This window comes from Misgurnus anguillicaudatus, chromosome 7 (assembly GCF_027580225.2).
Source record: "Misgurnus anguillicaudatus chromosome 7, ASM2758022v2, whole genome shotgun sequence".
In the NCBI taxonomy this organism is placed as follows: domain Eukaryota; kingdom Metazoa; phylum Chordata; class Actinopteri; order Cypriniformes; family Cobitidae; genus Misgurnus; species Misgurnus anguillicaudatus.
Genome location: NC_073343.2, coordinates 6496539 through 6625909, shown reverse-complemented (window position 1 = coordinate 6625909; position 129371 = coordinate 6496539). Strand labels below are relative to the sequence as shown.

At 40.8% G+C, this 129371-nt stretch overlaps 2 protein-coding genes across 3 annotated transcripts; both read right to left on the bottom strand.

Annotated features, from left to right (window-relative positions):
* Window positions 1–19802: 19802 nt before the first annotated feature.
* Window positions 19803–30222, bottom strand: samd8 (sterile alpha motif domain containing 8). 2 transcript variants are annotated; one of them, XM_055172728.2, is made up of 6 exons: window positions 30059–30222; window positions 25119–25695; window positions 24931–25026; window positions 24695–24812; window positions 23851–24001; window positions 19803–20901 (listed from the first exon to the last, which is right to left on the bottom strand). In XM_055172728.2, exons 2-6 carry the CDS (start codon window positions 25691–25693, stop codon window positions 20597–20599), a joined length of 1245 nt encoding a protein of 414 aa, XP_055028703.1. In that variant the 5' UTR covers window positions 25694–25695; window positions 30059–30222; the 3' UTR covers window positions 19803–20596. The 2 variants fall into 2 exon arrangements, with proteins under 2 accessions (XP_055028703.1, XP_073725411.1); XM_073869310.1 differs by lacking the exon at window positions 30059–30222 and adding an exon at window positions 25780–25914.
* A 1514-nt stretch (window positions 30223–31736) lies between these two features.
* On the bottom strand, window positions 31737–119838 carry LOC129417843 (uncharacterized). Its single transcript, XM_055172697.2, has 5 exons — window positions 119685–119838; window positions 119219–119312; window positions 32429–32531; window positions 32013–32078; window positions 31737–31936 (listed from the first exon to the last, which is right to left on the bottom strand). Exons 1-5 carry the CDS (start codon window positions 119685–119687, stop codon window positions 31876–31878), a joined length of 327 nt encoding a protein of 108 aa, XP_055028672.2. The 5' UTR covers window positions 119688–119838; the 3' UTR covers window positions 31737–31875.
* Window positions 119839–129371: the final 9533 nt, after the last annotated feature.

Genomic DNA, 129371 nt, shown 5'->3' with positions numbered 1-129371 from the left:
AGTATTTCTTCCTATAGGCTTTCCTCTAGGTCTACGAGTTGTTGCAGGGTGGGCTTAGCTTTAGCTCGTGACCAGGTGAGTATTTCTCTCTACATGCTTTTCTGGGCTTACGAGTCGTTGCAGAATGGGTTTAGCTTTAGCTCGTGACAAGGTGAGTATTTCTCTCTACAGGCTTGTCTGGGTTTACGAGTCGTTGCAGAGTGGGTTTAGCTTTAGCTCGTGACAAGGTGAGTATTTCTCTCTACAGGCTTTTCTGGGTTTACGAGTCGTTGCAGAGTGGGTTTAGCTTTAGCTCGTGACAAGGTGAGTATTTCTCATTACAGGCTTTTCTGGGCTTACGAGTCGTTGCAGAGTGAATCTATCGTTAACTGGGTACTGGGGATCAACAAGAACAGAAACCATACATCACCACCAGCATTCCAACACGGCAGAGGGAGAGGGGGCTTTTTACCGGCGTCCAGCTGTGGCTGACGAGACAATGTCCCGCTGGGGGTGTAATTCAGAGTGGCACAGTGAACACACGTCCGTCTTCCCGGACCACGCGTCCTCTTCCCTTCCTCCTGTGGATAGGCGAAGATCTAGACGAGAAGGTAAGTATTCAACATGCACCACCACACACAGCGTATATACAGGCGCCAAGATCTTCTATTGCTCCTAACACCTCCTCTGTCGTTACGTGGTCTAGTATGGCTACAGTGTTTCCCACAGTACCTCACTTAGTTGAATCCATCGGACTCCTGCTGGCTGTAGTCGCGTTGCGTGATTAATTGGTTGGACGCCCACCGTCTCGGCAGCTCCCGATGGTCTCCACAAGGGCCTGATCCTTCCTGGGGTGAGTACAAACAACAGGGACACGGCACAACACTGCAAAAAGCTTTGGTGTACTCACATCAAATAAATCACTCACACGCTGCACAGCACACACTCCAGTGAATATTTTAAGGTCCGTACTCCTCTCCTGGCTGGACCGGCTCTGGAAGGGGGGAGAGAGATTGAAATCGCTATGCCGAGCGATGTCCGAACCGGGCTGTAGGCTTCGCCACCCAGCGCCAGCACAATACACGTCCTCCGGCTCGCCCACCTATCACACACACCTGGTGGGGCCGCTATAAACAGATTACACTCTTCTTTAATAATGTAAGTATCTAGCACACACTGGTCGTTGAATGTTACTCACGACTGGTATAGCCTTAATCGATCTCTCTTCTACTTCCTCTTTCTTCAGGCATTCCACCATGTAAACAACTCCACCGATGCGACTCGCCCAGGCCTTTGTGCAGACACAAACAGTAACAGATGTATCGATTTACTCGTATAAATCCTTTGCTCACCCTTCATTGACTTTTGACTTGTTTTCTCTCTCCACAGATCTCCGGGGCAACTCCAACAATGTTGTACTCCCAAACTCGATGACTCAACCCAGCGTGTACTCGCGGCGTCTTTCCCGATGCAACCACACTCCTGCCTCTTCTACTCTCCTCTTTATACCCCTCTTCCCGACATGACTCACCCAATCACCACTCCCACGTTGTCTGCGCAGCTGTGCCTCATTGCGTGTGATTTCGGGGATTCCCCGGGAACCCGGAAGTGCCGGTGTTTGTGGAAACCGGCCCGGGCGGACCCTCTTCTCTCACTTTGGTTCCGCCCCACCGAGTCACTCCGTGACATCAGTATAAAATAACTAAACAATCATTAGACCAACATTTGTATCTTTTCCTCACCCTATTTATCTTATACTGCAAGGGTTTACATATGAGATACTGTGCTTAACCGTTTGACATCATTCTGATGTTGTGCATTTTAATTGATGACTTCTGAAATCTGCTTTAAAGAAAGTCAAAGAAAACTTCAATATTGCTAAATTAAGTAGTCCAAATGCTTTATAGACTAGTAAACAGGCAGACATGGTCAACAACAAGTTAAAGCCACCAAAAAACCCAAACTTCAGATTTAAAGTATAATTGCCAACAGGGGTTTCAAACAAGTGAACAAGTGCAATAAATAAATAAATTTAACGTGGGTGCTTTAAACAAAGCAAAAGAGAGTTGAATCCATGTGCAAAAAGAGGTTTATTAAAGTAATTCCCAAAAGGGCAAGCAAACACATCCAAAAGGGGCAATTCAAAACGTAATCCAATAACAGGCAATTGGTCAGGGCAGGCAGCAAAACAAACAATATCCAAATGAACAGGCACGAGTCAAAAAAACAGGCAAACACAAAACAGGATTCAGGAAAACAGGTAAACAGGCTAACAAACCGGCAATGTAGGCTAAACAATAACCAGCAGTGATATGATCCAAAGGAAGTGGTTTTATACTAGATAAACAGGAAGTGGGAAGTGAAGCATGTCATGATGAATTTCAAAATAAAAGCCAGAACATGGTGTCAAAATAAAAGTACAAAACACAACATAATACAAGACATAACCCTTACAATTAATATTTCCCCCAAAAAGAATGTTCATATGCCGCCAAGATGAAGAAGATGCCAAACAGATTCAAGACCCAAGACATGGTGTGGATGAAGTTCCAGTTATGTGGTGTATATAAAACCCCCAAAAGATAGCAGTCAGAGCACTCAATGGGGATTTAATGCATATTGATGTATTAACAGCAATAGTTTTTAAAGACATTTTTCTGCTTTAGGACATCAGCTCTGACCCCAAAAGACACTTACATTTAGTCATTTAGTAGACGCTTTTATCCAAATCGACTTACAAATGAAACAATGAAAGCAAGTCAAATCAAGAAAAGAGCAGCCGTGCACAAGCGCTCTCGGCTCTAACATAGTACATGAAGTTATAAACAATTTTTCGTATAATGTAAGTAGGAAAGTGAAAAATAAGAAAAGCAATAAGTGCTTGTATTGGAGGGTCAGGTGTTGACATAAGAGATGTATCTTGGTACGATAGGGGTGCAGAGCTAGTGATCATCATAAAAGTACTATGTAATTTACTTGTATAGTACATTTATATTTTATTGTCGTTGAAAAGGAAACACTGACACTACAGAACAATATGAAACATTATTTACATGAGAAAACACTGAAGAATAAAATTGATTTTAATTCGTTACATTTATATAACGCTTTTCTCAGTACTCAAAGTGTTTTTGGGGAATCTCCTCAACCACCACCAATGTCCACCTGGATGATGCAATGGCAGACATATTGCGCCAGGACGCCCACCAGCTTATTAGTGGAGAGGAGACAGAGTGATATAGCCAATTAGTATGAGGGATGATTAGTAGGCCAATGGGCAAGTTTTGGCACACCCCTACTCTTATTCAAAGGACATCCTGGGATTTTTAATGACCACAGCGAGTCAGGACCTTGGTTTAACGTCTTATCCGAAGGACGATGCTTTTTTGAGAGTATAGTGTCCCCATCGCTACACTGGGGTGTTAGGACCCACACTGACCACAGGGTGAGCACCCCCTGCTGGTCTCACTAACACCTCTACCAGCAGCAACCTGGTTTTCCCAGGTGGTCTCCCATCCAAGTACTGACCAGGCTCAGCCCTGCTTAGCTTCAGTGGGCAATCTGTCTTGGGCTACAGGGTGATAATTGTAACCTAATTATAATTAGGTTATTTGTTGTACAGAAGTGTTTTTGTGTTGTATAGTTTAGTTTAGTTTAGTTATAGTGTTTGGCTTGTATGCTCAAGACACAAAATATACAGTGATCAGCACAAACATTGTATTTCTATGTTGCAAGTCAACCAATATTTAATATCCAGCAGTACGGGCCACATATTCTTTCAATGTAACTTTACAAACAAAGGGATTGCATGACAAAAATAAAGCAAACTATAAATCCAGCAACCCTAGTTGATGAGAAACATTTTTTCATACGCGTTTCAGCCCTCAGGGTAATTTTTTATTAATCCGGTTTTCATTTATTTTTAAAGGGGAACATTTCACAAGACTTTTTTAAGATGTCAAATAAATATTTGATGTCCTCAGAGTATGTATGTGAAGTTCTAGCTCAGAATACCATAGATAATTTAGCATGTTAAAATTGACACTTTGTAGGTGTGAGCAAAAATGTGCCGTTTTGGGTGTGTCTTTGTAAATGCAAATGAATTGATCTCTGCACTAAATGGCAGTGTCATGGTTGGATAGTGCATAAGGGGCGGTATTATCCCCTTGTGACATCACAAGGGGAGCCAAATTTCAATGAACTATATTTCACGTGCTTGCAGAAAATGGTTTACCAAAACTAAGTTACTGGGTTGTTCTTTTTCACATTTTCTGGGTTGATAGAAGCAGTGGGGACCCATGATAATTTTTGATAATGATAATCTAAAAAATGTAAATAATTCTATAGGAAATATATTTTTTAAATCCTTTAAAAATAATGGTTATAGTAAGTTCAGACCTTAATCTTATATGTGCAAAAAATTGGCTTCAAGGGCTTTTAAAAAAAATCTGATACTGGACAACTTTTAAGTCAGGATTTCGTGAGAATCACCCAATCATGTCTTCTACATTTCATTTTTAGGAAGGTACAGATGTAAATAAAATTAGCATGTGATATTCCCAACATGACAATTCTTCAGAAATGCAAACAGAAATGGTAAGATCAACATGCTTTAAAGCAACACTATGTAGTTTTTTTACCTTTAAATAATGTCTCTAAAATTATTTCAGTGATAGAACAACTTTTAACTGGACAAATTGTACTGTTGCTGCAACCTGAGCAACCTCCTAGCTGCTACAAGCACTCTGAAAGTAGCGGTGGAGGGTAGAGCACACAGCATCGCCCCTCCCGCTGCCTGCAGAAGAGTGTCTGATACCAGGCACTGTTGTGCTTTTCAACCACATGGGGGAGCTGTAAGTCATTTTTACATGGAAACTACATAGTGTTGCTTTAATGCCGGAAGCTGAAAACTACAAAAACAACTCACGTTGAAAATACTATAAGACCCACTATGCAGAGAGAGAGAGAGAGAGAGAGAGAGAGAGAGAGAGAGAGAGAGAGAGAGAGAGAGAGATTCACAAACTCATATAGCTCATATACTTTTCAGTAAAATGTAATACAATACAAAATAATTAAATAAAAGAAAAACAACATCACATCAATGCTTCAGAGATATCAAGTTCACTAGACAATGAAAACGGCACATTGTCCAAGCACCACTCAAGTTCGAAAACATTTAGTGTACTCATTAGTTTATAAAAATTTAACTCAATTACAAGTCGTGATTTTACCAAACTTTTAAAAATGGGTAAAAGTTCTTGGTCACTTTTCTGTTCAATTTTGTTCCCCCTAGTTACATAAATGGCTAGTTTTGCAGTACCAACAATATAATTGAGCAACTTGGATTTTTCCCTCATAGTGTACCAACAGCCAAGGATAATATACTGCTTTGTGAAACACACCCCAAAGGATAAAAAACTCTAAAAGGGTGAACAAGAAAGAAAATCTGTTACAAAACATAAAATTATGATACACAGTCTCCCTTACATTACAAAATGGGCAGTTTTCCTTACATTTGGGTTCAACGTTGCCACAAAAGAGTTAACTGCTATGGCTCTTGGAGTATCCTCCATTGAAGGTCTCCTGCCCTTTTGGATAAGGGAGGTTTGTAAAGAACATTCCACACCGGTTTTGTTGAATCAGTGATCTCTAATATGTCTCTCCATATATTGTCACTTCTGTTTTTTAGCTCATCACATTCCTTCTTCAATAAGGGGCTGGTAAAGTTTGATATGATAAAATCAGGTGTAATACTTATATCTGGAAAAAAGTCTTCACAATCCACAAGTTATACATTTCTTGCTGTATTCCTTGAGTAAACATCTTTCTTGTGGACTCAAGGCCCAATACAGTTTGTCCAGAAACCGTTTAGTGAATCGTATAGACCTTACTTTTAAAAGTTCCGAAACTGTTTCTACATCTTTAAAATCAGGTCCTGCAATGTTTATAATGTGTTTCAATTGTGAAAATCCACTTCTATACAACAAATCCTTAAGGCCTGGTATTTCTTCACCAGATACATCAAGACGCACACACAATTGGCTCTCCAAGCCAGTTCAGGGACATTGATGGTTCCATCCATTGATGTTCAAACAGGCTCAATTTTTTAAAGAGGCTTCGGTAGAAAACAGGAACTCTTTTAAGATCAAGTTTTTTAAAGTCCATTAAAAACAAAACAGAGTCCAGGCCAAGTCCACTTAGGCTACTCTGCGTTAGCGTTGTGACAATTAATCGGGCAGATGCGTGTTTTCTCAATGAATGAATTTGAATGAATTACGATGAAATGCAGCCACATCCAAAAGCCAGGGGGCTCTCTTGCTTAGAATCACCATTTGTGCCACAGAAGAAGTAGCATACCAAACACTATGCACTGGGCCAGTGGTCTCCATACCAGTCTTTCAAATCCCAGCAGACATTTCTGCAAAAACTGAAGGATATAATCTACTTGCCAAATGCACTAGGCCTTGGCCTCCATCTTCTTTGGCCAAAAACAGGACACTTTTGGGGGATTCAATGTAGATGGTCCCAAAAACAGGAGGGTCAACACATGCAAGTCTAAGCCACAGGGACGAAGCAGCTGTCAGGGTTTTGTGTTGCATTTAGTTCTGTTCATTGTTAATCATCTTGTTTAGTTCATTTGTTATCTCATTTCATCATTATTAGTCTCACCTGTTTGATCATTAGTTAAGTTCTTACACCTGTGTTTAATTAGTTTGCTCACCTTTATATTCTGCCCTCATGTGTCTTTCCCTTGTCAATCGTTGAATGTATGTTATGTTAAGAAGTTCATTGTAATCGTTGTGTATAAAAATAAAGCTCTTAAGTGTTAATATTAAGTATCTGATCTCCTCATCGTCATCATCGTTGGAATTTGTATTAATAGTAGTAGAGAACGTGACAGAACGACTGACCTTAAAAGTTTAACGTGGCGTTTAGTGTTTCCCCTCCTGTTTCCAGAGTTTTTTGTTTTCCGTAATCAGTCTCGTTTTTAGTTTATTTCTCGTTATGGATCTCCCCCCTTCAGTTAAAATCCAAATTCTGGACCAGGAAGATCGCCCGTTGGAACTTCACATCAAGGACTTTCTAGACCTGGCGTGCCTTACCAACTTCACCGATCACGCGCTCTGTGTTTTTCTGAAAACCAGCCTAAACGATCGATCATGGGCACGTCTTCCAACGGGCGGTCCAGAGAACAACTTCGCCGCTTATGTGGAGTGGGTGCTGTTCCACAACAACTCCCCATTCACCGTCGGCCCCGCCGATGGGGAGTTTGCAGCCAGCCCCACTTCACCCCCAGAGACCGACACGCCAACACCCTCCATGGACCTCGAGCCCAACGCGGGCGGAGAAAGGCAATGCGACCAGTGAGCCAGAGCGAACCCCTTAGCCCAACGTCGATGAGATCTCGGATCCCTCCCCCGACCAGGTGCGTGAGACGAGTTGTCTGGGATTCGCCGCGGGAGCTGCTGAGGATGTCGAGGAAGACATCCACCTCCACGCTGCTGAGGGTGAGCATATTACGTCTCTTGGGGAATTTTTTTCGGACTGTGTTATGGACATTTCCCTTTCTTCGTCAGCTCCGCTGGTTCCGTCCAGCTCCTCCTCGTCACAGTTGGACCCGCCCAACCTCCCACTCCCGCCTCCTCTGCCTACCTCAGCCAGTCTGAAGCACCTGCAGCCATCACAGCGACACGCCCCTGCTCATCCTCAGCGCGTCAATGCCGCTGGTTCGATTGATCCGTGGCGTGCCTCTCTGCCAGCTGCTTTCGGGGAGCTCTCCAGTTCTCCACCTCTGCTCCCTGAGACCAAGAGGTCGCCTCGTCCCGTCGGACTAGTGGCATCGCTTCAGGTCTCTCCTCCCTCCCCTTCGTCGGCTCCCGTCTCTACAGCGACGTCACCAGGCATCGTCACCACTCTGGCTCCGCCCTGGTCGGTCGTCGTCCCGTCCTCGTCTCCGGGTTTTCCTCGCTCCCCAAGTGTCCCTCACTTCACCCTTCCAGCTCGTTGGGCTCCTCCCTCCTACGGGCGTTCACCTTTGGGTTCCTCTGCTCTGGCTCCGCCTCGTAGCTCCGTTCCACCTCCTACATCTCGGTCGGGAGACCCACCAGCTCTGCCCTGCCCCTCCGGTTCCTCGGCTCCCCCCGGGTTCTCTGCTCGCGCGGCTCCACCCTGGATCCTCCAAGTGCAGTCACCGTGTCCCCCCCCCAGGGTGGGTAGGAACATCACTCCACCCTGGCTCCTCCCACCAGCGACTCCACCCTGGGGCTTCATCCTGTTCGGTCTCTTGGGCCTGGTCCAGACTCCTTCCTAATCCCTCCCTCATTTTTGGACATTTCTGTAGTTTTGGACTCCCTTCCTCCCTCCACTTCGGTGTTGTTTTAGTTATGGCGCGGGACGCGCCTTGGGAGGGGGGGGGTGCGTACTGTCAGGGTTTTGTGTTGCATTTAGTTCTGTTCATTGTTAATCATCTTGTTTAGTTCATTTGTTATCTCATTTCATCATTATTAGTCTCACCTGTTTGATCATTAGTTAAGTTCTTACACCTGTGTTTAATTAGTTTGCTCACCCTTTATATTCTGCCCTCATGTGTCTTTCCCTTGTCAGTCGTTGAATGTATGTTATGTTAAGAAGTTCATTGTAATCGTTGTGTGTAAAAATAAAGCTCTTAAGTGTTAATATTAAGTATCTGATCTCCTCATCGTCATCATCGTTGGAATTTGTATTAATAGTAGTAGAGAACGTGACAGCCGCAAGGTTATTGATAATAAATGTGCGTCCTCTGAAAGACAGCTGGGGAAGCAGCCATTTCCATTTTTTTAAATGGCCTATCACTTTATCTGCCATTCCTTCCCAAATCTTCTGTATAAAAGAGTCCTTGCCTAAAAAAACACCAAGGTATTTTAAACCATCTCTTTGCCATAAAAGGCCTCCTGGTAGATAGGGATTTTCCTCCCTCCCAGTTTCCAGTCAATATGGCATCACTTTTTTTCCAATTTACAGTAGATGATGAAATATCTTTAAAGTCATTGACAGTTTGTTTTAGCTTTCGAACATCATTGCTATCATTTATAAAAACAATAACATCATCAGCGTATTCAGATAAATAAAAACTGGTGTTACACTGTGGCAATGTCAAACCCTTTAACTTATTCTGTAGCATAAAAAGCAGGGGTTCTATAGCCAGGACATATAAAATTCCAGACATTGCACAATGTTGTCTGACCCCTCTCTGTGCTTTAAAGGGGGTAAGCCACCATTTATTTTGATCACACTCTCAATTTCACAGTACATCATTCTGATCAAATCTATAAAACTGTGATTGATCCCAAAAGCTTGTAATGTATGCCTCAAATAAAAGTGTTCAACCCGATCAAAGGCCTTCTCTTGATCAAGAGAGATTATACCAATGTTAACACCGAATAGTTTTGAGACTTCCAACACATCTCTGAGTAGAGTAATGTTATCAAAAATGTATCTGTTTGGTATACAATAAGTCTGACCGTGGTGTATTACCTCTCCTACTACTTTACTCAATCTTGTTGCCAAGGCTTTGGACAGTATTTTGTATTCTGTACTCAACAGAGAGACAGGCCTCCAGTTTTTAATGTTTTGTAGATCACCTTTTTTGGGCAATAGAGTGATAACTGCCCTTCTGCAACTAAGTAGAAGAAACCTTTTGATCAGGCTTTCATTAAACACTGCTGAAAGATCATCTCCTAGAATAGGCTAGAACGTTTTGTTAAATTTCAAAGAGTAGCTCGTCAATTCCAGGGGATTTTCAATTCTCCATACTCATCAAAGCTACGTCGAGTTCGTCTACTGTTAAGGGTAGTTTTAAAAATCCATTCTTTGATGTAAGGGCTTCAATGTGTTCCCTTTCCCTTAGATGCAGGCAAACTGAGCAAATCATCTCAGTCTCTAAGGTGTGCAGTGATTGAGTTATTTCTCTTGTGAAATTAATAGTGTACTGCTGGCAAAATTTCTATTTATTTTTATTTTTCCACAGTCCCACCACTGTTGTAGAAAGCTATAGATACTTTTGTTGTTTGAGGACATCCCTCAAAAAAGTTAAAGAGTCTTTAATGTTTTTGTCATCATTCAGAGATAAAAAAAAGTTTGTGGCACTCAGCTAAATATTTCTACCTGTCATCCTGGCAAATATCTTATACATACACAGGCTGACCTTTAAATACAGACACTACAAGAGATGGATGACCCAAGATGTGGATGAACAAATCAACATGAAAACTAAATTTGACTTCTGATTTTCCAAGAAATAGAATCTATCTTTATTTATTATTCACACCATTCCAGCATCCAGGGCTTGACATTAAGGCTTGTCCGGGAATAGTATGTCCAAAACCTCAGTATACGTAAAAGGGTAGGTAAGAATTACCGGGATTTTTGACTATTTTTTCAAAAGATTCAGAGGCACGTGTACTTAAGTATCGTCCGAAACTGCCTACTCACTGAAAATTTAGTAGGGCAAACAGTATGTGAACAGAGTAGTATGTCCAAATCCTCAGTTTTCATAAAATTAGTAGGCCAGAAATCCCAGAATGCCCTACTGAGTTCACCCAGATTTGGAAGCAAGCATCGCTTTGACACTTCTATTCCAGCTTTCCCAGCTGATTCATGAAAATAAAGCTGTAGAATTGTCACAGCTGTGTTGAGATGGCAGTAAATATGTGATAGTTTGTTAGAAAAATATATTTGAATAAAGTTTTGTTTCATATGGTATTCAATTCTATACGTTTTCTTTATTGTGATGTTTTTTTCATTCCTTTTTTATTCATGTTTCCTGTTGTTTTAAATAAATAAAAGAGCATCATTGATTCACTAAAGTGTAATCACTTGTCATCTGACAATACATAATAAATTACAGTCTGCTTGTTTTACTTATTTTTGTACACTGAAAAATGATGTGTAATATAATATCTGTAACACTGACAGAGACCGTAGTAGAGTTGTCAAGTTACTGATGCAATCAGGTGTTAGTGCACCTGTCACTCATACACACGCATACGTTTTCATGCCTGTTATTAGGTTTGTTCCAGTTCATGCACCGCTGCAAAAACCAACAAGTGGATGACATCAAAATACCATGAGAGCGATTCCTAAGAGAGTTGGTAAATTATGATCATTTTAATTTTAGATGCTTTTTCTTATGCACTGTAGGTATACATTGCATCAATAAGGTCTAACAGAATTATTTTTCATAAAGGCACAAACAAACACAAATGTGCATTGCTGACATTTTATTTTCTCTGATTTTGGCAAGAACAAATAATCAATCTAATAATCTGTAATATCAGAGCAAAATATTTACCTTCATGTTTAATATGTATTATGTTTGATATATTACATCACATTTTTTCACAAAAACACAATGTATGGTCAAACATATTACTTTTATTTCACTTGTATTTATTTTGAAACTTATGTAATCATGTAAAAAGAAATGAAATCAATCCCTCCAGAATCGTTTTTCATCCTCAGGATCCCTCCTCTTTTCTGTTCCAACACATAAAATAAAATTAAAATATCATCTTATATATCTTCTTGAAATTATATTGGGAAAAACTATGTATACGCTGTATAACAATCTTTTATGACATACAGTTAATCGACTTATGGTTATAATAACTATAATAAAGGTTCACTCTTTGATCAACCATTTGTGTTACTGTATATACTTCGCATTTAAAAATTTAAACTAGCAAAATACAGTAGGGTTATTGCTTTAGAATGGTGAGACCCATCATATTTTAGAAAAACTGAAAACCAACTTACCACCTACTTATCTTCAGTGCCACCACCAAGGGCAGCAGCAACGGCAGCGGCGGCGGCGGCGGCAATATCATACTCGTTGGAGTTTTCCCCATCTTCATTACTGTTACTAAAACATAAATGTTTTGTGAGATTTATAAAGTGTTTCTGTGCTATCGACAGTTGGAAATTGTATTTTCTAGAAATTGTATTATAACAAATTCAGTAAAACTCAGGTGTTCAGCATCAAAGTGCAAATCTATATTTCTAATTTTTTCTGTTCTACTGTTGTGTTAGTCTGAATCCTCATCCATGCCATGTGTTATCTTTGTAGTAAATGTTCTGCTGGGCTTTAGCCTGTATCACCTGGGAGCCAGCTGAAGCCCGCATTAAGTTCAAGTCATCGCTGCGTGCATACAAATCGGCCACTGGCTCTGCGCCGGCATTCCTACAATCTCTCTTACAAATCTACACCCACCTAAAACCCTGCGGCCAGCAAATAAGCCATGTTGTACCTTCAAGGGCACAAAGTTACTCCCATATATATATATATATATATATATATATATATATATATATATACACAAACACATTCACCGGCCACATTAGTAGGTACACCTGTCCACCTGCTCGTTAACGCAAATTTCTAATAAGCCAATCACATGGCAGCAGCTCAATGCATTTAGGCATGAAGACATGGTCTAGATGATCTGCTGCAGTTCAAACCGAGTGTCAGAATGGGGAAGAAAGATGATTTAAGTGACTTTGAACTTGGCATGGTTGTTGATGCCAGACGGGCTGGTCTGAGTCTTTCAGAAACTGCTGATCTACTGGGATTTTCACGCACAACCATCTCAAGGGTTTACAGAGAATGGTCCAAAAAATAAAATATCCAGTGAGCGGCAGTTTTGTGGGTGCAAATGCCTTGTTGATGCCAGAGGTCAGAGGAGAATGGCCAGACTGGTTCGAGCTGATAGAAAGGCAACAGTAACTCAAATAACCACTTGTTACAAACGAGGTATGCAGAAGAGCATCTCTGGATGCACAACACATCGAACATTGAGGCGAATGGCCTACAGCAGCAGAAGACCCACCGGGTGCCACTCCTGACAGCTAAGAACAGGAAACTGAGGCTACAATTCACACAGGCTCACCAAAATTGAACAATAAAAGATTGGAAAAATGTTGCCTGGTCTGATGAGTCTCCATTGTCTGGGGGATCTTTTCTTGGCACACTTTGGTCCCATTAGTACCAATTGAGCATCGTGTCAATGCCACAGCCTACCTGAGCATTGTTTCTGACCATGTCCATCCCTTTATGACTGCAGTGTACCCATCTTCTGATGGCTACTTCCAGCAAGATAACGTGTCATGTCATAAAGTGCGAATCATCTCAGACTGGTTTCTTGAACATGAAAATGAGTTCACTGAACTAAAATGGCCTCCACAGTCACCAGATCTCAACCCAATAGAGCACCTTTGGAATGTGGTGGAACAGGAGATTTGCATCATGAATGTTCAGCCGACAAATCTGCAGCAACTGCGTGATGTTATCATGTCAATATGGACCAAAATGTCTGAGGAATAGTACCTTGTTCCTTGTTGAATCTATGCCACGAAGGATTAAGGCAGTTCTGAAGGCAAAAGGGGTCCAACCCGGTACTAGTAAGGTGTACATAATAAAGTGACCGATAAGTGTGTGTTTGTGTGTGTGTGTGTGTGTGTGTGTGTGTGTGTGTGTGTGTGTATATATGTATATATATACTTTTTGCATCGTTAATGGTAATCTGCATGTGAACCCCTCGTTTAAAGAGCTGAACCATAACTTCATGTTGCAATGACACGCGTGTCCTCACTATAACACGCCCCTTACGGCATTGGTTCTGCGTCTTTGCGTTCACACTGAAGCTTGTCTATCAATTTTACGGGTATTTCCTGGGACTAAAGTGCTGTGTGAATAAGGTTACAGACTCCTGACCTCAACCCAATAGAACATTTTTGAGATGAATTAGAGCAGAGGCTACGAGCGAGGCCTTCTTGTCCAACAACAGTGTCTGACCTAACAAATGTGGTTTTGTCAACCAAAATGGTCAAAAATTCCCATAAACACATTCCTAAACCTTGTAGAAAGTCTTCCAAGAAAAGTTGAAGCTGTTATAGCTGACAAGGGTGGGTTAACTACACATTAGTGTCCCTAAGAAATGATTGCTTCTCTAAGATAAATTGCTTTGTAAGTAAATTGGAATAAAAGTCTCTGCTAAACGTTAATGTAATTCACTTTGTGTATATTACTATTTTTACTTCCCACATGTGGCAGGTAAGATGTAATGCACTGTCTGTCTAATACTTCTTATGTGGGTTGTATTAATCCAGCTGGTACAATACAAAAGTCAGGTCTAACACATAAACATGCAAACACAAATAACATTTCTGACATTTAATTTTCTCTCATGGTGAGAGATTATATAGTGCTATTAAGCAAATATACATTTCAAATTTTCATCAGGTGTATATTAGTGAGGCTTTCTGTAAAAAATTGTCTGTAGGGCAATAATTGGGACATTGCATTAGTAGTGCTATTAAGAAAATGTGCATATATATTATAGTCAAATTTTGCAATAGCTTCAAAACTGCTCCTATAAACACAAATGTTTTAGCAGATTTATATGCACTAAAACATTAAAAAGTAAGATTCTTCAGATTACAAGATGCTATAGTTCATAATAAACTTATTGTCACTGCCATCATCAAATAGTTCAGAGTCATCAAAATTCTCGTCATATGGCTCCTCGTTCTCTTCCTCATCAGGAATGCTATAAACAAGATGTTTTGGCAGATTTATATGATGTTTCTGTGTTAATTACATTGTAAAAGAAATGTAGATTTTGAAAATAATATAAAAAATGTTCTCCAAGCCTTTTTAGTATTTTTGAGAAGTTTGTTAATGACAACTTAAAATGTTTTTTTACATATAAATAAATAAGGTAAATAAATAGGAATTTTTTTAAAAAAGTTGGCTATAATTTAAAAACAAAATCAATCAAAATTATGTAATGTAGTGACTCAACCAAAGATATTGAATTCGTCACACTATAAAATTAAAACTACAGTTTATTATAGTAAAATTACATATGATCCATAAACACTCACAAACCACTAAACCCGCCCCATTTCAATTTAAGATAAAAAATAAAAAGAATTCTCAGCAAATTCTCAGCAAAACAGAAGCTGTAAATACTATACAGGCACTCAGAAGTGGGCCATATTAAATAGTCATAATTTAAAGGATAATTTGAAGGATGTGCACACAAGTATATGACGCTAATGTACCTTTCGCAACAGAAGGACCCTGTGGTCATACATACACAGCTGAATGTTCCATCCTCCCAGGAAGAGTCAAACTCATGGATATTTCCATCCTCGTCAGGACATCCTGAAGAATCAATAGGAATGTTTTTAACTTAAATCTCATAAACAATACAGTCCCACTATTTTATTTGGTGTCTTTAACTACTATGTACTTGCATAAGACAAATGTATACAGTATAGTTATTTTGTATAGGGTCTCCAACCTTTTTGTGAGCAAGTGCTACCACAATGGATAAAACAATCTAGAGGGCTACTTTTTTATATTTATCTACTATCTGTTTTACTTGTTGATTTTATTTTATTTTACTTGTTGATATGTTTTATCATTGTTTAAAATGTTAGCATACATAAAAGAAGCAAAGCTAATATAAAAAATATGTAATAAATAAATCTTACAATTAAGGCTATTAACAGACTCCGTGCTGGCAACCTGGGCACCATATTATATTGGAGACCATTGCTATAGAGTATCTGCATTTTATTATATTTTGACCCTTATCCCACCCCTAAAATGTACTCACATTCCCAATGTATTAAATGTATTTTCTTATATACAGTATGTACTACATGTATTTAAAGACATAAAGTTGGACCCAAAATATAAATATTATTAGCACACATTAAACACAATCTTTTTATTACCTTCATCCGTGACTTCTATATCGGGAGAGAAGCAGCCGTTACAGTAGAGCACTACTGTGGCCAACAAAAACAGTTTAAGCTAAAAGTGAGAACAAACAGAATCAGATAATAACAAAGAGATTGTTGTTACAAATATAAAATAGCATGTAAATAATTATTGAATAATGCATACACAGAACCGTTCCTAAGTGTATCTATGCATACAGTTTTCGTTATACTTTAATATTTTATCCTTAAGAAATCCAATATGAACCATAAAATGCAGTTACCATGTTGTGCGGAGATGTACCGAGCAATATGATATGCAAGACAAGATGAAGTTCAATTGAACACAGTAATTTAAGAACATAACCCTTTTCTCACTCTCTCTCTCTCTCTATATATATATATTTTTTGTGTGGGCGTGTGTTTGTGTGTTTATGTGTATAGCCACCACCACCCCTTTAATTGTCCAAGTTGTCTAATGAGATACAATGTTCTTCTTGTGTTTGTGCACTCATGTGATGTTTTTTTAGTAGCAGTGAATAATGATTTATTGATTTTGACAGCCTATGTAAATATACTGTAATGAACAACATCTTAATGTTTCTCTTAGGTGTGGAGATGTTGAGTGCCTAGTTTTTAGGAAACCAGATACACAAAAGTTTTGCTCAATTAGTAACTTGTGAGTTAAACATATTAAGGGGTCATTCTGAAGAAAGTACAAAAAAAGCAAAATGTATCTCGACTTAAACTTGGTCCAAACATGGTAAACACGGTTTAATGGAGCCTGAATAGAGGAAAACGATATAAGCAGGTAGTTTAAGTTCCCTTTCAGTCGGTCACTACGATGTCACGTGGGCCGAAGGACGGTCACGAGCATTGTCTCTCATGCTTGGGCATCGAGCATGCAGAGGCTGCGTTTGCATGCTCTCACTGCGAGGATTTGCACAGACGGCTGTCATTATTCCGGGAACGGCGTCCTCGTCAGGTGAGTTCTGAACGCCGCCACGGTGCGGCTGCTAAGCTCTCTAAGGATGATCTGCACTTAACTGTACTGAGCCGTCCGGGGGATTCGTCCTCCGGCTCTCAGCCTTCCCGTCCTCAGCCGCAGAGGTGCCAATGGAGACTGCAGCGTCGTGTTCTATGCATGAGGAGCTGTCACGGACATGGAAGTCGCCGTACTCTACCAGGTTACGGCAGATTCAGCCCTCCCCCTCACCCCCCTCACCAACAGAGCCGCTAAGGGTTACACGGGGATCCCTCCTGTGGAGCGGGGGATTGCGATGCAGTTGTGTCCGGCCAGCGCTGCCTCCTGGAAGTCCCGCCCAACCCTTCCCTCCCGTGCTTGCAGACAGTCGTTCGGTTTAACAGGCACTGCCCACCAGGCTTGCGCAGATGCGGCTTTGGCTTTGCACGCAATGGCATTGCTGCAGGTCCACCAAGCGAAGGCCTCTGCACGAGGGAGAACACGACTCACCCGTCTTCTCGGAGCTCCGGGCTGCCACTGATCTGGCTCTCCACGCTACAAGGGTGACAGCACAGGCGATTGGTCGTGCGATGTCCACACTCGTGGTCCAAGAATGCCACCTTTGGTTATGTCTGACTGACATGACGGAAGCTGACAAGAACAAGTTCCGTGAGTCGGTGGAGTCCTTCGCCCTGCAGTTCAACGCTGCTCAGAAGCAGACTGAAACGATCGCTCAGATCATGCCCCGACGCAAGAGGCCTGCCTCTCGTCCACCAACACCGGCTGCCCATTCTGCTCCTCGCCGAGGGCGCTCTGCGACGACTGCCTATGCTCCCCCCCAGGACGTCATCCAGGCAACGGAGGGGGAACAGCCGTCGACAACCTCTACCATTAAAGTTGACGTCGCCGCTATATCTGCACATCACTCTTTAATAAACGGCAGATCGGTTGGCCAGCATGATTTAATTATTGCACCCTCCCTCTATTCCTCCTTGGGACCTGTCCATGGTGCTGAAAGCCCTGCAGGGACCCCCGTTCGAGCCTTTGCAGTCTGTGAGTCTGAAGTTTTTGTCAATGAAAACTCTGACCCTGCTCAGATTGGCCTCCGTTAAGAGGGTAGGTGACCTTCATGCATTCTCTATCACCGATTTGTGCCTTCAGTTTGGTCCTGCTGTCTCGAGCGTAAGACTCAGACCCAGACCAGGCTACATGCCCAAAGTTCCTACCACTCCCTTCATAGATCAGGTGGTGAGCTTGCAAGCGCTGCCCCCGGAGGAGGCAGACCAAACCATGGCTTTATTATGTCCCGTACGCGCAATGCGCCTCCACGTGGATCGCACACAAAGCCTCAGGACCTCAGAACAGCTTTTTGTTTGTTACGGTGGTCAGCAGAGGGGGAAAGCTGTCACTAAGCAGAGGATGTCTCATTGGATTGTAGACACTATCGCCCTTGCTTATAATCTGCAGGGCACCCCATGTCCATTTAAATTGAGAGCTCACCCCACTAGAAGTATTGCCTCATCTTGGGCACTCGCTCGTGGTTCCTCGCTAACAGACATCTGCAGAGCTGCTGGTTGGGCGACACCTTCACACGTTCATTAGGTTTTACAGTGTTCGTGTCGAGCCGGTCTCCTCTCATGTTCTCTCCTCATCTGGTGGATCACTGAGCACCGGCTCGCATGTCGGCTTGCAGCCTCCGACTGACGCTACACAATAACTGTCAGTATGGAAGGCCATCCAGTCAAAATGCATAATGGTTTGATTGACCCTCCTCCGCTGCCCTGGCAGCCTGATGTTGCAGAGCATCCGCTGTCAGCCTCTCACTAGCTGCATTCTCGCATGTGTTTGGCTCGGGCATCCACATTGCGTCCCACCGGGTTCCTTTGTGAGTATTTTTCCGTGGGGTTAATCCTACTAGCCCACGTTTCCCTCAGCACAGCACTGCTTTGCTTACACAGCCACAGCTATCTATTCTCAACTACGGTTGTCTTTCGCCCACCATTAGCCCTTAACGGGGCGTTGGCTTCCGCAGCGTTCCTATCCCGCTCAGATAGAGCTTCCCAGTCTCTGGCACTACTGTGGGGTTAAAGGAACATCTAGTGCCCAGCCTTCTGCCTTAAATCCTATTCTCTATCTCCTTAAGTGGAACCGGAGGGCTTTATGCAGACACTGGAAGAGGTCAGCCCCAGTGGCGTTTTGGTAGGGATTCCCAATTCGTCGGTCACGACGTAACGTCTTAGTGACCAACTGAAAGGGAACGTCTCGGTTATGTATGTGACCCACGTTCCCAGAGGGAAGGGAACAGAGACGTCACGTCCCGTCGCCATAGGGCTGCTCCCTGCTGTTTACGGCCGGTCACACTTTCCGGCTTTCTCAGCGAAATGAAGCTAATTTCACTATTTGCACCTGCTGCTTATACGCACCTGGCGGGGCGGCTCCAGCATTATGCAAATATCTCAATGCCAAGTTCATTGGCGTTTTAGTAGTAAACGAAGCAGATTGGTCTCACTTAGCAAGTTCTCCAATTCGTCGGTCACGACGTGACGTCTCCGTTCCCTTCCTTCAGGGAACATGGATTACATACGTAACCGAGACGTTCCTGTTGGGATCTCAGAATGGACACTTGAAACATTTCCATGCTATAATTTTTATAGAAGCCTAATTGATGTTCAGCGATTTTTTTTAATAAAATATAAATGTTACATTTGTTTTAAACATGCATTTGATGTTAAATACACTTGCTACAGCAGCTAATGCCAGACCGTAAACACTCACAGCGAAAGTCATTCAGAATCAACACAACCTGAATTACAAACTTTAAAGTCTAGATTAAATAGACAAAATTTTGTCATTTATAATAACTCTCATAAGTCAAATTTATAGTGCATACAATAAAGTCATCAGTGGGAATTTATTTGGATGTTTAAATATTAAAATAATGTTTGCTTTTTATATTACATGTTTTATTCATGTTATCTTATGTTAATCTAATTGAGCTAACAGTTTAATTATGATTAAACAAGTCAAGCACACTATCAAATACTGATGAAATATATTAAGTATACTTATACAGTACATCACGCACATACGAAAGTGCTTGCTTATAAACTTTTATTATTCCAGTCAAATAATCTTGATTTTATAAACAATTTAAAACTTAAATTACATTCCATGTACACATACAGTAGTGTTTTGAAAAACATTTATCTTAATGGTAAAAAAATGCTGCAACTCCCTTTTAATAAAGGCATTAAATATTGGCAATTAACAGTAATACTAATGAAAATTTTGGCAAAACATTAACAAATTTAAATCTCTTTCTGGAATCACATGAAAAAAGACTTACAGCATATAAAATGCAAACTGTTAGTAGCAACATGTCAAAATTAGTAAAACAAATATTATATCAAATACTATTTAATAAGACATTTAGTTTGAACCATTAAGTATCCAGACCTAATAAATGGCATCATAGAGCAATTAATACTGAGGTATTAGTATAAAATAACTAAACAATGATTAACCCAACATTTGTATCTTTTCCTCACCCCATTATCTTATACTGCAAGGGTTTACATATGAGATACTGTGCTTAACCGTTTGACATCATTCTGATGCTGTGCATTTTAATTGATGACTTCTAAAATCTGCTTTAAAGAAAGTCAAAGAAAACTTCAATATTGCTAAATTAAGTAGTCCAAATGCTTTATAGACTAGTAAACAGGCAGACATGGTCAACAAGAAGTTAAAGCCACCAAAAAACCCAAACTTCAGATATAAAGTGTAATCGCCGACAGGGGTTTCAAACAAGTGAACAAGTGCAATAAATAAATAAATATTTCCCCCAAAAATCCAAAAGGTCAAAAAAACTGAACCCATACGAATGATCTATCCTATAAAGATCTTCATAAAAGCAGGTTTGGAGAAAGGCCAGCAGTACTCGTTTGGAACCGTTCCGGTCACATTGCACTCGAAGAAAGAGAAGAGAGGGAACCAGATACGCGCTCTGCGACTGTGATGATAGGCCTGTGTGTTCGCCAGTGTGTGGTAGTACAGGAACAGTCTGGTGGTGATGTAAAACGCAATGAAGACGTCGATGGAGTAATGTTCGTGTGCCGCCAAGATGAAGAAGATTCCAAACAGATTCAAGACCCAAGACATGGTGTGGATGAAGTTCCAGTTATGTGGTGTATCTAAAACGCAAAAAAATATCAGTCAAAGCACTAAATAGGGGTTTAATGCATAGTGATGTATTAAAAGCAATAGTTTTTGAGAACATTTTTCTGCTTCAGGACATCAGCTCTGACCCCAAAAGATTACATCTACATTTAGTCATTTAGCAGATGCTTTTATCTAAAGAGACTTACAAATGAAACAATGGAAGAAAGTCAAATCAAGAAAAGAGCAGCCGTGCATTAGCACTTTATTCGTATAATATATACATGGAAAGAGTAGGAAGGGAAAAATACAAGTAATAGAAGTAAGTACATGTATTGCAGGGTCAGGTGTGGATGAAAGAGATCTGATCGGCTGATCTTGTGGTAATAGGCGTGCGTGAGTTGGATTTTGTGTCTTTTTGTGATGGCATCACAAGCCATCATTTGCTTGCATAGCACAGACATCTGGAGGGCACGTATGACCGAATTAGCGAGTGTATGTACAGTATTGGGGTGCAGAGCTAGTGATCATCTTATAAAAGTAACTAAAAATTAAAGGGAAACTGCACTTGTTTTTTAAATATGCTCCTTTTCCATCTCCCCTAGAGTCAAACAATAGATTTTTACCGTTTTGGAATCCATTCAGCCGATCTCCGGGTCTGGCGCTACCACTTTTAGCATAGCTTAGCATAATCTATTGAATCGGATTAGACCATTAGCATCGTGCTAAAAAAATAACCAAAGAGTTTCGATACTTTTCCTATTTAAAACTTGACTCTTCTGTAGTTACATCATGTGCTAAGATCGACAGAAAATTTAAAGTTGCGATTTTCTACTTTTCTACTTTGCTGCTGTAACATGGCTGCAGCAGGCATAGTGATATAATGCACTGCCCGAAAATAGTCCCCTTGGTTACTTTCAATAGCAAGGGACTATTTTCAGGTGCTGCGTAATATCATTGCGCCTCCTGCAGCCATGTTACGGCAGCAAAGTCCTTAATTATTCTGCCAGAATGAGAGTATAGTTCCTAGCCATATTGGCCTATAAAATCACAACTTTTAATTTCCGTCAGTTTTAGCACACAATGTAACTACAGAAGAGTCAAGTCCCAAATAGGAAAAACATAAAAACTCCCTGATCATTTTTTAAGCGATGCTAACTGTCTAATCAGATTCAATGGAACATGCCAAGCCATGCCAAAAGCGGCACCGGCAGACCCGGCGATAGGCCGAATGGATTCCAAAATGGCAAAAATCAAACGTTCAACTCCAGGGAACCTGGAAAATGAGCCTATTTTCAAAAGAGTGGAGTGTCTCTTTAAGTAAATAAAAATGTCCTTAAAAAGGAAACACTGACACTGTTTGTCTTAGTAGTAGATAAACTACAAAGGGCAAACAGAACAAGAAGAAACATCATTTACATGAGAAGAAAAAAGAAAAATATTAGGTAATTTGTTGTACAGATGTGTTTTTGTTTTGTATAGTTTAGTTATAGGGACGGTTTCCCGGACAGGGATTAGACTAGTCTTAGACTAAAAAATAAATGTAAGAGCTGTCCAAACTGCAAACAACTTGCACTGACATATCTTAAAATACATAAGGGTGATTCTCACGAAATTAGACTTATGAGGTGTCATGAAACATTTTGATAAAAAAAGGAAATGCAAAGTAAGAGTATCAAAATAAGAAGTATACAGTTACAAACATCTCTTCATGTACTATTTTGCACATGATTTCAAATGACATTATACAAACCAATTTTGTTGTTTTTTCCACATTTAAGAAAAAATGTTCATTACCGCAACGTGTCCATGACTGGATTTGGGTTGACAGGGAAATATTTATAATTAAAAAATATAAAAAATAAAAAGCTTCAGTGCATGTTATACTATAAACATTTACAGTAAATAAACGTGTGGTATTTGGTGATCATTGGTAAATGTAGAGACAATTTTAAGAAATATAAATGTGTCCAAGACCAATTTTCTGATCCTCCAAAACAATTTTCAATCATTGTTTAAGCCCTCAAGGAACTAACATTTTCAACAAAACAAAAAAAATTGTTGGAAGGGACATAATTGACTGTGACACTAAAGATGGCTACCATGGAAGCAGTTCTTATTTTTTCTCTCCAGATAAAAGTTGAAATTTTGTTTGTCATAGTACCTAGACAACTTTTTAGTTCTCATTATCGAAACATGAGTTTGTAAAGGCATATAATTAATGTAATATCATGTTGCGGTAATCTAAATTTTTTTTAAATAATTCTATAGAAAATATTTTTAAATCCTCTAAAAATAATGGTTATAGTAAGTTCAGACATTAATCTTATATGTGCAAAAAAAAAAATTGGCTTCAAGGGCTTTTAAAAAAAATCTTATGCTGGACACCTTCTGAAATCTGGATTTCATGAGAATCACCCATAAGTGCCCTTTGTTTTGCCTCCAAGTGCACACAAGTAATGTTTTTAGTAAGGCATGTTTGTTAAAAACTAGTTATATTTCCGAATTAAACTAAGGTCTAGTCCTGGCTTAAGATAATTCCCTGTCATTGAAATCACCCCATAATGTTTGGCTTCCGTCTTTTGAATTTTGTTGTATGCTCAAGGCACAAAATATACAGTGATCAGCACAAACTGTGTCTTCAATGTTGCAAGTGAACCAATATTTAATATCCAGCAATACAGGCCAGATATTTTCTGAGTGTAACTAAACAAACAAAGCAGTGGCATGACAAAAAATAAAGATAAATCCAGCAACCCTAGTTGATGGGAAATATTTAAAAAAGGTAAAAGGCCTACACATGAAATCCTGTTTTTTCCCTTTTTAAAGTTTTAATAAGAAGCTGCAGACGTAGACTATATTGGAATTTCCATTTTCAGTTGTGACCCACCAGTAAACAGCTGTTACAATTGTATAATACAACAAAAAACAACCGCACTCCACATAGAATGAGTAAAATTCTTAGTGCCGTTCTTTGTACTCACATTCAGTGACAAAGAAGTTGAGCATGGTGAGAACAACAGTGTGTCCACTGAACATGTAATCTCCACATGTATGTACACCAGTTAAAGACATGCCAAACCCAGTCCAGATGTCCAGTGCACGCTGCACTTTTGCCCAGGTATCACCATACACCTGTAACACACAGATATGCATATTTGAGTCCACATGTGCACACATAACAGATAGATGATCGTCAGGCTTTACTGTGTTAGTTTGTGGTGGTTTATTATGTTGTCCAGGGCAGGATAATTATATGATTAGTAGGTTTATCTGCTAATGTTTGTCCTTGAGCATGTACACACTGATAGTACAATGCTTTATCAAAGTACTTTATCTGGAACGTACTGTAAAAGTAAATATAAAGACAAATTTTGCGATAAGGGGTAGATAACTTTAAGCGTGAACGTGTGCATATTTAAAATGATTTGCTTAAAAAATCTTACAAACAACAGAATGCCCTTTAATTTTGCAATTTACAGCCAAACACAATAAATATATTGTGAATAAATAAAACTTTTCTGAAAGGGAAGGGTATACATGCATGCATACATTCATAACTGATGACAAAAAAACAAGTCTTGTACATTTCATTTTTACAAAGATAGAGATGCAAATAAGATTAGCATGTGAAATTCCCAGTGAGACATTTCTTCAGAACTGCAAATAGAAATGTTAAGATCAACATGCTGGAAGGCCTGAAGCTAATAACTACAAAAACAACTCACGGGTTGCAAATACTTTAAGACAAACTATGCAAAATAGAGAGAGAGCGAGCATGCGAGGGAGAGAGAGAGCAAGCGAGCGAGAGAGATATGCATTCCTTACCTTGCCTGAACACTGCAGATGATGACCAGGTACAGACAGTGATGTGACAAACATTGTGACACAGCGAAGCAAAAAAACCGTCCCCATCAAACTACACAACCTGCGAAACAGAATAGACCTAACACACACACACACGTCACACAAAACAGAAAGCACACCCAGAAACATGAAATTAACACAGGCCTGAGACCATATTAGGGAACTTTCAACAAAGTGCATGGGTGTATTTGTGTTACCTGTGTTTATGCATCAACAACACCAACATCAATAAGAAACCCAACACCACGCCACATGCTTCAGCCATGGCAAAGGCCCATGGAATTCTGGGTACACTAACACATAAATATCAAGAGTTACTTGCCATTCTTCCTGACAATCATAAACAACAAGACTGAACACCACTCCTCCACCTAACACGACTCACCTGTCCAGAAATATGTCCGGAAGTGGCGGGTACGTCCGCATGTCTGGAACTCTCTCGTGCACAAGCACCATAACAAACGATGTCACACCGCACACCAGCATAGCGTAAAGAGTACTGAGTGCAGTCTTCCAATACTCTGGGTCCAGCCGAACGCCATTCTGCTTACGCTTCCCATTCGAGTAACCAGTGCTATGTTCATCACCAACCGTTGTGATTGACCCGACCCCATTACTGTGTTGATAGTCTCTTCTGCCTCCTTCAGCAAAGCCATTACAAACGGCACCAGTGTGCATAGGAGACAACGTGCTGACCTCTGACCCTGAGTGCGTGAGGGCCGCGTGTTGCCTCTGTAGTCTTCGGATGGCCAGCATCAATCTCTTTATGTCACCCAGCACCTTAATTTCCAACGGGGGAGACCGCAGGTCAGCCTCGCTGAGACACAGGAGGCTTGCTCCATCCAAACGATGCTTGGAGCACAGGAGATCCACATATTCACGAAATCCTTGATCTCTCAGCCAGCTAGCTACCTGCTTGCTGCTCCAGCCCTCCACATTGACGTATCTAGACCCCGGCATAGCTGTAGAGAATTATAAAGTTTGTATATATATAGTCACATTATGAAGGCTCCGACATTCAATTCGTACAATCCTCTACAGCTCACCATCTTAAACTTTTTGTTTTTCCACTCCAAAGGTCTCGGCACAATCAGTAGTTATACCCAGGTATGTTCCTAAAGTCTACAATGCTGAGCTGAATGAATTCAGCTGAGCTATCAGTGCTAAAGTCTAACAAACACACACTCAGACTGTTATCAGGGAGTGTTTAACCTCTGTATCCAGTTCAAAAATGACTGAATCGGGATCAGAGTGGTTAAGGGAGATTCAATCATACAACATAAATAAAACAGTTTGTGGCACTCTGATAATTATTTGTACCTGTAATCAAGGCAAAGATCTTATACATACACAATCTGACCTTTAAATACACCTTTTTAATGCCACTCCCATAAACGTGTGGATGAACACCATTCAAGTGGTACACCATTCTAGCATCTATGGCAGGGGTGTCAAACTCATTTTAGGCTGAGGGCCGGATGGTAAATAACACCATGATGTGAGGGCCGGATATTTTTTTTAAACTTTAGTGTGCTGATAATTGTGTTAATATTAACTAAACAAACCAATTAATTCGTTTGTTCAGCAAGAAAACTAGAGAAACACACAGCTCTGTGAAAACTACATTTCATAAGGTCACACTCATACTGTACATATTATACACACAAATTTACATCTGTACAAAATCCACTGACCTTAGGTTGAAAAGCCTTAATTTAACTTCTTTTGCATTATTCCTTAATGCCAAAATTATTTATAAATCATTCACTTTTCTTTGGAATATATTTGTAATGAGAACAGTCATTTAGAAAATGAAAATGCTAGATGGGGCAGTGGCCCAAACCAAAAAGGGCACTAAGGGGGTTGGTACTATTATTATGGTTTTAATAAAATATTATGATGTGTTATATTACTAGCATGCGATTATAATGGGAAATATAATAACAAGAATTAAAGTGTGACAATCTGCTAAATATTCAATATGATTTACCTGCTGGCTTAATGGAGCTTTGAATCCATGTTTGCAATGTTGAACTGCCTTTAGCAGCCTCTCTTTCCGTTCTCTGTCGTTATTTTGTGAAGGCATTGGTGTTTTTTGTATTTTTTTGTCTACAAAGTGTGCCAACAACAGCAAATTTAGTGTTTATATTAACTTAGATCTGATCGGGAGCATTGAATCGATTGGACATGTATTGTAGCGTTGATGGGAGTGTGGCTATTTTGTTGTTGTTGTTTGCTTGCTAGCACTTGTTGGCACTTTTAAAACACCGACAGCAGATCATTACCGGAAGAAATACAAACTTCCAAATTACTAATTCTGTTGTTTAACAACTGATTTAATGTAATTAATCTACCTGTTAATGCAACGAACTTCGGAGACCGTCGTCTTCGCTCTCTCTCACGGCAGAGAGTGGACACAGAGATGCTGCGGAGCGGTCGGGAAAACACGAAGTGGACCAGCGGAATAAGTGGATCTTTAGCGGAGCAGTAACAATACAACAGCAAGATTTTTGGGCACCGTGTTAAGTCTATGTTCCGCGTTTTGCTGCTTTCCGCAAGTCTCTCATATTAAAAACGAACTAGACACCCACCTGAAAGGGTTTTTAAAATATGAATTTTATATTTAATAAATCATCATGCGGGCCGGATTGGACACCTTTGTGGGCCGTATGCGGCCCGCGGGCCGTATGTTTGACACCCCTGATCTATGGCAATATTCATATGCATTCCTTCATGACCCCCAAATAAAATTTATGACATAAAACATTCCAAAACTTAAAATTTGAATTAAACAAAACATATTAAATTATACAGTATAGTGCTGTTTATTTTTCTGAGGTTTAATTACACTGAATTTATGATAAAAAATGTATTTTTAAAAATGTCATTAAAGGATTAGTCCCTTCTCTTAAAAAAAAAATCCAGATAATTTACTCACCACCATGTCATCCAAAATGCCGATGTCTTTCCCCGTTCAGTCAAGAAGAAACCACGTTTTTTTTCTTGAGGAAAACATTCCAGGACTTTTCTCATTTTAACGGACTCCAACACGCAACAGACCTAATGCAGTTCAAAACTGCAGTCCCAAAGGACTCCAAACAATCTCAAACGAGGCATAAGGGTCCAATCCAGCAAAACGTCATTTTTGGCAAGAAAAACAAAAAATATGCACTTTTAAACCACAACGTCTCGTCTTCCTCTGGTCCTGTGACGCGCCAGCGCGACCTCACGCAATATGCCATCACATCAAGAGGTCACGGATGATGTAAGCAAATCTACGCCCCAATGTTTTCAAGTGTGAAGAAAGAGGACCATTCCTACGTTGTTGTATGTCGAATGATACTAATTAATGTCTTTGTGTCAGTTTATTGTTTAAAATGGTCCACAAATGTGCGTTTCATATATGTAACACGTGACCTTTTGACGTCATTACGCAATCATGTGAGGTCGCGCTGGCTCGCCACACAGCCGGAGGAAGAAGTTGTGGTCCAAAAGTGCATATCTACCACCTTTATTCCCAAAAATGACAATCGTTTCGCTAGACAAGACCCCCATGCCTCGTCCGAGATCGCCCAGAGTCCCTCGAAACTGCAATTCCAAACCGCATCAAAACTGCCAAGTGTTGGGGTCCATCAAAATGAGAAAAGAGAAAAATCCTGGAATGTTTCCCCCAAAAAACATAATTTCTTCTCGACTGAACAAAGAAATTCACCAACACCGTGGATGACATGGCGCTGAGCAAACCATCTGGACCCTTCTCCAGAAAATGGACTAATCCTTTAAACTGGGGCCCCCTGGCATCATCTTAGGACCCCCAGTTTGAGAACCACTGGTTTAGTCCATACACAGGCTGGGAAGGGCAGTTTGGTATCTCCAATTCACCTAACTTGCATGTTTTTGAAACCTGGATTTAATCCACGCTGACACAGGGAGAACCATGCAAATTCCACACAAAAAAGGCCACCTGACCTAGCCAGGGCTCGAACCGGGATCTTCTTGCTGTGAGACAACAGTGCTACCAACACTGAGCCGCTCCGAAATAGATTCTTACCCGTCTTGGTTAGTTTACTAAAAAGCAACTTTTTGTCATGTTAGTCCAAAATGTTGTTTTTTTATGTTTAAAAAAGCAGCATACTGTACATCTCTAAAAGTATGGGAATATGCCAAGGTACTCTGAAGCTAAACTACAGCTTTGCATGTTTATGTTATTCTCTCACTTGTGTTTAATGCTAAATATCAAACCGTTTTTTTATTTGTATAACGACTAAAAGTTCCTCACAGAAACCTTTTTTTAATTCATAACACATACAATAAACTAATCCTAAATATTTTATAATGTTTTCTGTTATTTCTTTATTTAGTTTTTGACTATGTTTGTGTTTAAATATATTTTGCAACGATGCAAAAGAATGAAAAGAGTTGTATAAATAAAACTGAATTGAATTTGTGGTCTGCTCTCTGTATACATATATACAAAAGAAGACTTTCTCTAAAGATCTGCTTTTGTGTTTCACAGAAGTTTGTAATGACATCATCTGCTATGGGTTAAATGACTGTCAAAACCAGAATAACCAGAATGACGGGAGTTTGTTAGATTAATAATCTTTATGTAAAACAGTAACATTTTTGTTATATTTTAAATTATCAAAAACAATTGGTTACGAACTGGCACTTGGTACCAATGGATATTGATTCAGAGACACGATGCTGTCAAAATCCGCAACAATGCGTGAACAAACAGCCTGTTGTTAACAAACCCAGAGACCTTTAAAGAGACAGAGAAAGTACAGATCTGAAGTACACCAGGCAAACGTAAACATTATAACCAGATATCTTTTACAAAAATGAATCATGGATTTATTTGAGTACGTGTAGTATTTTTTTGTTTACGTATTGATTACCACTTGTAAAACTATGGTTAATTTTTCGCACAGGATATAGGAAATAATTAGGCTATAGATTAAAGTGGCGTTTGGCACGTGCATGGCCACTAATTCCCGTTTCAGGGTCCGGTGATAGGGTGGTCTTGAGTCTATCAGTCCATTTAAGCACGGTCGATACTTGAAGTTTCTATTAAGACGGTAATATATCTAAAAATATATCGGTGATTCAAGTACATGTACGAATTCAAAATGTTTAACAATGTTTTAGCTAGCCAAAGTAATTTGAATGTACAAACATAAAATAAGCTTAACAAATACGGCCGGTGAAAAATAAAGCGATCGAACGTCTCCGAGTGAAGCAACACGTTGACAAATGTTTGTTTTGGCAGTATCCATGTCTAAAGTTGTGACGTATGTTTGTCAAATTAGCTTAAAGTCTTACCCTGTTTGTCCGTGAAGGTATTTAAATTATCGTCTCCTGTTCAAATATCCTCGCCAAGAAACCTTGTGCCCTCGCGCCACATCACCCTTCTGCTTGTGACTCACTGCCATGCTGCCAGTGACGCCCAAAACAGCATGTAAACACGACTCACACGAGTCGCGTCAAAGGCGAAACGCCCCTCGGGTGTGGCTACGGATGCCTATAAATGGATTTTTGCGTACGTTCTTGGTCAAGAGACTTGGGGTGTGTTCGATATCATGCGGTGTTGCGCAGAACAATCATCATTTGACATCAGAGTATCGCGATAGTGATTTGAAATCTCAGCTTTTGATTTGTTCTCGCGTTGCTTTGATGACTCCTCCAGTTTACCGGGGTGTCTCGAATACACTCGAGATTTCCCTGAGGGACTAATGACGTAATCTTTGTCGAAACCAAATACGCCTTAATCATTTTAGTGATATTAATTTACTCGCTATATATACACAATACCAGAATGTTATGTAGGTCTACCTAAAACACACAGAATATAAAAATAAAATGCGTGATTTATTATACATTAAAGATTTGTTTGGTGTTTTCTGTATGTGACTATGACTCACTTATTTTATTTTAAATATATAAAGTGGTCATCAGAGGTAGACTTGAGTATTTTTACTCTTCTCGAGTAATTTTTTAAGTATGTATAGCTATAATTATATCTTTATACGTAATCAAAATGTTGTTCTTGGGATAACTTTTACTTCTACATTATGAAGCAAAGCATCATTACATTTTTTTGTAATACCTAATTACACAAAAATCTAGCTTTCTTTCTAAAACTAAAAAAGTTTTAAAAAAATGTTTTATCTACTTAGCATAAGTATTAAATGTAAAATAACAACTTGTATTTATGAAATGTAGTGGAATAAAGATATTGCTTTAGAATGTAGTGAAGCATGTTTTCCAAAGAAAAACACTGATAAAGTTCAGATATACTTGTAAAATATACTTAGGTAGTAAGTAAAAATACTCATATTACAATGATCTCCCTTAAAAGAATCAATGTTGTAAGTGAAAAATGTACAAGCAAGGCATTTACATGGTTCCCACAGGTCCTTGAAATCCTTGAAAGTTTGTGAATTCAAGGCCCTGGGAAGTTTTTGAAAATATACATACATAGATACAGGTCATTGAAAGTGCTTAAATCTATTTTATGCAAGAAGTTTTCTGAAAAAAGGGAACGAGACGCTGCGCCTCTCTTGCCATACTTCCTGCGCCCCTGTAACACCATCTTTGGTAATATTTCAGATAGAGATATACTTCCTGACTCCCATGCACTTACCCCTGGAGGTCCCCCCAAAGTGTCACCGCAGCGTTGCAGCGCGAGTTCCCTCGAAAGGAATGTGTAACAATGTACCTTAAAAGGTAACACAATGTAACCTTGCTCTCACTTGAAATGTGTCCCCACATTTAGTCCTTGAATCTGAGGGTATTGAACCTGGAAAGTCCTTGAAAGGTCTTTGAAGTTAACTAAGGTGTGGGAACCGTGATTAATGATTAAGAATAAAGCAAATTTTAAATCTTTTCGTGTACCCCGGAAACTCTTCAAGCACCCCTGGGAGACATGTACCTCCGATTGGGAATCACTGGTCTAACACACATTTTTCTTTTTTATGTAAATTCACAAAAACAACACAAATGCATGCTCATATATGTTTATTTAAAATGTGGCATAAGCCAGCTCATTTGGTAGAGTTTAAACTTGTGTGTATAGTATGATAATAATGTAAAGCCATCTTTGTTCCTCAAGATGTTATACTTGGACAGTTGAGAGCCCTTTAAAAAGCCCATTTAAGTGCTAAACGCTCCTCAGGGATCAATCCAGGACCAGATCCATATCTATTTCAACACAAATATGGCATATTTAGACCCAAAGAAATCCAGTAATCCTATATATGATTCATAATCCACTTACTCCTCATCATTTGCAGAAAATGCCACGAAGTCATCAGCAAAGAACTCAGTCACTCCAAAGCCAAATCTGTAGACACAATTGTTTTGGCAGATTTATATTGACAACAGCTTATATGTGTCTCAGCATGCTATCTATCAGTTTTTCACATTGCTACTGTGTATGTTTACGTCACTCCTGAGGTTTGCTTCGGTTGGAATTCAACAGATACTGGAATTGAATGACCACCATGTATGCCGATGCTGATTAAAGGCAAACTCAGAGGGGTCTCGTATTTTTTCCAGAGCTGTATTTTGTACTCTAAAGTGGACAATAATAATGTGTAAAAATATCAACAGCCTCAATATAATCTAGTCCTTCATATAGAGAATAAATACAGGGAAATGAAAAATGGACAAAAGCATATAGTGCTATTGTACCTTGGGCAACAGATTGTTCCATAAGTGCTACACACACAGGTTTGAGTTTCGTCCTCCCACTCAGTGTTAAACGTGTGGATGTTTCCGTCCTGGTCAGAACAATCTGAATAATCAATAGCAAAGCGTTTTATAAATATTTTAATTTAAATCTCATAAATAACAAATTGTTCCACTTCATGTTAGTTGTCTTTAACTACTTTGTACTTATATAAGAAAAATGTATATAAGATTGGATATACACATACCATTCAAAAAAATTTAATTCTTCTTTTTTTGCAGGCTACAGAAGGAATTCCCATCTATTTGAACTCTTAGGGCCAGATTTACTAGGGCCAGATTTGGGGTTAAATAACAACTGCCGGGATTTACTTAAGACACGCAGTGGATAATTAGAGCTGAAAAGATGTGGTCTAGTTATTTTTGAGACTGACCTTATTGCATATGCATTTGTGTTTCCCTTCCAGATGCAAAATTTATGGGAGGAGAGTTACTAATGTTTGCCCGTGTGATGTTAATGGTTTTTGCGCCATTATTTAATGCCAAAAAAGCACGTCTTAAATCATTTTGCTCTAAAAATTTGCTGCAATTGTTGCTTATAGGATGAGGCATCAGTGATCAGAAAGCGCGTGGACAGAGGATTTTTTAAAACGTATTTTATTTGCAATGCCAGAGTAAAAAATTATAAATTAAAAAGGAGTCACTACAAGAAGTCACACAATACAAGGCATATCAAAACTTCTTGTAAACCTTCATTTTTTAGTCCTCCAGTTCTTTTCAATGTAATTTCTTCGTTAGTTGGGATTTCCCACCCCGGATTTTCCTCTGCGATGTCGGTGGTGCTGAACTCAAGTGCATCATGCGTTAGTAGATCACTTGCACCTCATCAGCTTTGCTTATTTGCAGTGATGGGAGTAACGCGTTACTGTAACTCCACTACTTTTAGCAGTAACGAGCATGTAACGAAGTATTTTTTAAATCAAGTAACGCAATTACAATTACTGAGATTTAAATTTTTTACTCGCTTTACTCTATTTTGTAAAAAATAGACAAGACATATCTGACGTCGCAGGACCGTGGTTGGCGGCGCAATGAATCATTACACTTCATCATAGCTGACAGTGCATATAGAATGAACATGAAAAATCTAAACGGGACAACATACCTTTGTTTAAAAATTGTGCGCAAGTCATAATCCATCCGGTCTCATGTTTGACATCAACTTGCATTTGTAGTCCACAAAGGTAATAAATCTGAGAAATGTTCATATATTCTTAGATGTTTACATCGGCTTCATGGAAGTGACCGCGATTGTTGTTTCCACTAAAATATTCACACTGCGCTGTACACCCGTGTTAATACTCCATAGTATGTGTGAGATCGCTTTTAGTTTTAGTTTCAGTCTCTCCGGATCCGAACAAACAATCCACTCGCTCTGTGTCCGTCCGACAAAACAATCCACATAGCCTACTCCGTTTTCGGCCTTTCAAGGCGCTCAGAATTTCGCGAAGAGAACTGTAATGAGACGGTCTAACCTTCGGAGGACCCATAATTTGCCTCACCTGCTGCACGCGCATCGCACCTGTCAGCAGGACACAGCGGAGACGTTTCTAACTTATTAAAATAAATATGAAATCAGAAAAATGATAATTTATTTTAGAAAATATGACATGTTGACACAATTGTCTCCAATTTTTTAAAGAGACACTACACAATTTTAACACATTATATATTTTTGTAAACATGCAGAATATTTGTCTAAATGGTCTAAATGATATACATAAATAAACTAAGTTTACATATTAAGATAATTTCTAACAAAAATATTCAAAGGTTGAATCTAAAGCAAAATAGGCTCCTACAGTATGTGATATATTAGAGTCTTACGTGTAAAATAGCCCATCCATATCATTTTACTGTTTGACTGTTCAGTACTGTTCATATTTACATTTAAAAAGCAGACATAAAAGTAACTTAAAAGTTACTTTTCTAAGTAACTAATTACTTTTGATATACAGTAACTGGTAGAGTAATTCAGTTACTTTTAAAAGAAGTAACTAGTAACTATAACTAATTACTAATTTTCAGTAACTTGCCCAACACTGCTTATTTGTGACACTGAACAAATTTGCACTGCTCTTAGTAGATTGTCTTGATCATTATGGAAATCTGTTGTGTCTGTGTTATTTCATTTTGCACCTTTTAGTAAATAACCTACAGATAATAGGTTTGTTTGGGATTTGGCTTGCCTCTCCTGAAATTTAGACGAGAGCAGGCAGATGCAGTGAGGGGAGGAGTTAAAAAAGAGCTTTTAAGTGGGACACATTTAAAAAAAAGATGGACGATGCAACGTTGCTTCCTTCCATTGTAAAGAATTGAAGCCAAAAATGTCAGACCATTGGGACCTTACCTAAAAACATCCGTCAATTATTTTCTGTTGTATGAAATTTAAACAGCTCACAGGAAAATTCAGCACCATTACAAAAGTTTAAGGAAATATAAACGTCAAAAGTCAATAACAAGTTGAAAAAATATAAAACGTACTATAGGTAGTGGAGTTTTTAGAATTAAGAAGTCATCAGCTGACATACCCGGGCCAATGAGCATTAATCTATGTCGTCAGCCAGTCTTTTCCCACCGTGTTTTTTGGCAATGCAGTCTGAATGCAGAATCCGACGAGCCCGCCTCGCCATCGCAAGAGTTTTTCGTCAGCGCCACATCAGAGCAGGTCGGACGTAACTCTGACACTTTTCTGACCGGCACACTGAAAAAAAATGAATCATTCAATTTACTCAACTTTCCAAGGCAAGTGGTCGCAATCAATTTGTTTGAGCTACATTTAAACAAAACTTTTTGTTTGGTTTTTCTAATTTTTTGTTTGAATGTAGTTTAAATAAATTGATTGCGACCACCCACCCCAAAAAATTCAGTAAATTGAACGATTCACTTTTTCAGTGCATGCATCTTGCAGCAGACAGCGGTGATCGATTCTGCGTATAATTTGCTCAGTTCTGCATATAATTTGGTAATCTCAAACGAGCCTGTTACCACTCCTATCTGTGCTTTTTTTAAATTGTGTTCCTGCGCTCATTTGCACATTTAGTAAATTTGGCCCTTAAGGCCTAAAAAAAAAATTTGTTTGGTTCCGGTTTCCGACCGACCCTGCCAATTTATGTGCGACCCAAATTTATTTTATGAGCTTGGGGAAGAAATAATACACATTAAACTAGATGAGGTTAAAGTTTGTGAACAAACTTTATGTTGGCTTGAGAAAGCCTAGTCTGAGAGTAATAGCTGGAGCTGCAGTTGGGGCAGTTAAGTTAGTTGGGGCAGATGGGTTAGTTGGGGCAGAAATTGGGCAGTTGGGGCAGAATGGGGCAGATGGGGCATTTAGGGTAGTTGGGGCAGAATTGGATAATTGGGGCAGACGGGGCACTTGGGGCACTTGGGGCAGATGGGGCATTTAGGGCAGTTGGGGCATTTAGAGCAGTTGGGGCATTTAGGGCAGATGGGGCATTTAGGGCAGATGGGGCATTTAGGGCAGTTGGGGCATTTAGGGCAGTTGGGGCATTTGGGGCAGAATTGGGTAGTTGGGGCAGACGGGGCATTTGGGGCAGATGGGGTATTCAGGGCAGTTGGGGCATTTAGGGCAGTTGGGGCAGATGAGGCAGTTGGGGCATTTGAGGCATTTAGGGCATTTGGGGCATTTAGGGCAGTTTGGGCAGAATGGGGCAGTTGGGGCATTTAGGGCAGATGGGGCATTTAGGGCAGTTGGGGCATTTAGGGCAGATGGGGCAGAATTGGGTAGTTGGGGCAGACGGGGCATTTGGGGCAGATGGGGTATTTAGGGCAGTTGGGGCAGAATTGGGTGTTTGGGGCAGACGGGGCAGATGGGGTAGTTGGGGCATTTGGAGCAGAATTGGGTAGTTGGGGCAGACGGGAAATTTGGGGCAGATGGGGCAGTTGGGGCATTTAGGGCAGAATGGGGCAGATGAGGCATTTGGGGCAGTAGGAGCAGATGAGGCATTTGGGGCAGATGAGGCATTTGGGGCAGAATGGGGCAGATGGGGCATTTAGGGCAGTTGGGACATTTATGTGTGTGTTTGTGTGAGTATGATTGAGTGTGTAATATTGTGTTTGTGTGTGTAAAATTGTTTGTGTGTGTAATTTTGTGGTTGTGTGTCTGTGTGTGTGTAGTTGTGTGTGGTGGTGGGTTGTGTGTGGTTGTGGGTTGTGTGTGTGTGTGTGTGTGTGTGTGTGTGTGTGTGTGTGTGTGTGAGTCTGTGTTTTTGTGACAGTATGTTATATATAATTTTGTGTTTGTAATTGTGTGTCTGTGTGTAGTTGTGTGTCTGTGTGTAGTTGTGTGTCTGTGTGTAGTTGTGTGTCTGTGTGTGGTTGTGTGTGTGTGCATGTCTGTGTTTTTGTGACAGTATGTTATATATAATTTTGTGTTTGTGTGTGTAATTGTGTGTCTGTGTGTAGTTGTGTGTCTGTGTGTAGTTGTGTGTGATTGTTTGTCTGTGTGGTTGTGTGTCTGTGTGTGTGTATGTGTGTGTGTAGTTGTGTTTGTCTGTGCTATTGAGTGAGTTTTGTGAGACAGAGATAGACTGAGAGAGGTTGAGAGATGATGTAATGTATTTGTATGAATGAAAGTTGACAGTTAGAATTTGAAAATAAACACTCAGCCTAAACATTCTATGAATGTAAGTCTATGGGACTTTTTTGGGACGTTTGATCGGACGGTTTAGGAGAACCGTAAGTCTGATCCCTTAGAAAAGATATAGCAACTCAAGTCAGATCAGACTGAAGGTCTGTGCAAAGTTTGGTGGCTGTAGCTTGAAAGCTCTAGGAGGAGTTAGAGTTAGAAATTTTAGTCTCAGAAGAAAAAGAAGAATAATAAAAAACTAGATAGGTACATTTCCTGAAGAAAATGTGAGTGGTGCTTGCCGTGGCAAAATTCTGGGGAACATATATGATTATACTCCAAGCCAAAAGTGAAACGATCCAACTCCTGTGTCTCTACGATGTTCTGATGCGGAGATATAAGGCTTTGTTTACTCTGTTGCTAGGGTACTGTATTTGGTTGCTAGGGGAAAAAATGGCATCCACTAGTGATTACCCTCCGAGTCACAAGTCAAACGGTCCAACCCCCGTGTCTCTACGATGTTCTGATGCGGAGATATAAGGCTTTTTTTATTCGGTTGCTAGGGTACTGTATTTGGTTGCTAGGGAAAAATTTGACATCCAATAGTGATTACACTCCGGGTCACGAGTCAAATGGTCCAACCCCCATTTCTCTACGATGATGAATCATGAATCATTCAATTTACTCAATTTTTTAAGGTAAGTGGTCGCAATCAATTTATTTAAGCTACATTTAAACAAAATTTTTTATTATGTTTTTCAAATTTTTTGTTTAAATGTAGCTTAAATAAATTGATTGCGACCACTTACCTTGAAAAATTGAGTAAATTGAATGATTCATTTTTTCAGTGCATGCATCTTGCAGCGATCAGCGGTGATCGATTGTGCGTATAATTTGCTCAGTTCTGCATATAATTTGGTAATCTCAAACGAGCCTGTTACCACTCCTATCTGTGCTTTTTTTAAATTGTGTTCCTGCGCTCATTTGCACATTTAGTAAATTTGGCCCTTAAGGCCTAAAAAAAAAATTTGTTTGGTTCCGGTTTCCGACCGACCCTGCCAATTTATGTGCGACCCAAATTTATTTTATGAGCTTGGGGAAGAAATAATACACATTAAACTAGATGAGGTTAAAGTTTGTGAACAAACTTTATGTTGGCTTGAGAAAGCCTAGTCTGAGAGTAATAGCTGGAGCTGCAGTTGGGGCAGTTAAGTTAGTTGGGGCAGATGGGTTAGTTGGGGCAGAAATTGGGCAGTTGGGGCAGAATGGGGCAGATGGGGCATTTAGGGTAGTTGGGGCAGAATTGGATAATTGGGGCAGACGGGGCACTTGGGGCACTTGGGGCAGATGGGGCATTTAGGGCAGTTGGGGCATTTAGAGCAGTTGGGGCATTTAGGGCAGATGGGGCATTTAGGGCAGATGGGGCATTTAGGGCAGTTGGGGCATTTAGGGCATTTGGGGCATTTGGGGCAGAATTGGGTTGTTGGGGCTGACGAGGCATTTGGTGAACATGGTGTATTTAGGGCAGATGGGGAATTTAGGGCTGTTGGGGCAGATGAGGCAGTTGGGGCATTTGAGGCATTTAGGGCATTTGGGGCATTTAGGGCAGTTTGGGCAGAATGGGGCAGTTGGGGCATTTAGGGCAGATGGGGCATTTAGGGCAGTTGGGGCATTTAGGGCAGATGGGGCAGAATTGGGTAGTTGGGGCAGACGGGGCATTTGGGGCAGATGGGGTATTTAGGGCAGTTGGGGCAGAATTGGGTGTTTGGGGCAGACGGGGCAGATGGGGTAGTTGGGGCATTTGGAGCAGAATTGGGTAGTTGGGGCAGACGGGAAATTTGGGGCAGATGGGGCAGTTGGGGCATTTAGGGCAGAATGGGGCAGATGAGGCATTTGGGGCAGTAGGAGCAGATGAGGCATTTGGGGCAGATGAGGCATTTGGGGCAGAATGGGGCAGATGGGGCATTTAGGGCAGTTGGGACATTTATGTGTGTGTTTGTGTGAGTATGATTGAGTGTGTAATATTGTGTTTGTGTGTGTAAAATTGTTTGTGTGTGTAATTTTGTGGTTGTGTGTCTGTGTGTGTGTAGTTGTGTGTGGTGGTGGGTTGTGTGTGGTTGTGGGTTGTGTGTGTGTGTGTGTGTGTGTGTGTGTGTGTGTGTGTGTGTGTGTGTGTGAGTCTCTGTTTTTGTGACAGTATGTTATATATAATTGTGTGTTTGTGTGTGTAATTGTGTGTCTGTGTGTAGTTGTGTGTCTGTGTGTAGTTGTGTGTCTGTGTGTAGTTGTGTGTCTGTGTGTGGTTGTGTGTGTGTGCATGTCTGTGTTTTTGTGACAGTATGTTATATATAATTTTGTGTTTGTGTGTGTAATTGTGTGTCTGTGTGTAGTTGTGTGTCTGTGTGTAGTTGTGTGTGATTGTTTGTCTGTGTGGTTGTGTGTCTGTGTGTGTGTATGTGTGTGTGTAGTTGTGTTTGTCTGTGCTATTGAGTGAGTTTTGTGAGACAGAGATAGACTGAGAGAGGTTGAGAGATGATGTAATGTATTTGTATGAATGAAAGTTGACAGTTAGAATTTGAAAATAAACACTCAGCCTAAACATTCTATGAATGTAAGTCTATGGGACTTTTTTGGGACGTTTGATCGGACGGTTTAGGAGAACCGTAAGTCTGATCCCTTAGAAAAGATATAGCAACTCAAGTCAGATCAGACTGAAGGTCTGTGCAAAGTTTGGTGGCTGTAGCTTGAAAGCTCTAGGAGGAGTTAGAGTTAGAAATTTTAGTCTCAGAAGAAAAAGAAGAATAATAAAAAACTAGATAGGTACATTTCCTGAAGAAAATGTGAGTGGTGCTTGCCGTGGCAAAATTCTGGGGAACATATATGATTATACTCCAAGCCAAAAGTGAAACGATCCAACTCCTGTGTCTCTACGATGTTCTGATGCGGAGATATAAGGCTTTGTTTACTCTGTTGCTAGGGTACTGTATTTGGTTGCTAGGGGAAAAAATGGCATCCACTAGTGATTACCCTCCGAGTCACAAGTCAAACGGTCCAACCCCCGTGTCTCTACGATGTTCTGATGCGGAGATATAAGGCTTTTTTTATTCGGTTGCTAGGGTACTGTATTTGGTTGCTAGGGAAAAATTTGACATCCAATAGTGATTACACTCCGGGTCACGAGTCAAATGGTCCAACCCCCATTTCTCTACGATGTTCTGATGCGGAGATATAAGGCTTTGTTTACTCTGTTGCTAGGGTACTGTATTTGGTTGCTAGGGAAAAAATTGGCATCCCATAATGATTACACTCTGAGTCATGAGTCAAACGGTCCAACCCCCGTGTCTTTATGATGTTCTGATGCCGAGATATAACCGTTTGAATGTTATGTTGCTAGGGTGCTCAAAAGTGGTTGCTAGGGGTGTGGCTTAATACCTATGTAAGGATCCTGAGAGACTGATTGGATGCCTGAGTAAAATGAGCCCACCCACTTATCTCTATGACACTGTGCTGCAAAGATATCCATCTGGGCATTTTATAATGGCAGTCTATGGGAGATGTTGCTAGGGTGCCCAAAATGGTTGCTAGGGGCGTGACTTAATAGCTTTGGGACTATCCTGATAGACTGATTGGATGTCTGAGTAAAATGAGCCCACCCCCTTGTATCTACGACATTGTAAAGCGAAGATATCCCATCTGGAAATGTTTGTATTCCCTTATATGGGCATGTTTCCTGCCCCATTATAAGTCAATGGGAAATTTTGGGTGCCTCTTACACCCCAGGGGTACAACTTACACCCCAATGTGATGTTTGTTCTTACAGAGTCTACCACCCTCTTCAAATGTAGTAACCCACATGTTTCTACAAAATCTTCAAGCGGAGTTATGACCCGTCAAAGTTCGGCGCAATGTTAAGTCAATGGGATTTTTTGGGTGGTTTTTCGCCCCCCTTTCGGAAATCCTGCACCCGATCACTTATAAAAGTCATAGCACACCATTCCTCAATAATCCGGTCGATTTGAGCCCTCTTTCATGGGACTACGGCAAACAGTGCGGGACGAGTTACGCGCCGAAATTTTGTCCAGAATATAAGAAAAATAACTAGATAGGTACATTTCCTGGAGAAAATGTGAAGTGGTGCTTGCCGTGGCAAATTTCGGGGAACAATATATGATTATACTCTAAGTCATGAGTCAAACGGTCCAACCCCCGTGTCTCTACGATGTTCTGATGCGAAGATATAAGGCTGTGTTTTTCCGGTTGCTAGGGTACTGTATTTGGTTGCTAGGGAAAAATTGCCATCCATTATTGCTTACCCTCCGAGTCACGAGTCAAACGGTCCAACCCCCGTGTCTCTATGATGTTCTGATGCGGAGATATAAGGCTTTGTTTACTCTGTTGCTAGGGTACTGTATTTGGTTGCTAGGGGAAAAAATGGCATCCACTAGTGATTACCCTCCGAGTCACGAGTCAAACGGTCCAACCCCCGTGTCTCTACGATGTTCTGATGCGGAGATATAAGGCTTTGTTTACTCTGTTGCTAGGGTATTGTATTTGGTTGCTAGGGAAAAAATTGGCATACATTAGTGATTACCCGCCGAGTCAGGAGTCAAACGGTCCAAACCCCGTGTCTCTACGATGTTCTGATGCGGAGATATAAGGCTTTGTTTACTCTGTTGCTAGGGTATTGTATTTGGTTGCTAGGGAAAAAATTGGCATCCACTAGTGATTACCCGCCGAGTCAGGAGTCAAACGGTCCAAATCCCGTGTCTCTACGATGTTCTGATGCGGAGATATAAGGCTTTGTTTACTCTGTTGCTAGGGTACTGTATTTGGTTGCCAGGGGAAAAATGGCATCCACTAGTGATTACCCTCCGAGTCACGAGTGAAACGGTCCAACCCCCGTGTCTCTACGATGTTCTGATGCGGAGATATAAGGCTTTGTTTACTCTGTTGCTAGGGTATTGTATTTGGTTGCTAGGGAAAAAATTGGCATCCACTAGTGATTACCCGCCGAGTCAAGAGTCAAACGGTCCAAACCCTGTGTCTCTACGATGTTCTGATGCGGAGATATAAGGCTTTGTTTACTCTGTTGCTAGGGTACTGTATTTGGTTGCTAGGGAAAAAATTGACATCCCATAATGATTACACTCTGAGTCACAAGTCAAACGGTCCAACCCCTGTGTCTCTACGATGTTCTGATGCGGAGATATAAGGCTTTGTTTACTCTGTTGCTAGGGTACTGTATTTGGTTGCTAGGGAAAAAATTGGCATCCCATAATGATTACACTCCGAGTCACGAGTCAAACGGTCAAACCCCAGTGTCTCTACGATGTTCTGATGTGGAGATATAAGGCTGTGTTTACTCTGTTGCTAGGGTACTGTATTTGGTTGCTAGGGAAAAAATTGGCATCCCATAATGATTACACTCCGAGTCACGAGTCAAACGGTCAAACCCCCGTGTTTCTACAATGTTCTGATGCGGAGATATAAGGCTTTGTTTACTCTGTTGCTAGGGTACTGTATTTGGTTGCTAGGGAAAAAATTGGCATCCCATAATGATTACACGCCGAGTCACTAGTCAAACGGTCCAACCCCCGTGCCTCTACGATGTTCTGATGCGGAGATATAAGGCTTTGTTTACTCTGTTGCTAGGGTACTGTATTTGGTTGCTAGGGAAAAAAATGGCATCCCATAATGATTACACTCTGAGTCACTAGTCAAACGGTCCAACCCCCGTGTCTCTATGATGTTCTGATGCAGAGATATAACTGTTTGAATTTTATGTTGCTAGGGTGCTCAAAAGTGGTTGCTAGGGGCGTGGCTTAAAAGCTTTGGGAATATCCTGATAGACTGATTGGATGTCTGAGTAAAATGAGCCCACCCCCTTGTCTCTACGACATTGTAAAGCAAAGATATCCCATCTGGAACTTTTTTATTCCCTTATATGGGCATGTTTCCTGCCCCAAATTTCGGGTGCCTCTTACACCCCAGGGGTACAACTTACACCCCACTGTGATCCATGTTCTTACAGAGTCTAGCACCCTCTTCAAATAATGTAACCCACATGTTTCTAAGGAATCCTCACTCGTACCTATGACCCGTCAAAGTTTTTGCAATGTTAAGTCTATGGGATTTCCCCCCATTGACTTTTCATTGGGGCACTTTTGGGCGCCTCTTACACCCCAGGGGTACAACTTACACCCCAATGTGATGTATGTTCTTACAGAGTCTACCACCCTCTTCAAATGTTGTAACACACATGTTTCTACAAAATCCTCGAGCGGAGCTATGACTCGTCAAAGTTGGGCGCAATGTTAAGTCAATGGGATTTTTCGGGTGGTTTTTCGCCCCCCTTTCGGAAATCCTGCACCCGATCGCTTATAAAAGTCATAGCACACCTCTCCTCAATAAGCCGGTCGATTTGAGCCCTCTTTCATGGGTCTACGACAAACCGTGCGGGACGAGTTAGGTGCCGAAAAAACGTGCAGATGTAAGAATAAAATATAACTAGATAGAAAAGTTTGTTGACAAACTTTATGTTGGCTTGACAAAGCCTGGCCTGAACGTTGAAAACGGTTTGACAGAAGTTTAGTTTAGTAGGCTATCTGGCTGTTAGTATGTTTAAGTATGAAGCTAGCCTGATTTAGCATGAAGCTAGCATGATTAGCCTGAAGCTAGCATGAAGCTAACATGATTAGCATGAAGCTAGCATCAAGTTAGCATGATTAGCATGAAGCTAGCATGATGTTAACATGAAATAGCATGAAGCTAGCATGAAGTTAGCATGATTAGCATGAAGCTAGCATGATGCTAACATGAATTAGCATGAAGTTAGCATGATGCTAACATGAATTAACATGAAGCTAGCATGATGCTAACATGAATTAGCATGATGCTAACATGAATTAGCATGAAGCTAGCATGATGCTAACATGAATAAGCATGAAGTTAGCATGATGCTAACATGAATTAGCATGAAGCTAGCATGATGCTAACATGAATTAGCATGAAGCTAACATGATGCTAACATGAAATAGCATGAAGCTAGCATGATGCTAACATGAATTAGCATGAAGCTAGCATGAAGCTAACATGATTAGCATGAAGCTAGCATCAAGTTAGCATGATTAGCATGAAGCTAGCATGATGCTAACATGAATTAGCATGAAGCTAGCATGATGCTAACATGAATTAGCATGAAGCTAGCATGATGCTAACATGAATTAGCATGAAGTTAGCATGAAGCTAGCATGATGCTAACATGAATTAGCATGAAGCTAGCATGATGCTAACATGAATTAGCATGAAGATAGCATGATGCTAACATGAATTAGCATGAAGCTAGCATGAAGCTAGCATGAAGCTAACATGATTAGCATGAAGCTAGCATCAAGTTAGCATGATTAACATGAAGCTAGCATGATGCTAACATGAATTAGCATGAAGCTAGCATGATGCTAACATGAATTAGCATGAAGCTAGCATGATGCTAACATGAATTAGCATGAAGTTAGCATGAAGCTAGCATGATGCTAACATGAATTAGCATGAAGCTAGCATGATGCTAACATGAATTAGCATGAAGCTAGCATGATGCTAACATGAATTAGCATGAAGCTAGCATGATGCTAACATGAATTAGCATGAAGCTAGCATGATGCTAACATGAATTAGCATGAAGCTAGCATGATGTTAACATGAATTAGCATTAAGCTAGCATGATGTTAACATGAATTAGCATGAAGCTAGCATGAAGCTAACATGAATTAGCATGAAGCTAGCATGATGCTAACATGAATTAACATTAAGCTAGCATGATGTTAACATGAATTAGCTTGAAGCTAGCATGATGCTAACATGAATTAGCATGAAGCTAGCATGATGCTAACATGAATTAGCATGAAGTTAGCAAGATTTATTATGAAATTAGCATAAAGCTAGCATGAATCTAGCATGAAGCTAGTATGACTTAGCTTGAAGCTAGCATGAAGCTAACATGACCAAAAGACCCAACCCCCATGTCTGTATGATGTTCGGATCCAGAGATCTAAGGCTTTGTTTATTATGTTGCTAGGGTGCTCATATTTGGTTGCTAGGGGCGTGGCTTAATAGCTCAATAAGAATCCTTAGAGACTGATTGGATGCCTGAGTAAAATGAACCCACCCCCATGTCTCTGTGACACTGTGCTGCAAAGATATCCATCTGGGCATTTTATAATGGCAGTCTATGGGAGATGTTGCTAGGGTGCCAAAAAATGGTTGCTAGGGGCGTGGCTTAATTGCTATGGGATGATCCAGAGAGACTGATTGGATGCCTGAGTAAAATGAGCCCACCCCCATGTCTCTATGACACTGTAAAGCGAAGATATTCCATCTGGAAGGTTTTTATTCCCTTATATGGGCGTGTTTCCTGCCCCGTTATAAGTCAATGGGGAATTTTGGGGGCCTCCTACACCCCAGGGGTGAAACTTACACCCCAATGTGAGGTATGTTCTCACAGTGCCTGTCAGCCTCCTTAAATATGGTAAGCCACAAGTTTCTACACATTTCTCACTCGGAGCTATGACCTGTCAAAGTTTGTCGCAATGTTAAGTAAATGGGACTTTTCGGAAGTTTGATGTCCCGTTTTAGGAATTCTGTAAGTCGGATCCCGTCAAAAAGATATAGCACACTTCTTTAGACCAGTCAGAATGTCCGTGGAAAATTTTGTGGATGTAGCTTGAAAGCTGTCGGACGAGTTAGCCGCAGAAATTTTAGTCTCAGAAGAAGAAGAAGAAGAAGAATAATAATAACTAGATAGGTACATTTCCTGAAGAAAATGTGAGTGGTGCTTGCCGTGGCAAAATTCTGGGGACCATATATGATTATACTCCAAGCCAAAAGTAAAACGGTCCAACCCCCGTGTCTCTACGATGTTCTGATGCGGAGATATAAGGCTTTGTTTACTCTGTTGCTAGGGTACTGTATTTGGTTGCTAGGGGAAAAAATGGCATCCACTAGTGATTACCCTCCGAGTCACGAGTCAAACGGTCCAACCCCCGTGTCTCTACGATGTTCTGATGCAAAGATATAAGGCTTTGTTTACTCTGTTGCTAGGGTACTGTATTTGGTTGCTAGGGGAAAAATGGCATCCACTAGTGATTACCCTCCGATTCACGAGTCAAACGGTCCAACCCCCGTGTCTCTACGATGTTCTGATGCGGAGATATAAGGCTTTGTTTACTCTGTTGCTAGGGTACTGTATTTGGTTGCTAGGGAAAAAATTGGCATCCACTAGTGATTGCCCTCCGAGTCACGAGTCAAACGGTCCAACCCCCGTGTCTCTACGATGTTCTGATGCGGAGATATAAGGCTTTGTTTACTCTGTTGCTAGGGTACTGTATTTGGTTGCTAGGGAAAAAATTGGCATCCACTACTGATTACCCTCCGAGTCACGAGTCAAACGGTCCAACCCCCGTGTCTCTACGATGTTCTGATGCGGAGATATAAGGCTTTGTTTATTCGGTTGCTAGGGTGGTCAAATTTGGTTGCTAGGGGCGTGGCTTGGGAGTGGCCAATTATGTGCCCAATTGTTACACCCCTAGTCACAAGTAAAACGGTCCAACCCCCGTGTCTCTACGATGTTCTGATGCGGAGATATAAGGCTTTGTTTACTCTGTTGCTAGGGTACTGTATTTGGTTGCTAGGGAAAAAATTGCCATCCACTAGTGATTACCCTCCAAGTCATGAGTCAAACGGTCCAACCCCCGTGTCTCTACGATGTTCTGATGCGGACATATAAGGCTTTGTTTAGTCTGTTGCTAGGGTACTGTATTTGGTTGCTAGGGAAAAAAATGGCATCCACTAGGGATTACCCTCCGAGTCACGAGTCAAACGGTCCAACCCCCGTGTCTCTACGATTTTCTGATGCGGAGATATAAGGCTTTGTTTACTCTGTTGCTAGGGTACTGTATTTGGTTGCTAGGGAAAAAATTGGCATCCCATAATGATTACACTCCGAGTCACAAGTCAAACGGTCCAACCCCCGTGTCTCTACGATGTTCTGATGCGGAGATATAAGGCTTTGTTTACTCTGTTGCTAGGGTACTGTATTTGGTTGCTAGGGAAAAAATTGGCATCCCATAATGATTATACTCCGAGTCACGAGTCAAACAGTCCAACCCCCGTGTCTCTACGATGTTCTGATGCGGAGATATAAGGCTTTGTTTACTCTGTTGCTAGGGTACTGTATTTGGTTGCTAGGGAAAAAATTGGCATCCCATAATGATTACACTCTGAGTCAAGAGTCAAACGGTCCAACCCCCGTGTCTCTACGATGTTCTGATGCGGAGATATAACTGTTTGAATTTTATGTTGCTAGGGTGCTCAAAAGTGGTTGCTAGGGGCGTGGCTTAATACCTAGGTAAGGATCCTGAGAGACTGATTGGATGTCTGAGTAAAATGAGCCCACCCCCATGTCTCTATGACACTGTGGTGCAAAGATATCCATCTGGGCATTTTATAATGGCAGTCTATGGGAGATGTTGCTAGGGTGCCCAAAATTGTTGCTAGGGGCGTGGCTTAATAGCTCTGGGATGATCCTGAGAGACTGATTGGATGCCCGAGTGAAATGAGCCCACCCACTTATCTCTACGACACTGTAAAGCAAAGATATCCCATCTGGAACTGTTTTATTCCCTTATATGGGCATGTTTCCTGCCCCATTATAAGTCAATGGGAATTTTCGGGTGCCTCTTACACCCCAGGGGTACAACTTACACCCCAATGTCATGTATGTTCTTACAGAGCCTACCACCCTCTTCAAATAATGTAACCCACATGTTTCTACAAAATCCTCGAGCGGAGCTATGACCCGTCAAAGTTCGGCGCAATGTTAAGTCAATGGGATTTTTTGGGTGATTTTTTGCCCCCCTTTCGGAAATCCTGCACCCGATCCCTTATAAAAGTCATAGCACACCTCTCCTAAATAAACCGGTCGATTTGAGCCCACTTTCATGGGACTACGGCAAACCGTGCGGGACGAGTTACGCGCCGAAATTTTGTCCAGATATAAAAATAATAATAATAATAAGTATGAGCAATAGTAATAGTGATGCCTTGCATAAATGCAAGCACCACTAACTAGATATTAAAGTTTGAAGACAAACTTTATGTTGGCTTGAAAAAGCGTAGCTTGAACGTTTAAAACGGTTTGACAGAAGTTTAGTTTAGTAGGCTATCTGGCTGTTAGAATGTTTAAGTATGAAGGTAGCATGATTAGCATGAAGTTAGCCTGATGTTAGCATGATTAGCATGAAGCTAACATGATGCTAGCATGATTAACATGAAGCTAGCATGATGCTAGCATGATTAGCATGAAGCTAGCATGATGATAGCATGATTAGCATGAAGCTAGCATGATGCTAGCATGATTAGCATGAAGCTAGCATGATGTTAGCATGATTAGCATGAAGCTAGCATGATGCTAGCATGATTAGCATGAAGCTAGCATGATGCTAGCATGATTAGCATTAAGCTAACATGATGTTAGCATGATTAGCATGAAGCTAGCATGATGCTAGCATGATTAGCATGAAGCTAACATGATGCTAGCATGATTAGCATGAAGCTAGCATGATGCTAGCATGATTAGCATGATGCTAGCATGATTAGCATTAAGCTAACATGATGTTAGCATGATTAGCATGAAGCTAGCATGATGCTAGCATGATTAGCATGAAGCTAGCATGATGCTAGCATGATTAGCATGAACCTAGCATGATGCTAGCATGATTAGCATGAAGCTAGCATGATGCTAGCATGATTAGCATGAAGCTAGCATGATGTTAACATGATTAGCATGAAGCTGGCATGATTAGCATGAAGCTAGCATGATGCTAGCATGATTAGCATGAAGCTAGCATGATGTTAGCATGATTAGCATGAAGCTAACATGATGCTAGCATGATTAGCATGAAGCTAGCATGATGCTAGCATGATTAGCATGAAGCTAGCATGATGTTAACATGATTAGCATGAAGCTGGCATGATTAGCATGAAGCTAGCATGATGCTAGCATGATTAGCATGAAGCTAGCATGATGTTAGCATGATTAGCATGAAGCTAACATGATGCTAGCATGATTAGCATGAAGCTAGCATGATGCTAGCATGATTAGCATGATGCTAGCATGATTAGCATGAAGCTAGCATGATGCTAGCATGATTAGCATAAAGCTAGCATGATGCTAGCATGATTAGCATGAAGCTAGCATGATGCTAGCATGATGCTAGCATGATTAGCATGAAGCTAGCATGATGCTAGCATGATTAGCATGAAGCTAGCATGATGCTAGCATGATTAGCATGAAGCTAGCATGATGCTAGCATGATTAGCATGAAGCTAGCATGATGTTAATATGATTAGCATGAAGCTATCATGATGTTAGCATGAAACTAGCATGATTCTAGCATGATTAGCATGAAGCTAGCATGATTCTAGCATGATTAGCATGAAGCTAGCATGATTCTAGCATGATTAGCATGAAGCTAGCATGATGTTAGCATGATTAGCATGAAGGTAGCATGAGGCTAGCATGATTAGCATGAAGTAAGCATGAGGTTAGCATGATTAGCATGAAGCTAGCATGATTTAACGTGAAGCTAGCATGATTAGCATGATGCTAACATGATTAGCATGACGCTAGCATGATGTTAACATGATTAGCATGAAGCTGGCATGATTAGCATGAAGCTAGCATGATGCTAGCATGATTAGCATGAAGCTAGCATGATGTTAGCATGATTAGCATGAAGCTAACATGATGCTAGCATGATTAGCATGAAGCTAGCATGATGCTAGCATGATTAGCATGAAGCTAGCATGATGTTAACATGATTAGCATGAAGCTGGCATGATTAGCATGAAGCTAGCATGATGCTAGCATGATTAGCATGAAGCTAGCATGATGTTAGCATGATTAGCATGAAGCTAACATGATGCTAGCATGATTAGCATGAAGCTAGCATGATGCTAGCATGATTAGCATGATGCTAGCATGATTAGCATGAAGCTAGCATGATGCTAGCATGATTAGCATAAAGCTAGCATGATGCTAGCATGATTAGCATGAAGCTAGCATGATGCTAGCATGATGCTAGCATGATTAGCATGAAGCTAGCATGATGCTAGCATGATTAGCATGAAGCTAGCATGATGCTAGCATGATTAGCATGAAGCTAGCATGATGCTAGCATGATTAGCATGAAGCTAGCATGATGTTAATATGATTAGCATGAAGCTATCATGATGTTAGCATGAAACTAGCATGATTCTAGCATGATTAGCATGAAGCTAGCATGATTCTAGCATGATTAGCATGAAGCTAGCATGATTCTAGCATGATTAGCATGAAGCTAGCATGATGTTAGCATGATTAGCATGAAGGTAGCATGAGGCTAGCATGATTAGCATGAAGTAAGCATGAGGTTAGCATGATTAGCATGAAGCTAGCATGATTTAACGTGAAGCTAGCATGATTAGCATGATGCTAACATGATTAGCATGACGCTAGCACTATTTAGCGTGCAGCTAACAAGATTTAACATGAAGTTAGCATGATTTAGCATGAAGTTAGCAAGATTTATTATGAAATTAGCATAAAGCTAGCATGAAACTAGCATGAAGCTAGTATGACTTAGCATGGAGCTAGCATGAAGCTAACATGACCCAAAGACCCAACCCCCATGTCTCTATGATGTTCAGACCAAGAGATATAAGGCTTTGTTTATTATGTTGCTAGGGTGCTCAAATTTGGTTGCTAGGGGCGTGGCTTAATGCCTCAATAAGAATCCTATTAAGACTGATTGGATGCCTGAGTAAAATGAGCCCACCCCTATGTCTCTATGACACTCTGGTGTAAAGATATCCATCTGTGCTTTTTATAATGGTAGTCTATGGGAGATGTTGCTAGGGTACCCAAAATTGTTGCTAGGGGCGTGGCTAAATAGCTTTGGGGCGATCCTAAGAGACTGATTGGATGACTGAGTAAAATGAGCCCACCCCCATGTCTCTACGACACTCTAAAGTAAAGATATTCCATCTGGGACGCGTTTATTCCCTTATATGGGCATGCGTCCTGCCCCATTATAAGTCAATGGGAAATTTTGGGGGCCTCTTACACCCCAGGGGTACAGCTTACACCCCATTGTGATGTATGTTCTTACAGAGCCTGTCAGCCACCTTAAATGTGGTAAGCCACAAGTTTCTACAAGTTTCTCACTCACAGCTATGACCCGTCAAAGTTTGTCTCAATGTTAAGTCAATGGAAATTTTGGGGTGTTCGAGACCCCCGTTTAGGAATTCGGAAGGTCCCATCAGTTAGAAAAGATATAGCACACTAAGTCAGACCAGTCTGAAGGTCTGTGGAAAATTTGGTGCATGTAGCTTGAAAGCCCTAGGACGAGTTAGTGTCAGAAATTTTGGGGGGAGAAAAAGAATAATAACTAGATATTAAAGTTTGAAGACAAACTTTATGTTGGCTTGAAAAAGCGTAGCTTGAACGTTTAAAACGGTTTGACAGAAGTTTAGTTTAGTAGGCTATCTGGCTGTTAGAATGTTTAAGTATGAAGGTAGCATGATTAGCATGAAGTTAGCCTGATGTTAGCATGAAGCTAGCATGATGATAGCATGATTAGCATGAAGCTAGCATGATGATAGCATGATTAGCATGAAGCTAGCATGATGCTAGCATGATTAGCATGAAGCTAGCATGATGCTAGCATGATTAGCATGAAGCTAGCATGATGTTAGCATGATTAGCATGAAGCTAGCATGATGCTAGCATGATTAGCATGAAGCTAGCATGATGCTAGCATGATGCTAGCATGATTAGCATGAAGCTAGCATGATGCTAACATGATTAGCATGAAGCTACCATGATGCTAGCATGATTAGCATGAAGCTAGCCATGATGCTAGCATGATTAGCATGAAGCTAGCATGATGCTAGCATGATTAGCATGAAGCTAGCATGATGCTAGCATGATTAGCATGAAGCTAGCATGATGCTAGCATGATTAGCATGAAGCTAGCATGATGCTAACATGATTAGCATGAAGCTAGCATGATGCTAGCATGATTAGCATGAAGCTAGCATGATGCTAGCATGATTAGCATGAAGCTAGCATGATGCTAGCATGATTAGCATGAAGCTAACATGATGTTAGCATGATTAACATGATGTTAGCATGATTAGCATGAAGCTAGCATGATGCTAGCATGATTAGCATGAAGCTAGCATGATGCTAGCATGATTAGCATGAAGCTAACATGATGTTAGCATGATTAGCATGAAGCTAGCATGATGTTAGCATGATTAGCATGAAGCTAGCATGATGCTAGCATGATTAGCATGAAGCTAGCATGATGCTAGCATGATTAGCATGAAGCTAGCATGAAGCTAGCATGATTAGCATGAAGCTAAGCATGATGCTAACAAGATTAGCATGAAGCTAGCATGATGCTAGCATGATTAGCATGAAGCTAGCATGATGCTAGCATGATTAGCATGAAGCTAGCATGATGCTAGCATGATTAGCATGAAGCTAGCATGATGCTAACATGATTAGCATGAAGCTAGCATGATGTAATATGATTAACATGAAGCTAGCATGATGTTAGCATGAAACTAGCATGATTCTAGCATGATTAGCATGAAGCTAGCATGATTCTAGCATGATTAGCATGAAGCTAGCATGATTCTAGCATGATTAGCATGAAGCTAGCATGATGCTAGCATGATTAGCATGAAGTAAGCATAAGGTTAGCATGATTAGCATGAAGCTAGCATGATTTAACGTGAAGCTAGCATGATTAGCATGATGCTAACATGATTAGCATGACGCTAGCACTATTTGGCGTGCATCTAACAAGATTTAACATGAAGCTAACATGATTTAGCATGAAGTTAGCAAGATTTATTATGAAATTAGCATAAAGCTAGCATGAAACTAGCATGAAGCTAGTATGACTAAGCATGGAGCTAGCATGAAGCTAACATGACCCAAAGACCCAACCCCCATGTCTCTATGATGTTCAGACCAAGAGATATAAGGCTTTGTTTATTATGTTGCTAGGGTGCTCATATTTGGTTGCTAGGGGCGTGGCTTAATACCTCAATAAGAATCCTATTAAGACTGATTGGATGCCTGAGTAAAATGAGCCCACCCCTATGTCTCTATGACACTCTGGTGTAAAGATATCCATCTGGGCTTTTTATAATGGTAGTCTATGGGAGATGTTGCTAGGGTACCCAAAATTGTTGCTAGGGGCGTGGCTTAATAGCTCTGTGGTGATCCTAAGAGACTGATTGGATGACTGAGTAAAATGAGCCCACCCCCATGGCTCTACGTCATTCTAAAGTAAAGATATTCCATCTGGGACGCTTTTATTCCCTTATATGGGCATGTTTCCTGCCCCATTATAAGTCAATGGGAAATTTTGGGGGCCTCTTACACCCCAGGGGTACAGCTTACACCCCATTGTGAGGTATGTTCTTACAGAGCCTGTCAGCCTCCTTAAATGTGGTAAGCCACAAGTTTCTACAAGTTTCTCACTCACAGCTATGACCCGTCAAAGTTTGTCTCAATGTTAAGTCAATGGAAATTTTGGGGTGTTCGAGCCCCCCGTTTAGGAATTCGGAAGGTCCCATCAGTTAGAAAAGATATAGCACACTAAGTCAGACCAGTCTGAAGGTCTGTGGAAAATTTGGTGCATGTAGCTTGAAAGCCCTAGGACGAGTTAGTGTCAGAAATTTGGGGTAGAATAATAATAATAATAATAATAATAAGATATAAGTTTAATAGCAATAACAATATATTGGCTTTTTCAAAGCCAACATAATAACTAGATATTAAAGTTTGAAGACAAACTTTATGTTGGCTTGAAAAAGCGTAGCTTGAACGTTTAAAACGGTTTGACAGAAGTTTAGTTTAGTAGGCTATCTGGCTGTTAGAATGTTTAAGTATGAAGGTAGCATGATTAGCATGAAGTTAGCCTGATGTTAGCATGATTAGCATGAAGCTAGCATGATGTTAGCATGATTAGCATGAAGCTAGCATGATGCTAGCATGATTAGCATGAAGCTAGCATGATGTTAGCATGATTAGCATGAAGCTAGCATGATGCTAGCATGATTAGCATGAAGCTAGCATGATGCTAGCATGATTAGCATGAAGCTAGCATGATGCTAGCATGATTAGCATGAAGCTAGCATGATGCTAGCATGATTAGCATGAAGCTAGCATGATGCTAGCATGATTAGCATGATGCTAGCATGATTAGCATGAAGCTAGCATGATGTTAGCATGAAGCTAGCATGATGCTAGCATGATTAGCATGAAGCTAGCATGATGCTAGCATGATTAGCATGAAGCTAGCATGATGCTAGCATGATTAGCATGAAGCTAGCATGATGCTAGCATGATTAGCATGAAGCTAGCATGATGCTAGCATGATTAGCATGAAGCTAGCATGATGCTAGCATGATTAGCATGATTAGCATGAAGCTAGCATGATGTTAATATGATTAGCATGAAGCTAGCATGATGTTAACATGAAACTAGCATGATTCTAGCATGATTAGCATGAAGCTAGCATGATTCTAGCATGATTAGCATGAAGCTAGCATGATTCTAGCATGATTAGTATGAAGCTAGCATGATGTTAGCATGATTAGCATGAAGTAAGCATAAGGTTAGCATGATTAGCATGAAGCTAGCATGATTTAACGTGAAGCTAGCATGATTAGCATGATGCTAACATGATTAGCATGACGCTAGCACTATTTGGCGTGCAGCTAACAAGATTTAACATGAAGCTAACATGATTTAGCATGAAGTTAGCAAGATTTATTATGAAATTAGCATAAAGCTAGCATGAAACTAGCATGAAGCTAGTATGACTTAGCATGGAGCTAGCATGAAGCTAACATGACCCAAAGACCCAACCCCCATGTCTCTATGATGTTCAGACCAAGAGATATAAGGCTTTGTTTATTATGTTGCTAGGGTGCTCATATTTGGTTGCTAGGGGCGTGGCTTAATACCTCAATAAGAATCCCATTAAGACTGATTGGATGCCTGAGTAAAATGAGCCCACCCCTATGTCTCTATGACACTCTGGTGTAAAGATATCCATCTGGGCTTTTTATAATGGTAGTCTATGGGAGATGTTGCTAGGGTACCCAAAAATGTTGCTAGGGGCGTGGCTTAATAGCTCTGGGGCGAGCCTAAGAGACTAATTGGATGACTGAGTAAAATGAGCCCACCCCCATGTCTCTACGACACTCTAAAGTAAAGATATTCCATCTGGGACGCTTTTATTCCCTTATATGGGCATGTTTCCTGCCCCATTATAAGTCAATGGGAAATTTTGGGGGCCTCTTACACCCCAGGGGTACAGCTTACACCCCATTGTGATGTATGTTCTTACACAGCCTGTCAGCCTCCTTAAATGTGGTAAGCCACAAGTTTCTACTAGTTTCTCACTCACAGCTATGACCCGTCAAAGTTTGTCTCCATGTTAAGTCAATGGGAATTTTGGGGTGTTCGAGCGCCCCGTTTAGGAATTCGGAAGGTCCCATCAGTTAGAAAAGATATAGCACACTAAGTCAGACCAGTCTGAAGGTCTGTGGAAAATTTGGTGCATGTAGCTTGAAAGCCCTAGGACGAGTTAGTGTCAGAAATTTTGGGAGGAGAAGAAAGAATAATAATAAGTTTAAAAGCAATAACAGTATGTTGGCTTTTTCAAAGCCAACATAATAACTAGATATTAAAGTTTGAAGACAAACTTTATGTTGGCTTGAAAAAGCGTAGCCTGAACATTTTTAACAATTTCACAGGATAAACGTGTACTTGAGAAGTTTAGTTTAGTCTAGCTGTTTGCATGTTTTAGTATGATGCTAGCATGATGTTAACATGATTAGCATGAAGCTAGCATGATGCTAACATAATTAGCATGAAGCTAGCATGATGCTAACATGATTAGCATGAAGCTAGCATGATTAGCATGAAGCTAGCATGATGCTAACATGATTAGCATGAAGCTAACATGATGTTAGCATGATTAGCATGAAGCTAGCATGATGCTAGCATGATTAGCATGAAGTTAGCATGATGTTAGCATTATTAGCATGAAGCTAGCATGATGTTAGCATGATTAGCATGAAGCTAGCATGATGTTAGCATGATTAGCATGAAGCTAGCATGATGCTAGCATGATTAGCATGAAGTTAGCATGATGCTAGCATAATTAGCATGAAGCTTGCAAGATGCTAGCATGATTAGCATGAAGCTAGCATGATGCTAGCATGATTAACATGAAGCTAGCATGATTAGCATGAAGCTAGCATGATTAGCATGAAACTAGCATGATTAGCATGAAGCTAGCATGATTAGCATGAAACTAGCATGATGCAAGCATGATTTGCACGAAGCTAGCATGATGCTAACATGATTAGCATGAAGCTAGCATGATTAGCATGAAGTTAGCATGATTAGCATGAAGCTAGCATGATGCTAGCATGATTACCATGAAGCTAGCATGATGCTAACATAATTAGCATGAAGCTAGCATGATGGTAGCATGATTATCATGAAGCTAGCATGATTAGCATGAAGCTAGCATGAAGCTAGCATGATGCTAACATAATAAGCATGAAGCTAGCATGATGGTAGCATGATTAGCATGATGCTAGCATGCTTAGCATGAAGTTAGCATGATGCTAGCATGTTTAGCATGAAGCTTGCAAGATGATAGCATGATTAGCATGAAGCTAGCATGATGCTAGCATGATTAACATGAAGCTAACATGAGGCTAGCATGATTAGCATGAAGTAAACATGAGGTTAGCATGAAGCTAGCATGATTTAACGTGAAGCTAGCCTAATTAGCATGATGCTAACATGATTAGCATGAAGCTAACACTATTTAATGTGAAGCTAACAAGATTTAACATGAAGCTAGCATGATTTAACATGAAGTTAGCAAGATATATTATGAAATTAGCATGAAGCTAGCATGAAACTAGCATGAAGCTAGTATGACTTAGCATGAAGCTAGCATGAAGCTAACATGACCCAAAGACCCAACCCCCATGTCTCTATGATGTTCAGATCCAGAGATATAAGGCTTTGTTTATTATGTTGCTATGGTGCTCATATTTGGTTGCTAGGGGCGTGGCTTAATACCTCAATAAGAATCCTATTAAGACTGATTGGATGCCTGAGTAAAATGAGCCCACCCCTATGTCTTTATGACACTCTGGTCTAAAGATATCATTCTGGGCTTTTTATAATGGTAGTCTATGGGAGATGTTGCTAGGGTACCCAAAATTGTTGCTAGGGGCGTGGCTTAATAGCTCTGGGGCGAGCCTAAAAGACTAATTGGATGACTGAGTAAAATGAGCCCACCCCCATGTGTCTATGACACCCTAAAGTGAAGATATTCCATCTGGGACGCTTTTATTCCCTTTTATGGGCATGTTTCCTGCCCCATTATAAGTCAATGGGAAATTTTGGGGGCCTCTTACACCCCAGGGGTACAGCTTACACCCCACTGTGAGGTATGTTCTTACACAGCCTGTCAGCCTCCTTAAATGTGGTAAGCCACAAGTTTCTACAAGTTTCTCACTCGCAGCTATGACCCGTCAAAGTTTGTCTCAATGTTAAGTCAATGGAAATTTTGGGGTGTTTGAGCGCCCCGTATAGGAATTCGGAAGGTCCCATCAGTTAGAAAAGATATAGCACACTAAGTCAGACCAGTCTGAAGGTCTGTGGAAAATTTGGTGCATGTAGCTTGAAAGCTCTAGGACGAGTTAGTGTCAGAAATTTGGGGTAGAATAATAATAAGATATAAGTTTAATAGCAATAACAATATATTGGCTTTTTCAAAGCCAACATAATAATAAGTTTAAATGCAATAACAATATATTGGCTTTTTCAAAGCCAACATAATAAGTTTAAATACAATATCAGTATGTTGGCTTTGTCAAAGCCAACATAATAATAATAATTTTTACAATAGTAATAGTGATGCCTTGCATAAATGCAAGCACCACTAACTAGATATTAAAGTTTGAAGACAAACTTTATGTTGGCTTGAAAAAGCGTAGCTTGAACGTTTAAAATGGTTTGACAGAAGTTTAGTTTAGTAGGCTATCTGACTGTTAGAATGTTTAAGTATGAAGGTAGCATGATTAGCATGAAGTTAGCCTGATGTTAGCATGAAGCTAGCATGATGATAGCATGATTAGCATGAAGCTAGCATGATGATAGCATGATTAGCATGAAGCTAGCATGATGCTAGCATGATTAGCATGAAGCTAGCCTGATGCTAGCATGATTAGCATGAAGCTAGCATGATGTTAGCATGATTAGCATGAAGCTAGCATGATGGTAACATGATTAGCATGATGTTAGCATGAAGCTAGCATGATGCTAGCATGATTAGCATGAAGCTAGCATGATGCTAACATGATTAGCATGAAGCTACCATGATGCTAGCATGATTAGCATGAAGCTACCATGATGCTAGCATGATTAGCATGAAGCTAGCATGATGCTAGCATGATTAGCATGAAGCTAGCATGATGAGCATGAAGCTACCATGATGCTAGCATGATTAGCATGAAGCTAGCATGATGCTAACATGATTAGCATGAAGCTACCATGATGCTAGCATGATTAGCATGAAGCTAGCATGATGCTAGCATGATTAGCATGAAGCTAGCATGATGCTAGCATGATTAACATGAAGCTAACATGATGTTAGCATGATTAACATGATGTTAGCATGATTAGCATGAAGCTAGCATGATGCTAGCATGATTAGCATGAAGCTAGCATGATGCTAGCATGATTAACATGAAGCTAACATGATGTTAGCATGATTAGCATGAAGCTAGCATGATGTTAGCATGATTAGCATGAAGCTAGCATGATGCTAGCATGATTAGCATGAAGCTAGCATGATGCTAGCATGATTAGCATGAAGCTAGCATGGTGCTAGCATGATTAGCATGAAGCTAGCATGAAGCTACCATGATTAGCTTGAAGCTTACATGATGCTAACAAGATTAGCATGAAGCTAGCATGATGCTAACATGATTAGCATGAAGCTAGCATGATGCTAGCATGATTAGCATGAAGCTAGCATGATGCTAGCATGATGCTAGCATGATTAGCATGAAGCTAGCATGATGCTAGCATGATTAGCATGAAGCTAACATGATGCTAACATGATTAGCATGAAGCTAGCATGATGGTAATATGATTAACATGAAGCTAGCATGATGTTAGCATGAAACTAGCATGATTCTAGCATGATTAGCATGAAGCTAGCATGATTCTAGCATGATTAGCATGAAGCTAGCATGATTCTAGCATGATTAGCATGAAGCTAGCATGATGCTAGCATGATTAGCATGAAGTAAGCATAAGGTTAGCATGATTAGCATGAAGCTAGCATGATTTAACGTGAAGCTAGCATGATTAGCATGATGCTAACATGATTAGCATGACGGTAGGACTATTTGGCGTGCATCTAACAAGATTTAACATGAAGCTAACATGATTTAGCATGAAGTTAGCAAGATTTATTATGAAATTAGCATAAAGCTAGCATGAAACTAGCATGAAGCTAGTATGACTAAGCATGGAGCTAGCATGAAGCTAACATGACCCAAAGACCCAACCCCCATGTCTCTATGATGTTCAGACCAAGAGATATAAGGCTTTGTTTATTATGTTGCTAGGGTGCTCATATTTGGTTGCTAGGGGCGTGGCTTAATACCTCAATAAGAATCCCATTGAGACTGATTGGATGCCTGAGTAATATGAGCCCACCCCTATGTCTCTATGACACTCTGGTGCAAAGATATGCATCTGTGCTTTTTATAATGGTAGTCTATGGGAGATGTTGCTAGGGTACCCAAAATTGTTGCTAGGGGCGTGGCTTAATAGCTCTGTGGTGATCCTAAGAGACTGATTGGTTGCCTGAGTAAAATGAGCCCACCCCCATGTCTCTACGACACTCTAAAGTGAAGATATTCCATCTGGGACGTTTTTATTCCCTTTTATGTGCATGTTTCCTGCCCCAGTATAAGTCAATGGGAAATTTTGGGGGCCTCTTACACCCCAGGGGTACAGCTTACACCCCATTGTGAGGTATGTTCTTACACAGCCTGTCAGCCTCCTTAAATGTGGTAAGCCACAAGTTTCTACAAGATTCTCACTCACAGCTATGACCCGTCAAAGTTTGTCTCAATGTTAAGTCAATGGAAATTTTGGGGTGTTCGAGCCCCCCGTTTAGGAATTTGGAAGGTCCCATCAGTTAGAAAAGATATAGCACACTAAGTCAGACCAGTCTGAAGGTCTGCGGAAAATTTGGTGCATGTAGCTTGAAAGCCCTAGGACGAGTTAGTGTCAGAAATTTGGGGTAGAATAATAATAATAACTAGATGAGGTTAAAGTTTGTGAACAAACTTTATGTTGGCTTGAGAAAGCCTAGTCTGAGAGTAATAGCTGGAGCTGCAGTTGGGGCAGTTAAGTTAGTTGGGGCAGATGGGTTAGTTGGGGCAGAATTGGGCAGTTGGGGCAGAATGGGGCATTTGGGGCAGATGGGGCATTTAGGGTAGTTGGGGCATTTGGGGCAGAATTGGATAATTGGGGCAGATGGGGCATTTAGGGCAGTTGGGGCATTTAGAGCAGTTGGGGCATTTAGGGCAGTTGGGGCAGAATGGGGCAGATGAGGCAGTTGGGGCATTTGAGGCATTTAGGGCAGTTGGGGCATTTAGGGCAGAATGGGGCAGTTGGGGCATTTAGGGCATTTAGGGCAGATGGGGCATTTAGGGCAGTTGGGGCATTTAGGGCAGATGGGGCAGTTGGGGCATTTGGGGCAGAATTGAGTAGTTGGGGCAGACGGGGCATTTGGGGCAGATGGGGTATTTAGGGCAGTTGGGGCATTTAGAGCAGTTGGGGCATTTAAGGCAGTTGGGGCATTTAGGGTAGTTGGGGCATTTGGGGCAGAATTGGGTAGTTTGGGCAGATGGGGCATTTGGGGTAGATCGGGCATTTAGGGCAGTTTGGGCAGAATGGGGCAGATCAGGCATTTGGGGCAGAATGGGGCAGTTGGGGCAGATGAGGCATTTGGGGCAGATGAGGCATTTGGAGCAGAATTGGCCAATTGGGGCAAATGGGGCATTTGGGGCAAAATGGGGCGGTTGGGGCAGATGAGGCATTTGGGGCAGAATGGGGCATTTAGGGCAGTTGGGACATTTATGTGTGTGTTTGGGTGAGTATGATTGGGTGTGTAATATTGTGTTTGTGTGTGTAATATTGTGTTTGTGTGTGTAATTTTGTGGTTGTGTGTCTGTGTGTAGTTGTGTGTCTGTGTGTGTTTGTGTGTGTGTGTGTGTGTGTGTGTGTGTGTGTGTGTGTGTGTGTGTGTGTGTGTGTGTGAGTGTGTGCGTGTGTGAGTCTGTGTTTTTGTGGACGTATGTTATATATAATTTTGTGTTTGTGTGTGTTATTGTGTCTGTGTGTTTTTGTGTGTGGTTTTGTGTCTGTGTCTGTGTGTGATTGTGATTGTGTGTGTGTGTGTGTGTGTGTGCATGTCTGTGTTTTTGTGACAGTTTGTTATATATAATTTTGTGTTTGTGTGTGTAATTGTGTGTCTGTGTGTAGTTGTGTGTCTGTGTGTGGTTGTGTGTCTGTGTGTGATTGTGTGTGTGTGTGTGTGTGTGTGTATGTATGTGTGCATGTCTGTTTTTGTGACAGTATGTTATATATATAATTTTGTGTTTGTGTGTGTAATTGTGTGTCTGTGTGTAGTTGTGTGTCTGTGTGTAGTTGTGTGTGATTGTGTGTCTGTGTGGTTGTGTGTGTGTGTGTGTGTGTGTGTGTGTGTAGTTTTGTTTGTCTGTGCTATTGAGTGAGTTTTGTGAGACAGAGATAGACTGAGAGAGGTTGAGAGATGATGTAATGTATTTGTATGAGTGAGAGTTGACAGTTAGAATTTGAAAATAAACACTCAGCCTAAACATTCTATGAATGTAAGTCTATGGGACTTTTTTGGGATGTTTGATCGGACGGTTTAGGAGAACCGTAAGTCCGATCCCTTAGAAAAGATATAGCACACCTCCTCAGATCAGACTGAAGGTCTGTGCAAAGTTTGGTGGCTGTAGCTTAAAAGCTCTAGGAGGAGTTAGAGTTAGAAATTTTGGTCTCAGAAGAAAAAGAATAATAATAATAATAATAATAATAATAATAAGTTTAAGTGCAACAACAGTATGTTGGCTTTCTCAAGCCAACATAATAATAATAACTAGATATTAAAGTTTGAGGACAAACTTTATGTTGGCTTGAAAAAGCGTAGCATGAACGTTTAAAACGGTTTGACAGAAGTTTAGTTTAGTAGGCTATCTGGCTGTTAATATGTTTAAGTATGAAGGTAACATGATTTAGCATGATGCTAGCATGATAAGCATGAAGCTATCATGATTAGCATGAAGCTAACATGAAGCTAGCATGATTAGCATGAAGCTAGCATGATAAGCATGATGTTAGCATGATTAGCATGAAGCTAGCATGATGTTAGCATGATTAGCATGAAGCTAGCATGATGTTAGCATGATTAGCATGAAGCTAGCATGATGTTAGCATGATTAGCATGAAGTTAGCATGATGTTAGCATGATTAGCATGAAGTTAGCATGATGCTAGCATGATTAGCATGAAGCTAGCATGATGCTAGCATGATTAGCATGAAGCTAGCATGATGCTAGCATGATTACCATGAAGCTAGCATGATGCTAGCATGATTAGCATAAAGTTAGCATGATGCTAGCATGATTAGCATGAAGCTAGCATGATGTTAGCATGATTAGCATGAAGCTAGCATGATGCTAGCATGATTAGCATGAAGCTAGCATGATGTTAGCATGATTAGCATGAAGGTAGCATGATGCTAGCATGATTAGCATGAAGCTAGCATGAAGCTAGCATGATTAGCATGAAGCTAGCATGATGCTAGCATGATTAGCATGAAGCTAGCATGATTAGCATGAAGCTAGCATGATGCTAGCATGATTAGCATGAAGTAAACATGAGGTTAGCATGATTAGCGTGAAGCTAACATGATTTAACGTGAAGTTAGCATGATTAGCATGATGTTAGCATGATTAGCATGAAGCTAGCACTATTTAGTGTGAAGCTAACAAGATTTAACATGAAGCTAGCATGATTTAGCATGAAGTTAGCAAGTTATATTATGAAATTAGCATAAAGCTAGCATGAAACTAGCATGAAGCTAGTATGACTTAGCATGGAGCTAGCATGAAGCTAACATGACCCAAAGACCCAACCCCTATGTCTCTATGATGTTCAGATCCAAAGATATAAGGCTTTGTTTATTATGTTGCTAGGGTGCTCATATTTGGTTGCTAGGGGCGTGGCTTAACACCTCAATAAGAATCCTATTAAGACTGATTGGATGCCTGAGTAAAATGAGCCCACCCCTATGTCTCTATGACACTCTGGTGCAAAGATATCCATCTGGGCTTTTTATAATGGTAGTCTATAGGAGATGTTGCTAGGGTATCCAAAATTGTTGCTAGGGGCGTGGCTTAATAGCTCTGGGGCGATCCTAAGAGACTGATTGGATGACTGAGTAAGATGAGCCCACCCCCATGTCTCTACGACACTCTAAAGTAAAGATATTCCATCTGGGACGTTTTCATTCCCTTATATGGGCATGTTTCCTGCCCCATTATAAGTCAATGGGAAATTTTGGGGGCCTCTTACACCCCAGGGGTATAGCTTACACCCCATTGTGATGTATGTTCTTACAGAGCCTGTCAGCCTCCTTAAATGTGGTAAGCCAAAAGTTTCTACAAGTTTCTCACTCACAGCTATGACCCGTCAAAGTTTGTCTCAATGTTAAGTCAATGGAAATTTTGGGGTGTTCGAGCCCCCCGTTTAGGAATTCGGAAGGTCCCATCAGTTAGAAAAGATATAGCACACTCCGTCAGACCAGTCTGAAGGTCCGTCGAAAATTTGGTGCATGTAGCTTGAAAGCTCTAGGACGAGTTACTGTTCGTAATTTTGGTCTCAGAAAAAGAATAATAATAATAACTAGATAGGTACATTTCCTGAAGAAAATGTGAGTGGTGCTTGCCGTGGCAAAATTCTGGGGAACATATATGATCATACTCCAAGCCAAAAGTAAAACGATCCAACCCCCGTGTCTCTACGATGTTCTGATGCGGAGATATAAGGCTGTGTTTACTCTGTTGCTAGGGTACTGTATTTGGTTGCTAGGGAAAAAATGCCATCCACTAGTGATTACCTGCCGAGTCACAAGTCAAACGGTCCAACCCCCGTGTCTGTACAATGTTCTGATGCGGAGATATAAGGCTTTGTTTACTCTGTTGCTAGGGTACTGTATTTGGTTGCTAGGGAAAAATTTGGCATCCCATCGTGATTACACTCTGAGTCACGAGTCAAACGGTCAAACCCCCATGTCTCTACGATGTTCTGATGCGGAGATATAAGGCTTTGTTTACTCTGTTGCTAGGGTACTGTATTTGGTTGCTAGGGAAAAAATTGGCATCCCATAGTGATTACACTCTGAGTCACGAGTCAAACGGTCCAAACCCTGTGTCTCTACGATGTTCTGATGCGGAGATATAAGGCTTTGTTTACTCTGTTGCTAGGGTACTGTATTTGGTTGCTAGGGAAAAATTTGGCATCCCATAATGATTACACTCTGAGTCACGAGTCAAACGGTCCAACCCCCGTGTCTCTACGATGTTCTGATGCGGAGATATAAGGCTTTGTTTACTCTGTTGCTAGGGTACTGTATTTGGTTGCTAGGGAAAAAATTGGCATCCCATAGTAATTACACGCCGAGTCACGAGTCAACCGGTCCAACCCCCGTGTCTCTACGATGTTCTGATGCGGAGATATAAGGCTTTGTTTACTCTGTTGCTAGGGTACTGTATTTGGTTGCTAGGGAAAAAATTGGCATCCCATAATGATTACACACCGAGTCACGAGTCAAACGGTCCAACCCCCGTGTCTCTACGATGTTCTGATGCGGAGATATAAGGCTTTGTTTACTCTGTTGCTAGGGTACTGTATTTGGTTGCTAGGGAAAAAATTGGCATCCCATAATGATTACACTCCGAGTCACGAGTCAAACGGTCCAACCCCCGTGTCTCTACGATGTTCTGATGCGGAGATATAAGGCTTTGTTTACTCTGTTGCTAGGGTACTGTATTTGGTTGCTAGGGAAAAAAATTGGCATCCACTAGTGATTACCCTCCGAGTCACGAGTCAAACGGTCCAACCCCCGTGTCTCTACGATGTTCTGATGCGGAGATATAAGGCTTTGTTTACTCTGTTGCTAGGGTACTGTATTTGGTTGCTAGGGAAAAAATTGGCATCCCATAATGATTACACACCGAGTCACGAGTCAAACGGTCCAACCCCCGTGTCTCTACGATGTTCTGATGCGGAGATATAAGGCTTTGTTTACTCTGTTGCTAGGGTACTGTATTTGGTTGCTAGGGAAAAAATTGGCATCCCATAATGATTACACTCCGAGTCACGAGTCAAACGGTCCAACCCCCGTGTCTCTACGATGTTCTGATGCGGAGATATAAGGCTTTGTTTACTCTGTTGCTAGGGTACTGTATTTGGTTGCTAGGGAAAAAAATTGGCATCCACTAGTGATTACCCTCCGAGTCACGAGTCAAACGGTCCAACCCCCGTGTCTCTACGATGTTCTGATGCGGAGATAAAAGGCTTTGTTTACTCTGTTGCTAGGGTACTGTATTTGGTTGCTAGGGAAAAAATTGGCATCCCATAATGATTACACACCGAGTCACGAGTCAAACGGTCCAACCCCCGTGTCTCTACGATGTTCTGATGCGGAGATATAAGGCTTTGTTTACTCTGTTGCTAGGGTACTGTATTTGGTTGCTAGGGAAAAAAATTGGCATCCCATAATGATTACATTTCAAGCCACAAGTAAAATGGTCCAACCCCCGTGTCTCTACGATGTTCGGATGCTGAGATATAACTGTTTGAATTTTATGTTGCTAGGGTGCTCAAAAGTGGTTGCTAGGGGCGTGGCTTAATAAATTTGGGACTATACTGATAGACTGATTGGATGTCTGAGTAAAATGAGCCCACCCCCTTGTCTCTACGACAATGTAAAGCAAAGATATCCCATCTGGAACTTTTTTATTCCCTTATATGGGCATGTTTTCTGCCCCATTATAAGTCAATGGGGAATTTAAGGGTGCCCCTTACACCCCAGGGGTACAACTTACACCCCAATGTGATGTATGTTCTTACAGACCCTAACACCCTCTTCAAATGTTGTAACCCACATGTTTCTACAATATCCTCGAGCGGAGCTATGACCCGTCAAAGTTGGGCACCATGTTAAGTCAATGGGATTTTTCGGGTGATTTTTCGCCCCCCTTTCGAAAATCCTGCACCCGATCACTTATAAAAGATATAGCACCCATCCCGTCAATAAGCCGGTCGATTTGAGCCCGCTTTCATGGATCTCCCCCAAACCGTGCGGGACAAGGTACGCGCCGAAAAAAGTGTCCAGATATAAGAATAAAATATAACTAGATATTAAAGTTTGAAGACAAACTTTATGTTGGCTTGAAAAAGCGTAGCTTGAACGTTTAAAACGGTTTGACAGAAGTTTAGTTTAGTAGGCTATCTGGCTGTTAGAATGTTTAAGTATGAAGGTAGCATGATTTAGCATGATGCTAACATGATAAGCATGAATATAGCATGATGGTATCATGATAAGCATGAAGCTGGCATGATGCTAACATGATTAGCATGATTAGCATAATGCTAGCATGATGTTAACATGATTAGCATGAAGCTAGCATGATGCTAGTATGATTAGCATGATATTAGCATGATTAGCATGAAGCTAGCATGATTAGCATGAAGCCAGCATGATGTTAGCATGATTAGCATGAAGTTAGCATGATGCTAGCATGATTAGCATGAAGCTAGCATGATGTTAGCATGATAAGCATGAAGCTAGCATGATGCTAGCATGATTAGCATGATGTTAGCATGATTAGCATGAAGTTAGCATGTTGTTAGCATGATTAGCATGAAGCTAGCATGATGCTAGCATGATTAGCATGAAGCTAGCATGATTAGCATGAAGTTAGCATGATGCTAGCATGATTAGCATGAAGCTAGCATGATGCTAGCATGATTAGCATGAAGCTAGCATGATGCTAGCATGATTAGCATGAAGCTAGCATGATGCTAGCATGATTAGCAAGAAGCTAGCATTAAGTTAGCATGATGTTAGCATGATTAGCATGAAGCTAGCATGATGCTAGCATGATTAGCAAGAAGCTAGCATGAAGTTAGCATGATGCTAGCATGATTAGCATGAAGCTAGCATGATGCTAGCATTAAGTTAGCATGATGTTAGCATGATTAGCATGAAGCTAGCATGATGCTAGCATGATTAGCAAGAAGCTAGCATGAAGTTAGCATGATGCTAGCATGATTAGCATGAAGCTAGCATGTTGCTAGCATGATTAGCATGAAGCTAGCATGATGTTAACATGATTAGCATGAAGCTAGCATGTTGCTAGCATGATTAGCATAAAGCTAGCATGTTGCTAGCATGATTAGCATGAAGCTAGCATGATGTTAACATGATTAGCATGAAGCTAGCATGATGCTAGCATGATTATCATGATTAGCATGAAGCTAGCATGATTCTAACAAGATTAGCATGAAGCTAGCATGATTCTAGCATGATTAGCATGAAGCTAGCATGATTCTAGCATGATTAGCATGAAGCTAGCATGATTCTAGCATGATTAGCATGAAGTAAGCATGAGGTTAGCATGATTAGCATGAAGCTAGCATGATTTAACGTAAAGCTAGCATGATTAGCATGATGCTAACATGATTAGCATGACGCTAGCACTATTTAACGTGCAGCTAACAAGATTTAACATGAAGTTAGCATGATTTAGCATGAAGTTAGCAAGATTTATTAAGAAATTAGCATAAAGCTAGCATGAAACTAGCATGAAGCTAGTATGACTTAGCATGGAGCTAGCATGAAGCTAACATGACCCAAAGACCCAACCCCCATGTCTCTATGATGTTCAGACCAAGAGATATAAGGCTTTGTTTATTATGTTGCTAGGGTGCTCATATTTGGTTGCTAGGGGCGTGGCTTAACACCTCAATAAGAATCCTATTAGGATTGATTGGATGCCTGAGTAAAATGAGCCCACCCCCATGTCTCTATGACACTCTGGTGCAAAGATATCCATCTGGGCTTTTTATAATGGAAGTCTATGGGAGATGTTGCTAGGGTACCCAAAATTGTTGCTAGGGGCGTGGCTTAATAGCTCTGGGGCGATCCTAAGAGAGTAATTGGATGACTGAGTAAAATGAACCCACCCCCATGTCTCTAAGACACTCTAAAGTGAAGATATTCCATCTGGGACGCTTTTATTCCCTTATATGGGCATGTTTCCTGCCCCATTATAAGTCAATGGGAAATTTTGGGGGCCTCTCACACCCCAGGGGTACAGCTTACACCCCATTTTGATGTATGTTCTTACAGAGCCTGTCAGCCTCCTTAAATGTGGTAAGCCACAAGTTTCTACAAGTTTCTCACTCGCAGCTAGGACCCGTCAAAGTTTGTCTCCATGTTAAGTAAATGGGAGTTTTGGGGTCTTTGAGCGCCCCGTTTAGGAATTCGGAAGGTCCCATCAGTTAGAAAAGATATAGCACACTAAGTCAGACCAGTCTTAAGGTCCGTGGGAAATTTGGTGCATGTAGCTTGAAAGCTCTGGGACGAGTTAGTGTCAGAAATTTTGGGGTGCTAAGAAGAATAATAATAACTAGATATTAAAGTTTGAAGACAAACTTTATGTTGGCTTGAAAAAGCGTAGCTTGAACGTTTAAAACGGTTTGACAGAAGTTTAGTTTAGTAGGCTATCTGGCTGTTAGAATGTTTAAGTATGAAGGTAGCATGATTAGCATGAAGTTAGCCTGATGTTAGCATGATTAGCATGAAGCTAACATGATGCTAGCATGATTAACATGAAGCTAGCATGATGCTAGCATGATTAGCATGAAGCTAGCATGATGATAGCATGATTAGCATGAAGCTAGCATGATGATAGCATGATTAGCATGAAGCTAGCATGATGTTAGCATGATTAGCATGAAGCTAGCATGATGCTAGCATGATTAGCATGAAGCTAACATGATGCTAGCATGATTAGCATGAAGCTAGCATGATGCTAGCATGATTAGCATGAAGCTAGCATGATGCTAGCATGATTAGCATGAAGCTAGCATGATGTTAACATGATTAGCATGAAGCTAACATGATTAGCATGAAGCTAGCATGATGCTAGCATGATTAGCATGAAGCTAGCATGATGCTAGCATGATTAGCATGAAGCTAACATGATGCTAGCATGATTAGCATGAAGCTAGCATGATGCTAGCATGATTAGCATGATGCTAGCATGATTAGCATGAAGCTAGCATGATGCTAGCATGATTTGCATAAAGCTAGCATGATGCTAGCATGATTAGCATGAAGCTAGCATGATGCTAGCATGATTAGCATGAAGCTAGCATGATGCTAGCATGATTAGCATGAAGCTAGCATGATGCTAGCATGATTAGCATAAAGCTAGCATGATGCTAGCATGATTAGCATGAAGCTAGCATGATGCTAGCATGATTAGCATGAAGCTAGCATGATGCTAGCATGATTAGCATGATGCTAGCATGATTAGCATGAAGCTAGCATGATGCTAGCATGATTAGCATGAAGCTAGCATGATGCTAGCATGATTAGCATGAAGCTAGCATGATGCTAGCATGATTAGCATGAAGCTAGCATGATGCTAGCATGATTAGCATGAAGCTAGCATGATGTTAATATGATTAGCATGAAGCTATCATGATGTTAGCATGAAACTAGCATGATTCTAGCATGATTAGCATGAAGCTAGCATGATTCTAGCATGATTAGCATGAAGCTAGCATGATTCTAGCATGATTAGCATGAAGCTAGCATGATGTTAGCATGATTAGCATGAAGGTAGCATGAGGCTAGCATGATTAGCATGAAGCTAGCATGATTTAACGTGAAGCTAGCATGATTAGCATGATGCTAACATGATTAGCATGACGCTAGCACTATTTAGCGTGCAGCTAACAAGATTTAACATGAAGTTAGCATGATTTAGCATGAAGTTAGCAAGATTTATTATGAAATTAGCATAAAGCTAGCATGAAACTAGCATGAAGCTAGTATGACTTAGCATGGAGCTAGCATGAACCTAGCATGACCCAAAGACCCAACCCCCATGTCTCTATGATGTTCAGACCAAGAGATATAAGGCTTTGTTTATTATGTTGCTAGGGTGCTCAAATTTGGTTGCTAGGGGCGTGGCTTAATGCCTCAATAAGAATCCTATTAAGACTGATTGGATGCCTGAGTAAAATGAGCCCACCCCTATGTCTCTATGACACTCTGGTGTAAAGATATCCATCTGGGCTTTTTATAATGGTAGTCTATGGGAGATGTTGCTAGGGTACCCAAAATTGTTGCTAGGGGCGTGGCTAAATAGCTTTGGGGCGATCCTAAGAGACTGATTGGATGACTGAGTAAAATGAGCCCACCCCCATGTCTCTACGACACTCTAAAGTAAAGATATTCCATCTGGGACGCGTTTATTCCCTTATATGGGCATGCTTCCTGCCCCATTATAAGTCAATGGGAAATTTTGGGGGCCTCTTACACCCCAGGGGTACAGCTTACACCCCATTGTGATGTATGTTCTTACAGAGCCTGTCAGCCACCTTAAATGTGGTAAGCCACAAGTTTCTACAAGTTTCTCACTCGCAGCTATGACGCGTCAAAGTTTGTCTCAATGTTAGGTCAATGGAAATTTTGGGGTGTTCGAGACCCCCGTTTAGGAATTCGGAAGGTCCCATCAGTTAGAAAAGATATAGCACACTAAGTCAGACCAGTCTGAAGGTCTGTGGAAAATTTGGTGCATGTAGCTTGAAAGCCCTAGGACGAGTTAGTGTCAGAAATTTTGGGGGGAGAAAAAGAATAATAATAACTAGATATTAAAGTTTGAAGACAAACTTTATGTTGGCTTGAAAAAGCGTAGCTTGAACGTTTAAAACGGTTTGACATAAGTTTAGTTTAGTAAACTATCTGGCTGTAAGAATGTTTAAGTATGAAGGTAGCATGATTAGCATGAAGCTAACATGATGTTAGCATGATTAGCATGAAGCTAGCATGATGCTAGCATGATTAGCATGAAGCTAGCATGATGCTAACATGATTAGCATGAAGCTAGCATGATGCTAGCATAAGCATTAGCATGAAGCTAGCATGATGCTAGCATGATTAGCATGAAGCTAGCATGATGCTAGCATGATTAGCATGAAGCTAGCATGATGCTAGCATGATTAGCATGATGCTAGCATGATTAGCATGAAGCTAGCATGATGCTAGCATGATTAGCATGAAGCTAGCATGATGCTAGCATGATTAGCATGAAGCTAGCATGATGTTAGCATGATTAGCATGAAGCTAGCATGATGTTAGCATGATTAGCATGAAGCTAGCATGATGCTAGCATGATTGGCATGAAGCTAGCATGATGCTAGCATGATTAGCATGAAGCTAGCATGATGCTAGCATGATTAGCATGAAGCTAGCATGATGCTAGCATGATTAGCATGATGCTAGCATGATTAGCATGAAGCTAGCATGATGCTAGCATGATTAGCATGAAGCTAGCATGATGCTAGCATGATTAGCATGAAGCTAGCATGATGTTAGCATGATTAGCATGAAGCTAGCATGATGCTAGCATGATTAGCATGAAGCTAGCATGATGCTAGCATGATTAGCATGAAGCTAACATGATGCTATCATGATTAGCATGAAGCTAGCATAATGTTAGCATGATTAACATGAAGCTAACATGATGCTAGCATGATTAGCATGAAGCTAGCATGATGCTAGCATGACTAGCATGAAGCTAGCATGATGGTAGCATGATTAGCATGAAGCTAGCATGATGCTAGCATGATTAGCATGAAGCTAGCATGATGCTAGCATGATTAGCATGAAGCTAGCATGATGCTAGCATGATTAGTATGAAGCTAGCATGATGTTAATATGATTAGCATGAAGCTAGCATGATGTTAACATGAAACTAGCATGATTCTAGCATGATTAGCATGAAGCTAGCATGATTCTAGCATGATTAGCATGAAGCTAGCATGATGTTAGCATGATTAACATGAAGTAAGCATAAGGTTAGCATGATAAGCATGAAGCTAGCATGATTTAACGTGAAGCTAGCATGATTAGCATGATGCTAACATGATTAGCATGACGCTAGCACTATTTGGCGTGCAGTTAACAAGATTTAACATGAAGCTAACATGATTTAGCATGAAGTTAGCAAGATTTATTATGAAATTAGCATAAAGCTAGCATGAAACTAGCATGAAGCTAGTATGACTTAGCATGGAGCTAGCATGAAGCTAACATGACCCAAAGACCCAACCCCCATGTCTCTATGATGTTCAGACCAAGAGATATAAGGCTTTGTTTATTATGTTGCTAGGGTGCTCATATTTGGTTGCTAGGGGCGTGGCTTAATACCTCAATAAGAATCCTATTAAGACTGATTGGATGCCTGAGTAAAATGAGCCCACCCCTATGTCTCTATGACACTCTGGTGTAAAGATATCCATCTGGGCTTTTTATAATGGTAGTCTATGGGAGATGTTGCTAGGGTACCCAAAAATGTTGCTAGGGGCGTGGCTTAATAGCTCTGGGGCGAGCCTAAGAGACTAATTGGATGACTGAGTAAAATGAGCCCACCCCCATGTCTCTACGACACTCTAAAGTAAAGATATTCCATCTGGGACGCTTTTATTCCCTTATATGGGCATGTTTCCTGCCCCATTATAAGTCAATGGGAAATTTTGGGGGCCTCTTACACCCCAGGGGTACAGCTTACACCCCATTGTGATGTATGTTCTTACACAGTCTGCCAGCCTCCTTAAATGTGGTAAGCCACAAGTTTCTAAAAGTTTCTCACTCGCAGCTATGACCCGTCAAAGTTTGTCTCCATGTTAAGTCAATGGGAATTTTGGGGTGTTCGAGCGCCCCGTTTAGGAATTCGGAAGGTCCCATCAGTTAGAAAAGATATAGCACACTAAGTCAGACCAGTCTGAAGGTCTGTGGAAAATTTGGTGCATGTAGCTTGAAAGCTCTAGGACGAGTTAGTGTCAGAAATTTTGGGAGGAGAAGAAAGAATAATAACTAGATGAGGTTAAAGTTTGTGAACAAACTTTATGTTGGCTTGAGAAAGCCTAGTCTGAGAGTAATAGATGGAGCTGCAGTTGGGGCAGTTAAGTTAGTTGGGGCAGATGGGTTAGTTGGGGCAGAATTGGGCAGTTGGGGCAGAATGGGGCATTTGGGGCAGAAATGGATAATTGGGGCATTTGGGGCACTTGAGGCAGATGGGGCACTTAGGGCAGTTGGGGCATTTAGAGCAGTTGGGGCATTTAGGGCAGTTGGGGCAGATGAGGCAGTTGGGGCAGTTAAGTTAGTTGGGGCAGATGGGTTAGTTGGGGCAGAATTGGGCAGTTGGGGCAGAATGGGGCATTTGGGGCAGAATTGGATAATTGGGGCATTTGGGGCACTTGAGGCACTTAGGGCAGTTGGGGCATTTAGAGCAGTTGGGGCATTTAGGGCAGTTGGGGCAGATGAGGCAGTTGGGGCATTTGAGGCATTTAGGGCAGTTGGGGCATTTAGGGCAGTTTGGGCAGAATGGGGCAGATGAGGCATTTAGGGCAGATGGTGCATTTAGGGCAGATGGGGCATTTAGGGCAGTTGGGGCATTTAGGGCAGTTGGGGCAGAATGGGGCAGATGGGGCAGTTGGGGCAGATGAGGCATTTGGGGCAGATGAGGCATTTGGGGCAGAATTGGGTAGTTGGGGCAGACGGGGCATTTGGGGCAGATGGGGCATTTAGGGCAGTTGGGGCAGAATTGGGTGTTTGCGGCAGATGGGGCATTTAGGGTAGTTGGGGCATTTGGGGCAGAATTGGGTAGTTGGGGCAGACGGGGCAGATGGGGCATTTAGGGCAGTTTGGGCAGAATGGGGCAGATGAGGCTTTTGGGGCAGTTGGGGCAGAATGGGGCAAATGAGGCATTTGGGGCAGATGAGGCCGTAGGAGCAGAATTGGCCATTTGGGGCAAATGGGGCATTTAGGGCAAAATGGGGCGGTTGAGGCATTTGTGGCAGATGAGGCATTTGGGGCAGATGGGGCATTTAGGGCAGTTGGGACATTTATGTGTGTGTGTGTGTGTGTGTGTGTGTGTGTGTGTGTGTGTGTGTGTGTGTTTGTGTAATATTGTGTTTGTGTGTGTAATTTTGTGATTGTGTGTCTGTGTGTGTGTAGTTGTGTGTGGTTGTGTGTGTGTGTGTGTGCGTGAGTGTGTGTGTGTGTGTGTTTGTGTGTGTGTGAGTCTGTGTTTTTGTGACAGTATGTTATATATAATTTTGTGTTTGTGTTTGTAATTGTGTGTCTGTGTGTAGTTGTGTGTCTATGTGTATTTGTGTGTGGTTGTGTGTGTGCATGTCTGTGTGACAGTATGTTATATATAATTTTGTGTTTGTGTGTGTAATTGTGTGTCTGTGTGTAGTTGTGTGTCTGTGTGTAGTTGTGTGTCTGTGTGTAGTTGTGTGTCTGTGTGTGTGTGTGTGTGTGTGTAGTTGTGTTTGTCTGTGCTATTGAGTGAGTTTTGTGAGACAGAGATAGACTGAGAGAGGTTGAGAGATGATGTAATGTATTTGTATGAATGAGAGTTGACAGTTAGAATTTGAAAATAAACACTCAGCCTAAACATTCTATGAATGTAAGTCTATGGGACTTTTTTGGGATGTTTGATCGGACGGTTTAGGAGAACCGTAAGTCCGATCCCTTAGAAAAGATATAGCAACTCAAGTCAGATCAGACTCTAGGTCTGTGCAAAGTTTGGTGGCTGTAGCTTGAAAGCTCTAGGAGGAGTTAGAGTTAGAAATTTTAGTCTCAGAAGAAAAAGAATAATAATAATAAGTTTAAGTGCAACAACAGTATGTTGGCTTTCTCAAGCCAACATAATAAGTTTAAAAGCAATAACAGTATGTTGGCTTTTTCAAAGCCAACATAACTAGATATTAAAGTTTGAAGACAAACTTTATGTTGGCTTGAAAAAGCGTAGCTTGAACGTTTAAAACGGTTTGACAGAAGTTTAGTTTAGTAGGCTATCTGGCTGTTAGTATGTTTAAGTATGAAGGTAGCATGATTTAGCATGATGCTAACATGATAAACATGAAGCTGGCATGATGCTAGCATGATTAGCATGAAGCTAACATGATGCTAGCATGATTAGCATGAAGCTATCATGATACTAGCATGATTAGCATGAAGCTAGCATGATGTTAGCATTATTAGCATGAAGCTAGCATGAAGCTAGCATAGCTAGCATGATGCTAGCATGATTAGCATGAAGCTAGCATGATGCTAGCATTATTAGCATGAAGCTAGCATGATGCTAGCATGATTAGCATGAAGCTAGCATGATGCTAGCATAATTAGCATGAAGTTAGCATGATGCTAGCATGATTAGCATGAAGCTAGCATGATGCTAGCATGATTAGCATGAAGCTAGCATAAGGTTAGCATGATTAGCATGAAGCTAGCATGATGCTAGCATGATTAGCATGAAGCTAGCATGATGCTAGCATGATTAACATGATTAGCATGAAGCTAGCATGATGCTAACATGATTAGCATGAAGCTAGCATGATGCTAGCATGATTAGCATGAAGCTAGCATGATGGTAACATGATTAACATCAAGCTAGCATGATGCTAGCATGATTAGCATGAAGCTAGCATAATGCTAGCATGATTAACATGAAGCTAGCATGATTAGCATGAAGCTAGCATGATGCTAGCATGATTAGCATGAAGCTAACATGATGTGAAGCTAGCATGATTAGCATGAGGCTAACATGATGCTAGCATGATTAGCATGAAGCTAGCATGATGCTAACATGATAAGCATGAAGCTAGCATGATGTTAACATGATTAACATGAAGCTAGCATGATGCTAGCATGATTAGCATGAAGCTAACATGATGTTAGCATGATTACCATGAAGCTAGCATGATGTTAGCATGATTAGCATGAAGCTAGCATGATGTCTAGCATGATTAGCATGAAGCTAGCATGAAACTAGCAAGATTAGCATGAAGTAAGCATGAGGTTAGCATGATTAGCATGAAGCTAGCATGATTTAACATGAAGCTAGCATGATGCTAGCATGATTAGCATGAAGCTAGCACTATTTAGCGTGAAGCTAACAAGATTTAACATGAAGCTAGCATGATTTAGCATGAAGTTAGCAAGATATATTATGAAATTAGCATAAAGCTAGCATGAAACTAGCATGAAGCTAGTATGACTTAGCATGAAGCTAGCATGAAGCTAACATGGCCCAAAGACCCAACCCCCATGTCTCTATGATGTTCAGACCCAGAGATATAAGGCTTTGTTTATTATGTTGCTAGGGTGCTCATATTTGGTTGCTAGGGGCGTGGCTTAATACCTCAATAAGAATCCTATTAAGACTGATTGGATGCCTGAGTAAAATGAGCCCACCCCTATGTCTCTATGACACTCTGGTGTAAAGATATCCATCTGGGCTTTTTATAATGGTAGTCTATGGGAGATGTTGCTAGGGTACCCAAAATTGTTGCTAGGGGCGTGGCTTAATAGGTCTGGGGCGATCCTAAGAGTCTAATTGGATGACTGAGTAAAATGAGCCCACCCCCATGTCTCTACGACACTCTAAAGTGAAGATATTCCATCTGGGACGCTTTTATTCCCTTATATGGGCATGTTTCCTGCCCCATTATAAGTCAATGGGAAATTTTGGGGGCCTCTTACACCCCAGGGGTACAGCATACACCCCATTTTGATGTATGTTCTTACAGAGGCTGTCAGCCTCCTTAAATGTGGTAAGCCACAAGTTTCTACAAGTTTCTCACTCGCAGCTAGGACCCGTCAAAGTTTGTCTCCATGTTAAGTAAATGGGAGTTTTGGGGTGTTTGAGCGCCCCGTTTAGGAATTCGGAAGGTCCCATCAGTTAGAAAAGATATAGCACACTAAGTCAGACCAGTCTTAAGGTCCATGGAAAATTTGGTGCATGTAGCTTGAAAGCTCTAGGACGAGTTAGTGTCAGAAATTTTGGGGTGCTAAGAAGAATAATAATAACTAGATATTAAAGTTTGAAGACAAACTTTATGTTGGCTTGAAAAAGCGTAGCTTGAACGTTTAAAACGGTTTGACAGAAGTTTAGTTTAGTAGGCTATCTGGCTGTTAGAATGTTTAAGTATGAAGGTAGCATGATTAGCATGAAGTTAGCCTGATGTTAGCATGATTAGCATGAAGCTAACATGATGCTAGCATGATTAACATGAAGCTAGCATGATGCTAGCATGATTAGCATGAAGCTAGCATGATGCTAGCATGAAGCTAGCATGATGATAGCATGATTAGCATGAAGCTAGCATGATGCTAGCATGATTAGCATGAAGCTAGCATGATGTTAGCATGATTAGCATGAAGCTAGCATGAAGCTAGCATGATTAGCATGATGCTAGCATGATTAGCATGAAGCTAGCATGATGCTAGCATGATTAGCATGAAGCTAGCATGATGTTAGCATGAAGCTAGCATGATGCTAGCATGATTAGCATTAAGCTAACATGATGTTAGCATGATTAGCATGAAGCTAGCATGATGCTAGCATGATTAGCATGAAGCTAGCATGATGCTAGCATGATTAGCATGAAGCTAGCATGATGCTAGCATGATTAGCATGAAGCTAGCATGATGCTAGCATGATTAGCATGAAGTTAGCATGATGCTAACATGATTAGCATGAAGCTAGCATGATTAGCATGAAGCTAGCATGATGCTAGCATGATTAGCATGAAGCTAGCATGATGCTAGCATGATTAGCATGAAGCTAACATGATGCTAGCATGATTAGCATGAAGCTAGCATGATGCTAGCATGATTAGCATGATGTTAGCATGATTAGCATGAAGCTAGCATGATGTTAGCATGATTAGCATGAAGCTAGCATGATGCTAGCATGATTAGCACGAAGCTAGCATGATGCTAGCATGATTAGCATGAAGCTAGCATGACGCTAGCATGATTAGCATGATGCTAGCATGATTAGCACGATGCTAGCATGATCAGCATGAAGCTAGCATGATGCTAGCATGATTAGCATGAAGCTAGCATGATGCTAGCATGATTAGCATGAAGCTAGCATGATGCTAGCATGATTAGCATAAAGCTAGCATGTTGCTAGCATGATTAGCATGAAGCTAGCATGATTAGCATGAAGCTAGCATGATTCTAGCATGATTAGCATGAAGCTAGCATTATTCTAGCCTGATTAGCATGAAGCTAGCATGATGTTAGCATGATTAGCATGAAGCTAGCATGATGCTAGCATGATTAGCATGAAGCTAACATGATGCTAGCATGATTAGCATGATGCTAGCATGATTAGCATGAAGCTAGCATGATGTTAATATGATTAGCATGAAGCTATCATGATGTTAGCATGAAACTAGCATGATTCTAGCATGATTAGCATGAAGCTAGCATGATTCTAGCATGATTAGCATGAAGCTAGCATGATTCTAGCATGATTAGCATGAAGCTAGCATGATGTTAGCATGATTAGCATGAAGCTAGCATGAGGCTAGCATGATTAGCATGAAGTAAGCATGAGGTTAGCATGATTAGCATGAAGCTAGCATGATTTAACGTGAAGCTAGCATGATTAGCATGATGCTAACATGATTAGCATGACGCTAGCACTATTTAGCGTGCAGCTAACAAGATTTAACATGAAGTTAGCATGATTTAGCATGAAGTTAGCAAGATTTATTATGAAATTAGCATAAAGCTAGCATGAAACTAGCATGAAGCTAGTATGACTTAGCATGGAGCTAGCATGAAGCTAACATGACCCAAAGACCCAACCCCCATGTCTCTATGATGTTCAGACCAAGAGATATAAGGCTTTGTTTATTATGTTGCTAGGGTGCTCATATTTGGTTGCTAGGGGCGTGGCTTAATGCCTCAATAAGAATCCTATTAAGACTGATTGGATGCCTGAGTAAAATGAGCCCACCCCTATGTCTCTATGACACTCTGGTGTAAAGATATCCATCTGGGCTTTTTATAATGGTAGTCTATGGGAGATGTTGCTAGGGTACCCAAAATTGTTGCTAGGGGCGTGGCTAAATAGCTTTGGGGCGATCCTAAGAGACTGATTGGATGACTGAGTAAAATGAGCCCACCCCCATGTCTCTACGACACTCTAAAGTAAAGATATTCCATCTGGGACGCTTTTATTCCCTTATATGGGCATGTTTCCTGCCCCATTATAAGTCAATGGGAAATTTTGGGGGCCTCTTACACCCCAGGGGTACAGCTTACACCCCATTGTGATGTATGTTCTTACAGAGCCTGTCAGCCACCTTAAATGTGGTAAGCCACAAGTTTCTACAAGTTTCTCACTCGCAGCTATGACCCGTCAAAGTTTGTCTCAATGTTAAGTCAATGGAAATTTTGGGGTGTTCGAGCCCCCCGTTTAGGAATTCGGAAGGTCCCATCAGTCTGAAAAGATATAGCACACTAAGTCAGACCAGTCTGAAGGTCTGTGGAAAATTTGGTGCATGTAGCTTGAAAGCTCTAGGACGAGTTAGTGTCAGAAATTTTGGGGGGTAGAAGAAAGCGGAATAATAATAATAACTAGATATTAAAGTTTGAAGACAAACTTTATGTTGGCTTGAAAAAGCGTAGCTTGAACGTTTAAAACGGTTTGACAGAAGTTTAGTTTAGTAGGCTATCTGGCTGTTAGAATGTTTAAGTATGAAGGTAGCATGATTTAGCATGATGTTAACATGAAAAACATGAAGCTAACATGATGCTAGCATGATTAGCATGAAGCTAGCATGATGCTAGCATGATTAGCATGAAGCTAACATGATGTTAGCATGATTAGCATGAAGCTAACATGATGCTAGCATGATTAGCATGAAGCTAGCATGATGCTAGCATGATTAGCATGAAGCTAGCATGAAGCTAGCATGATTAGCATGAAGCTAGCATGAAGCTAGCATGATTAGCATGAAGCTAGGCATGAAGCTAGCATGATTAGCATGAAGCTAGCATGAAGCTAGCATGATTAGCATGAAGCTAGCATGATAGCTAAGCATGAAGCTAGCATGATTAGCATGAAGCTAGCATGATTAGCATGAAGCTAGCATGATGCTAGCATGATTAGCATGAAGCTAGCATGATGCTAGCATGATTAGCATGAAGCTAGCATGATGCTAGCATGATTAGCATGAAGCTAGCATGATGCTAGCATGATTAGCATGAAGCTAGCATGATGCTAGCATGATTAGCATGAAGCTAGCATGATGCTAGCATGATTAGCATGAAGCTAGCATGATGCTAGCATGATTAGCATGAAGCTAGCATGATGCTAACATGATTAGCATGAAGCTAGCATGATGCTAACATGATTAGCATGAAGCTAGCATGATGCTAGCATGATTAGCATGAAGCTAACATGATGCTAACATGATTAGCATGAAGCTAGCATGATGCTAGCATGATTAGCATGAAGCTAGCATGATGCTAGCATGATTAGCATGAAGCTAGCATGATTAGCATGAAGCTAACATGATGTTAGCATGATAACCATGAAAAACATGAAGCTAGCATGATGCTAGCATGATTAGCATGAAGCTAGCATGATGCTAGCATGATTAGCATGAAGCTAGCATGATGCTAGCATGATTAGCATGAAGCTAGCATGATGCTAGCATGATTAGCATGAAGCTAGCATGATGCTAGCATGATTAGCATGAAGCTAGCATGATGCTAGCATGATTAGCATGAAGCTAGCATGATGTTAGCATGATAAACATGATTACATGAAGCTAGCATGATGCTAGCATGATTAGCATGATGCTAGCATGATTAGCATGAAGCTAGCATGATGCTAGCATGATTAGCATGAAGCTAGCATGATTAGCATGAAGCTAGCATGATTAGCATGAAGCTAGCATGATGCTAGCATGATTAGCATGAAGCTAGCATGATGCTAGCATGATTAGCACATGAAGCTAGCATGATTCTAGCATGATTAGCATGAAGCTAGCATGATTCTAGCATGATTAGCATGAAGCTAGCATGATTCTAGCATGATTAGCATGAAGCTAGCATGATGTTAGCATGATTAGCATGAAGCTAGCATGAGGCTAGCATGATTAGCATGAAGTAAGCATGAGGTTAGCATGATTAGCATGAAGCTAACATGATTTAACGTGAAGTTAGCATGATTAGCATGATGCTAGCATGATTAGCATGAAGCTAGCACTATTTAATGTGAAGCTAACAAGATTTAACATGAAGTTAGCATGATTTAGCATGAAGTTAGCAAGATTTATTATGAAATTAGCATAAAGCTAGCATGAAACTAGCATGAAGCTAGTATGACTTAGCATGGAGCTAGCATGAAGCTAACATGACCCAAAGACCCAACCCCCATGTCTCTATGATGTTCAGATCCAGAGATATAAGGCTTTGTTTATTATGTTGCTAGGGTGTTCATATTTGGTTGCTAGGGGCGTGGCTTAATACCTCAATAAGAATCCTATTAAGACTGATTGGATGCCTGAGTAAAATGAGCCCACCCCTATGTCTCTATGACACTCTGGTGTAAAGATATCCATCTGGGCTTTTTATAATGGTAGTCTATGGGAGATGTTGCTAGGGTACCCAAAATTGTTGCTAGGGGCGTGGCTTAATAGCTCTGGGGCGATCCTAAGAGACTGATTGGATGACTGAGTAAAATGAGCCCACCCCCATGTCTCTACGACACTCTAAAGTGAAGATATTCCATCTGGGACGCTTTTATTCCCTTATATGGGCATGTTTCCTGCCCCATTATAAGTCAATGGGAAATTTTGGGGGCCTCTTACACCCCAGGGGTACAGCTTACACCCCATTGTGAGGTATGTTCTTACACAGCCTGTCAGCCTCCTTAAATGTGGTAAGCCACAAGTTTCTACAAGTTTCTCACTCGCAGCTATGACCCGTCAAAGTTTGTCTCAATGTTAAGTCAATGGAAATTTTGGGGTGTTCGAGCCCCCCGTTTAGGAATTCGGAAGGTCCCATCAGTCTGAAAAGATATAGCACACTAAGTCAGACCAGTCTGAAGGTCTGTGGAAATTTGGTGCATGTAGCTTGAAAGCCCTAGGACGAGTTAGTGTCAGAAATTTTGGGGGGAGAAAAAGAATAATAATAATAATAACTAGATATTAAAGTTTGAAGACAAACTTTATGTTGGCTTGAAAAAGCGTAGCTTGAACGTTTAAAACGGTTTGACAGAAGTTTAGTTTAGTAAACTATCTGGCTGTAAGAATGTTTAAGTATGAAGGTAGCATGATTAGCATGAAGCTAACATGATGTTAGCATGATTAGCATGAAGCTAGCATGATGCTAGCATGATTAGCATGAAGCTAGCATGATGCTAGCATGATTAGCATGAAGCTAGCATGATGCTAGCATGATTAGCATGAAGCTAGCATGATGCTAGCATGATTAGCATGAAGCTAGCATGATGCTAGCATGATTAGCATGAAGCTAGCATGATTAGCATGATGCTAGCATGATTAGCATGAAGCTAGCATGATGTTAGCATGAAGCTAACATGATAGCATGATTAGCATGAAGCTAACATGATAGCATGATTAGCATGAAGCTAGCATGATGCTAGCATGATTAGCATGAAGCTAGCATGATGCTAGCATGATTAGCATGAAGCTAGCATGATTAGCATGAAGCTAGCATGATGCTAACATGATTAGCATGAAGCTAGCATGATGCTAACATGATTAGCATGAAGCTAGCATGATGTTAGCATGATTAGCATGAAGCTAGCATGATGTTAGCATGATTAGCATGAAGCTAGCATGATGCTAGCATGATTAGCATGAAGCTAGCATGATGCTAGCATGATTAGCATGAAGCTAGCATGATGCTAGCATGATTAGCATGAAGCTAGCATGATGTTAGCATGATTAGCATGAAGCTAGCATGATGCTAGCATGATTAGCATGAAGCTAGCATGATGCTAGCATGATTAGCATGAAGCTAGCATGATGCTAGCATGATTAGCATGAAGCTAGCATGATGCTAGCATGATTAGCATGAAGCTAGCATGATTAGCATAGCATTAGCATGAAGCTAGCATGATGTTAATATGATTAGCATGAAGCTAGCATGATGCTAGCATGATTAGCATGAAGCTAGCATGATTCTAGCATGATTAGCATGAAGCTAGCATGATTCTAGCATGATTAGCATGAAGCTAGCATGATGTTAGCATGATTAGCATGAAGTAAGCATAAGGTTAGCATGATTAGCATGAAGCTAGCATGATTTAACGTGAAGCTAGCATGATTAGCATGATGCTAACATGATTAGCATGACGCTAGCACTATTTGGCGTGAAGCTAACAAGATTTAACATGAAGCTAGCATGATTTAGCATGAAGTTAGCAAGATTTATTATGAAATTAGCATAAAGCTAGCATGAAACTAGCATGAAGCTAGTATGACTTAGCATGGAGCTAGCATGAAGCTAACATGACCCAAAGACCCAACCCCCATGTCTCTATGATGTTCAGACCAAGAGATATAAGGCTTTGTTTATTATGTTGCTAGGGTGCTCATATTTGGTTGCTAGGGGCGTGGCTTAATACCTCAATAAGAATCCTATTAAGACTGATTGGATGCCTGAGTAAAATGAGCCCACCCCTATGTCTCTATGACACTCTGGTGTAAAGATATCCATCTGGGCTTTTTATAATGGTAGTCTATGGGAGATGTTGCTAGGGTACCCAAAATTGTTGCTAGGGGCGTGGCTTAATAGCTCTGGGGCGATCCTAAGAGACTGATTGGATGACTGAGTAAAATGAGCCCACCCCCATGTCTCTACGACACTCTAAAGTGAAGATATTCCATCTGGGACGCTTTTATTCCCTTATATGGGCATGTTTCCTGCCCCATTATAAGTCAATGGGAAATTTTGGGGGCCTCTTACACCCCAGGGGTACAGCTTACACCCCATTGTGATGTATGTTCTTACACAGCCTGTCAGCCTCCTTAAATGTGGTAAGCCACAAGTTTCTACAAGTTTCTCACTCGCAGCTATGACCCGTCAAAGTTTGTCTCCATGTTAAGTCAATGGAAATTTTGGGGTGTTCGAGCCCCCCGTTTAGGAATTCGGAAGGTCCCATCAGTTAGAAAAGATATAGCACACTAAGTCAGACCAGTCTGAAGGTCTGTGGAAAATTTGGTGCATGTAGCTTGAAAGCTCTAGGACGAGTTAGTGTCAGAAATTTTGGGGGGATAAGAAAGAATAATAATAAGTTTAAAAGCAATAACAGTATGTTGGCTTTTTCAAAGCCAACATAACTAGATATTAAAGTTTGAAGACAAACTTTATGTTGGCTTGAAAAAGCGTAGCTTGAACGTTTAAAACGGTTTGACAGAAGTTTAGTTTAGTAGGCTATCTGGCTGTTAGAATGTTTAAGTATGAAGGTAGCATGATTAGCATGAAGTTAGCCTGATGTTAGCATGATTAGCATGAAGCTAACATGATGCTAGCATGATTAACATGAAGCTAGCATGATGCTAGCATGATTAGCATGAAGCTAGCATGATGATAGCATGATTAGCATGAAGCTAGCATGATGCTAGCATGATTAGCATGAAGCTAGCATGATGTTAGCATGATTAGCATGAAGCTAGCATGATGCTAGCATGATTAGCATTAAGCTAACATGATGTTAGCATGATTAGCATGAAGCTAGCATGATGCTAGCATGATTAGCATGAAGCTAACATGATGCTAGCATGATTAGCATGAAGCTAGCATGATGCTAGCATGATTAACATGATGCTAGCATGATTAGCATTAAGCTAACATGATGTTAGCATGATTAACATGAAGCTAGCATGATGCTAGCATGATTAGCATGAAGCTAGCATGATGCTAGCATGATTAGCATGAAGCTAGCATGATGCTAGCATGATTAGCATGAAGCTAGCATGATGCTAGCATGATTAGCATGAAGCTAGCATGATGTTAACATGATTAGCATGAAGCTGGCATGATTAGCATGAAGCTAGCATGATGCTAGCATGATTAGCATGAAGCTAGCATGATGTTAGCATGAAGCTAACATGATGCTAGCATGATTAGCATGAAGCTAGCATGATGCTAGCATGATTAGCATGATGCTAGCATGATTAGCATGAAGCTAGCATGATGCTAGCATGATTAGCATAAAGCTAGCATGATGCTAGCATGATTAGCATGAAGCTAGCATGATGCTAGCATGATGCTAGCATGATTAGCATGAAGCTAGCATGATGCTAGCATGATTAGCATGAAGCTAGCATGATGCTAGCATGATTAGCATGATGCTAGCATGATTAGCATGAAGCTAGCATGATGCTAGCATGATTAGCATGAAGCTAGCATGATGCTAGCATGATTAGCATGAAGCTAGCATGATGCTAGCATGATTAGCATGAAGCTAGCATGATGCTAGCATGATTAGCATGAAGCTAGCATGATGCTAGCATGATTAGCATGAAGCTAGCATGATGTTAATATGATTAGCATGAAGCTATCATGATGTTAGCATGAAACTAGCATGATTCTAGCATGATTAGCATGAAGCTAGCATGATTCTAGCATGATTAGCATGAAGCTAGCATGATTCTAGCATGATTAGCATGAAGCTAGCATGATGTTAGCATGATTAGCATGAAGGTAGCATGAGGCTAGCATGATTAGCATGAAGTAAGCATGAGGTTAGCATGATTAGCATGAAGCTAGCATGATTTAACGTGAAGCTAGCATGATTAGCATGATGCTAACATGATTAGCATGACGCTAGCACTATTTAGCGTGCAGCTAACAAGATTTAACATGAAGTTAGCATGATTTAGCATGAAGTTAGCAAGATTTATTATGAAATTAGCATAAAGCTAGCATGAAACTAGCATGAAGCTAGTATGACTTAGCATGGAGCTAGCATGAACCTAGCATGACCCAAAGACCCAACCCCCATGTCTCTATGATGTTCAGACCAAGAGATATAAGGCTTTGTTTATTATGTTGCTAGGGTGCTCAAATTTGGTTGCTAGGGGCGTGGCTTAATGCCTCAATAAGAATCCTATTAAGACTGATTGGATGCCTGAGTAAAATGAGCCCACCCCTATGTCTCTATGACACTCTGGTGTAAAGATATCCATCTGGGCTTTTTATAATGGTAGTCTATGGGAGATGTTGCTAGGGTACCCAAAATTGTTGCTAGGGGCGTGGCTAAATAGCTTTGGGGCGATCCTAAGAGACTGATTGGATGACTGAGTAAAATGAGCCCACCCCCATGTCTCTACGACACTCTAAAGTAAAGATATTCCATCTGGGACGCGTTTATTCCCTTATATGGGCATGCTTCCTGCCCCATTATAAGTCAATGGGAAATTTTGGGGGCCTCTTACACCCCAGGGGTACAGCTTACACCCCATTGTGATGTATGTTCTTACAGAGCCTGTCAGCCACCTTAAATGTGGTAAGCCACAAGTTTCTACAAGTTTCTCACTCGCAGCTATGACGCGTCAAAGTTTGTCTCAATGTTAAGTCAATGGAAATTTTGGGGTGTTCGAGACCCCCGTTTAGGAATTCGGAAGGTCCCATCAGTTAGAAAAGATATAGCACACTAAGTCAGACCAGTCTGAAGGTCTGTGGAAAATTTGGTGCATGTAGCTTGAAAGCCCTAGGACGAGTTAGTGTCAGAAATTTTGGGGGGAGAAAAAGAATAATAATAACTAGATATTAAAGTTTGAAGACAAACTTTATGTTGGCTTGAAAAAGCGTGGCCTGAACAGTTTCACAGGATAAACGTAAAGTTAAGACGTTCAATTTAGTGTAGCTGGTTGTTTGCATGATTAAGAATGAATACAGCTTGATTTATCATGAAGTTAGCATGAAGTTAACATGATTAGCATGAAGCTAGCATGATGCTAGCATGATTAGCATGAAGCTAGCATGATGCTAGCATGATTAGCATGAAGCTAGCATGATGCTAGCATGATTAGCATGAAGCTAGCATGATGCTAGCATGATTAGCATGAAGTTAGCATGATTAACATGAAGCTAGCATGATTAGCATGAAGCTAGCATGAAGCTAACATGAAGCTATCATGATTAGCATGCAGCTAACATGATTAGCATGAAGCTAGCATGATTAGCATGAAGCTAGCATGATTAGCATGAAGTTAGCATGATTAGCATGAAGCTAGCATGATGCTAGCATGATTAGCATGAAGCTAGCATGATGTTAGCATGATTAGCATGAAGCTAGCATGATTAGCATGACGCTAGCATGAAGCTAGCATGATTAGCATGAAGCTAGCATGATGCTAGCATGATTAGCATGAAGCTAGCATGATTAGCATGAAGCTAGCATGGTGCTAGCATGATAAGCATGAAGCTAGCAAGATGCTAGCATGATTAGCATGAAGCTAGCATGATGCTAGCATGATTAGCATGAAGCTAGCATGATGCTAGCATGATTAGCATGAAGCTAGCATGATGCTAGCATGATTAGCATGAAGCTAGCATGATTAGCATGAAGCTAGCATGATAGCATGATTAGCATGAAGCTAGCATGAAGCTAACATGATTAGCATGAAGCTAGCATGATGCTAGCATGATTAGCATGAAGCTAGCATGATGCTAGCATGATTAGCATGAAGCTAACATGATGCTAGCATGATTAGCATGAAGCTAAGATGATGCTAGCATGATTAGCATGAAGTTAGCATGATGCTAGCATGATTAGCATGAAGCTAGCATGATGTTAGCATGATTAGCATGAAGCTAGCATGATGCTAGCATGATTAGCATGAAGCTAGCATGAGGCTAGCATGATTAGCATGAAGCTAGCATGATGCTAGCATGATTAGCATGAAGCTAGCATGATGCTAGCATGATTAGCATGAAGCTAGCATGATGCTAGCATGATTAGCATGAAGCTAGCATGAGGCTAGCATGATTAGCATGAAGTAAACATAAGGTTAGCATGATTAGCATGAAGCTAACATGATTTAACGTGAAGTTAGCATGATTAGCATGATGCTAGCATGATTAGCATGAAGCTAGCACTATTTAACATGAAGCTAACAAGATTTAACATGAAGCTAACAAGATTTAGCATGAAGTTAGCAAGATTTATTATGAAATTAGCATAAAGCTAGCATGAAACTAGCATGAAGCTAGTATGACTTAGCATGGAGCTAGCATGAAGCTAGCATGACCCAAAGACCCAACCCCCATGTCTCTATGATGTTCAGATCCAGAGATATAAGGCTTTGTTTATTATGTTGCTAGGGTGCTCATATTTGGTTGCTAGGGGCGTGGCTTAATACCTCAATAAGAATCCTATTAAGACTGATTGGATGCCTGAGTAAAATGAGCCCACCCCTATGTCTCTATGACACTCTGGTGCAAAGATATCCATCTGGGCTTTTTATAATGGTAGTCTATGGGAGATGTTGCTAGGGTACCCAAAATTGTTACTAGGGGCGTGGCTAAATAGCTTTGGGGCGATCCTAAAAGACTGATAGGACGACTGAGTAAAATGAGCCCACCCCCATGTCTCTACGACACTCTAAAGTGAAGATATTCCATCTGGGACGTTTTTATTCCCTTATATGGGCATGTTTCCTGCCCCATTATAAGTCAATGGGAAATTTTGGGGGCCTCTTACACCCCAGGGGTACAGCTTACACCCCATTGTGATGTATGTTCTTACACAGCCTGTCAGCCTCCTTAAATGTGGTAAGCCACAAGTTTCTAAAAGTTTCTCACTCACAGCTATGATCCGTCAAAGTTTGTCTCAATGTTAAGTCAATGGAAATTTTGGGGTGTTCGAGCCCCCCGTTTAGGAATTCGGAAGGTCCCATCAGTTAGAAAAGATATAGCACACTAAGTCAGACCAGTCTGAAGGTCTGTGGAAAATTTGGTGCATGTAGCTTGAAAGCCCTAGGACAAGTTAGTGTCAGAAATTTGGGGTAGAATAATAATAATAATAATAACTAGATATTAAAGTTTGAAGACAAACTTTATGTTGGCTTGAAAAAGCGTAGCTTGAACGTTTAAAACGGTTTGACAGAAGTTTAGTTTAGTAGGCTATCTGGCTGTTAGAATGTTTAAGTATGAAGGTAGCATGATTAGCATGAAGTTAGCCTGATGTTAGCATGATTAGCATGAAGCTAACATGATGCTAGCATGATTAACATGAAGCTAGCATGATGCTAGCATGATTAGCATGAAGCTAGCATGATGATAGCATGATTAGCATGAAGCTAGCATGATGCTAGCATGATTAGCATGAAGCTAGCATGATGTTAGCATGATTAGCATGAAGCTAGCATGATGCTAGCATGATTAGCATTAAGCTAACATGATGGTAGCATGATTAGCATGAAGCTAGCATGATGCTAGCATGAGTAGCATGAAGCCAACATGATGCTAGCATGATTAGCATGAAGCTAGCATGATGCTAGCATGATTAACATGATGCTAGCATGATTAGCATTAAGCTAACATGATGTTAGCATGATTAACATGAAGCTAGCATGATGCTAGCATGATTAGCATGAAGCTAGCATGATGCTAGCATGATTAGCATGAAGCTAGCATGATGCTAGCATGATTAGCATGAAGCTAGCATGATGCTAGCATGATTAGCATGAAGCTAGCATGATGTTAACATGATTAGCATGAAGCTGGCATGATTAGCATGAAGCTAGCATGATGCTAGCATGATTAGCATGAAGCTAGCATGATGTTAGCATGAAGCTAACATGATGCTAGCATGATTAGCATGAAGCTAGCATGATGCCAGCATGATTAGCATGATGCTAGCATGATTAGCATGAAGCTAGCATGATGCTAGCATGATTAGCATAAAGCTAGCATGATGCTAGCATGATTAGCATGAAGCTAGCATGATGCTAGCATGATGCGAGCATGATTAGCACGCAGCTAGCATGATGCTAGCATGATTAGCATGAAGCTAGCATGATGCTAGCATGATTAGCATGATGCTAGCATGATTAGCATGAAGCTAGCATGATGCTAGCATGATTAGCATGAAGCTAGCATGATGCTAGCATGATTAGCATGAAGCTAGCATGATGCTAGCATGATTAGCATGAAGCTAGCATGATGCTAGCATGATTAGCATGAAGCTAGCATGATGCTAGCATGATTAGCATGAAGCTAGCATGATGTTAATATGATTAGCATGAAGCTATCATGATGTTAGCATGAAACTAGCATGATTCTAGCATGATTAGCATGCAGCTAGCATGATTCTAGCATGATTAGCATGAAGCTAGCATGATTCTAGCATGATTAGCATGAAGCTAGCATGATGTTAGCATGATTAGCATGAAGGTAGCATGAGGCTAGCATGATTAGCATGAAGTAAGCATGAGGTTAGCATGATTAGCATGAAGCTAGCATGATTTAACGTGAAGCTAGCATGATTAGCATGATGCTAACATGATTAGCATGACGCTAGCACTATTTAGCGTGCAGCTAACAAGATTTAACATGAAGTTAGCATGATTTAGCATGAAGTTAGCAAGATTTATTATGAAATTAGCATAAAGCTAGCATGAAACTAGCATGAAGCTAGTATGACTTAGCATGGAGCTAGCATGAACCTAGCATGACCCAAAGACCCAACCCCCATGTCTCTATGATGTTCAGACCAAGAGATATAAGGCTTTGTTTATTATGTTGCTAGGGTGCTCAAATTTGGTTGCTAGGGGCGTGGCTTAATGCCTCAATAAGAATCCTATTAAGACTGATTGGATGCCTGAGTAAAATGAGCCCACCCCTATGTCTCTATGACACTCTGGTGTAAAGATATCCATCTGGGCTTTTTATAATGGTAGTCTATGGGAGATGTTGCTAGGGTACCCAAAATTGTTGCTAGGGGCGTGGCTAAATAGCTTTGGGGCGATCCTAAGAGACTGATTGGATGACTGAGTAAAATGAGCCCACCCCCATGTCTCTACGACACTCTAAAGTAAAGATATTCCATCTGGGACGCGTTTATTCCCTTATATGGGCATGCTTCCTGCCCCATTATAAGTCAATGGGAAATTTTGGGGGCCTCTTACACCCCAGGGGTACAGCTTACACCCCATTGTGATGTATGTTCTTACAGAGCCTGTCAGCCACCTTAAATGTGGTAAGCCACAAGTTTCTACAAGTTTCTCACTCGCAGCTATGACGCGTCAAAGTTTGTCTCAATGTTAAGTCAATGGAAATTTTGGGGTGTTTGAGACCCCCGTTTAGGAATTCGGAAGGTCCCATCAGTTAGAAAAGATATAGCACACTAAGTCAGACCAGTCTGAAGGTCTGTGGAAAATTTGGTGCATGTAGCTTGAAAGCCCTAGGACGAGTTAGTGTCAGAAATTTTGGGGGGAGAAAAAGAATAATAACTAGATATTAAAGTTTGAAGACAAACTTTATGTTGGCTTGAAAAAGCGTAGCTTGAACGTTTAAAACGGTTTGACAGAAGTTTAGTTTAGTAGGCTATCTGGCTGTAAGAATGTTTAAGTATGAAGGTAGCATGATTAGCATGAAGCTAACATGATGTTAACATGATTAGCATGAAGCTAGCATGATGCTAGCATGATTAGCATGAAGCTAGCATGATGCTAGCATGATTAGCATGAAGCTAGCATGATGCTAGCATGATTAGCATGAAGCTAGCATGATGCTAGCAAGATTAGCATGAAGCTAGCATGATGCTAGCATGATTAGCATGATGCTAGCATGATTAGCATGATGCTAGCATGATAAGCATGAAGCTAGCATGATGTTAGCATGAAGCTAGCATGATGCTAGCATGATTAGCATGAAGCTAGCATGATGCTAGCATGATTAGCATGAAGCTAGCATGATGTTAGCATGAAGCTAGCATGATGCTAGCATGATTAGCATGAAGCTAGCATGATGCTAGCATGATTAGCATGAAGCTAGCATGATGCTAGCATGATTAGCATGAAGCTAGCATGATGCTAGCATGATTAGCATGAAGCTAGCATGATGCTAGCATGATTAGCATGATGCTAGCATGATTAGCATGATGCTAGCATGATTAGCATGAAGCTAGCATGATGTTAGCATGAAGCTAGCATGATGCTAGCATGATTAGCATGAAGCTAGCATGATGCTAGCATGATTAGCATGAAGCTAGCATGATGTTAGCATGAAGCTAGCATGATGCTAGCATGATTAGCATGAAGCTAGCATGATGCTAGCATGATTAGCATGAAGCTTGCATGATGCTAGCATGATTAGCATGAAGCTAGCATGATGCTAGCATGATTAGCATGAAGCTAGCATGATGCTAGCATGATTAGCATGAAGCTAACATGATGTTATCATGATTAACATGAAGCTAGCATGATGCTAGCATGATTAGCATGAAGCTAGCATGATGCTAGCATGATTAGCATGAAGCTAGCATGATGGTAGCATGATTATCATGAAGCTAGCATGATGCTAGCATGATTAGCATGAAGCTAGCATGATGCTAGCATGATTAGCATGAAGCTAGCATGATGCTAGCATGATTAGCATGAAGCTAGCATGATGCTAGCATGATTATCATGATTAACATGAAGCTAGCATGATGCTAGCATGATTAGCATGAAGCTAGCATGATGCTAGCATGATTAGCATGAAGCTAGCATGATGCTAGCATGATTAGCATGAAGCTAGCATGATGCTAGCATGATTAGCATGAAGCTAGCATGATGTTAGCATGATTAGCATGAAGCTAGCATGATGCTAGCATGATTAGCATGATTAGCATGAAGCTAGCATGATGTTAATATGATTAGCATGAAGCTAGCATGATGTTAACATGAAACTAGCATGATTCTAGCATGATTAGCATGAAGCTAGCATGATTCTAGCATGATTAGCATGAAGCTAGCATGATTCTAGCATGATTAGCATGAAGCTAGCATGATGTTAGCATGATTAGCATGAAGTAAGCATAAGGTTAGCATGATTAGCATGAAGCTAGCATGATTTAACGTGAAGCTAGCATGATTAGCATGATGCTAACATGATTAGCATGACGCTAGCATTATTTGGCGTGCAGTTAACAAGATTTAACATTAAGCTAACATGATTTAGCATGAAGTTAGCAAGATTTATTATGAAATTAGCATAAAGCTAGCATGAAACTAGCATGAAGCTAGTATGACTTAGCATGGAGCTAGCATGAAGCTAACATGACCCAAAGACCCAACCCCCATGTCTCTATGATGTTCAGACCAAGAGATATAAGGCTTTGTTTATTATGTTGCTAGGGTGCTCATATTTGGTTGCTAGGGGCGTGGCTTAATACCTCAATAAGAATCCTATTAAGACTGATTGGATGCCTGAGTAAAATGAGCCCACCCCTATGTCTCTATGACACTCTGGTGTAAAGATATCCATCTGGGCTTTTTATAATGGTAGTCTATGGGAGATGTTGCTAGGGTACCCAAAAATGTTGCTAGGGGCGTGGCTTAATAGCTCTGGGGCGAGCCTAAGAGACTAATTGGATGACTGAGTAAAATGAGCCCACCCCCATGTCTCTACGACACTCTAAAGTGAAGATATTCCATCTGGGACGCTTTTATTCCCTTATATGGGCATGTTTCCTGCCCCATTATAAGTCAATGGGAAATTTTGGGGGCCTCTTACACCCCAGGGGTACAGCTTACACCCCATTGTGATGTATGTTCTTACACAGTCTGCCAGCCTCCTTAAATGTGGTAAGCCACAAGTTTCTAAAAGTTTCTCACTCACAGCTATGACCCGTCAAAGTTTGTCTCCATGTTAAGTCAATGGGAATTTTGGGGTGTTCGAGCGCCCCGTTTAGGAATTCGGAAGGTCCCATCAGTTAGAAAAGATATAGCACACTAAGTCAGACCAGTCTGAAGGTCTGTGGAAAATTTGGTGCATGTAGCTTGAAAGCTCTAGGACGAGTTAGTGTCAGAAATTTTGGGAGGAGAAGAAAGAATAATAATAAGTTGAAAAGCAATAACAGTATGTTGGCTTTTTCAAAGCCAACATAAATATAAGTTTAATAGCAATAACAATATATTGGCTTTTTCAAAGCCAACATAACTAGATATTAAAGTTTGAAGACAAACTTTATGTTGGCTTGAAAAAGCGTAGCCTGAACGTTTAAAACGGTTTGACAGAAGTTTAGTTTAGTAGGCTATCTGGCTGTTAGTTTAAGTATGAAGATAGCATGATTTAGCATGATGTTAACATGAAAAACATGAAGCTAACATGATTAACATGATGCTAGCATGATAAGCATGAAGCTAGCATGATGCTAGCATGATTAGCATGAAGCTAGCATGATTAGCATAAAGCTAGCATGATTAGCATGAAGCTAGCATGAAGCTAACATGATGCTAACATGATTAGCATGAAGTTAGCATGAAGCTAGCATGATTAGCATGAAGCTAGCATGATTAGCATGAAGCTAGCATCAAGCTAGCATGATTAGCATGAAGCTAGCATGATGCTAGCATGATTAGCATCAAGCTAGCATGAAGCTAGCATGAAGCTAGCATGATTAGCATGAAGCTAGCATGAAGCTAGCATGATTAGCATGAAGCTAGCATGATTAGCATGAAGTTAGCATGAAGCTAACATGATGCTAACATGATTAGCATGAAGTTAGCATGAAGCTAGCATGATTAGCATGAAGCTAGCATGAAGCTAGCATGATTAGCATGAAGCTAGCATCAAGCTAGCATAATTAGCATGAAGCTAGCATGATGCTAGCATGATTAGCATCAAGCTAGCATGAAGCTAGCATGAAGCTAGCATGATTAGCATGAAGCTAGCATGAAGCTAGCATAATTAGCATAAAGTTAACATGAAGCTAGCATGATTAGCATGAAGCTAGCATGAAGCTACCATGATTAGCATGAAGCTAGCATGAAGCTAGCATGATTAGCATGAAGCTAGCATGATGCTAGCATGATTAGCATGAAGCTAGCATGATGCTAGCATGATTAACATGAAGCTAGCATGATGTTAGCATGATTAGCATGAAGCTAGCATAAAGCTAACATGATGCTAGCATGATTAGCATGAAGCTAGCATGATGCTAGCATGATTAGCATGAAGCTAGCATGATGTTAGCATGATTAGCATGAAGCTAGCATAATGCTGGCATGATTAGCATGAAGTTAACATGATGCTAGCATGATTAGCATGAAGCTAGCATGATGTTAGCATGATTAGCATGAAGCTAGCATGATGTTAGCATTATTAGCATGAAGCTAGCATGATGCTAGCATGATTAGCATGAAGCTAGCATGATGCTAGCATGATTAGCATGAAGCTAGCATGATGCTAGCATGATTAGCATGAAGCTAGCATGATGTTAGCATGATTACTATGAAGCTAGCATGATGCTAGCATTAAACTAACATGATTCTAGCATGATTTGCATGAAGCTAGCATGAATTTAGCATGATTAGCATGAAGTTAGCATGATTCTAGCATGATTAGCATGATGCTAGCATGATTAGCATGAAGCTAACATGAGGCTACCATGATTAGCATGAAGTAAGCATGAGGTTAGCATGATTAGCATGAAGCTAGCATGATTTAACGTGAAGCTAGCATGATTAGCATGATGCTAACATGATTAGCATGACGCTAGCACTATTTGGCGTGCAGCTAACAAGATTTAACATGAAGTTAGCATGATTTAGCATGAAGTTAGCAAGATTTATTATGAAATTAGCATAAAGCTAGCATGAAACTAGCATAAAGCTAGTATGACTTAGCATGGAGCTAGCATGAAGCTAACATGACCCAAAGACCCAACCCCCATGTCTCTATGATGTTCAGACCAAGAGATATAAGGCTTCGTTTATTATGTTGCTAGGGTGTTCATATTTGGTTGCTAGGGGCGTGGCTTAATGTCTCAATAAGAATCCTATTAAGACTGATTGGATGCCTGAGTAAAATTAGCCCACCGCTATGTCTCTATGACACTCTGGTGCAAAGATATCCATCTGGGCTTTTTATAATGGTAGTCTATGGGAGATGTTGCTAGGGTACCCAAAATTGTTGCTAGGGGCGTGGCTAACTAGCTTTGGGGCGATCCTAAGAGACTGATAGGATGACTGAGTAAAATGAGCCCACCCCCATGTCTCTACGACACTCTAAAGTAAAGATATTCCATCTGGGACGCTTTTATTCCCTTATATGGGCATGTTTCCTGCCCCATTATAAGTCAATGGGAAATTTTGGGGGCCTCTTACACCCCAGGGGTATAGCTTACACCCCATTGTGATGTATGTTCTTACAGAGCCTTTCAGCCTCCTTAAATGTGGTAAGCCACAAGTTTCTACAAGTTTCTCACTCACAGCTATGACCCGTCAAAGTTTGTCTCAATGTTAAGTCAATGGAAATTTTGGGGTGTTTGAGCCCCCCGTTTAGGAATTCGGAAGGTCCCATCAGTTAGAAAAGATATAGCACACTAAGTCAGACCAGTCTTAAGGTCCGTGGAAAATTTGGTGCATGTGGCTTGAAAGCTCTAGGACGAGTTAGTGTCAGAAATTTTGGGGGGATAAGAAAGAATAATAACTAGATAGAAAAGTTTGTTGACAAACTTTATGTTGGCTTGACAAAGCCTGGCCTGAACGTTTAAAACGGTTTGACAGAAGTTTAGTTTAGTAGACTATCTGGCTGTTAGTATGTTTAAGTATGAAGCTAGTCTGATTTAGCATGAAGCTAGCATGATGAGCCTGAAGCTAGCATGAAGCTAACATGATTAGCATGAAGCTAGCATCAAGTTAGCATGATTAGCATTAAGCTAGCATGATGCTAACATGAAATAGCATGAAGCTAGCATGATGCTAACATGAATTAGCATGAAGCTAGCATGAAGCTAACATGATTAGCATGAAGCTAACATCAAGTTAGCATGATTAGCATGAAGCTAACATGATGCTAACATGAAATAGCATGAAGCTAGCATGATGCTAACATGAAATAGCATGATGCTAACATGATGCTAACATGAATTAGCATGAAGCTAACATGAATTAGCATGAAGCTAGCATGATGCTAACATGAATTAGCATGAAGCTAGCATGATGCTAACATGAATTAGCATGGAGCTAGCATGATGCTAACATGAATTAGCATGAAGCTAGCATGATGTTAACATGAATTAGCATGAAGCTAGCATGATGCTAACATGAATTAGCATGAAGCTAACATGAATTAGCATGAAGCTAGCACGATGTTTACATGAATTAGCATGAAGCTAGCACGATGCTAACATGTATTAGCTTGAAGCTAGCACGATGCTAACATGAATTAGCATGAAGCTAGCACGATGCTAACATGAATTAGCATGAAGCTAGCATGATGCTAACATGAATTAGCATGAAGTTAGCATGAAGCTAACATGATGCTAACATGAATTAGCATGAATCTAGCATGATGCTAACATGAATTAGCATGAAGCTAGCATGATGCTAACATGAATTAGCATGAATCTAGCATGATGCTAATATGAATTAGCATGAAGCTAGCATGATGCTAACATGAATTAGCATGAAGCTAGCATGATGCTAACATGAATTAGCATGAAGCTAGCATGATGCTAACATGAATTAGCATGAAGCTAGCACGATGCTAACATGTATTAGCATGAAGCTAGCACGATGCTTACATGAAGTAGCATGAAGCTAGCACGATGTTAACATGAATTAGCATGAAGCTAGCACGATGCTAACATGAATTAGCATGAAGCTAGCATGATGCTAACATGAATTAGCATGAAGTTAGCATGAAGCTAACATGATGTTAACATGAAGTAGCATGAAGCTAGCATGATGCTAACATGAATTAGCATGAAGCTAGCATGATGCTAACATGAATTAGCATGAAGCTAGCATGATGCTAACATGAATTAGCATGAAGCTAGCATGATGCTAACATGAATTAGCATGAAGCTAGCATGATGCTAACATGAATTAGCATGAAGCTTGCATGATGCTAACATGAATAAGCATGAAGTTAGCAAGATTTATTATGAAATTAGCATAAAGCTAGCATGAAACTAGCATGAAGCTAGTATGACTTAGCATGAAGCTAGCATAAGGCTAACATGACCAAAAGACCCAACCCCCATGTCTCTATGATGTTCAGATCCAGAGATATAAGGCTTTGTTTATTATGTTGCTAGGGTGCTCATATTTGGTTGCTAGGGGCGTGGCTTAATACCTCAATAAGAATCCTTAGAGACTGATTGGATGCCTGAGTAAAATGAGCCCACCCCCATGTCTCTGTGACACTGTGCTGCAAAGATATCCATCTGGGCATTTTATAATGGCAGTCTATGGGAGATGTTGCTAGGGTGCCCAAAAATGGTTGCTAGGGGCGTGGCTTAATAGCTATGGGACGATCCAGAGAGACTGATTGGATGCCTGAGTAAAATGAGCCCACCCCCATGTCTCTATGACACTGGAAAGCGAAGATATTCCATCTGGAACGTTTTTATTCCCTTATATGGGCGTGTTTCCTGCCCTGTTATAAGTCAATGGGGAATTTTGGGGGCCTCTTACACCCCAGGGGTGAAACTTACACCCCAATGTGAGGTGTGTTCTCACAGTGCCTGCCAGCCTCTTCAAATGTGGTAACCCACAAGTTTCTACAAATTTCTCGCTCGGAGCTATGACCTGTCAAAGTTTGTCGCAATGTTAAGTAAATGGGACTTTTCGGAAGTTTTATGTCCCGTTTTAGGAATTCTGTAAGTCGGATCCCGTCAAAAAGATATAGCACACTTCTTTAGACCAGTCAGAATGTCCGTGGAAAATTTCGTGAATGTAGCTTGAAAGCTGTAGGACGAGTTAGCCGCAGAAATTTTAGTCTCAGAAGAAGAATAATAATAACTAGATATTAAAGTTTGAAGACAAACTTTATGTTGGCTTGAAAAAGCGTGGCCTGAACAGTTTCACAGGATAAACGTAAAGTTAAGACGTTCAATTTAGTGTAGCTGGTTGTTTGCATGATTAAGAATGAATACAGCTTGATTTATCATGAAGTTAGCATGAAGTTAACATGATTAGCATGAAGCTAGCATGATGCTAGCATGATTAGCATGAAGCTAGCATTATGCTAGCATGATTAGCATGAAGCTAGCATGATGCTAGCATGATTAGCATGAAGCTAGCATTATGCTAGCATGATTAGCATGAAGCTAAGATGATGCTAGCATGATTAGCATGAAGCTAGCATGATTAGCATGAAGCTAGCATGAAGCTAACATGAAGCTATCATGATTAGCATGCAGCTAACATGATTAGCATGAAGCTAACATGATTAGCATGAAGCTAGCATGATGTTAGCATGATTAGCATGAAGCTAGCATGATGCTAGCATAATTAGCATGAAGCTAACATGATGCTAGCATGATTAGCATGAAGCTAGCATGATGTTAGCATGATTAGCATGAAGCTAACATGATGTTAGCATGAAGCTAACATGATGCTAGCATGATTAGCATGAAGCTAGCATGATGTTAGCACGATTAGCATGAAGCTAGCATGATTAGCATGAAGCTAGCATGAAGCTAACATGAAGCTAACATGATGTTAGCATGATTAGCATGAAGCTAGCATGATGCTAGCATGATTAGCATGAAGCTAGCATGATTTTAGCATGATTAGCATGATGTTAGCATGATTAGCATGAAGCTAGCATGATTAGCATGAAGCTAGCATGATGCTAGCATGATTAGCATGAAGCTATCATGATTAGCATGAAGCTAGCATGATGCTAGCATGATTAGCATGAAGCTAACATGATGCTAGCATGATTAGCATGAAGCTATCATGATTAACATGAAGATATCATGATGTTAGCATGATTAGCATGAAGCTAGCATGATGCTAGCATGATTAGCATGAAGCTAGCATGATTAGCATGAAGCTAGCATGATGCTAACATGATTAGCATGATGCTAGCATGATGCTAACATGATTAGCATGAAGCTAGCACTGATGCTAGCATGATTAGCATGAAGCTTGCATGATGCTAGCATGATTAACATGAAGCTAGCATGATGCTAGCATGATTAACATGAATCTAGCATGATGCTAGCATGATTAGCATGAAGTTAGCATGAGGCTAGCATGATTAGCATGAAGTAAGCATGAGGTTAGCATGATTAGCATGAAGCTAGCATTATGCTAGCATGATTAGCATGAAGCTAGCATGATGCTAGCATGATAAGCATGAAGCTAGCATTATGCTAGCATGATTAGCATGAAGCTAAGATGATGCTAGCATGATTAGCATGAAGCTAGCATGATTAGCATGAAGCTAGCATGAAGCTAACATGAAGCTATCATGATTAGCATGCAGCTAACATGATTAACATGAAGCTAGCATGATTAGCATGAAGCTAGCATGATGCTAGCATGATTAGCAAGAAGCTAGCATGAGGCTAGCATGATTAACATGAAGTAAGCATGAGGTTAGCATGATTAGCATGATGGTAACATGATTTAACGTGAAGTTAGCATGATGCTAGCATGATTAGCATGAAGCTAGCACTATTTAGCATGAAGCTAACAAGATTTAACATCAAGTTAACATGATTAGCATGAAGTTTGCAAGCTATATCATGAAATTAGCATAAGGCTAGCATGAAACTAGCATGAAGCTAGTATGACTTAGCATGAAGCTAGCATGAAGCTAGCATGACCCAAAGACCCAACCCCCATGTCTCTATGATGTTCAGATCCAGAGATATAAGGCTTTGTTTATTATGTTGCTAGGGTGCTCATATTTGGTTGCTAGGGGCGTGGCTTAATACCTCAATAAGAATCCCATTGAGACTGATTGGATGCCTGAGTAATATGAGCCCACCCCTATGTCTCTATGACACTCTGGTGCAAAGATATGCATCTGTGCTTTTTATAATGGTAGTCTATGGGAGATGTTGCTAGGGTACCCAAAATTGTTGCTAGGGGCGTGGCTTAATAGCTCTGTGGTGATCCTAAGAGACTGATTGGTTGCCTGAGTAAAATGAGCCCACCCCCATGTCTCTACGACACTCTAAAGTGAAGATATTCCATCTGGGACGTTTTTATTCCCTTTTATGTGCATGTTGTGTTATGTTTATGTTTCCTGCCCCATTATAAGTCAATGGGAAATTTTGGGGGCCTCTTACACCCCAGGGGTACAGCTTACACCCCATTGTGAGGTATGTTCTTACACAGCCTGTCAGCCTCCTTAAATGTGGTAAGCCACAAGTTTCTACAAGTTTCTCACTCACAGCTATGACCCGTCAAAGTTTGTCTCAATGTTAAGTCAATGGAAATTTTGGGGTGTTCGAGCCCCCCGTTTAGGAATTCGGAAGGTCCCATCAGTTAGAAAAGATATAGCACACTAAGTCAGACCAGTCTGAACGTCTGTGGAAAATTTGGTGCATGTAGCTTGAAAGCCCTAGGACGAGTTAGTGTCAGAAATTTGGGGTAGAATAATAATAATAACTAGATATTAAAGTTTGAGGACAAACTTTATGTTGGCTTGAAAAAGCGTGGCCTGAACAGTTTCACAGGATAAACGTTAAGTTAAAACGTTCAATTTAGTCTAGCTGGTTGTTTGCATGATTACGAATTAATACAGCTTGATTTATCATGAAGACAACTTGAGTGGAATGAAATTAGCATGATAAGCATGGAGTTAGCATGATTAGCATGAAGCTAACATGATTAACATGAAGCTAGTACGATGCTAGCATGATTAGCATGAAGCTAACATGATACGCATGAAGCTAGCATGATGTTAGCATGATTAGCATGATGCTAGCATGATTAGCATGAAGATAGCATGATTAGAATGAAGATAGCATGATGTTAGCATGATTAGCATGAAGCTAGCATGATGCTAACATGATTAACATGAAGCTAGCATGATGTTAACATGATTAGCATGAAACTACCATGACGCTAGCATGATTAGCATGAAGCTAGCATGATGCTAACATGATTAGCATGAAGCTAGCATGATTAGCATGATTAGCATGAAGCTAGCATGATTAGCATGAAGTTAGCATGAAGTTAGCATGATTAGCATGAAGCTAGCATGATGCTAGCATGATTAGCATGATGCTAGCATGAAGCTAGCATGATTAACATGAAGCTAGCATGATTAGCATGAAGCTAGCATGATGCTAGCATGATTAGCATGAAGCTAGCATGATGCTAGCATGATTAGCATGAAGCTAACATGATGTTTGCATGATTAGCATGAAGTTAGCATGACGTTAGCATGATTAGCATGAAGCTAGCATGACACTAGCATGATTAGCATGAAGCTAGCATGATGCTAGCATGATAAGCATGATGTTAGCATGATTAGCATGAAGCTAGCATGATGCTAGCATGATTAGCATGAAGCTAGCATGATGCTAGCATGATTAGCATGAAGCTAGCATGATGCTAGTATGATTAGCATGAAGCTAGCATGATGCTAGCATGATTAGCATGAAGCTAGCATGATGCTAGCATGATTAGCATGAAGCTAGCATGATTAGCATGAAGCTAGCATGATGCTAGCATGATTAGCATGAAGCTTGCATGATGTTAGCATGATTAGCATGAAGCTAGCATCATGCTAGCATGATTAGCATGAAGCTAGCATGATGCTATCATGATTAGCATGAAGCTAGCATGATGTTAGCATGATTAGCATGAAGCTAGCATGATGCTAACATGAGTAGCATGAAGCTAGCATGATGCTAACATGATTAACATGAAGCTAGCATGATGCTAGCATGATTAGCATGAAGTTAGCATGATTCTAGCATGATTAGCATGAAGCTAACATGATTCTAGCATGATTAGCATGAAGCTACCATGATGTTAGCATGATTAGCATGAAGTTAGCATGATGTTAGCATGATAAGCATGAAGCTAGCATGAGGCTAGCATGAGGCTAGCATGATTAGCATGAAGTAAACATGAGGTTAGCATGATTAGCGTGAAGCTACCATTATTTAACATGAAGCTAGCATGATTAGCATGATGCTAGCATGATTAGCATGAAGCTACCATGAGCCTAGCATGATTAGTATGAAGTAAACATGAGGTTAGCATGAAGCTAACAAGATTTAACATGAAGTTAGCAAGATATATTATGAAATTAGCATAAAGCTAGCATGAAACTAGCATGAAGCTAGTATGACTTAGCATGAAGCTAGCATGAAGCTAACATGACCCAAAGACCCAACCCCCATGTCTCTATGATGTTCAGATCCAGAGATATAAGGCTTTGTTTATTATGTTGCTAGGGTGCTCATATTTGGTTGCTAGGGGCGTGGCTTAATAACTCAATAAGAATCCTATTAAGACTGATTGGATGCCTGAGTAAAATGAGCCCACCCCTATGTCTCTATGACATTCTGGTGCAAAGATATCCATCTGGGCTTTTTATAATGGTAGTCTATGGGAGATGTTGCTAGGGTACCCAAAATTGTTGCTAGGGGCGTGGCTTAATAGCTCTGGGGCGATCCTAAGAGACTAATTGGATGACTGAGTAAAATGAACCCACCCCCATGTCTCTACGACACTCTAAAGTAAAGATATTCCATCTGGGACGCTTTTATTCCCTTATATGGGCATGTTTCCTGCCCCATTATAAGTCAATGGGAAATTTTGGGGGCCTCTTACACCCCAGGGGTACAGCTCACACCCCATTGTGATGTATGTTCTTACAGAGCCTGTCAGCCTCCTTAAATGTGGTAAGCCACAAGTTTCTACAAGTTTCTCACTCACAGCTATGACCCGTCAAAGTTTGTCTCAATGTTAAGTCAATGGAAATTTTGGGGTGTTCGAGACCCCCGTTTAGGAATTCGGAAGGTCCCATCAGTTAGAAAAGATATAGCACACTAAGTCAGACCAGTCTGAAGGTCTGTGGAAAATTTGGTGCATGTAGCTTGAAAGCCCTAGGACGAGTTAGTGTCGGAAATTTAGTCTCAGAAGAAAGCGGAATAATAATAATAAAAATAAGTTTAATAGCAATAACAATATATTGGCTTTTTCAAAGCCAACATAACTAGATAGGTACATTTCCTGAAGAAAATGTGAAGTGGTGCTTGCCGTGGCAAATTTCGGGCGACAGTATATGATTATACTCCAAATCAAAAGTAAAAAGATCCAACTCCCGTGTCTCTACGATGTTCTGATGCGGAGATATAAGGCTTTGTTTACTCTGTTGCTAGGGTACTGTATTTGGTTGCTAGGGAAAAAATTCCCATCCACTAATGATTACATGCCGAGTCACAAGTGAAATGGTCCAACCCCTGTGTCCCTACGATGTTCTGATGCGGAGATATAAGGCTTTGTTTACTCTGTTGCTAGGGTACTGTATTTGGTTGCTAGGGAAAAAATTGGCATCCACTAGTGATTACATGCCGAGTCACAAGTCAAACGGTCCAACCCCTGTGTCTCTACGATGTTCTGATGCGGAGATATAAGGCTTTGTTTACTCTGTTGCTAGGGTACTGTGTTTGGTTGCTAGGGAAAAATTTGGCATCCCATAGTGATTACACACTGAGTCCAAACGGTCCAACCCCCGTGTCTCTACGATGTTCTGATGCGGAGATATAAGGCTTTGTTTACTCTGTTGCTAGGGTACTGTATTTGGTTGCTAGGGAAAAAATTGCCATCCCATAATGATTACACTCTGAGTCACTAGTCAAACGGTCCAACCCCTGTGTCTCTACGATGTTCTGGTGCGGAGATATAAGGCTTTGTTTACTCTGTTGCTAGGGTACTGTATTTGGTTGCTAGGGAAAAAATTGGCATCCCATAATGATTACACTCCGAGTCACGAGTCAAACGGTCCAACCCCCGTGTCTCTACGATGTTCTGATGCGGAGATATAAGGCTTTGTTTACTCTGTTGCTAGGGTACTGTATTTGGTTGCTAGGGAAAAAATTGGCATCCCATAATGATTACACTCCGAGTCACGAGTCAAACGGTCCAACCCCCGTGTCTCTATGATGTTCTGATGCAGAGATATAACTGTTTGAATTTTATGTTGCTAGGGTGCTCAAAAGTGGTTGCTAGGGGCGTGGCTTAAAAGCTTTGGGAATATCCTGATAGACTGATTGGATGTCTGAGTAAAATGAGCCCACCCCCTTGTCTTTACGACATTGTAAAGCAAAGATATCCCATCTGGAACTTTTTTATTCCCTTATATGGGCATGTTTCCTGCCCCATTATAAGTCAATGGGAAAATTCGGGTGCCTTCTACACCCCAGGGGTACAACTTACACCCCATTGTGATCCATGTTCTTACAGAGTCTACCACCCTCTTCAAATAATGTAACCCACATGTTTTTACAAAATCCTCGCTCGGACCTATGACCCGTCAAAGTTTTTGCAATGTTAAGTCTATGGGATTTTCCCCCATTGACTTTTCATTGGGGCACTTTTGGGCGCCTCTTACACCCCAGGGGTACAACTTACACCCCAATGTGATGTATGTTCTTACAGAGTCTACCACCCTCTTCAAATGTTGTAACCCACATGTTTCTACAAAATCCTCGAGCGGAGCTATGACTCGTCAAAGTTGGGCGCAATGTTAAGTCAATGGGATTTTTCGGGTGGTTTTTCGCCCCCCTTTCGGAAATCCTTCACCCGATCGCTTATAAAAGTCATAGCACACCTCTCCTCAATAAGCCGGTCGAGTTGAGCCCTCTTTCGTGGGTCTACGACAAAGCGTGCGGGACGAGTTACGCGCCGAAAAAGTGTCCGGATGTAAGAATAAAATATAATAATAATATCCCTGAGGAATAGTAATAGTGATGCCTTGCATAAATGCAAGCACCACTAATAATAAGATATAAGTTTAATAGCAATAACAATATATTGGCTTTTTCAAAGCCAACATAACTAGATAGAAAAGTTTGTTGACAAACTTTATGTTGGCTTGACAAAGCCTGGCCTGAACGTTTAAAACGGGTTGACAGAAGTTTAGTTTAGTAGGCTATCTGGCTGTTAGTATGTTTAAGTATGAAGCTAGCCTGATTTAGCATGAAGCTAGCATGATTAGCCTGAAGCTAGCATGATGCTAACATAAATTAGCATGAAGCTAGCATGATGCTAACATGAATTAGCATGAAACTAGCATGATGCTAACATGAATTAGAATGAAGTTAGCATGAAGCTAGCATGATGCTAACATGAATTAACATGAAGCTAGCATGATGCTAACATGAATTAGCATGAAGCTAGCATGATGCTAACATGAATTAGCATGAAACTAGCATGATGCTAACATGAATTAGAATGAAGTTAGCATGAAGCTAGCATGATGCTAACATGAATTAGCATGAAGCTAGCATGATGCTAATATGAATTAGCATGAAGTTAGCATGATGCTAACAGGAATTAGCATGAAGCTAGCATGATGCTAACATGAATTAGCATGAAGCTAGCATGATGCTAACATGAATTAGCATGAAGCTAACATGATGCTAACATGAATTAGCATGAAGCTAGCATGATGTTAACATTAATTAGCATGAAGCTAGCATGATGCTAATATGAATTAGCATGAAGTTAGCATGATGCTAACATGAATTAGCATGAAGCTAACATGATGTTAACATGAATTAGCATGAAGCTAGCATGATGTTAACATTAATTAGCATGAAGCTAGCATGATGCTAACATGAATTAGCATGAAGCTAACATGATGCTAACATGAATTAGCATGAAGCTAGCATGATGTTAACATTAATTAGCATGAAGCTAGCATGATGCTAACATGAATTAGCATGAAGCTAACATGATGCTAACATGAATTAGCATGAAGCTAGCATGATGCTAACATGAATTAGCATGAAGCTAGCATGATGTTTACATGAATAAGCATGAAGTTAGCAAGATTTATTATGAAATTAGCATAAAGCTAGCATGAAACTAGCATGAAGCTAGTATGACTTAGCATGAAGCTAGCATAAAGCTAACATGACCAAAAGACCCAACCCCCATGTCTCTATGATGTTCGGATCCAGAGATATAAGGCTTTGTTTATTATGTTGCTAGGGTGCTCATATTTGGTTGCTAGGGGTGTGGCTTAATAGCTTAATAAGAATCCTTAGAGACTGATTGGATGCCTGAGTAAAATGAGCCCACCCCTATGTCTCTATGACACTGTGCTGCAAAGATATCCATCTGGGCATTTTATAATGGCAGTCTATGGGAGATGTTGCTAGGGTGCCCACAAATGGTTGCTAGGGGCGTGGCTTAATAGCTATGGGACGATCCAGAGAGACTGATTGGATGCCTGAGTAAAATGAGCCCACCCCCATGTCTCTATGATACTGTAAAGCGAAGATATTCCATCTGGAACGTTTTTATTCCCTTATATGGGCATGTTTCCTGCCCCGTTATAAGTCAATGGGGAATTTTGGGGGCCTCTTACCCCCCAGGGGTGAAACTTACACCCCAATGTGAGGTATGTTCTCACAGTGCCTGCCAGCCTCTTCAAATGTGGTAACCCACAAGTTTCTACAAATTTCTCGCTTGCAGCTATGACCCTTCAAAGTTTGTCGCAATGTTAAGTAAATGGGACTTTTCGGAAGTTTTATGTCCCGTTTTAGGAATTCTGTCAGTCGGATCCCGTCAAAAAGATATAGCACACTTCTTTAGACCAGTTAGAATGTCCGTGGAAAATTTCGTTGATGTAGCTTGAAAGCTGTCGGACGAGTTAGCCGCAGAAATTTTTATCTCAGAAGAAGAAAAAGAACTAGATGAGGTTAAAGTTTGTGAACAAACTTTATGTTGGCTTGAGAAAGCCTAGTCTGAGAGTAATAGCTGGAGCTGCAGTTGGGGCAGTTAAGTTAGTTGGGGCAGATGGGTTAGTTGGGGCAGAATTGAGCAGTTGGGGCAGAATGGGGCATTTGGGGCAGATGGGGCATTTAGGGTAGTTGGGGCATTTGGGGCAGAATTGGATAATTGGGGCAGATGGGGCATTTAGGGCAGTTGGGGCATTTAGAGCAGTTGGGGCATTTAGGGCAGTTGGGGCAGAATGGGGCAGATGAGGCAGTTGGGGCATTTGAGGCATTTAGGGCAGTTGGGGCATTTAGGGCAGAATGGGGCAGTTGGGGCATTTAGGGCAGATGGGGCATTTAGGGCAGATGGGGCATTTAGGGCAGTTGGGGCATTTAGGGCAGTTGGGGCAGATGGGGCATTTAGGGCAGTTGGGGCATTTAGAGCAGTTGGGGCATTTAGGGCAGTTGGGGCAGAATGGGGCAGATGAGGCAGTTGGGGCATTTAGGGCAGAATGGGGCAGTTGGGGCATTTAGGGCAGAATGGGGCAGTTGGGGCATTTAGGGCAGATGGGGCATTTAGGGCAGATGGGGCATTTAGGGCAGTTGGGGCATTTAGGGCAGATGGGGCAGTTGGGGCATTTGGGGCAGAATTAAGTAGTTGGGGCAGACGGGGCATTTGGGGCAGATGGGGTATTTAGGGCAGTTGGGGCATTTAGAGCAGTTGGGGCATTTAAGGCAGTTGGGGCAGATGAGGCAGTTGGGGCATTTAGGGTAGTTGGGGAATTTGGGGCAGAATTGGGTAGTTGGGGCAGATGGGTCATTTGGGGTAGATCGGGCATTTAGGGCAGAATGGGGCAGATCAGGCATTTGGGGAAGAATGGGGCAGTTGGGGCAGATGAGGCATTTGGAGCAGAATTGGCCAATTGGGGCAAATGGGGCATTTGGGGCAAAATGGGGCGGTTGGGGCAGTTGAGGCATTTGGGGCAGAATGGGGCATTTAGGGCAGTTGGGACATTTATGTGTGTGTTTGTGTGAGTATGATTGGGTGTGTAATACTGTGTTTGTGTGTGTAATTTTGTGGTTGTGTGTCTGTGTGTAGTTGTGTGTCTGTGTCTGTGTGTGTTTGTGTGTGTGTGTGTGTGTGTGTGTGTGTGTGTGTGTGTGTGTGTGTGTGTGTGTTTGAGTCTGTGTTTTTGTGACAGTATGTTATATATAATTTTGTGTTTGTGTGTGTAATTGTGTGTCTGTGTAGTTGTGTGTATGTGTGTAGTTGTGTGTGGTTGTGTCTGTGTGCATGTCTGTGTTTTTGTGGCAGTATGTTATATATAACTTTGTGTTTGTGTGTGTAATTGTGTGTCTGTGTGTAGTTGTGTGTCTGTGTGTGGTTGTGTGTCTGTGTGTGATTGTGTGTGTGTGTGTGTGTGTGTGTGTGTGTGTGGGTGTGCATGTTTGTGTTTTTGTGACAGTGTGTTATATATCATTTTGTGTTTGTGTGTGTAATTGTGTGTCTGTGTGAAGTTGTGTGTGGTGGTGTGTCTGTGTGTGTGTGTGTGTGTGTGTGTGTGTCTGTGTGTGTGTGTGTGTGTGTGTGTGTGTGTGTGTGTGTGTGTGTGTGTGTGTGTGTAGTTGTGTTTGTCTGTCCTATTGAGTGAGTTTTGTGAGACAGAGATAGACTGAGAGAGGTTGAGAGATGATGTAATGTATTTGTATGAATGAGAGTTGACAGTTAGAATTTGAAAATAAACACTCAGCCTAAACATTCTATGAATGTAAGTCTATGGGACTTTTTTGGGATGTTTGATCGGACGGTTTAGGAGAACCGTAAGTCCGATCCCTTAGAAAAGATATAGCACACCTCCTCAGATCAGACTGAAGGTCTGTGCAAAGTTTGGTGGCTGTAGCTTGAAAGCTCTAGAAGGAGTTAGAGTTAGAAATTTTTAGGTCAGAAGAAAAAGAATAATAATAATAAGTTTAAGTGCAACAACAGTATGTTGGCTTTCTCAAGCCAACATAATAATAATAATAATAATAATAAGTTTAAATACAATATCAGTATGTTGGCTTTGTCAAGCCAACATAATAATAAGTTTAAATACAATATCAGTATGTTGGCTTTGTCAAGCCAACATAATAAGTTTAATAGCAATAACAGTATGTTGGCTTTTTCAAAGCCAACATAATAAAATATAAGTTTAAAAGCAATAACAATATGTTGGCTTTTTCAAGCCAACATAACTAGATGAGGTTAAAGTTTGTGAACAAACTTTATGTTGGCTTGAGAAAGCCTAGTCTGAGAGTAATAGATGGAGCTGCAGTTGGGGCAGTTAAGTTAGTTGGGGCAGATGGGTTAGTTGGGGCAGAATTGGGCAGTTGGGGCAGAATGGGGCAGATGGGGTATTTGTGGCAGATGGGGCATTTAGGGTAGTTGGGGCATTTGGGGCAGAATTGGATAATTGGGGCAGACGGGGCACTTGGGGCAGATGGGGCATTTAGAGCAGTTGGGGCATTTAGAGCAGTTGGGGCAGAATGGGGCAGATGAGGCAGTTGGGGCATTTGAGGCATTTAGGGCAGTTTGGGCGAAATGGGGCATTTAGGGCAGATGGGGCATTTAGGGCAGATGGGGCATTTAGGGCAGAATGGGGCAGTTGTGGCATTTGAGGCATTTAGGGCAGTTTGGGCAGAATAGGGCAGATGGGGCATTTAGGGCAGATGGGGCATTTTGGGCAGTTGGGGCATTTAGGGCATTTGGGGCAAAATGGGGCAGATGAGGCAGTTGGGGCATTTGAGGCATTTAGGGCAGTTGGGGCATTTAGGGCAGAATGGGGCAGATGGGGCATTTAGGGCAGATGGGGCATTTAGGGCAGTTGGGGCAGAATGGGGCAGTTGAGGCAGAATTGGGTAGTTGGGGCATTTGGGGCAGAGGGGGCATTTAGGGCAGTTGGGGCAGAATTGGGTTTTTGGGGCAGATGTGGAATTTTGGGTTGTTGGGGAATTTGGGGCAGAATTGGGTAGTTGGGGCAGACGGGGCATTTGGGGCAGATGGGGAATTTAGGGCAGATGAGGCATTTGGAGCAGAATTGGCCAGTTGGGGCAAATGGGGCAAAATGGGGCGGTTGGGTTATTTGAGACATTTGGGGCAGAATGGGGCAGATGGGGCATTTAGGGCAGTTGAGACATTTATGTGTGTGTTTGTGTGTGCAATTTTGTGTTGTGTGTGTGTGTGTGTGTGTGTGTGTTGTTGTGTGTGGTTGTGTTTCTGTTTGTGTGTGTGTGTGTGTGTGTGTGTGTGTGTGTGTGTGTGTGTGTGTGTGTGTCTGTGTGTCTGTGTTTTTGTGACAGTATGTTATATATAATTTTGTGTTTGTGTCTGTAATTGTGTGTCTGTGTGTAGTTGTGTGTCTATGTGTATTTGTGTGTGGTTGTGTGTCTGTGTGTGTTTGTGTGTGTGCATGTCTGTGTTTTTGTGACAGTATGTTATATATAATTTTGTGTTTGTGTGTGTAATTGTGTGTGTGTCTGTGTGTAGTTGTGTGTCTGTGTGTATTTGTGTGTGATTGTGTGTCTGTGTTTTTGTGACAGTATGTTATATATAATTTTGTGTTTGTGTGTGTAATTGTGTGTCAGCGTGTAGTTGTGTGTATGTGTGTCTGTGTGTGGTTGTGTGTGGTTGTGTGTTTGCATGTCTGTGTTTTTGTGACAGTATGTTATATATAATTTTGTGTTTGTGTGTGTAATTGTGTGTGTGTCTGTGTGTAGTTGTGTGTCTGTGTGTAGTTGTGTGTGATTGTGTGTCTGTGTGGTTGTGTGTGTGTGTGTCTGTGTGTGTGTGTAGTTGAGTTTGTCTGTGCTATTGAGTGAGTTTTGTGAGACAGAGATAGACTGAGAGAGGTTGAGAGATGATGTAATGTATTTGTATGAATGAGAGTTGACAGTTAGAATTTGAAAATAAACACTCAGCCTAAACATTCTATGAATGTAAGTCTATGGGACTTTTTTGGGATGTTTGATCGGACGGTTTAGGAGAACCGTAAGTCCGATCCCTTAGAAAAGATATAGCAACTCAAGTCAGATCACACTGAAGGTCTGTGCAAAGTTTGGTGGCTGTAGCTTGAAAGCTCTAGGAGGAGTTAGAGTTAGAAATTTTTAGGTCAGAAGAAAAAGAAGAATAAAAATAAAAACTAGATAGGTACATTTCCTGAAGAAAATGTGAAGTGGTGCTTGCCGTGGCAAATTTCGTGCGACAGTATATGATTATACTCCAAATCAAAAGTAAAAAGATCCAACTCCCGTGTCTTTACGATGTTCTGATGCGGAGATATAAGGCTTTGTTTATCCGGTTGCTAGGGTACTGTATTTGGTTGCTAGGGGGGAAATGGCATCCACTACTGATTACCCGCCGAGTCACGAGTCAAATGGTCAAACTCCCGTGTCTCTATGATGTTCTGAAGCGGAGATATAAGGCTTTGTTTACTCTGTTGCTAGGGTACTGTATTTGGTTGCTAGGGAAAAAAATGCCATCCACTAATGATTACATGCAGAGTCACAAGTGAAATGGTCCAACCCCTGTGTGCCTACGATGTTCTGATGCGGAGATATAAGGCTTTGTTTACACTGTTGCTAGGGTACTGTATTTGGTTGCTAGGGAAAAAAATTGGCATCCACTAATGATTACATGCCGAGTCACGAGTAAAACGGTCCAACCCCCGTGTCTCTACGATGTTCTGATGCGGAGATATAAGGCTTTGTTTACACTGTTGCTAGGGTACTGTATTTGGTTGCTAGGGAAAAAATTGGCATCCACTAGTGATTACATGCCGAGTCACGAGTAAAACGGTCCAACCCCCGTGTCTCTACGATGTTCTGATGCGGAGATATAAGGCTATGTTTATCCGGTCGCTAGGGTACTGTATTTGGTTGCTAGGGAAAAAATTGCCATCCACTAGTGATTACCCTCCAAGTCACGAGTCAAACGGTCCAACCCCCGTGTCTGTACAATGTTCTGATGCAGAGATATAAGGCTTTGTTTACTCTGTTGCTAGGGTACTGTATTTGGTTGCTAGGGAAAAAAATGGCATCCACTAGTGATTACACTCTGAGTCACGAGTCAAACGGTCCAACCCCCGTGTCTCTACGATGTTCTGATGCAGAGATATAAGGCTTTGTTTACTCTGTTGCTAGGGTACTGTATTTGGTTGCTAGGGAAAAAATGGGCATCCCATAATGATTACACGCCGAGTCACGAGTCAAACGGTCCAACCCCCGTGTCTCTACGATGTTCTGATGCGGAGATATATGGCTTTGTTTACTCTGTTGCTAGGGTATTGTATTTGGTTGCTAGGGAAAAAATTGGCATCCCATAATGATTACACTCTGAGTCACGAGTCAAACGGTCCAACCCCCGTGTCTCTACGATGTTCTGATGCGGAGATATAAGGCTTTATTTACTCTGTTGCTAGGGTACTGTATTTGGTTGCTAGGGAAAAAAATGGCATCCCATAATGATTACACTCCGAGTCACGAGTCAAACGGTCCAACCCCCATGTCTCTACGATGTTCTGATGCGGAGATATAAGGCTTTGTTTACTCTGTTGCTAGGGTACTGTATTTGGTTGCTAGGGAAAAAATGGGCATCCCATAATGATTACACGCCGAGTCACGAGTCAAACGGTCCAACCCCCGTGTCTCTACGATGTTCTGATGCAGAGATATAAGGCTTTGTTTACTCTGTTGCTAGGGTACTGTATTTGGTTGCTAGGGAAAAAATTGGCATCCCATAATGATTACACTCTGAGTCACGAGTCAAACGGTCCAACCCCCGTGTCTCTACGATGTTCGGATGCTGAGATATAACTGTTTGAATTTTATGTTGCTAGGGTGCTGAAAAGTGGTTGCTAGGGGCGTGGCTTAGTAAGCCTTTAAGGATCCTGAGAAACTGATTGGATGCCTGAGTAAAATGAGCCCACCCCCATGTCTCTATGACACTCTGGTGCAAAGATATCCATCTGGGCATTTTATAATGGCAGTCTATGGGAGATGTTGCTAGGGTGCCCAAAATTGTTGCTAAGGGCGTGGCTTAATAGCTCCGAGATGATCCTGAGAGACTGATTGGATGCCCGAGTGAAATGAGCCCACCCACTTGTCTGTAGGACATTGTAAAGCGAAGATATCCCAGCTGGAACTTTTTTATTTCCTTATATGGGCATGTTTCCTGCCCCATTATAAGTCAATGGGGCACTTTTGGGTGCCTCTTACACCCCAGGGGTACAACTTACACCCCAATGTCATGTATGTTTTTACAGAGTCTACCACCCTCTTCAAATGTTGTAACCCACATATTTCTACAAAATCCTCGAGCGGAGCTATGACTCGTCAAAGTTCGGCGCAATGTTAAGTCAATGGGATTTTTTGGGTGATTTTTTGCCCCCCTTTCGGAAATCCTGCACCCGATCCCTTATAAAAGTCATAGCACACCTCTCCTCAATAAACCGGTCGATTTGAGCCATCTTTCATGGGACTACGGCAAACCGTGCGGGACGAGTTACGTGCCGAAAAAACGTGCAGACATAAGAATAAAATATAATAATAAGAATAATATCCCTGAGGAATAGTAATAGTGATGCCTTGCATAAATGCAAGCACCACTAACTAGATGAGGTTAAAGTTTGTGAACAAACTTTATGTTGGCTTGAGAAAGCCTAGTCTGAGAGTAATAGATGGAGCTGCAGTTGGGGCAGTTAAGTTAGTTGGGGCAGATGTGTTAGTTGGGGCAGAATTGGGCAGTTGGGGCAGAATGGGGCAGATGGGGCATTTGTGGCAGATGGGGCATTTAGGGTAGTTGGGGCATTTGGGGCAGAATTGGATAATTGTGCCAGACGGGGCATTTAGGGCAGATGGGGCATTTAGGGCAGTTGGGGCATTTAGAGCAGTTGGGGCATTTAGGGCAGTTGGGGCAGAATGGAGCAGATGAGGCAGTTGGGGCATTTGAGGCATTAAGGGCAGTTGGTGCATTTAGGGCAGTTGGGGCATTTAGAGCAGTTGGGGCATTTAGGGCAGTTGGTGCAGAATGGGGCAGATGAGGCAGTTGGGGCATTTGAGGCATTTAGGGCAGTTGGGGCATTTAGGGCAGTTTGGGCAGAATGGGGCAGATGAGGCATTTAGGGCAAATGGGGCATTTAGGGCAGATGGGGCATTTAGGGCAGTTGGGGCAGAATGGGGCAGATGAGGCAGTTGGGGCATTTGAGGCATTTAGGGCAGTTGGGGCATTTAGGGCAGTTTGGGCAAAATGGGGCAGATGAGGCATTTAGGGCAGATGGGGCATTTAGGGCAGATGGGGCATTTAGGGCAGTTGGGGCATTTAGGGCAGTTGGGGCAGAAAGGGGCAGTTGGGGCAGAATGGGGCATTTGGGGCAGAATTGGGTAGTTGGGGCAGACGGGGCATTTGGGGCAGATGGGGCATTTAGGGCAGTCGGGGCAGAATTGGGTGTTTGGGGCAGACGGGGCATTTAGGGTAGTTGGGGCATTTGGGGCAGAATTGGGTAGTTGGGGCATTTAGGGCAGTTGGGGCATTTAGGGCAGTTTGGGCAGAATGGGGCAGATGAGGCATTTGGGACAGAATGGGGCAGTTGGGGCAGATGAGGCATTTGGGGCATTTATGTGTGTGTGTGTGTGTAATATTGTGTTTCTGTGTGTGTGTGTGTGTGTGTGTGTGTGTGTGTGTGTGTGTGTAGTTGTGTGTGTAGTTGTGTGTGTAGTTGTGTGTGTAGTTGTGTGCGGTTGTGTGTGTGTGTGTGTGTGTGTGTGTGTGTGTGTGTGTGTGTGTGCGTGTGTGAGTCTGTGTTTTTGTGACAGTATGTTATATATAATTTTGTGTTTGTGTCTGTAATTGAGTGTCTGTGTGTAGTTGTGTGTCTATGTGTATTTGTGTGTGGTTGTGTGTCTGTGTGTGTGTGTGTGTGTGCATGTCTGTGTTTTTGTGACAGTATGTTATATATAATTTTGTGTTTGTGTGTGTAATTGTGTGTGTGTCTGTGTGTAGTTGTGTGTCTGTGTGTAGTTGTGTGTGATTGTGTGTCTGTGTGGTTGTGTGTGTATGTGTGTGTGTGTGTGTAGTTGAGTTTGTCTGTGCTATTGAGTGAGTTTTGTGAGACAGAGATAGACTGAGAGAGGTTGAGAGATGATGTAATGTATTTGTATGAATGAGAGTTGACAGTTAGGATTTGAAAATAAACACTCAGCCTAAACATTCTATGAATGTAAGTCTATGGGACTTTTTTGGGATGTTTGATCGGACGGTTTAGGAGAACCGTAAGTCCGATCCCTTAGAAAAGATATAGCAACTCAAGTCAGATCAGACCGAAGGTCTGTGTAAAGTTTGGTGGCTGTAGCTTGAAAGCTCTAGGAGGAGTTAGAGTTAGAAATTTTTAGGTCAGAAGAAAAAGAAGAATAAAAATAAAAAAAATAAGTTTAAGTGCAACAACAGTATGTTGGCTTTCTCAAGCCAACATAATAAGTTTAAGTGCAACAACAGTATGTTGGCTTTCTCAAGCCAACATAAAAAAAGTTTAAGTGCAACAACAGTATGTTGGCTTTCTCAAGCCAACATAATAAATACACAAATAAAAAATTTTGAGACGAACTATAATTTACCTTTTAGTACAGCACCGTTTTTGTAAAGCACGCGTCCTCCAGCAACAAACAAAGCAGCTACACAGTCGTTAACACAATAGTTCACAGATCGTTGTCGCCACTTACAAAAGCACTGGTAAAGTGGTAATTTTTGGTGTGCATTCGAGATGCTGTTTCGGGCACAGCAACGTGATCTTTTGCCCCGCCGAAAGTTGTAAATTTACAGACAAAAAAAGACGAGCTGAACAACGATATGCAAGTGGGCTTTTCTCTTCCAGAGAGCACAAACCAAGGCTCATTTTTGCTGGCAGTAAGTGAATTATAATATTTGAATTTATGGTATTATGACCAGGGCTTGACATTAACACCGCCAAACGCGGGTAAGATTTCGGCCGTAAGGCGAGTCTGTTTTCTTAAAAGTTATGCGAAATGATAAACAATACGCAATGCGACACTGGAAAACTACAACTTCCATGAGCATTCTGCACCCAGAGCAACGCACAGAGATCTGTTGAGAGACGCGCACGCGATCAGCGGGGCGTTGCGGACCAAAGCGTCACCTTCCAGAGAGCGCACGAGAGCTGATGGATTTGCGAATGCACAAGAGAACGCAGTCTGAGCGCATACACACTTCGGGAAAGATAAAACAATTGCATGGAAGTAATTGATTAGATATAAATTGCGTGCAAACTCTCAGGGCAAGAGCGAAGAGAAATTCAGCGCATCTGAATGCACACGAAATCAAAAGAATCCCGCCATCGAGAGGTTCGCGCATCATTTTAATGTAACAATAATGCCCTCCCGACATTTGTCATTAAAAGTCTTAAATCACTTTTATCAGAAACCATTTAGCTTATAAAATACATCTGCATGACAGTAAAATTAATGTACATATCTTGACAGTATTTACTGCTGTTGTTAATAAATATTTAAAGTGGTTGTCGATGGGTTTTGTGTTTATCTTTTCAGTTTAGAATTAGTGTTTCTTCTACACCCCTGTTCTACTTTTAATATATTCATTTAAAGTTAATCTATTTATGCCTTACTTACTAGCATGTTTTTCATGCATCTTATATGATCTATACTGATATACCAGCTATATACCAGCTAAATGTTGTCTTAATTCGGGTAGTCAGACTGCATTTGAAATTCAGTGTGCATCTAATTTAGCAAGTAAATTTGCTCGAATTAAAGTAATTTTAGGATGCCAAAGTCAAATTTAATCATATACAATTTAACTTTGGCTAGTACCTTTGAAAAACAACTAGCCACTTTGGCTGGTGAGCAAGAAAGTTAATGTCAAGCCCTGATTATGCTACAAAGAGTTCCACTTTTATACTTTAGCCACAGGCTCACGTAAGATATTTTTCATATCATACAGACAGATTCAACACCGGCCTCCACATATTGCGTTTCGTTATTTATTTATTTTTTTACTTTAAAACACGCAGTGTATTCGTTCAGCTGCATTTACTGCTCTCTCTCTCTCTCTCTCTCTCTCTCTCTCTCTCTCTCTCTCTCTCTCTCTCTCTCTCTCTCTGTCTCTCTCTCACACACACAATTAAAAAGAGATAATCCGTGGAGATCCGTGGCTCTGCGCTGCGTGAGACAAACACGCAATAATATTTAACAATTTCCTACCTATCCCTTGCTGCCACTGTAAAAAAAAAATAAAAAATAAAAAAATAAATTCCCTACCGACCCATGACCTAAACTGACAACCAACCGGAACCAAACTTTATTTTTTTTATGCCTAATGACTGTATTTTTATTTTTGAATCCAAGTCATCCATTTCTAAAATAAATAAAAAAAAATAGCTTTCTAATGTAAGAAATTAAAATGTTGCCCCAAATATATTTTTCTCTACAAAAGTAAAATTTGTATAAAGTAAAAAGCATAAACCTAAAGATTAAATATTTTTAAGATCATGAGAAACATTTCAGTAAAGTGTTAAATGCTGTTATGCATGTAAAATAATTAAAACCCAACCCTAAAAAGTAAAAAGCATAAATCTAAAGATTAAACATTTTAAAGACCATGAAAAAACATTTCGGTAAAGTGTTAAATGTTGTTAAACTTATACATTTAAAATATATGCATGTACAATAATTACAACGCAACCCTTAACCCACCAATAAATCTACACAGAAAAACACAACAAGTAAAAGGTATAAAATGGTGACACGCAATATTAAGTGGGACCCAGTAAACATGTTAAAAACACATTTCATTACCTTCTGGATTACTTAAGTTTTCTTCAGTTTCCCACCCATAAAGGGAGCAGCTGTGACAGTAGACCACTACTGTACACAACACAAGCAATCTAAGCTGAAAATGAGAACAAAATAAGTCAGACATTAACAAACTGATGTAGCATGAAAATCATTACATGATGAGCATTGCATGCAAAAACATATTGCTATAAAGAACCCGATTACAAACAGAAAATAATCATATGTTATATTTTAGAATAAAAATGTTTTTTAAATAATTTAGATGCAAAATTTTACTCCAGCATATGTAAAGACTCTTTAGACTCATATATAAAGTTTTCTTGTTACATTTTACAAAAAATTATATTTTACCATATTGCAAAAAATAAAAATACATTTTTGGCATTTTCCCAAGAAATCTTGGTTTAAGCAAGTTAAAGCAGTTAAAGCAGAAGCAGTTTAAGATAAGCAGTTAAATGTACACTACCATGTTGAGATGAATAGCAATATGACAGTAATATTCAAGTTGAGATGAAGTACAGTAAAACAAAATTACTGACTGATTTAGGAATTCTTCACACACCTCTATATGTAATGTATGTGTGTGTGTGTGTGTGTGTGTGTGTGTGTGTGTGTGTGTGTGTGTGTGTGTGTGTGTGTGTGTGTGTGTTAACCAACCCCCCCAACTGTTTGTTATGAGTTACAATGTGACTGTGTTGTGCGTCATGTGCTGTTTGTTAGTAGAAGTGAATGTTGATTTATCGTTGATTGATATACAGTAGATCTTTAAATAAAGCCTATACAAACATCCTGAACTGCCTTGTTAGTTCTTGTTATTGTTTCTTTGTAAGAAGATATGATAATTGCTTATCTATGAAACCAATTTCCGGACTTCCAATGAATTACTAATGTGCAAGTTAAATAGCCTAAAAACACCTACAATGGGTATCAGAACTGGACCACGGAGCAATAGAAGAAGGTGGTCTGGTCTGATGAATCACGTTTTCTTTTACATCACGTGGATGACCGGGTGCGTGTGCGTTGCTTACCTGGAAAATACATGTCACCAGGATGCACTATGGGAAGAAGGGAAGCTGATGGAGGCAGTGTGATGCTTTAGGCAATGTTCTGCTGGGAAACCTTGGGTCCTGCCATTCATGTGGATGTTACTTTGATGCGTACCACCTACCTAAGCATTGTTCCAGACCATGAACACCCTTTCATGGAAACAATATTTCCTGATGGCATTGGCCTCTTCAGCATAATGCCCAAAAATGGTTCAGGAATGGTTTGGGAAACACAACAATGAGTTTAAGGTGTTGGTCTCTAAATTCCCCAGATCTCAGTCCAATCGAGCATGTGTGGGATGTGCTGGACTAACAACTCTGATCCATTGAAGCCCCACCTCGCAGCTTACAGGACTTAAAGGATCTGCTGCTGACGTCTTGGTGCCAGACAGTGTTGGGAAAAGTTACTTTTCATGGAAGGTAATGCTTACGTTACTTTTTAGTTACTTTTTTGTTACTTTTTTGTTACTTTTGCTTGATTTCTTTCAGGCTTTGCATGCGTTTTTTATGACTGAAAAGTTCTGCATTCAGAAATTACATATTTCATCACAAAAATGTCGAGCTCTGGCCTGCCATCTCAGTTTCTGATTCAAACTGTTACCACACAGGTGTGTACGCATACCAAACACAGACAGTGGAACTGTACTGTTTTACAACATTCTCGTGATGTTATTAAAAATCTTGAGATGAAGACCATTAGGCATATCTACTGGTGAAGACAACACAGTGCCAACATAAAATTTAAACAATATAAAAAAATGTAGAATAAAATAACTAGATAGGATGAAATGAATATATAACTAATAAACGAAATATATAAAAACTAGAAAGTATAAGAAATCAAATGAAATACAATCGATCAACAGGTTGCAGCGTTGTACCTATGCAAGTTCAAACTAAAATAGTTATAGCTAATAGACGCCTAACTAAAGAATAACTAAAAACAATAAATGTATAAAAGGCCTGTATGTTCTGCATTGCAGCACAGAAATAAGTCTGGTGGTGATGTGGAATACGATGAAGACATCAGTGGAGTGGGATTCCTGGAATCCTGATATTTGTTTAAAGATAAGTAAGCAAAGAGTGAACAAATTAGTTTATGCTTATGCAAACAACTGTTATGTCAACATTATAAAATCCTAAAAGGAAAACGGTGAAACTTTAAAACAAAAATTCTTTATGCCTATTATTATAATTAATATAATTGGTGAAATAAAGCAACCAATCTTTTTTGCGTGGGTCAAATCAAAGGCATAAAATTGTCTAATTTGTGAAAATCCTTTAGAAGGTGCGAATATAAATAAAATTTGTATTTGAAATTCTCTATGCATTTCTTTAAAACTGCTAACAGAAACGTTAAGATAATAATGTTGAAAGAGAGCTTAAGAAAGAAAGAGATGGATGGATGGATGGATAGATATATAAATAGATAAAGTAAAAATATAGAAATATTTTCTATTTACACTAAGTGACAATATCTGTAAATAAAGAGATGGATGGATGTAGATATAAAAAGTAAAAATATAGAGATATTCTATATTTACACAGTGACAATATCTGTAAATAAAGAGATGGATGGATGAGTGGATGGATGGATGGATGGATAGATAAATAGATTAAAATATAAAGATATTTTCTATTTACATTAAGTGACAATATCTGTAAATATCAGTTACACTCCCCGCACAGACCCCACCTACCCAATACATATTCAATTCAATTCAAAATTATTTATAGCGGTTTTCACAATTGTTAATTGTTTCAAAGCAGCTTTTCATTAAGAGATGTAGGAAAAGCATAGAAAAGCGAGCGTAGTATGTAACGTATACAGTAAAGTAGTAAGTTAGCCATTTTGGATTGTTTAAAAAATGCATGCGGTGAACTTTTGAATACTCCTCCTAGGGGATTCAAGCAAATGACACCAAACGTGGTGATCATGATGTCAAGACATTGGACTTGCTAAATTGCGAAGGGATTTTTGATATCTCGAACGGTGTTGCAATGGCGAAGCGGCAAAGTCATGGCGAAATCAGAGAAACAGAAAGTGTCTAATATATAAGGCAAAAAATGTCTTATAGTGATAACACGCGGGGTGTTTGTTCGTCTGAAGATTCCGATCGCATCGATGTGCCTATTGTAAGTCTCGGGTATAGCGCCACCACCAGGCGCCAGGAAGTGTTGCAGTCACAAAGGTTGATTTTTTTGACAGTTCCATGTGATGTTCTTTTAAATACTCCTCCTAGGATTTTTATGCGATTGACACCAAAAGTGGTCAACATGATGCCAAGACATAGTAGATGATGAATTGCGAATGGATTTTTGATATCTCGAACGTTGTTCCCATGACAACGCGTCAAACTTTACTTTCATTTTAAAGGCATATTTAAGCCCTTCAGTTGCATGCATTGAACTTTTCAATACTCCTTCTAGGATATTCATGCGATTGACACCAAACGTGGTCAACATGATGCTGAGACATTGGAGATGATAAAATGTGAAGGGATTTTTGACATCTCGAACGCTGTTGCCATGGCAACGCATCAAAGTTTACTATTATTTCAGGAATATTTAAGCCTCTTGGCATGCTTAGATTAACTTCAAATTTGGCACACACATCAGAGTTGTCAACTGTTAAGTGTTGACAAACAGGTCAGACATAGGTGTGCCTCTTAAGTCGCTCACTAGCGCCCCCGTTTGTCCAAAATGTGAGGTTTCTTATACCTACAGTCCCCAATTGGGTCAGTAACAACATAAATAGTCCACCGATATTTACCCACTTGATGCACTTGCCCACCGTGCATCGTTTTCTCGGAGGCACCGTGTAGCGGTAAAAATACGTGCGAGGGCCCGCCATCGCTGCTTGCAGCTATTTTTTTTTTTAACACTTTGGGGGATTTTGGGTGCCTTAACATACTCGAAAACTCTTGAAATTTGGCACAGACGTCAGAGTCGTCCGTCATTGCAGAAAACCAAAGGCTGGACAACGGGCGTGGCACAGGGGCTCTGTAGCGCCCCCTGTAATGCAGAAGAAACCATTGATGCACAGATCGGGCAAAAATGTACGCACATGTACGAGAATGGTACGCTTATAGATCTCATCAACCCGAACAACTTTCGCCCTCTAACATTTAAGCTCCGCCCAACAGGAAGTCAGCTATTTTGCATTGTTTAAAAAATGCATGCGGTGAACTTTTAAATACTCCTCCTAGGGGATTCATGCGAATGACACCAAAGTGGTGATCATGATGTCGAGACATTGTACTTGCTAAATTGCGAAGGGATTTTTGATATCTCGAACGGTCCTGCCATGGCGAGGCGACAAAGTTGTGGCGAAATCAGAGACACAGGAAGTGTCTAATATCTAAGGCAAAAAAAATCTTATTGTTATGCCAAGCGGGGCGTTTGTTCGTCTGAAGATTCCGATCGCATCGATGTGCCTATTGTGAGTCTCAGGTATAGCGCCACCACCAGGCGCCAGGAAGTGTGTCAGTCATGAACTTTTAAATACTTCTCCTAGGGAATTCATACAATTGACACCAAACGTGGTGAACATGATGCTGAGACATTGGACTTGCTAAATTGCGAAGGGATTTTTGATATCTCGAACGGTGTTGCCATGGCGAGGCGACAAATTTATAGCGAATTCAGAGAAACAGGAAGTGTCTAATATCTAAAGCAAAAAATTTCTTATTGGGATGAAACGCAGTGTGTATGTTTGGCCAAGGATTCCGATCGCATCGATGTGCCTATTGTGAGTCTCGGGTATAGCGCCACCAACCGGCACCAGGAAGTGTGGCAGTCACAAAAGGTGGATTTTTTGACAGTTCCATGCAATGTTCTTTTAAATACTCCTTTTAGGGTTTTCCTGCGATTGACACCAAAAGTGATCAACATGATGCTGAGGCATTGTACATGATAAATTGCGAAGGGATTTTTGATATCTCGAATGCTGCTCCCATGGCAACACGTCAAACTTTACTTTCATTTTCAGGGATATTTAAGCACTTGGCATGCACTTTGGGTGCCTTAACATGCTCGAAAACACCGGAAATTTGGCACAGACCTCAAAGTCGTCGGCCATTAGGACCGGGCAAACGCTGGAACACGGGTGTGGCAGTAGGGCTCTGTAGCGCCCCCTGTAATGCAAAAAAATATTGGTGCACAAATCGGGCAAACATGTACGCACATGTACGAAAGTTGGTACGTATATAGATCTCATCGACCCGAACAACTTTCACAATCAAACCTATTAGCTCCGCCCCACAGGAAGTCAGCCATTTTGGATGGTTTCAAAAATGCATACGGTGAACTTTTGAATACTCCTTCTAGGGGATTCGTGGGATTGACACTAAACGTGGTGATCATGATGTCGAGACATTGTACTTGCTAAATTGCGAAGGGATTTTTGATATCTCAAACGGTTCTGCCAGGGCGAGGCGACAAATTCATGGCGAAATCAGAGAAACAGGAAATGTCTAATATCTAAGGTAAAAAAATGTCTTTTTATGATGACACACGGGGTGTTTGTTCGTCTGAAGATTCTGATCGCATCGATGTGCCTATTGTGAGTCTCGGGTATAGCGCCACCACCAGGCGCCAGGAAGTGTTGCAGTCACAAAGGTTGATTTTTTTGACAGTTCCATGTGATGTTCTTTTAAATACTTCTCCAAGAATGCTTTTGTGATTGACACCAAAAGTGGTCAACATGATGCTGAGACATTGTAAATGCTAAATTGCGAAGGAATTTTTGACATCTCGAACGCTGTTGCCATGGCAACGCTTCAAACTGTACTTTAATTTCAGGCATGTTTAAGGCTCTTTGCGTGCACACACATGAGAGTTGTCGGCTGTTAAGTGTCGACAAAAAGGTCAGATAAAGGCGTGTCTATTTAGTGGCTCACTAGCGCCCCCGTTTGTCTAAAATGTGGGGTTTCCTTTACCTACAGTACCCAAATTGGTCAGTAGCAACATAAAATAGTCCACTGATATTTACCCACTTGATGCACGTGCCCACTTTGCGTCGTTTTCTCGGAGGCACCGTGTAGCGGTAAAAAAACGTGCGAGGGCCCGCCATTGCTGCTTGCAGCTATATTTTTTATTTTTTTAACACTTTTGGGCACTTTGGGTGCCTTAACATACTCGAAAACTCTTGAAATTTGGCACAGACGTCAGAGTCGTCGGCCATCAGGTCCGGGCAAAAGCTGGACCATGGGCGTGGCAAGGGAGCTCTGTAGCGCCCCCTGTAATTTAAAAACAAACATTGTTGCACAGATCGGGCAAAAATGTACGCACATGTACGAAAGTTGGTACGCATATAGATCTCATCGACCTGAACAACTTTCGCCCTCTAACATTTAAGCTCCTCCCAACAGGAAGTCGGCTATTTTGGATTGTTTAAAAGACGCATGCATTGAACTTTTAAATACTCCTTCTACGGGATTCATGGGATTGACACCAAACGTGGTGATCATGATGTCAAGACATTGGACTTGCTAAATTGCGAATGGATTTTTGATATCTCGAACGGTTCTGTCATGGCGAGGTGACAAATTCATGGCGAAATCAGAGAAACCGGAAGTGTCTAATATCTAAGGCAAAAAATGTCTCATTGTGATGACATGTGGGGTGTTTGTTCGTCTGAAGATTCCGATCGCATCGATGTGCCTATTGTGACTCCCGGGTATAGCGCCACCACCAGGCGCCAGGAAGTGTGTCAGTCACAAAGGTGGATTTTTTTGACAGTTACATGCAATGTTCTTTTAAATACTCCTTCTAGAAAAATCATGCAATTGACACCAAAAGTGGTCAACATGATGCCGAGGCATAGTAGATGATAAATTGCGAAGGGATTTTTGATATCTCGAACGCTGTTCCCATGGCAACGTGTCAAACTTTACTTTAATTTTAAAGGCATATTTAAGCCTTACAGTTGCATGCAGCGAACTTTTAAATACTCCTTCTAGAATAATCATACAATTGACACCAAAAGTGGTCAACATGATGCCGAGACATAGTAGATGAGAAATTGCGAACGGTTTTTTGATATCTTGAACACTGTTCCCATGGCAACGCGTCAAACTTTACTTTCATTTTAAAGGCATATTTAAGCCTTACAGTTGCATGCAGTGAACTTTTAAATACTCCTTCTAGAATAATCATGCAATTGACACCAAAATTGGTCAACAAGATGCCAAGACATTGTTGATGATAAATTGCGAAGAGATTTTTGATATCTCGAACGCTGTTCCCATGGCAACGCGTCAAACTTTACTTCGATTTCAGGCTTATTTAAGGCTCTTGGCATGTTAGATTAACTTTACATTTTTGGCACACACATCACATTTGTCGGCTGTTAAGTGTGCACAAAAACGTCAGATAAAGGCGTGTCTCTTGAGTGGCTCACTAGTGCCCCCGTTTGTCTAAAATGTGGGGTTTCTTTTACCTACAGTCCCCAAATGGCTCAGTAACAACATTAAATAGCCCACTGATATTTACCCACTTTTTTTTACGTTTCAGGGCAATTTGGGGGCCTTAACATACTTAAAAACTCTTGAAATTTTGCACAGACATCAGAGTCGTCGGCCATCAGGTCCGGGCAAAGGCCGGACCACGGGCGTGGCAAGGGAGCTCTGTAGCGCCCCCTGTAATTCAAAAACAAACATTGGGGCACAGATCGGGCAAAAATATATGCACATGTACGAGAGTTGGTACACATATAGATCTCATCGACCCGAACAACTTTCGCCCTCTAACATTTTAGCTCCGCCCAACAGGAAGTCCGCCATTTTGGATTGTTTAAAAAATGCATGCGGTGAACTTTTGAATACTCCTCCTAGGGGATTCATGCAAATGACACCAAACGTGGTGATCATGATGTCAAGACATTGGACTTGCTAAATTGGCATAGTAGATGATGTCAAGACATTGGACTTGCTAAATTGGCATAGTAGATGATAAATTGCGAAGGGATTTTTGATATCTCGAACGCTGTTCCCATGGCAACGTGTCAAACTTTACTTTCATTTTAAAGGGTTATTTAAAAATTACAGTTGCATGCGATGTTCTTTTAAATACTCCTTCTAGAATATTCATGCGATTGACACCAAAAATGGTCAACATGATGCTCTTAAGTGGCTCAAACCTATTAGCTCCGCCCAACAGGAAGTCGGCCATTTTGGATTGTTTCAAAAACGCATGCGGGGAACTTTTAAATACTCCTCCTAGGGGATTCATGGGATTGACACCAAACGTGGTGATCATGATGTCAAGACATTGGACTTGCTAAATTGCGAAGGGATTTTTGATATCTCGAACGATAGCTCGGAAGTTGTGGCGAAATCAGAGAAACAAGAAGTGTCTAATATCTAAGGCAAAAAATGTCTTATTGTGATGCCAAGTGGGGCATTTGTTCATCTGAAGATTCCGATCGCATCGATGTGCCTATTGTGAGTCTCAGGTATAACGCCACCAATAGGCGCCAGGAAGTGTGTCAGTCATGAACTTTTAAATACTTCTCCTAGGGAATTCATACGATTGACACCAAACGTGGTGAACATGATGCTGAGACATTGGACTTGCTAAATTGCGAAAGGATTTTTGATATCTCAAACGGTGTAGCCATGGCGAGGCGACAAATTCATGGCGAATTCAGAGAAACAGGAAGTGTCTAATATCTAAAGCATAAAATGTCTTATTGGGATGAAACGCAGTGTGTATGTTCGGCCAAGGATTCCGAAGGCATCGATGTGCCTATTGTGAGTCTCGGGTATAGCGCCACCAACAGGCACCAGGAAGTGTGGCAGTCACAAAAGGGGGATTTTTTGACAGTTGGATGCGAAGGGATTTTTGATATCTTAAACGCTATTCCCATGGCAACGTGTCAAACTTTACTCTCATTTAAAAGGCATATTTAAGCCTTACAGTAGCATGCAGTGAACTTTTAAATACTCCTCCAAGGATTTTCATGCGATTGACACCAAAAGTGCTCAACATGATGCTGAGACATTGTAGATGCTAAATTGCGAAGGGATTTTTGATATCTCGAACGCTGTTCCCATGGCAACGCCCCAAACTTTACTTTTATTTCAGGCATATTTAGGGCTCTTGGCATGCTTAGATTAACCTAAAAGTTGGCACACACATGAGAGTTGTCGGCTGTTAAGTGTGGACAAAAAGGTCAGACATAGGCGTGTCTCTTAAGTGGCTCACTAGCGCCCCCGTTTGTCTAAAATGTGTTTTTTTACCTACAGTCCCCAAATGGGTCAGTAACAACATAAAATAGTCCACTGATATTTACCCACTTGATGCACTTGCCCACCGTGCATCGTTTTCTCGGAGGCACCGTGTAGTGGTAAATAAACGTGCGAGGGCCCGCCATTGCTGCTTGCAGCTATATTTTTCTGTTTGTATCTTTTAAATGGTCATTGATTACTAAAGCAACAAGGCTAGTAGTGACCTAAAAACATTTCCACAATTCTGTACAACCAACAGACAAAAAACATGGCTTGTATGTATATTTAAGTGATATCACATTATATTTATAAAACTATTTATATTTATATGAAAATATTTCTAAAGCCCTTGTTACACAGAAAATAGTATCCAACTACCATTTGCTATGTGCTACCATCTTATTACATTGTCCAGCAGAAAAAGTAGGGGAGAGCCGGGCACAAATGCTTTTGGCTTTGGCTCTATCATTAAAAAATATTTAAGTTAGATTAATATTTTTTTGCACAATCAACACACACATCTCTGCAACAAATAAACACTAGTGCAAACGCTACAACTCTCCCCATAACACCTGCTAGAAAATTTTGTTAAAAAAAGTAAAATCTATATAGACGGTTTTATCGGATGCACGTGATACATGTCTGGATCCGAACCTTACTTCCGGTTTCGTTTTTTAATGGTCTGACTATTTGCTAAACTGATCTCTTGAACAAATGCATCGTCGAAAATAACAAATGTTTTGGTTTCCTAGGTAATCTATGTGTTGTTTTTTGCTTGTTATATAAATAAAATAAGTTTAAACAAATACTTTGTTGTTATTTATTCTTAGCGGAGTTTACCGGAAGTTACGTGAGGACCGCGACAGCCGCTTGTTT

Coding starts and splice junctions, on each gene's coding strand:
- samd8 (XM_055172728.2), bottom strand. CDS start 25,693: ATGCCGGGGTCTAGATACGTCAATGTGGAGGGCTGGAGCAGCAAGCAG. Junction 24,813..24,930: donor TTGTTGATGCATAAACACAG/GTAACACAAATA, acceptor TGTGTGTGTTAG/GTCTATTCTGTTTCGCAGGT. Junction 20,902..23,850: donor CAACTTCTTTGTCACTGAAT/GTGAGTACAAAG, acceptor TTTGCGTTTTAG/ATACACCACATAACTGGAAC.
- LOC129417843 (XM_055172697.2), bottom strand. Junction 32,532..119,218: donor AAACTTAAGTAATCCAGAAG/GTAATGAAATGT, acceptor TTGATTATTCAG/ATTGTTCTGACCAGGACGGA. Junction 31,937..32,012: donor TTTTCTGCAAATGATGAGGA/GTAAGTGGATTA, acceptor GTGTTGAAATAG/ATATGGATCTGGTCCTGGAT.